The sequence below is a fragment of the Barbatula barbatula genome (genome assembly GCF_947034865.1).
Source record: "Barbatula barbatula genome assembly, chromosome: 2".
Lineage (NCBI taxonomy): Eukaryota > Metazoa > Chordata > Actinopteri > Cypriniformes > Nemacheilidae > Barbatula > Barbatula barbatula.
Window position 1 is genome coordinate 9215080 of NC_136767.1, and position 144179 is coordinate 9359258.

Genomic DNA, 144179 nt, shown 5'->3' on the forward strand with positions numbered 1-144179 from the left:
TTGTTTCATGGGAACCATCACGAGGCCAATATTTCTAACATTGCGACTGATATTAGAAGATAATTAGAGTGTGTCGTTGTGGTGTCCGGCATTGCTCTTACAGTAATTGCACTGGACTGGAACGCGGTGCGGTCAAATATAATGACCTTACGAACTTCTGAACTCTGCTAAGCCCTTGCCTTGCTAAAACCTGTCACATATGTGACTTTACGGACACCTTCTGATGAAAATGAGGCTTTTAGAGAGACTAGCGTCGCTGAGAAATGAATGCAACGTTACATATCGATGGGTTGGATTTCTAAAATTAAACGAATATTTACATTAACGGTTTGACATGTATTGATCTCTTCATTAACAATAACTCTATAAGACAGAACACAATGCCCAGTGGCCTACTTCTCATTTTTACATTGGTGCAAAATGGCTAAAACGTTGTGATCTTCTGAAAAAAAGCTATAAATCACACATTTGCCCCTAATCGCTAATGATAAAATGTTTCCTTTCCTTGAAGGCCACAGTCAAAAGTTGTTTGGTCTTGGAAATCTAGCGGTGTAAACTTTTTGAAATATTATATTCGATCTATTTAATACAAATAATTGCAACAATGCCTTACGAAGGTCTATCATTATAGCAAAAATAAAATAAAATAATGCTTGTAGTATAACTATATTAAAAGTAAATGTTATATGCCATCGTAACAATGTTGCATTTGTAGTCGTTTGTGCTACTCAATGATAAACATTAATAACAGAGCTTTGAAAATTTGTACCAGCTTTTGGCCCATCTAAGTATTTATTTTTATTATTTGTAAAAATTAACTCGTCTTTGAATTTACACTCACCGAAGTTTTTATTTTGTGCTAATTCATAAGGCAATCAATTATTACTAAAGTAGGCCTTAATAGTTTGTCAACTGTGAGAACACTAATAGGCATTGGATTATCGTATATTAATTTCGAACCTAACCGGTTTAACATATTTGAGAAAGGTTGGCAGTTTTTAAACTTGAAATCCACATTTTATTTAACATTTGTTTATAACTCGAATGGCCAAATACCATATAACTATCCACATTACTGTCCAAGGCAAAAATTGTATATGTTGTATTGTATTTTAAGCATTATGTTGTGCAACATGCATATAAAAATGTAAACATCATCTATGCTTTATGTTTCAGATTAGATTAGATTAGATTTGATTTAACTTTATTGTCATTACACATATACAAGTACAGTGTAACGAAATGTAGTCAGTGCACACATTGCATTTTTATACTTTATAATAAAGGTAATATGTGTGAGTGGTTTATTATAAATCACGTAAGAGATCCCACTTCATTACATTATACATAATGCCAAAAATATTTTACAAATATAAAACATGCTCAAAAACTAGTAGTCAGCCATTGCCTTGATGCTGATGCGTACTACTGTTATCTCGGGGAAGGCCCCGTATCACAAACTCACCTGATGTGAAGATCACTATTGCCTTAATGCAGCTGTATTCTGCAGAATCGACGTGAAGAGCTTTGAGTTTCTCGACCTGTTCCTGGAATATACGAATGTGATCCATGAAGGCCACGACGCGGTCGGCAGACATAGGCGAAGCGTGCAGACCGGCAGCTGCGAGCAATGGGGCCACATGCAGGGGCATGGAACATTGAGCCGCGTTTAACACAAATAACTCGCTCCATGTCAGTCTGAGCAAGGACACCTGGTCAGTTATCTGCAGGTCGGGAAAGAAAGGGATGTTTCTGGCCCATTCTACAGCACTGAAGAGCAGACGAGCTGCAAGCTCACAGATGTTCTCGATCCCCATAATATTATTCGGTTGCATGCACTGGCTGCCATAGCGAGACGTAGGATAAGGTTCGGCCCGAAGTAGCAACGAGATGTATCCGGAGAGATAGCAATGGCCGTTAAGAGGATCCCCATTCGTTAGCGCATACTGGCCCGGGTTCGGTTGGGTTGGAGGCATTCGTCCTCGCTGAACCGCTGACAAAAAGAAAGAAAGGGAGAGGAAATGTACATCCAGAACTGAGAAACATAATTATTGATTTGGAACCTTAACTGGTGGTGAATTATAGTCAAAGCCACTGCTTAACAGCAACGAAAATATAACTAAATTCAATACGGCATTTAAAATAAATCACACATTTAACTGTGTCTTTAAAGGTAACATGTCCCATTATCGATTGCATACGATAATGTTTACATTTCCGTGAGAATGAAATATCATTAACGGACACACATAAAGACTTTGTTTTGTTGGGTGTCCTTACACAAATGCACACACATCAATGCGATAGAGATTCTTCTTTGTTAGACTATTTATCGATTTATAGCTGGATAGAATAAAAAAATTGTTCTCAGTAAACACACACTGCAAATTGCTAAAGCCATTGTTCTCATAAAGCTGCGGATAAAATAAAACACACATGCCTCTAAACGTTTACTCTAAGCAACAGTATAACATAACGGCTCGACACAACTTATTTTCAGAAATAATAATAACAAAGCAAATCCTTGTCCTGCTGTTTAGTTTACAGCATGAAGCTGTGGAGTGCAGTGTCTTGTGCAGTCTTCCACACACACCCGCACGCACACACACACATACACAATGTCCTTTTATATCTCTTGTAATTGGTTGACTACACGACATTAAGCAGTGTAAATATAATGACTTGCATGCGGATATATGCCTGCTAGTATTGCTAGGCAGGCGGATTGTAGTGCTCTACAAACTATATGGAACAATAGCGCGATAATTTTATAGAATATATATTCACCTTCCCGCCGCATGCCCACTTTTAAACACTTCTTAAGTCGACAATATTGGCACTGATTACGATGATGCTGGTCAATAGGACAGTTCCTGTTGGCACGACATGTATACGTTAAGTTTCTCCGGACACTCCTCTTGAAGAAACTTTTGCATCCTTCGCAGGTGAATTGACCATAATGTTTGCCACTCGATTTGTCCCCACAAACAACACATTCTATATGCTGCTGACTCTGTCCAGAATTCTGATTGCCCTTGTCACCAGTCGTTCCCGGTGTGGACGGGGGTCCTGGTTGACTGGGGGTCTGCGGAGTGTGCGGTGCTGCTGACGCCGCCTGCTGTTGCTCCCTCGCCGGCTGAGCTGCTGGATTGGGACCGCTCGGAGGTGCTCCGGCCACGTCTTCCTGCGGATCTCGCCAAACGCTAACTACCATTGCCATATCTTGGGCCCGAAAAGTGCTTTCAAGCGAACTGGTCGCAGCAGGGAAAGGGGAAGTCTTGGGCGAATGGCAGCGCGAAGTCAAATCGGAGCGCACAGTTTCATGAGAAAAAGCAGAAGCAGAGAACGATCAATACATTCAAAATACGAACGCCGATCAGGATATGCAATTGTCGGGAGGCCAGTTCCAATGTAAATTGCAGCCATCCATTCGGGAACACGATCGTGTAGAGAAAGCGATCCCAGACGTAAAAGAACCCAACAGTTTTCTTATAAAATATCGCAATAAAATTTCTTCACATTGACGTTGACGTAAAAATATTTGCTTTCTGATGGAGTGCAAAATAAATTCCCTTCTTTTTTCTTCCTTGCCCCTCTCTCCGTGTTCGCGGCTGGAGAGGAAGAAACGCTGAAGAACCGATTTTTCTATCTATGTTCATGAATGAAGCTCATGTGGTCCAGGAAAGAAAACAACGTCGCCCGAGTCCCTATGTAGTCTCACCTCTCCAGTAGGAACGGAGCAGAAAAAACATCTAATGGAATATGTAAAAAGCAGAAACCCCCAAAAAATGCCTTTAAACTGGAGTACCAGCGAAGCAGTGTTTCCGAAACGTTGATCTGCACGAACGTCTGTATATAGTGAACTTTGACACTACTATTGAAACTGACACGTTTCTATGGAGATCGCTTCGCCTTATATGGTGCTCGTGTCAAGGAGCCAAGAGAGGGGCTGCTGGCAACTGATAATCAAAGGCGACTGACTGGTCAGAACCCTGCATCGAAGGGGGGGGGGGGAGGAATGGGAGGCTAAGGTTAGCCAATCCTCCTTCACTCCATTGGTTAGAGTCCTCGCTCCTCGCTATCTACGACTAAAGGGCTCCTACAAGCACAATATACATTGTGCCCACCCTTGCGCTGCTGTTTACTTTGAAACACGATTAGAATGTGCCGTATATTGTCACAACAAGAGGACGAAACCCCAGTAAGAAACATCGAAAAACAGGATGCAAGCAATGACCAACGATGAGCGCACTTGAAATAGAAACAAATGCGTGAGGACTGGCGTGTTTCCCTCTAAATTCAGATGGCTTTGTTCAAAGCTGTAGTCTTAATTGCAACACATTTCTCCACCTTTAGATTTAACTACGAATGTTCTATAAAGTTTAAATGTAATTTAATAGGACGGTTAGTCCATGGAACGGGTGAGATCCATACATAAACCATATAATGCTCAGTACTATAGGCTACCTCTATTATTCTCAGTAAACCGTGTAAACGATGACAGAAAAGTCCTGCGACGTGCAAGGACTACCACTAGTTTGACTTGAAATATATCAGTATAACGGCAGAGCAGATCAGTTAGATGAATCAAGCACACATGAGATAGGAAAATAAGAATACTAATAATATATATTGATTAAGGCTATATACAATGCAATGGATTTTATCAGATTAACAAAGCCAAATAATACGCACTGCAAACCGTTTTATGCATGAAACCTGAAGGCTGCGCTTTACAGGCTTTATGTCTGGATCGGGCTGCCATCTAGCGTACAGTAGACAATTACAGCGATATAACAAGTCATTTATTGTCACCAATTTGTTACGAAGATGTTACCAACCAAATCTTAAAAACGTTTTTTATCTCTATTTACCATGAAGTAACTGTTCAAAATTGCCTAACTTTTTTATTTAGCAGTGTTTTATATAAACCATTGCTTTTAAGACTAGCCCTCTGTTGGTTTATATTTAACGTTATGGCAATATATACATATAAAGACAGAAAGAAAGAAACACAATAGGATATCAAATAATACGGTTGTATCAGTGGAACTTTTCCTAAACAAATTCCGTATCAACAGTGCAAAATGTCAACAGAAGCAAAACATCGATATCTGCCTGTTCCCGAAACCCTCATATTATAATTGTATTTCTTCGGAATAAAACGCACGAGGCTGTCCTCTGTCCTTTGAAAAGGTGAAACGAATAAGATTAAAATGAACAAAAGGAAACTTCTGTAAGTGTAGCATCACGGCTTTACTCCACGGACAGGGAAGAGAGGGGACAGAAGGAGAGGGGCAGCGAATGAGAAAACAAGGAAAGCATGAAAACAGCACTGAAGAAATGGTAAAGTGGACACTTCGACATTCAACTTGCGAGCGCTCAGCTACCGGTGGGGTTTTTAACAGTGGCGGTTCCTCAAGTTGGTCCATATTTAAAAGGCAAGTTCATTTTAATGCTTTAAATAATAGCCTACTGTCATTAGTTATAATGCCAACTGTTATGTAGCCTACAACACGTAAAGTTATGTGAATATAGTAATTGTAAAGGCGTTTTAAATATACGTAAAGATCTGTGGATAGAATTAGGACTTCCGTTTATTTAGCGAGGATGAACATTGGCTTTAAGAAACGCATTTCACCTGTTTTTCGGCTTGTGCGATCTCATAATGGGAAGATCGATAACACTCAGTTTGTCTAAGTGATAATGTCAACGGATAAAAAAGGATAAAGTTTAGAGTGGCTGGTGCACGTAAAGAATCCTTTTAACGATTTGGACAAAAACATCTGATACAGTTTACAAGATAAACGATACAGTGCATATTTATTAAGATCATTGTAAAAAAACTGAAACTAAGAAGATTAAAGTCTAATAAAGTGTACAAAAATATTTTACAAAAGTAAACCATAGCACAATGTTATTCAGTTTTACAGTAAGTGGCCCTTAGTATTATAGCGTAATTGTAAATACATAAAAAGCTTAAGCAAGTGATGATGATATGATCATCATGCTATGAATATTTAAAACCAGATCAGAGTCTTTAGTCTAAATATTATCATAATTTGGTATAATGTAGATAATATAGAAAACGAACGAAACGACGCTATATTGTTAAATGGCGAGAGTCTAAAAAAAGCTTGGATAAATACTTCCCCCTTTCAAATTCTATCAGACACTCATGCTGCAACATTTAACCGCATGCATAAAATACGTATGTCTTGTTGCTTTTCAAAAGATCGTTATTAATTCCAGGTATAAAAACAAACGCAATAGTCCCACACTTTAGTTCTGTCGTTTTATCTATAGGCTACGACCCCAAGAGTCTGAATAGCTCGGTGGTCAAGTGCGCTATAACTTGCATAGAAACAGGATTTATTTGACATGTTTTGTTTCTGGATAAATGACATAAATAAGTGGCTGAAAAGTGTCTTCATTGCTTGAAACAAGACCTGCTATGAGTATAATGTAAAGAATTGGGTCTTACTTTCACGTATTGATACAATCTAAACAGGCATCGTATACATAAAAGGGATTTGCAAATATAAAATACTAACACTTTTAATAGAAAAAACCTGTAAGCTTCAATGTGAAAAGTTAGTAAAGAACACAATCACTGGATTGTCATGTTTTAGATTATTGATGAGAACTAAATGTAATATCCAGTAAATGTATATATTTATATTCACCAGCATATTTATAATCTAAATGTATCTTTCACGTTTGGCAATTGGCTTTTTATTTAAAAAAAAATGTATGTAATGACATATTTTGCAATGACATGTTCTCTCCAATGGTTTTTACCCCGTTGCGCGCCACTCTAATGCAATGGTGGGTTTTATTACTTTGTAGAACTAAGTTGAAAGGGAAGAGGAGGGGCCTTTGTTTAGTTTGATCCCAACAGTTCGCGGGCTCAGATTGGTGTGAAAAGGACGAGCAGGTCACTTGAAATCGGCTTTTATCCACTCCTAGTTTCTCCATGGATCAGCAACTTTCAAAGGACATCATCTGATCGCTCTAAATGAAATGGATAGTCAAAATATCTTCAACTTTTATTCAGTATCATTAGTCTAATACTATTATTATAACTAATAATGAGAGGGACAAATGGGAATATTAAAACATGTCATTAGTCAAACAGGTAGACATTTGTTTTCACAACCATTTAGATCGATTGAATTATAACATTCAATGCATTTCCAAATTCCAAAATCATTATGTAATAGCAGGTATTCTAAATGGAGGCGAAATAATGGTCCTAGTCTGTGGCAGTACTATGTAATAGCTTTATAGCTTAACCCTCTAGCGTTTTTGTGCTAATTGGCAAGGGTTCATAAGTCCGTTAGCAGTTTATACAAGCAGTTTAGTCTTCAATACGCTATGACATTTTCTCAAAGACATACAAACCACAATAAGAGGACACCAAAGCACACGTTTCATATGCTGTCAGCAAATTCTAAAGAAGGGAGATCCACTTTCATATAAGTAATGGGCCCTGCCTGCTTTACACCCGACGAGAAACAGCCTTAAGAGCGCATAATGAAAGTAGGTGTTGGTTTTCATTCTTTTGAGAAAATGCACTATTAAACATATATTATAAATCTTTGGACAAGGAAACGGTCATGTAGCGTGGCGGCTAAACGTTTTAAATTATTTACAATATAAGCCTTCTTTTTTTCAAATCTTTTAGCAGGCTATTACATTTTTACACGCGTTTTAACCGCTATTAGTTTGAGGAAACTGCCTGTCAAATTCACAGTCACGGTTACAGTTACTGTATTTAGCCATTAAACATCATATCCTAATATTTCTAAATCAGTTGACAGAGACGAGATGTCCATCTAGATTGTGTGTGCCATCGTGCGTTTCATGGGTTTTTGATCTTTTTTAAAGGATGTCTCAACCAGTACACTGCTACACTGATCGATAGAATTCTTAATAAAGATAAGTGGCCGCATTTAAAAAATGCATATCGCCTTTCTATTGTGATACAGTAGAACAGACACTTTGACAATTGAGTATTTTGAGCTCCAGCAGGCTACTAACTTGATGCCCTGCTTAATCGTGCACATTTAGTGTGTATTTATTTAAGTACAGGATAGCATCAATAGCTTAAACAATATTCAATATATGTTGTATAATCAACAGTATTACACATTTGAAAAAATGGATTAAGCCGACTGATTACACATATGATTGAAGACATAAATAATGTGATATTTATTGCATAATGCTAAAGAAATTTTGGAACAGCTGTTCTTTGAAAAAAGTAAAACAAAACACATTATTCAGAGGTGTAGATTTAAACTGAAATGCTTTTTCAGAAGGAAAATGGTTCTCAAGTATACTGAATGATTGAACTTAAACTGATTAACAATTGGCAGAAATTATAATGTCACTGAATCATTTTTCTCCTTTGTAATTTATATTGTAGTGCAAACATTAAAATACAGGTAAAACAGCCGTACAATTTGTCAAATTTTGAGGTTGTAAAATGTTTACAGTTAACAATTGACAGTTGTAAGAAATATGAATAAGGTTAAAAATGGTATACAAGTTTCACCTACATGTTGTCCTTCCCGTTCATATAGCAAACTGGTTTCTTATAATTGTTGTAAATTCAATTACATTTTATTTACATTTCACTTTTCAAAATTTTGATTGTTGCAAAGCAGCTTTACATAAATCGTAATTAGTAGTATTTGAAATTAGAGTATTTGGTATTAAGATACATGGTATTATTACAAGTTTTTCTATATGCAATGTACACTGATGAAACTTAACTGAAATAAATGAAGTTAATAGCGCACCTACACATTTTCAGTAATATATTCTCTGATTTTTTTCAGATTTTCAAAGAGTGGATACTATGGGATGACAGCAGGGTTAAGGTGGAAAACATTGCATTGGTTTGATTACACTTACATATGAAGGCACTTACACAGATGCATATGTACAAACCTCCCATATAATGTAAAAAAACAGCCTCTGTCTCGGTTTTCAGTCCAACGTGCACTGTACATTGAGTGTCCTCCTTTAGTTATCAGTGATATCTGTATACAAGGAAAATAATGTCATTATTTCTAAACACATGCAGCAAAGCAAGTACACACTTTACATATAACGATAATTATAGGCAGTCTAATAGTCTTCACAGTACAAGAGGACCAGTAACAGAGAGCCACATATTACATTTTCACCTGATAAGACACTTGTTAGTGAGTGACTTTTTGCATGAAAAACTGTATCCTGCAGACCTTAAATTCACATCATATTGCAAAAGACAAAGTGCGGAGAGCTATGAGGAAAAATTCAATATGTTAGGCTAACAAGGAGTTCAGACAAATGTGATATGGCATGATTTTCATTTCATTGGTATATTATTTTAAGAAACCTAGTGTACAGGACTAATTATAAGCTATATATCTAAAACTGAGATATTTTAAAAACATCCAAAATGTTTATTTTTCTTTAGTGATACTGGTATACACAACCATTACCTCATGGGGGAATTTCTTTAGTCAAGTCAAGTCAACTTAACTTTATTTATATAGCGCTTTTAAAATTTTTTATTGTTACAAAGCAGCTGTATAAGAAAACATATTGACTAAGCAAAACATAAGGTTATGCAAGTAAAAAAAAGGTGAAAACACAGAAGACAGACGCAGACACACAGATACAGACACACAGATTTAGACACACCCATACACAAAACACTCCACACAACACCCTAAGCACCAACACACACAGACCCACACAAAAAAACGCGCACACAGACAGACACGGAGACACACAAGCACAGGGGCTATCACCTAGAACCACACACCCAAGATAAGGAAAGAGAAACACAGGTCAAATATTAAACAGACTATAAATTCCTATATGCAGTGTTAATTACAATTCTAGCAGATCCCCCCCGGCCAGGCAAACAGGTCAAAACAGTATGCAAATGGTGACAAGGTACCTCATAGGGAAACCAGGCCTAACCAGGGGTTTCCACTTCCCCTCTGGCAAAAGCTTCAGCCTCTGCACAAGGTCGACAGTGCTTGCACAACAAGGCAAAATTAAATAAAAAATTTGATTTAAGATTAGCATTAATAATCTAATAGCATCTGAAATTTTGTAGTGAAGACGTGTCAAGTTGCTGCGTCCTTCTTTATCCAGCTCTATCATCTCAGTTTTTGTCAGGTCTGGGCATGGACTGTGTCCTGCCCACTCTGGTAACCTTGGACTGCATCCTGCCCGCTCTGGTAACCTTAGAAAAATATGACAAGACTGGCTGAGAGTAGAGTACTGTTCTGCACTCTTTGATGCAACAAAATACATCAGTTGTTATTGGAAGTGTTCCTGGTTCTGGTTGATCTAACTAGTGCAGCCTTAACCTCCAGAATATTTATATTATGATAGTGTAGTGTATGCAAGATTAAAAAGTTGTGTCTTTAGTCTAGATTTAAACTAACAGAGTGTGTCTGCCTCCGGGTCAGTGCGGGGAAGACTGTTTAGGCGCTAGATAGGAAAAGGATCTTAAACCTGCACTTGATTTTGAAATTCTAGGTATTCCCAACTGACTCCTGAGATAGTTGTACATGTGAAGGACTGTAATATAAGAGAATTTCACTCAAGTAGTGAGAAGCTAAACCATGTAGGGCTTAAATAGGCAATTAGCAAGATTTTAAAGTTAATGCGGAGCTTCATAGGTAAACAGTGCAAGGTTGACAGAACAGGGCTAATACGCTCATACTTTTTTTTATGTGTCAGAACTCGAGCTGCCGCATTGTGGACCAGTTGGAGTTTTTGTAATAAGCCTGCAGGGCTACCACCTAATGGTGCATTACAGTGATCTAGTCTTGATGTCATAAATGCATGAATTAACTTCTCTGCATCTGATGGTGACAGCACATGACGTAGTCTAGATATTAGATTAGATTCAAGTACAGTGCAACAAAATGTAGTTTAGGTCTATCCAGAAGTGCTGGATAAACAATAGTGCAAGTGACTTAAGTGTGCATACATTATAGACATTAGCTATTACAGTTGCAGTGCAATAGGTGAGTTAATGCAGTTGTTGAAGTTACAGTGCAGTGGATGAGTTATGCAGCTATTAAAGGTATGGTGCAGTATATGAGTTAATGCAGTTAATAAGTTGCAGTCCAGAAGATGAGTAAATGCAGTTAATAAGGTTACAGTGCAATAGATGAGTAGATGCAGTTAATAGAGTTACAGTGCAGTGGATAAGTTAATGCAGTTACGAAAGTGGTCCATTAGTGCAAATGAGCCTTCAGTAGAATAAGTCTGGTGTTCAAGTGAGCAGTATAGAGTGCAAATGATGCTGTGTGTGTGTAAACAGTCCGGTAGAGCAGATAACATGAAGTACTGGTGTGTACAGTTCAGTCATGCATGGCAGCCCTGTAGTGCAATGCAAACAATGTTATAGCAGCATTGAAGTTAAAGGTTGTGGGTAGTGGAATCAGTGGGGGGCAGAGATAATAATAAAACAGTTCTGGGAAAAAAGCTGTTTTTTAGTCTGCTGGTTCTTATCCGGAGGCACCGGAATTGCGTACCGGAAGGCAGGAGAGTAAACAGTCTATGAGCGGGGTGAGAGAAGTCCTTGAAAATGCTGCGAACTCAACGCAGACAGCGTTTCTTCTGGATGTCCTTAATGGTAGAAAGTGTAGTCCCTGTGATGCTCTGGGCTGTTTTCAACACCCGCTGCAGTGCCTTTCGCTCAGCAACAGAACGGTCCTCCTTAGGATGCTCTCTAATCGTGCAGCGATAGAAGTTCACCAGGATAGTTGAAGACAGTTGGTTCTTCTTCAGTGTCCTCAGAAAGAAGAGACGCTGGTGGGCCTTCTTGACCAGGCATGAGGTGTTGGTGGTCCAGGACAGGTCCTCCGAAATGTGAGTCCCCAGGAACTTAAACCTGGAAACACGTTCAATAGCCATTCCATTAATGTGCATGGGGTCGTGTGTGCCTCATTTCGCCTTCCTGAAGTCCACGATGATCTCCTTTGTCTTGGAGGTGTTAAGGAGCAGGTTGTTGTCTGAGCACCATGTGGCCAGGTGCCGGACCTCCTCCCTGTAGGCAGTCTCATCGTTGTTGCTGATGAGACCAATCACGTTGTATCGTCTGCAAACCTGATGAAGGAGTTAGATCCGTACACGAGTGTGAAAAGGGAATAGAGAAAGGGGCTCAGTACGCAGCCCTGTGGTACACCAGTGTTAAGGGTGATGGTGGTGGAGCAGATGTGGCCTGACCTAACAAGCTGAGGCCTGTTCGCCAAGAAATCCATAATCCAGTTGCAGGTAGAGTTGTTAATGCCTAGGTTTCCAAGTTTGATGATTAGCTTGGAAGGGATGACGGTATTGAAAGCAGAGCTGAAGTCTACGAACAGTATGCGTGCATAAGTGTCCTTATTGTCCAGATGTGTGAGCACGGAGTGCAGCGCCATGGACACTGCATCATCTGTGCTCCTATTGTTACAGTAGGCGAATTGGTATGGGTCCAGTGTGGGTGGTAGTGAGTATTTTAGGTGTGCCAGGACCAGCCGCTCAAAGGGACAGGTTGAAGATATCCGTGAAGACCCCAGCGAGCTGCTCCGCACATGCCCTGAGTATGCGACCAGGGATGCCATCTGGGCCAGCAGCCCTTGCGCTTGTTGATCCGGCTTAGAGCAGTGTAAACATCAGTGGAGTTTAGTGTGATGATTGGGTGGTCAGCAGAGGGTGTGAGCTTGGTAGAGGTTTCCTTATTGTCTCTCTCAAAGCGAGCATAAAAGTAATTAAGCTCGTTCAGGAAGACGGCATCTGTGGCTATGGGGGTGGAGGGGTTGGGTTTGTAATCACTGATGGCCTGGATGCACTGCCACATGCGTCGAGGGTCAGAATTGGAAAAATGCTCGTCTAGCTTCAACTTGTAGCAGTGCTTGTCCTTTTTGATGCCCCTCTTCAGATTTGCCATGGAAGCAATATAGGCCTGTGCATCATCCGATCTGAAGGCAGTGTAGTGTGCTTTCAACAGGAGGCGCACTTCCTTGTTCATCCTTCTGATTTGGGGTATGTGGTGGTCTGCTTCTGAATTGTGACACTATCAATGGTGGAATTGATTTAGTCCAATACAGAGTCCAATATATCCGCCCGGTGTGTGTTGTAACCCGTTAACTCTATAGCGTTTCCGGTATGCCGCTGTGTAGCCATGTTTCCGTGAAGATTATGACATTGCAGTTCAAAAGTCTTTTGCTGTTGATGATGCGGAGTCGAATCTCATTCATTGTGTTCACTAATGATCGTACATTAGCAAGGAAAATGCTGGGTAAAGAGAGCCGGTGTGGTATTAGCTTAAGCTTAGCTCTTAGCCCTCCGTGCTTCCCCCGCCTTTGTTTACGTTCTCGAGCACTTCCGCCCGGCCGTGTGGGGTGTGTAGCATCGTGTGTTCTGGCGATCTCAGGAACGAGTTGAATCTTGCTGATAATATATTTTATCAGCAACATTAATATCATGTTACATTAATGGTTTTCGGTCCAATAAGTAACACTTCTGTTTTGTCCAAGTTCTAAAAAGTTGTTACTCATCCAGTTTTTTATATTGACTATGCATTCCACTATTCGAGGGAATTATTACATTTCCTAGTGGTAGGATTTATATTGAGACTTTTCTGACGCCAAAAGCAGATAACTTGATGATCAAAACTGATCAAAGCAACATAATTGGGATGAGACAACTTTTCCAGAACTTTAGATATGAAAGGTAGATTTTATATAGGTCTGTAGTTAACCTGTTCTCTAGGGTCGAGTCGGGTTTTTTTGACAAGGGGCCTATAACAGCCACCTTATATGCTTTAGGCACATGTCCTAATGTCAGAGATGAATAAGAGGATCTATAATTTCTGTCAGTAGATTCGTTGGTATAGGGTCTAGCATGCATGTTGTTGATTTAGATTATCTAATGATTAGTGTTATAGTACTCAAGACTAGTCTTGGTCTCGAGACCGTTCTCGACTGCATTTGGTCTTGGACTCAGGATTTTATCTTTCGGGTGGAACGTCCACTAGAGGTGCACGTTTTTATCCATTCTGATGTAGGTTTATTAAAAGTTGTGAATTAGGCAGACATACAAAAAGTAAAAAAAAGTTAGAGCACCTAACCCTTAATCTAAACGTACCCACTTCCCACCCAAATAAAACACGCAACAAGCAAATACAAGTCAGCCACGGGTATTAATTGCAAACACTGACCAAAAACAATATAAAAGCTCTACAGGTCAGAGTATTCTAAAGCCGTACAATATTGTTGTGTGAGCACAGTATGTTTTAATCACCAATGTTTTCACTCAAGAATGTACAGTCACATTTTGTTCAAAAGTAAACACTGAAGGTTAGAGTGGGATGTTTTTGGAGTGGGACAGGCAATGCCATTTTATAACATAAGCAAGCTAACGTAATGACGCAAACATGACATACATGATCAAATGCCATTTAACTGTCGAAGCTGACGATCCTGCAGCAGTTTTTGAATTCTGTCACGGATTAGCAGCTGGTCCGGATCAGAGTTAAGCCATGCAACAGTGTTTCATGCATTCGGACTTATTTACAATGTTAAACGTGCTGTCTTCTCATGCTTGACATGGTCAACTTGTCAAAAAACTAGTAGGTCATATGACTTAGTATTTCTGTGCACGATACACTCCCCCAGTGTTCATTAAGGTTTCAGAGATTTTTTTGAACATAAAAATCCGTATCGTAACAACTTTTCTTAGTCCCTTTTTGGGCAATTCTCCTGGAAAAACTAAAGAAATAGCCCGCCCACATCGAAATTCACTCGGAAACAGTAACGTGCTTAATCAGGAAGTGTATAGAAGACATGGTGTCGACAAAAACAATCCGCATCCACCCCAATCAAAAAACGTGGATTAATGGCGATGTTCGGCATTATCATCACAAACCTCCGCTTTTAAATCCGGCAACACGGCAGAACGCAAGCAGGGTAATTAAGTTCTCTGGAAAATTATCGAATCTGCCAAGCATGAGTACAGAGACAAAATAGAAGCATAGTTTAACACCAAAGATGCAAGAAGCATGTGGAAGGTCAAACTTGGTTTGAAGCTCCTGGTTCTGGGTTTAAACAGATCCTAGTGGATACGGTGGATATACCGTTGGATTTGGAGATCGTTTGAAACTGATAGATGGCACGGTCCCAGCACTAAAAGATGCCGGACACGATCTGCACACGGTAAGGGAAACTCTTCATGCTCTTCTTTAGTATGTCACAGTAAATGTTGGCATTCATGGTTCCCTCAATGAACTGTAGCTCCCCGGTGCCGGGCGCCCTCGTGCCGCCCCAGACCATGACACTCCCACCACCATGCTTGACTGTAGGCAAGACACACTTGCCTTTGTACTCCTAACCTGGTTGCCGCCACACACGCTTGATTCCATCTTAACCAAATAAGTTTATCTTGGTCTCATCAGATCTTAGGACATGGTTCCATGGTTCCATGTCCTTAGTCTGCATGTCTTAAGCAAACTCTTTGCAGGCTTTCTTGTGCATTGTCTTTAGAAGAGGCTTCCTTCTGGGATGACCAATTTGATACAGTGTGTGGTGTATGGTCTGAGCACTGACAGGCTGACCACCCACTGCTTCAACCTCTGCAGTAATTCTGGCAGCACCCACAGGTTTATTTCCCAAAGACAACCTCTGGATATGTGCACATGCACTCAGCATCTTTGGTCGACCATGATGAGGCGTGTTCTGAGTGGAACCTACCCTGTTAAACCACTGTATGGTCTCGGTCACTGTGCTGCAGCTCAGTTTCAGGGTCTTGGCAATCTTCTTATAGCATAAGTCTACTTTATGTAGGACAACAATTCTTTTTTTAGATCCTCACAGAGTTCTTTGCCATGAGGTGCCATGTTGAACTTCCAGTGACCAGTATGGTGGAACATTCTTCCCAATGCGGTCCGGTCAACCACATCTCTCACAACCTCCAAAAAACTACTTTAAACACACCCCTTCGGCGAATACTTGACAGTAACCCTCTTCTCTCAACAGGTAGTGGTCTGGCTTTTTTTGAAACTAGTAACTTTGTATTAGCACCTATTGTACTATTGCTCTTTGTATGACATATCGCTTATTGCTCCCCGAACTCTTTGTAAGTCGATTTGGATAAAAGCGTCTGCTAAATGACTAAATGTAAATGTGAGAGAGTGAGAGCGATACCACCAAATTTAACACACCTGCTCCACATTCACACCTGAGACCTTGTAACACTAACGAATCACGTGACACTGGGGAGAGAAAATGGCTAATTGGGCCCAATTTGGAAATTTTCACTTAGGGGTGTACTCACTTTTGTTGCCAGCGGTTTAGACATTATCGGCTGTGGGTTGAGTTATTTGGAGGAGAAAGCAAGTTTACACTGTTATACAAGCTGTACACCCATTACTTTGCATTGTAGCAAAGTGTTATTTCTTCAGTATTGTCACATGAAAAGATATGACAAGATATTAACAAAAACATGAGGGGTGTACTTACTTCTGTGAGATACTGTTTTAAATAAATAGCATCTGTATAAAATACAAAATTCATTTATTACCGCTACCTACTTGTTCTTGTGGCTCAGTGGTTAGAGCATGGCACTAGCAAGGCCAGGGTCATGGGTTTCGATCCCAGGGATTACACATACTCTGATACAAATGTATTGTATAAGGCTATGTAAGTCGGTTTGGATAAAAGTGTCTGCCTTGGTCAAACACAATCAATCATGACACAAGCATGAACTAAAGAATATACAGCAATAATGTTCAGCATCGTCTACTATGTAACCTTGAATGTAATCATATCAGAACTGATAAATAAAAGCGCCTCTATTGGGTATTCCATCCTTAGCACTAATTATACACGTCTATCTCGTAGCGCAAGATTCGATTGGTTGGCATGATGGAGTGCTAGGCTCGAAATAACATATGCCCCCTTAAATTTAACCAGTGCAACCTCAAAATATAGTTTGGAGCATTTGTGTGAGTGCACATTTTGTTGTGGTGCAATCTGTTTTCGTTACTGTACAGAACACGCTAATAACTGCACGAAGTATGTGCGAGCTACAGTGACTGGCCCAGCCATTCATATAGACAACGTTATTTTCGATACCACTGCGCTACTTTCCCACCGTTTCTCTGTGTGAAAACGCGCTAGATGTATGGGTTTCAACCTTTAAGCATGTCTCTCGCATCTGCAGCCCCCCACACATTAAGCAGTCCCACTAGGAATTCACTATTTTTTATATATTTTGCAGCTGCAATTTTCAATAACTTCAATAACTTTCGGCACAATTTGCAAACTGTAAATACTTAAATATATAGTTAAAACTATTTATTTTATAAAACTAGTATTTTATATAAATACAAATACTAAACAACAATACATTATACGACTTCTCTAATTTAAAAAGTTTGAAAGTATTTTTTGAATTAATAAAGTAAACCACTTGCAGGGTCTTGTCACTTTAAGATCTGCAGCAAAGCACTGATACAGTAACATACATCCCTAATAGTTTCCCCCTCATGATGTTTGTTCACTTTACATAGAGACGTGTAGAAGGGGGGCCAAGGGGGCTTGAGCACATATCCCTTTGCCAAAAGGGCCATTTGTAATGCCCAAAGTGCCCTTTTCGTGAACAGACGGAGGGGAACCCCATGGAAGGCCTTTGAGACCTGTTGAAATGACATAGAAGCCGGACGAAACGGACGTGTGATCAAAAATAAGTTTTGAGCACCCACCTGCCCTTCTTAAGGGCTTTGCACTTAATACATAACCGTTAACTGATTGTGTTTACATAAATACTCGCTAAGACAGATATTTCGACATAATTATGCGTGCATTTGACCATTCAAGCAATAAGCCTAAAAAGACTGCTGTACTGGCGCGCTTGTCAGACTGCATACGCAAATGTTTGCTTCTTCTGATGGTAGTTATAAGTAAACGCTTTTGGGAATTTGAGATTAATTTACAAGGACTACAAACCAGTTTTGTTACAGCATTAGGATATTGCTTCACCTGGTTCGATCGCCCGTATGTGAGACTGAAGGTAAGAAAGGTTCACATACATCATTCACTGAATTAGTCAATCAAATAAGACATAATTTTACTTTATTTTATGCGAGATATTATCTTTTTTTTGCAATAATTTTGCGGTGAAATCACAAATTACAGTGGTGTAACGTAGGGGGCGAAAGACGCATGACAATTTTGACACTGCCATGAAGCAGATTCGAATCCGCTGAACTCACTATTCAAAATTTTCACATCGCATATCAGATCTGCTTCCATTTATTTTTAAACTATATCATGTTTTCATCAATAGATCATTTAAAGCATGTTGTGCTTTATTATATGTAAAGATGGCTGTTGCCATAGTAATTAAACATATTAATTTGTGATCAAATAAAAACTACTGAAAACAAATGTGTGTTTTCCCTGTGTAAATCATTTTGTGTTTGTCGGTGGGTCAAGGATTGAGATGTTTGGGGACAGGGGGCTAATAAGGACAAACATTCAAGTATGGAGTGAAAACAGATGAAAAAAATATATATTTAAAAAATCATATTTTGGTGTGTTGCAGAACTCATGAAACTACAAAGTTGTGACTTTTTCCATTAATTGGAGTTTTCTATCAAGTATCAAAATGTAATTTATCTTGCAATAGACGATAGCAAGTATATGTCAAGAACGAATGTATAGCACCAAAGTGCAATTAAGCGCAAAATGTTTGGTACATGTATGACTTGAACAGCCGTTTTCAAATATTTTCATAAATGTATTAAAAATAAATGCCTTTACAATCTGATATGTGATAGAGAAAAAATCCAGCAAACAGCAGTCCCGAACCCACGGCGACACAAAGTAGGTAACACGTGCTTTACACTCTACACCACTGGAACAGTCAACTTTTGTGTGCCTTTCTCACATTTTGTCTATTCCAATCTGAAACTGATGGGCGAAGTTAGTATAAATAGCCTCTGCTTACAAAGCGGACTACTTGCACAGTAAATAGACACTTCGTATTTTTTATTTCTTCTAATAAGTGATGGGGACAAAATTGACTTTGGCAAAAAGAGGTGGGGTCATGTCCCACCCTTCCACCCGCCTGTGATAAAACATGGTGTGTTTATGTAGTTTTAACGGTTTCTCTGAAAGCTATAAGGGTTCAGTCAGTGGAGGAAGGGGAACTGACAGTGTGAAATGATCACCAGCTCTGCTAACTCCAGCCCTATGCAAAAGCATATAGAGAAAGTAACCACAGCTGTTCATGAAATCTCCACCTGTACGAAAACAAAGCATATTTTTGGTGCAATTAAAGAGTTTGCAACAAAACTTTTTGCAGTGATTACATATTATTTATTACTGCATAATATAATTAATTAAAATAGAAGTTTAATTTGTTTCATAAAGTATAAGATGATTTTATAATGCCTACATTTTTAGCATTTTGTGTTTTTAAGGTGAATACAATACCTTTTCCTCTATATATTTCATCATTGAGGATTTTTTTTAAAAGACAAAAAATCTGATCTTGTCTCGTTTTTATTAAGTAATCAATCTCGTGTCTCGTCTTGTTTCATAATTGTTTCGTTACACCCCTAAATTCTCTGTTTTATGCACAGCTCTTCCTTGAACTACGGCTCTTTGATCAGTAGGAAGTACTGCTCGATCTAAAATCATACGAGATTGAGTCATTTATAACGTGCTTTTTAAAAATCACATACTTTCATACTATATAGTAGGCAAAAAAGCATTACCCAGCAATACCCAGTGCACTATTTCTTGTGAGATTTGGAGGTGCGTATACTAATGTTGCGTCCGAATACGCCTACTTACCTACTATGTAGTGAGAGAAAACACTATAGTATGTCCGAATCCTCAGTATTCATAAAAGAGTAGCTGAGAAATTCTCCGGATGGCTTACAGGCTACGCCCAGATTCTGAAGCACTCAATGAAAGATCTTGAGATGCTTTTATATCCCATGGGACAGAATACCACATACAGCCCGCAAAATAATCTCAGCCAACTTTCATGTACAATGAAACATGTTGTTTATTATTGTAAAACTAATGTAAGAATAACATTGACCTTGCTTTGTTCTGAAATTGACCGTGCTTTATATTGTGCATTGGTTTAATTCATAGAATTTAAATACGAAGCATTAATATTGAGCTTATTTTCAGCAGTTTATTTACGTTTGTGTTTAATATGTGTATTTACTGTATGTTTCTCAAATGTGTTTTTTAACTCGCAGACATAACAAAATACAAGATAATTAATCACAAGATCATTTTCATCAGGAGGCTTAACAGATACATGTTGGCACAATTGAACTTTATATCACCTTTCATAAACAAAAAACTCTCCTTAACCCGTTCTAAACCAATTAATTACCAAAATTAAATTACTTATTTATCCAAAGGAAAAATTAAGAGCAATGTAAAATTGTGTAGTTTTATTGACAAGGAAAGAATAGATAGATGGAAAGTTAATTAAGAGCGTGGTTGGGTAACATTTGGATAATGTCCATGTTAAAACATGCTTAGCACATAAAAACACCACAGAAGACATTTTCTCAGGTTGTTTTAATACTACAATAGAATGCATGTTAGAGGAACATATCTATGTGAGAGACATCAACCAATAGGCAGAATACTGAGAAAAGAATAATTAGCAGCAGTTTACAGTAAATAAGCATTTTTCTGTTACAAAAAGAACATTCCATTGGCATAATCATTCTTCACAATGGGAAGTGTGGATGGGCCTGTTATTGCCGGAAAAAAAAACGCATCGCAAAATCACAAAGCTGCTGTACTCCTTTTAATTGTTTACTTTTATCAAAAGCACATAAGACAGTAGGTGAGGGATATGCACATCAAAGGTAAGTTGCCACCCACCATTGAAAAAGAACAGAAAAAGAATGACATCACATGATCACGTCAATCGACAGCAGAATCGCATTCATACTACACCCATTCAGAGAAAACAGTACTTAGCCAAACTGAAATTGAGTACCTACTAATTGAGTATGCCATTTCGGATTCAACCTGTCGGATTCAAAGATATAAATCATTATTTCACATATGCATTATGATCGGCATGTCGTGTGTAATGGACCACGTGACAGACACTGCCTCCCAGTCTGATCATAAAACCAACACACTAACGTACACAAAACCAGTTTAAAAAGCGACACCTCATGAGAGCGCTATCAGCAAAGAAAACTTGTGCAACACTAGCAGAGAGTAAACCGAGATTCACCAGCATATAAACTATGATTAATCTCAATATTAAACTGGTAATGTTTCAGTGAACTAAACGTATTGCTGACCGTAGTAAACTTACCATTTATCTGATAAATGTCAATATTATGCAGACTTACAACAACTATGCACAATATGTTAAATTGAAGACTTGACCACAGTCAAAATCCCTCGTCTCAAATTAAAGCTTAGCACATAAACATTAACGTTTATCAGCTTTTCTCTTTTTTTTCCGAGACTTGATAACAAAGTTCATCCACATGCTGTTTTGAATGACGTTTTCATTCTTTTGAAGTCTCTCCTATTGATTTACTGTACTGTCATTGGTATGCTAATTGAAGGCGCCCGACATAAGCATGCGTCTTACTTCTTAATGCAGTATGCGCAGGCTGCGCAGACAGAGTAACATCGCAGAACTGTGACTGCTTTTTTAAAGTTTTTTAATATTAGTTTTTACGAAAAGGGGAATGTGTTGGGTACGAAAATTAGACTGTGTCAGGTCCGTTTTAAAAAAAAAGAAAATCAGTGTTGAAAATGATGTTAATTTCATCTGATTTGAGGAAATAAACATAAACCCTAAGGGAAATTCCATCACAAAATTCTGCTCAATGAATCCCAGCAGTGACTTTTATTTTTTATGTCTTTTAGATTAATTTAAGGAGTGCTGGCCTTGATCTTGACTCAGTATCGCCCTGCCTTGGTCTTGAATTGATCTCAGCCCCTCAAAGTCTTTTTTATTTGGATTATTTTGTAATTTTCTACTGTATGAAACTGTATTGTTTTATAAACAGAACACCTACACTTTTGTAATGGTGGTCTTGACTACAGCACAACAATTTGATTTGATCTTTAAAATACACTATATGGACAAAGATACTGGGGCACTCCCTTCTAATACAAATGTTTACCTATTCCAGCAATTCCAATCAAACCACATATTAATGCTATAAAATACCATATTAATGGGTAATAAGTGTTTGGCTGAAACCCTGCAAATCACAGCAGAGATGTTCAGCTGGGTTCAGGTCTGGGCTATATGCAGACCAGTCAAGTTCATCCGCACTAGGACTAGACTATCGTTAAATGCAGTTTACCATTAAAAGACAGATTAAACTGTTTTATAAGGAAAATTGACCTCAAATCGAAATTTCAAAACATCAAAGTGTGCTTCAAAGAAGGGGGGTTGCTAAACATAAAGCTCTGCTTTTGTCACATTCATTTAAATAATCAACTTAATTTATAAATATCCAATTTTCTTTATGAAAAGTTTATTTCCAGTTTTTTTTGTCAAAGCATCATACAGCATTTGTTGTGACTGAGATGATATATATGGGCCAGTTATAGTTAAAAAACATTACTGGCTAAACATTAATCAAATAGACAATGTGCAGCTGGACACTGCAGAAAGGCAACACAGATACGCACAGATGTAGATTGCTTCACACACGCAGTTAATGTGCATATACTGTAGTTGCATATAGATTCAATGTATTCAAAGTAAGTTAATACACTGACAAAAAGGGTGAATTGTGAACTTTAACTTGAGATTTATGCTGGGCCACAGCAGATTTACACTAGAGCATGACGGAGTTCTGCTCCATACACCATAACAGCTGCACACTGGCGCGGAGCAGAGCGAGACCATCAGGCCACGGCCCAATTTAAACCCCGGTTATTAACTCATAACGCAGTCACCAAATGTGTTGTGGGATTATCAATGCATAATGTTTTTATATAATTTATTTGTATTATATTATTTGAACAATATGTATTGCTACTCATCTATGAGAAAAGCCTTAATGTAATTGTTTTAAGAAAAAAGTAAATCTAACAACATAAATTGTTTTAAATCAGATGATAATCTATGTTGCTTCAGGTAAGTCATATGCACAGAACTTGTTCTCTTGTTAGGTGATGATTCTGCCACAACTGAGAATATTGTTGCCAAAGAATTGCTTACAGTGCAAAGTATCACGTACAATTGCAGAAATAAAAATACCATTCCTAATTCTAATTTCAAATAACCATTTCTAGATGTATTGTGGTCATTCCAGTCCAGTGAATTTCAACAATTTAAACTTCAGGAATGACAAAGTCATCCAACAGCAAATGTGCAAGACTGGCAGCATGACAGGGCACATGAAAACTTTGATAAGGTCGTCAGATATATATATTAACTTTAACCTAAAACCAGGTAAAATACCACTGTTGTATTGCTTAAATGATTATCCACTTGTTTTCTTTGCAGTGTTTGAGGTTTTGAAAAAATACAGAGCATCTTTTCTGTTATTTTGACCTGTTTAACATAAACAAAATTTTTATTTGGAAGAAATATTGTTAGTAGCTCACAGTATCATACAAAAATGATAAATTTACCTACATATACCTATAAATAGTACATACTACTATTTAATAGTGATAATTAATTAATAATATTTTAAAATAAGAAAAATGGTCTCTGAAATGGTCTCTCAATTTTTTTACATGTAAAAACATTTACATTTATGCATTTGGCAGACGCTTTTATCCAAAGCGACTTACATTGCATTACCCTATACATTTGTTTCTAAGTATGTGCAATCCCCTGGGATCGAACCCACAACCTTGGCGTTGTTAACGCCACTCTCTTACCACTGAGCTTATCACATAACATTTCCGTCATGTTATGTTGTTACATTTATTATCTTATTTTTTTGGTAGTATTGCTGAAAATTATGAAACAGAAAACACACATTGTGTTTAGCATGGATACATTCGCATTGGATCATGTTGCATGCCCTGATTTTTGTAATATGCTCTTTAATTTCTTCCTTTTAGACATTGGGCCATGGGATAGCAGCTGTGTGGCGGGTGCTACCAGTCTGTTGTTGTCTTGCCTCGTGTGTGTGTGCTTGTGTGAGCACGAGTGATCCCTTGGGGCTGTCTCCCTCAGTCCTTGTTCCCTGATTTGGTGTGTAAAAGCACCCCTGAATGATGGATTACTATGTCAATGCGGCCTGCGAAGGATTAATTTGTTTCATTGATTTCTCTTTAGGCAGAATGCCAGCATTTGCCGCTTTCCACCTTCTTTCCCGGAGACTCCCAACCATAATAGACGGTAATGGCCTAAGACAAATCAACCCATTTCTTGTAAAAATAGCAGCAAATAACCCCTGACTTTGCCTTATGAACGTAAACTTGAGATTCTGACAGCCACATTCACAGTGGACATTAACCCCAGGAGAAAGCTTGCACTCCACTTGAACAAAGCTATGAGTCGTAAACCTACTAATATCACCTGCTCACAGTTTAGAATGGATTGGCAATGACCGACTGTCTGGCTTTGTGGGTTATGTGAGTTTTCCCTGGTCTCGTACAAAAGCAAGTTGCCTCCTGTCTTATGTGATGTTTGGATCACAATTATAAGAAGATACAGTTTATGTGCATTTTTCCTTCTGAAGTGTGATTGGAAACAGGGGTTCTTAGTTTCTTATAAATAGGACACTGATGACCCAAGCAAATATATTTGCTTTTGGGCAAATCAGTGATGTGGGGGCATTAAAACTTTGGGAATTTCCTCCTGTTATATTTTAAATAAATAACAATCAATCACATTTTTAAAAGGATAAGAATTGAAAGGTTTAAGTGTAAGATTAATTTCAAGATCAACCTGCTCTTTCCCGACAGCAAATAAATTATAATACCATATCAGTTCTTTTTAGAAATTAATCTTTCAATCCTGATGCTGTGGGTGGTATTAAGCAATCTCAGCTAAGGTGTTAGTTTATTGCTAGCCTCTTCTAGGATCGTAGATGTAAGAACACTGTTACACAACAGTTCCCAGGGTTCCTTACATCCTTAGGTGGCTCTAGAAAAGGTTAGAAGTAAGGTCATTGTCTAGCTGTGGTTGAGTTGACCTTAATCACAGTGCTTTATTTAAAGCTGGGTCTGCTAACATTGCTGAAGGGAGAAAATGCTTTTTGTTAGTTTGTTTATTTTTCCCTCTTTGTCCACCTGGTCTGCTGAGATAGACAAAGCTAAATGCGGTAAGTAAGCCCGAGCTAAAATGCATAATGTGGACAAAGTGTAGGTGTTCTCTTTATAAAACAATACAGTTTCATACAGTAGAAAAGTACAAAAGAAACAAATAGAATGGAATAACAGCGATACCTTTGATTTGTCCCAAACCAAATAAGAAAGTCAAGGCAGAATCCATTTGTCATGGTTTGTTATGTATATATGTAAAGTAAAGTTTCTTGGGACTTTTTGAAACCTTTGATGTTAAAGGGGTCTTGTTTGAAAACATTGCAAACCGCATTCAAAATTCAGGCTGTGCCTGGTTTTGGGTTCAAGTAAGGTTCAGCAATTAATACAATACAAATTGAAATACATTTGAATAACACAGATCGCTGATCATAGAAATGGTAAACTTATAAACAGGGTTTATTTAACCATCACAGCTATTTAATTTGATGTCTTCAGTGGTGACAAGCCTGCTGTCGCTAAGCTCCACTGATGTTAAACAACAACACAAACTAAAATGTTTGCCAGGAGCTACAAATCCTACAGGCAGAAAAACGTCTCGGTTACGTCTGTAACCTCGGTTCCCTGATGGAGGGAACGAGACGTTGTGAGAGACTGACTGGGGTTTGATCTTGAGAACCTACCTTCTCCGAGATAATTAATTATAAAACGCCAATGGGCTTGGCGAATGGCACGCGCACGCCAGTCTCCGCCCCGTGCATACGGGTATAAAGGAAGATGGCGGCGGTCATTCACTCACCCTTTGTACTGAGGAACCTGAGAGGACACTCCCGTTCACTGCAGTGATTCGGTGCAGCGTTGTGGCATGAAGTCACAACGTCTCGTTCCCTCCATCAGGGAACCGAGGTTACAGACGTAACCGAGACGTTCCCCTTCAGTCGGTCTCTCGACATTGTGAGAGACTGACTGGGGATCAATCTTAAACGCCACAGCGCTTGCACCGATATCACGACCTCTAGCGGAGCGACCCTGACTGGGCTAGCGAGTCACAAGAGTGCTACCGCGAGACGTAATCTTCCAGTCATATAGTATTGGTCATACTGAGAAGCCTCTACTGACGGCCTCACGGACAGTGGCGTACGCCTCTAGTAGCGAGGAGCTGTCCGGAGCCGAACACTGGGGAAACACTGCTCTCCTCTTAGAAGAGTGTGTTACGGAGGCCACATCCTACCCGGAGGGGAGGTACATGTGGAGACATGACATGGTCTCCCCGGCGGGGAGAACAACATGCGGAAAGGTGTTAGCCCGAATAGGGGACAATCCAGGTGGGATTACCACCGGCGGGGAAGTCACAGATTCACCAATCGGGAAATCGTGAGTGAGGAATTCAACACACGGGACGACCCAGTGGGGAGTCACTACGTATGGGGCACTAGTCCTAATACAGGGGTCTTCCTGAGCAGGGATGACTCTACCTATAACGGACCTGGTTCTAACAGACGGCTCCGCTCAGTCTGTTACCAAGTGCAATGCTTAGTGATGGATGGAATGCCTATACTTCGCCCGAGAGGGGAAAGTAGGTAGGCTACAATAGCGCACTAGTCTCACCTGGTGAGGGGAGAAGGCGCTTTCGCAGGCGTACGCCCAAACCAGGAGCCCACCCTAAACGTTGGCGGCGTTTAAGGGCATGTGCTGCAACTGGTTCCACGTGGAGATTGTAAAACCTCGTGAAGGTACTGGGCGTAGCCCAACCCGCAGTTCTACAATGTCTGCCAGAGAGGCGCCCTGCCAGTGCCCACGAGTGGAGTGGGCTCTCACTGCCAGCGAGCACGGCGATCCTGGGATTGGTACCCAGTGCGCCACCTCTGTTTGGAGACAGCCCCCCCCGGGTGCTGTCTCCCAGAACAGACAAAGAGCTGCTCAGAGCTTCTGCGGCTCTGTGTGCGGTCCAGACCGAGGCGCAGCGCGCGTACTGGACACAACACTTAAAAAGGTTGGGTCTTCCTCTCCGGAGGGGAGCGCCTGCAGGTTCACCACCTGGTCCCGGAAGGGAGTAGTGGGAAGCTTGGGCACGTCGTCGGGACAGGATCTCAGGACCACGTGAGAATACCGATACAGAGAATATACCGGACATAGAGAATGCCTGTAGGTCCCCCACCCTCTTGAAGGAGGTGAGCGCCACAAAGAGTGCATCTTTCATCCAACTGAGGAAGATTGGCAATTCTAAGGGGCTCACCAGGGCCGTACCAAGGCCCTGTAGGACCACATTAGGGTCCCAAGAGGGTACGGAGCGCGGCCAAGGTGGATCCACCCTTCTCGCGCTCCTGAGGAACCTGGTGACCAGGATGTGCTGACGGGGATACTTACCTGCAGGTCAGCACTGATCCGATCAGGCAACTCCGCGGGTTCTCCTCCCGGGGAGAACACCAGGACAATTTGGCGCCACTAAGCATATAACCGCCTAGAGGCGGGGCTCTAGCCTGTAAGACAGTCTCCCGGACCGCTAACGGGCAAGCCCTCGTCCCGTCCAGGGGCCAGGCATGGAGGTTCCAGAGGCCTGCATTGGGGTGCCACAACGTGCCCTTCCCCTGCAACGGAAGGTCCTTCGTCAGGGGAATGGGCCAGGGGGGGCCGTCGTCAGATCTACCAGATCCGAGAGCCAGGTCTGGTTTGGGCAGTATGGCGCCACTCACCAGAACCTGATGCCCCTTTTCCCTGACCTTAAACAGGACCTGTGCAAGGAGGCTCACTGGGGGGAAGGCGTACTTCCGCTTGTCCCGCGGCCAGCTGTGTGCTAGGGCATCCGTGCCGAGGGGACCCTCGGTCTGGGAATACCATAGCGGGTAATGGGTGGAGTCCGGGGAGGCAACAGGTCCCCCTGTGCCTGCCGAACCGCTTCCCACATGAGCCGGGCTGCACGGGGATGGAGTCGCCACTCTCCGCGGGGAGTACACTGTCGAGAGAGCGCATGGGCTGTCTGGCTCAGGTTGCCCGGAAGAAACGTGGCCCGCAGGGATTTCACCTGCTGACTCCAAAGGAGGAGGCGTCGGGCGAGTTGTGATAACTGCGGTGAGCGTAGGCCACCTTGCGATTGATGTACGCCACGGCAGTCATGCTGTCCACCCGGACTAGCACGTGTTTGTCCTGCACGAGGGGCTGGAGCCTCCTCAGTGCCAGAAGGACTGCCAGCAACTCTAGGCAGTTGATATGCCAACGCAGTCGGGAACCCGTCCACCGACCCTATACTGCGTGCCCACTTGCACACCGCACCCCACCCTTGCAGGGAGGCGTCTGCCGTTCCACGGCACGCCTCGAAACCTGTCCGAGCGGAACCCCCGCTCGGAGAAAGGTCAAGTCTGAGCAGGGTAAGAGAGTGCGAAGGCACTGAGGCGTTACCGTAATCCGCCTGGTGCAGGCGTGCCACGCTGTCCATGGAACCCGACTCTGTAGCCAGTGCTGAAGCGGCCGCATGTGCATCAACCCGAGAGGGATTACCCCCGTCGAGGACACCATGTGCCCCAGGAGCCTCTGAAAATTATTCAGCGGCGTCAAGGGATTCTGACTGATCAACCTCAGACAGCGCAGCACTGACTGTACACGCTCGTTGGTGAGACGTGCTGTCATACGGACAGAGTCTAGTTCCATACCGAGGTAAGAGGTGCTCTGCACGGGGGAGAGCTTGCTCTTCTCCTGGTTGACCCGGAGGCCTAGACGGTCTAGGTGCCGAAGCACAAGGTCCCTGTGCATGCACAACACATCTCGCGAGTGTGCCAAGATAAGCCAGTCGTCGAGATAGTTTAGCACTCTTACGCCGTGCTCCCTGACAGGAGCTAAGGCAGCCTCCACTAGTTTGGAAAAAACCCGTGGAGACAGGGCCAGACCGAATGGCAGGACCCTGTACTGATTCGCCCTTCCCTCGAACGCGAACCGTAGGAACGGCCGGTGTCGGGGGAGAATAGAGACGTGAAAGTACGCGTCCTTCAGGTCGATTGCCACGAACCAATCCTGGTGACGTACCAAGCCCAGGATGCGTCTCTGCGTCAGCATTCTGAACGGCAGCCTGTGCAGGTGCTTGTTCAGGCGACGCAGATCCAAAATGGGCGCAGCCCCCCGCCCTTTTTGGGCACGATGAAGTACGGGCTGTAAAACCCGGACGACATCTCGGTTATAGGGACGGGTTCGACCGCAACCCTTCGCCAGAAGGGCGGCGACCTCCTGCCGAAGCACGGAAGCATTCTCTCCTCGCACCGAGGTGTACAGAATGCCCCGAAACTTGGGGGGGCGCTTGGCGAATTGGATCGAGTAACCGAGACGGACTGTCCTCTCTATCCAGTGTGACGGGCTGGTGCGCTACCAAGCGCCCAAGAACCGCGACAACGGGACCAGAGGGACAATCTGCTTCACCGTGCCGGGGAAGGCTGGTTCGGTGGCTGACAGTACGGTCATCTCGCACAGGGGGGACCCCCCGGGAGGTTGACGGCTCTGTATGTTTACCTGCTTCAGGCGGCCTGACGCAATGTCCAGGGGAGATTGCGGTCGGCGGCCCGATCCATCGAATACACCGTCTGGACGAGAGTGTTGTGGAGGAAAACCCAGGGGGATTTGTCTCTTTGAGACTATGTGGGCGCCGGACCCTGAAAAGGGCCCAGACTCGATGGAACGTGGCAGGCAGCATCCCTCTCCGATCCGGCGTTGGAAAGGCCGGGATTCGGGTTCAGTAAAATCTCCCCCTGGTTCGTCCCGTCAGGGCCGCTTAAAGGACCTCTTGGCGGGCTGCTAACGGGGAACAGATGCCCTCTACCGCGGGGGTCTCTCTGGTGGGTCGTCCTCTGGGAGGTTCCTCAACCGGAGGGCCGCCGCGGGAGGGCAGGGCTGCTGGGAACCAGGCTGTGCCGGAGACCATGCCGACCTGTTGGCGGGCGCGTTGCGGCGTGGCAGGATCTGTTCGATCGCCGCAGTCTGCTTCCAGACCGCGGAGAACTGCCGTCCTCCACGGTATCACCAAGCAGCCCTGCTTGCGAGATGGGCGCATCCAGAACGGGCGTTCTGGGCGCCGCTCACCTGCGCAAGACTAAGCCACAGATGCCTCTCTTGGACCACCATTGTGGACATCGACCGACCCAGGGCACGTGCCGTGGCCTTCGTCGCTCTTAGCGCGAGGTCTGTGGCAGTACGCAGCTCACTCATACGAGTTGGGTCGGACTTCCCGCCGTCCAAATCCTTCAGGACTTTCGCCTGAAAAACCCGGAGGACCGCCATGGCGTGGAGAGCGGAGGCGGTTCGTCCAGCAGCACTGCAAGCCTTCGACACGTGTCGAAGAGAGCTTACATGCTCTGGACGGGAGTCTAGGTCGAGCCCCCCCAAGTGGCAGCTGTCTGCGGGCACAAGTGGCCCGCGACTGCACGCTCCACGCGGGGGACGTGAACATAGCCTCTAGCCGCCCCACCAACCAGGGAAGTCACAGCCACCGAGCCCTCCGGCCTGAAACGCCCCGTAAGGGGCGCATTCCATGACTTGGCGAGCTCGTCATGCACCTCCGGGAAGAATGGTAACGGAGCGGGGCGTGGCTTTTGACCACGCCCCCGAAACCGCGCATCTAGCCGCGAGCGTTCCGAGGAGGATGTTGTTACACCCTGCAACCCGATGCACGCGGCTGCCCGGGAAAACATGGCCGACATCTCAGCGTCAGTCTCCTCCGGAGCTCGACTGCCTGACGACAGGAGATCAGAGGAGTCTTCCGTATCCGATGCCAGCAGGCAGCTGTCCGACGTAGCGACAGAGATAGCGTCATCATCCGTATGCGAAATCTTACCACTATGAGACGGCCGTCTGCCGCTCGTAGGGGACGAACCAGGTGAGCGTGAAGGGGTATAGATGGTCCGCGAGCGTGAAACTGACGGAGCAACATCTATCGGCGTCCCTAAATCACCCCCGCCGCTCGCCAAAGCGGTCAACCTCGCCGAAACGGCAGCTGAACACGCCTGGGAAACAGACGGGGTGGTGGCAGCGCTCAAAAGCATGTAGCCACCGTGACCGCAACACCCTGATTGCTATGTCCGCACACACGGGACATACCGCATCAGTGAAACCTGCCTCAGCATGCTTGAGCCCCAAGCAAGTGACACAGGAATCATGGCCGTCAGACTCCGGGATGAGTCTGTCGCACCCAAGGATACAGCTACGAGACATGCTCGTAGCCGGAGGGACTTACCTCTTAAGGTCTGTAGCCTTCTGCCGAAACGCCCAGGGGAAGTCCACCGAAAGGAGAAGTCCGCTGCTCCGCGTCATAAATCCAGCAGGTTAAAAGTTTTCTCGAAGTCGAGTATCGCGTGTAGCATCAGCAAACACACAGGTTCCGAAGAACAAAGGATGAGTGAATGACCGCCGCCATCTTCCATTATACCCGTATGCACGGGGCGGAGACTGGCGTGCGCGTGCCATTCGCCAAGCCCATTGGCGTTTTATAATTAATTATCTCGGAGAAGGTAGGTTCTCAAGATCAAACCCCAGTCAGTCTCTCACAACGTCGAGAGACCGACTGAAGGGGAAACAAAAACATCTGGAGCACATGACCAAATGTTACCAGACAGTCCCTTTTCCTCCATGCTTCCATATGTTCATTTGATGGGTCATTGTGGTAATTATAAAAGTATACTTTATTCAGGCCTAATGGACTAAGGGCAGAGAGCAAAAACTTTACAGTGGGAACCAAAGTCAAAGGTTAATACTGACAAAAGACTGAATGTGTGGCTAATGATTAAATGGAAAGACCCAGAAATGTGTAGTAAAATAATTGGCCATTGATTCAAACACATGTTCATCTTTTTACATATCTTACCTAAATATGTCATATGGGCAATACATCAATGACAATTTTAGCCGTCAGAAACAGTGGAATAGCAAGTCGTGTGCGGGCCCATATTTAAGAACTTTTAACGAGCCCCATCCATCCAACAAGGTTGCTCATTACTGGACATCAGTTATTTACTGAGGTTTGTTATTTAAATGTTGAAACACGTCAATCACGATCAAATAACGGAAGACCCCAAGGAAATCTAAACTCCCAAGCTCAAGAAAGAGGGAAAGAGCGAGCCAGCCAGCTTTTTTTTACATGTTTTTACTTGTCACATGAGAACGGCCTTAACATCTATATGATAGTTGTCAAACATTAAAGAGTAAATATTACAATGTCCTTAAAATTACATTTCATGCGTGTAATGTTGCTGTGTGTAAGTGTCAGTCTGCCAAGTTGTAAAGCCATAAAAGAACAAATAGCAAAGTTATTGGCTTGAGAAAAAAGGAGTCAACTAATTTATTCCGCGTCAGATTTGCATCACTCCGTGTAATGCCCGCCTACGTTCCATTTGCGACATAGCGACGCTGTACATGGTCACAGCCGACTAGACTATCTGATTAATCAGATCACAGAAGGCCGACAGAAAGTAGAGGATTAGACAGAGCAATTGCCAAACTAATCATTTGAGAATCAATCAAGAAGTAAGGTCATTTAGCAGACGCTTTTATCCAAAGTGACTTACATATGAGAAACATTGGAAGCAATTATAACAACATAGGCAACAAAATACATAAGTGCATCAAAACTAGTCCATTAAAGCCTAGCACAGTATACAAAGCTAAGAATAGTGAGGTTAGTATTACTTTTTTTGTTGAATGAGAAGAAAGGGAAAAGAATTAGGTTGAATCAATCAGCGATGTGTTGATGGAAGAGATATGTTTTTTAAAGATGGCAACAGAGTCTGCTGATATTGTAGCAGCAGGTAGATCATTCCACCAATGTGGAACAGATCCAGAGAAGGTACGGGAGAGTGACTTTTTTCCTTTTTGGGATGGTACCACTAGTCGTTGTTCCTTTGCAGACCGCAGGGATCTGGCAGGAACATACGTCTGTATTAGCGAGTGAAGATACGATGGTGGTCTTGCAGGCCAGGATCATAGCTCTGAACCTTATGCGGGCGGCAACAGGGTGCCAGTGTAACCTAATGAAGAGCGGAGCTACATGAATTGAATGGCAAGGTTGTGGTGAATCTTTGGGTTGGTTGGGATCACAAGCAGTTCCGTTTTTGCAAGGTTCAGCTGCAGGTGATTATCCTTCATTCAAAGCGAGATGTCACTCAGGCATGCTGCGATGCGAGCAAAGACCGTCAGATCGTCTGGTTGAAATGACAAGTAGAGTTGTGTGTCATCCGCATAGCAGTGAGAAAGCCATGCGAAGCCATGCTTCTGAATGACCGAGCAGAGGTATGTCATGTAAATGGAGAAGAGTAGTGCTCCAAGCACTGAGCCCTGTGGCACCCCCGTGTTGAGCTGTTGGGACGCGGAGACCTCATCTCTCCAGGATACTCTGAATGACCTACCTGAGAGGTCGGACTCGAACCATTGCAACGCCATTCCAGAGACACCCATAGCACTGAGAGAAGACAGGAGGATGTGATGATTCACAGTGTCAAAAGCAGCAGATAGATCCAGTAGGATGAGCACAGATGACATGGATGATGCATTTTTCCAGCCTCAGGGCTTCAATGACTGAGAGCAGTGCAGTCTCTGTGGAATGACCACTCTTGAAACCAGACTGATTGCTGTCCAAGAGGTTGTTTCGCATGAGAAAGGAGGAGAGCTGGTTGAACACAACTCGCTCCAGAGCTTTGGCAATGAAGGGAAGAAGGGAAACCGGCCTGTAGTTTTCTAGCAGTGTAGGGTCGAGGGTGGGTTTCTTCAGTTTCATCAGCGGTGTTATGCGGGCCTCTTTGAACGCTGTGGGAAATGTCCCAGTGGTGAGCGAAGAGTTGATGATGTGGGTCAGAGCAGGCACAACCGTTGGAGACATGGCCTGGAGGAGATGGGTGGGGATGGGATCCAGTGGGCAGGTGGTCGGGTGGTTGGAACCAATGACCTTGGAAACATCAGCTTCAGACAGAGGAGAAAAGGCGGGGAGCAAACACGTGTCAGGAATGTGGGCGGGGTCGACAGGTGGTGGCGTAGAAAACTGGCTGCTGATGGCGTTAGTTTTCTTTATGAAGAACGATGCAAAATCAGCAGCTGTTAACTCCGACGAAGATGCGGTAGCAGGCGGACAGAGGAGAGCAGAGAAGGTTTTGAAGAGCATGCAAGAGTCCGGAGAGTTGCAGATCTTCGTGTGGTAGTAATCAGTTTTAGCAGAGGTGATGTCAACAGAGAAAGTAGAGAGGAGAGACTGGTAGAGAGAGAGGTCAGCAGGGTCTTTTGACTTGCGCCATGTTCTCTCAGCTGACTGGAGGCTGGCGCAATGCTCAAGCAGTACATCCGATAACCAGGGGGCAGACAGGGATGCACGGGCTGGTCCACATGTAAGAGGGCATAGGTTGTCCAAGCAGGATGTAAGCGTGGAACACAGAGTGTCTGTGGCACTATCTGTATTCAAAAGAGAGAGCTCCTCAGAGGGGGGGGGGTGCAGAGAAGACAGCAGAGGAAAAACCGGAGGGAGGGAGGGACCGCAGGTTGCGCCGGAAAGTGACCATCGGTAAGACATCTGTTATGTCAGGAGCGGTGAGATCGAGGGTGACGAAGAAGTGATCAGACGTGTGCAGCGGGGTGACCTGAGAGTGATGAGTTGAGCATTACCTTGTTAAGATCAGATCTAGATGGTTTCCAGACTTGTGGGTTGCTGATGTGGAAATCTGCTCGAGGAGAAATGATGCGGTCAGGTTGATGAAGTCAGCAGCTAGCAGTTGATAGCAGTGATACATTGTGCAGATTATTACCATTGCTTCGCCTTCGGCATGCGACAGATGGTTTACGTGTTGTGATAACGGAAAGGATTTTAAAACACATATTTAAGAGAAGCAGAAAGGAAATAGGGAGAGACATTAAAAAATAACAATAAAGGATTAAGTATAAATGCAAAAAAGTAAGACAAAAAGTGTTAATACAAAACAAAATAGGTACAAAAGAAGTGCAGTACTCAAGTGCCATGTCGGTGTGTCCCAGCTCGGTGGAGTCGCACGTGGTAGAGTCAATGTCTTTATGGTCTTCTGTCTTCACGCGATGAGGGCTGCATGCGACCGCTGCCGCGGTGGGTAGTCGCAATTAAATACCCGGCTAGGGGTGTAACTGTACCGAACCGTCCCAGGGAAAATTCCAAATGAAGTCATCATTCCTATGCATTACTCCCTTTGAAGGGCAGAGCTCTTGGAGTTTGGACTTAGGAGTATACAGGGCATTTGCTTGCCATTATGTAGACATTTGGAATGCATTTGGCAAAGTAAGCAACGTAATTTCCTCATTTTCATCATCAGGCATGTTCCTGTGACAACGAAGCATTGTGTCCGTCAGCAGATTCGCTATTTTAATGGCATAACTTGAGCATAAAACCAACTGTTTGCCAATATACAAAATATTTTATATTTTAAAAGGTTTAAAAAAGATGCTATATAATAAATAAACACTAATATACATATAAAACTTTTCAAAATGTAAAATGTTGTTTATTTGCAAACAGTTCCAAACAAGCGAGTTAACTCGCCAGCACCCATTTTATGAGACTCCCTCGAGGACCATCCTGCAAATATGCTTTCTGCTCCCGTCTTTAATACTTTAAAAAGTGCAGAGCCAGTAGTCCAGTTAGTGAGTAAAGTTGACAACTTCCACAAATAGTTGTGTATGGTTCACCTGCTCCAGCAGGAGGAGAACGGCCGGGACATCCCCGATGACAAATAACTAAATAAAGGCGTACAACAAACCCAAAACAAATTGAGGATAAAGACCCCGCTTAGAATACCGAGCCAAAAGGTTTAGTATCACGTCGGCTGGTGTAGGAAGAAAGATCGATAGACGAAGATAATCAAATGCATACTGTATAGTTCAATGGTAATCCAAGACATAAACAAAACATAAAAATACTGGACAATGTGAAGATGCTGTGGGTTTTTATAGAGTCCAGTGATGGGGTCAGGTTCGGATGTTATCAAACATGGATGACGGATGCAAAGGATTGTGGGTGATGCATTCTGGTGGTGAGTGAGGGGAAACAGGGGACCAAGACATAATGTTACAACATATTACTTTAGTCGGAGCAAACAAAAGATAAATTCTAGGTTACCAGTAATAAATGTGAATAAACTGTCATTTTAGCACAAGATAGATAGCGAGGCATTCTGTACTTCAGAACTACTCATAAAAATAAATTGCAAGAGTGGTGCAGTAAATTTCACTTTTGCTTTTCATTTCCTCCTCAGCTTTTTTTGTCCTGATTTTGCACAGCCCATTAAAGGTTTTGCATGCTGTTGATGTATGCTCAGCATCTGATGCGATGCCCCTGCACTGAACAGCCTGTGTTATATTGCACAACAACATTTGACCCCATTTAAAAATTTGATATCAATTAACTAGGATTTTGGTCATAAATATTTTAGCAGGTTCCATGTCTCTTTTTCTCTCTTCTCCTTTCCCTCTCATGCTGCATTTTCACTATAGAAAGAGACTGTCTAATGAAGAACTCACTTGGAGAGATGGACCAAACAGACAGACTATGGTCTATATTTCTAATAATTTCTAAATTTGATATACTTATCGTGGCAAATGCAATGTTCTATAATTATATATTTTTGATATTTAATGATCTTTATCTATCCTGAATAATATATCCTATGTGCATCATATTCCAAGCAATTGATTTCAATTAAGAATTTTGTGAGAGACAACTTGAAGCACATCACAAAGTTCTTGTCAAAATTAAAAGATGCCTTTTCAGCAAATGATTTCACTACGTGTCTTTAGTAAATTGACATTTTTATTTGTGCCAAAAGAGGTGTTTGCATTTCCGCCAACTGTTAGTAGATATGGCCCTAAATGTCGGTTTGTGCGTGTGTGTCTGTCTGCATTACATGCTCAGTTGCTGTTTTCTTTAGCTTGAGCTCTATCAGTGGGGGATAGTTGCTGTCTTCTTTGAAGAGAGCTCCAGTTTCTGTGAAATCAGATGCTCTATTCCCCCTGCTCCTCTCTGCAAAACCAGTGAAAACACGTTATAGCAGATACTCCCCATTTATACAGCTTGGCTTCTACAAACACTAAAGCCTATGTCTCTCAATGCTCAATGTCTGTTTTCATTCTGTCTTTTTCTTTCTCTCTGACTCTGTGTGTCATGAATCGAGTCAAATTTTTTACATTTATGATTACAGATTTTTCATTAGATAACGCAATAAAACTATACTTTCATCATGGTTTAATTTACAGAGACAAATGGAATAATAAAATGTATACATGAATTGCACTGCTGTTTTGAAAAGAAGTATTTATTTAAATCATAAAATTGTATTAAAACAAAAACAGAGTACGTTATAACTATAATATTAATTATAGGCCTACTATTTCTATTTAACACAAAGTGGGTGGAAAAATGCAGTCACAAATGCATGCAATTTTAGGATTTTTAGGAACTAGTTGACTAGCCATTTAGTTCTGGCACTAGTTCACATAAAGTATCGAACCTGCAAATCCATGCATATGTGGCACGTTAGGGCTCCGACGAGGTTTTGTTACAACCTCAACACGGTGCCAATGTATACCAGGAGTGTCTCAAAAGCGAAGCTTTTGAATTCACCAGACCATGTTGTTTGTCTGTCCGATGTTGTTTGGCTTAATTTTTTTGTGTTTTTTTTTCTAAATGGTAATGATTTTCCTGTTTATTGTTGAGTTTATTGTTATGAGTCATACTTTAGTGCCTTACGAAAATAAACCCTGGTTTAACTCATCAGCTAGTTAGTGTGTTCATTGGGGAGACTATCATAGTAACTGCCTTTCAGGTGTTAAAGCCGGTGTTTTATACAGACTTTATACATCTAAAACATTGTGGAAGGGGTTCCTAGAGGACCCGGGTTGAGAAACACTGGCTTACAGGATGACCACTGGTTCTGCACCCCATGCCTACACTCACTAATTGAGATGCATGTACCGTCCAGATCCTTGCGCTCAACAAAGTCTTGTTGTGCCATCACAAAAATTTACATAATCATTTTCACAGACCATTTTTGGAACTGTTCCACGATGGTGGAACAGATACATTTTAAGCCATCTTTAAGATTTGCTTTAATCTCTTTCATTAAAACCTGACACAATAATACAGACTCCTCTTTCCCACTATTTCTATCCTTTACTATCCTAAAAAAGGTATTGTCTATATCAGGGGTGTCCAAATTCGGTCCTGGAGGGCCAAGTTTAGCTTCAATCCTAATCAAGCACACCTGAACCAGCTAATCAAGGTCTCGGTAGGCAGACACTTCAAGACAGGTTGTTGAGCCAAGTAAGAGCTAAACTCTGCAGGACACCGGCCCTCCAGGACCGACTTTGGACACCCCTGGTCTATATGTATGTACTTACTAGCTTCGTGCACTGTGCAAGGCTAACGGGGACCAGTTCTATAGCACTTAGGCATTGCTGCCCTTCTGTTGCACTGATTGCTGCCATTGTTTTTTTAAACAATTGTTATTTGTGCATTTGTAAGTCTCTTTGGATGTATTTTTTTACGTAAATTACAAAGACCACTACTGAATGGCCTGTTGTGACAGTAAAAACTTTTACACCGATCTGTGTACAAAGTATTTATTTCTTGAAAATATTCTTGAATTTACTCTAATTATAATTTAAGTAATTCCAAACACATGCTTTTTTTCAAGCCTGAACATCACACTTGACCTCTTTTATGTAGACAGTGTAGCCCCTCCTCCATTTACTCAAACTTCCACCCTTCCTACCATCCATTTTAAGGAGGAGGCCACAGGGCAGAGGGCATGCCAAGCTGGTCGACACTTTTGAGCAAAGATTAAAGCTTTTGCTGTTTGATCAGTTATTTGGCAATGTGCTAAGCCTTTGCTTCTCTGCAACTGCCACAGATCAATTTTTAATGCTTAACTGTGAACAGTGAAACCCTCCGACGGGCAAGAAAGGCAGTATTTACAAAGGATCTATTTACAAATATTCCTGTGCAGAAGAAAATCTGTGCAGGGCACAAATGATCACTCTTAAAGAATTTTAAATGAATCTTCTGTCACATACTACCACCTTAGAGAGTCTCACTCTGTTACCGTGGCAGCTGTGTGACGGTATATATTCCAACTCTTTGTTTATTTTTTTGTGCAAAATAGTAGTAAAAACCGAAAAACAAATTTTTTAAGAAAATGCTTGGGTCTGAGTTTAAAGTTGAAAAACAGTGTTTGTAATCCCTGTAATGCTATATAAATGAACAATAGTCAAACTTTTTTAAAGAACATATTTGAATGGTATTCTTGTGCATTGGGCCTCCGACGAGGGCCTCCGACAAATCTCAAACCAAGGCTTTCAGATAACTTATGAATCTATGCTGCAAATTGTTTTTATTTGTATACCTCATAGGGTTTATATCATGTCACTAATTGCTTAAAATGTTATGTATTAGTCTTATACACTCAATGGCCACTTATTATGTACACCTGGCTATTACTGGGATCTCCTTTTACATTTACAACTGCCTTCATTTATGGCATAAATTAAAAAAGGTGTTGAAACCATTCCATTTTAACATGATAGCAACACACGGTTTCACAACAATGATGCAAATCTTATGTTCCACCAATGGTGACTGTGACACCATAGGAGTACAGTGAACTCATTGTAATGTTGAAAAAAACATGTTTGGAAATATTTAAGGTTTGTGACATGGTGCATTATTCTTCTGGAATTAGCCTTCAGGAGATTGGTACATTGGTCATAAACGGATTGGCGCGGTCAGCAACAATACTCAGGTAGGCGTTTATTAACCGTGGTGTTTATTCAGTTTTGGGTCCCTTAGCTCAACTGGTACTAAGGGGCCCAAAGTGTAACCAGAAAATATCCCCCACACCATAACACCACCAGCAGCTGGAACCTTTTATGCTAAGCAGGATGGATCCATGCTTTAATGTTGCAAATTCTGACCCTACCATCTAAATGTTGCAGTTGAAATCGAAACTCATCAGACCAGGGAACCTTTTTCCAATCTGTGCAAATTGTAGCCTCCGTTTTAATTAAATTAAATTTTTTATAACACTTTTACAATTTGCATTGCATCAATGCAAAAAACGAGAAAAGCAAAAGTTGAACACACAGAAAATAAGATGTGAGCAAGCACACATTAGCAGACAGTGGCAAGGATCCAAATCTCTGAACATGCATATAAATGGTGGAAAAAACCTCGCTGAGAAAACAGACTCGACCAGGAGAGCCAGTTCTCCGCTGGCTTGCTAACACAACACTGCTGCATCTTGACAGACTAAACTTGAATAAAATAACTTAGCTATGGATTATACAATTAATTCATGTGGCAGAAGGGAAGAAGGGAGATGATAATTGCATGACTACACCAAGCTGGGAATGGGCCGGGGACCCACAGGTACCCCAAATATCGAAATACCGAAAGCACACAGATACGTGGCTGAGACTGATTTCCCTCGTTGTCTGATACCTAATATAATTTATTAAAAAAACACATTGAATATAAAATACAAATATTAACACACAGACACAGAACAACATGCACTCACACAAACACACACATTCGTTCTGCCTCTGCAAAACACAGCACCAAAAACGTCCATTGTAAACACTGCAAAACAACCAAATCACCCCACACACAAGGGATACTGGCAGACACTGATCCCCCAAATTCTGAAAACAAACAAAAAGAAACAAAAGCACAAGCATACAAACATGCACATTCACAGTAAGGGCTGTCTTTGTATTAGCACCTATTGTAGGCTACTATTGCTCTTTTATGATATATCGCTTATTGCTTTGGATAAAAGCGTCTGCTAAATGACTAAATGTAAATGTAATGTGTAATGGCTGTCGAATACACAAGTATGAATAAAGAAAACTAATTGGTCATCCCCTATGGCAGGCTGCAATAGCCAGTGCCCATACAATATTGACATCAACGAGTCTCCCTATCGGGGACCATCAAGGGGTCTATATCGACAGCCAATTAAACAAAATTAAAGGACAATAAGTCAACAACATAAGATCAAAAGAAAACAAAGATAACAAAAATAAACACCATAATAGGCAGACATAGTGACAAACGTGTGGCCGTTTGTAACAATAATTACCCCACTGCAATCCTCCGATCCATGGGCATTAGGTACTTTGAGTTTCACATTTATCACCAGCAGGAGAAGATGCGCTACGGTTCAGATCATCAAACGAGTCTACATTGAGAAGAAATAATCGACAGACTGAATTGGTGGTATACTCAAGTCTGGAACAAATGCCCCACCCAGAATACAAGAGAAGAGTGGTCGACAGGTCAGTGTGACACTAACGAAACAATCCGATCCAGAACTCCAGTTCCAGTTCAAACCCATTATCAATTGCAGATAGTAGTTGTTGATATTATCCAAACGAGACAGCCACAAAACCCATAATGAGCATATCAAATCTGCTGCAACACCTCCAAGGCACCCCTTCAGGTCACTGCTGAAACATAAACGTTCAATTTAAGAGTGACTTTGCATTCCCAATGACTCACACCACACAACGTGCTTGACGCGTATAATTAAGAGGCCCACAAAAGTAGACAGTCATTCCATTTGTGTGCATTACTCCTCAGCCACACTGTAAATTAAATGATTCTCCATTTACCCTGTTCAACCAGTATTCACTATGCAAGGATGCCACCAGTAGCTCTTACCTTCTGAACAAACAACACGACGCACCAGAAATCACTTCACTTCCGCGGCCCAGTATGCCACGCCTAGTTACGTGTCAGTTCCAACTCCTTTTATACCAGGGGAATGTACCATCTCTTCACCAATGACTAAACGGGTCGATCGCATCACCAACAAGTTTATCTTAAAAAAGATGTGAAAAACAACTCAAACAAAAGGTTGACTTTTTATTGTACTGAAACCCTATCGATATGTCACTTGCATAATAATTTGGAACAGTGTATATATAGAATAGCTTGTTGTGCTGCTGTAGCCCATCTGCTTCAATGTTCGTTATGTTGCCTTCAGAGATGCTAATCTTCATACCTTGGCTGTAATAAATGGTTATTTGATTTGCTATTTCCTTTCTATCATCTCAAACCAGTCTTCCTATTCTTCTTTGACCTCTGACAGCAACAATGCATTTTCATCCACACAACTGCAGCTCATTATCTGTAAACCCGGATGGTTGGGCATGAAAATCCCAGTAGTTCAGCAACTTTTTGAAATGCAGCCTATCATGTCTGGCACCAACAACATGCCACATTCAAAGTCACTAAAATACCCTTTCTTCCCTATTTTTGTGCTCTGTTTTAAATACAGCAAGTCTTCTTCACCATGTAAGTGGATTGAATTGCTGAAATGTGATTGGCTATTTAGCAATTTGTGTTAACAAATTAACTGAATAGGTGTCTCTAAGAAAGTGGCCAGTAAGCATAATCCTGTGCACATTTTTGAATTTTTATTAAGCTCACCTCAAACTTATTTACCTCAAGCACATTTCAAACCAACTCTCAAGTGGCGTTCAGTTTCCAGCACTGCATTGATCTTTTCTAATTGACCTGGTTTCCCTGAGATCAATGCTCCATTACATGCAAGCATTCTGAGGTGAGTCATTGTTGTGAAGAGATCAGAAAACTGTTGTTAAACACTCTTTGTACATGATGCTCAATTACACAGGTCAGGATTGTACAAAGATACCAACATCAAAGATCTAATGGTAATGAGGTAAATATTGCTTTGTTTTATGGTAAATGTTTACTTATTAAAATAATCTTTAAGCAGATTTCCTTTTCCTTAAATATGTTTTAAGGAATTATTGTTTTCTTCGACGTTGTGAGTCATTTTAGATGAAGGCATAAGCATCTGTTTCTTGTTTTAGTTTTTTAACCTGAAAGTTGAAACTCTACACTGAAATTTTTTCCTGTAGAATTTACAGGAATTTACTGGCAAAAAAGTTGCCAATAAAGTCCTGTATATACCCCCAAAATTCAAGAAGATGCTGTAATAGTTTTACATTTAAAAGCTGAAAAGAATCATTTTAACAGTAAACTGTACTCTATTATTTACCATTATATTGATGCATTCAAATAAACATTTAAAAAACAAAGTCAAAGCTGTTGTAGAAAAATATTTATTAAAATATTAAAAAACAATTTTACTTTTTCAAGTACAGAAAATATTTTCAAAATCAGTCACAAAAGGACTACAAATAACTTGTAAGACTTAAAAGCAAGATTCTCAGTTCAATAAAAGTTAAAGGGACAGTTCCAAAAATCCTGTCATCATTCTGTTTACTCACCCTCAATTTGTTCCAAACCTGTAGGAGTTTCTTTCTTCTGTTGAACACAAAAGATGATATTTTAAAGATTTTGGTAACCAGACAATTGAAAGTAAATGACTGCCATCAACTGTTTGATTACCAACATTCTTCAAAATATCTTCTTTTGTGTTCAACAGAAGAAAGAAACTCATTCAGGTTTGGAACAAATTGAGGGTGAGTAAACAGAATGATGATGGAATTAAAATTGGGTGAAATAACCCTTTAAGCTCAATCAACAGAGTGGCATTATGGTTAAGTCACATCTTCTGTTAAAACTTACATATTTTAAGTTGAACACTTTTTGGCAGGAGAACAAGATTGCTGAACAAGATTATATATAGAATTAAGACATCACATGTAGCTTTTTAAATATATATACACATTTGACAAATTACATTTTTAACCAAAGTCCATTAGCCTTTTGAGTGTCTTGGTACCAGTGGATGGGTTGATTCCAACAACACATCTACACAAAAATCTGTCAAAAAAACACAAGCATACCACTTTACAATAAGCATTCGCTGCACTACTAATGTATTATAAAGGGTTGGTTCACCCCAAAATTACATTTCCGTTATTAATTATTTATTAACCTGTCATCAATTAACTACTGACCTTCATTTATTTTCAGGAACACACATTAAGATGTTTTTGATGAAATCAGAGAGGTTTCTGAACCACACATAGACCACATCATTACAACTTTCACGGCCCAGAAAGGTAGTAAAAACATCATTAAAATAGTCCATGTAGCTCCAGAGGATCAACCTTAATGTTATGAAGTGATGAGAATACTTTTTGTTCTAATGTAGAACCTGGAAGCGCTGCACTGCGTTTACTACATTAACAGCGTCAGAAACTGACATAGAAGAGATTGTTGAATAAAGTCGTTATTTGTTTTTTTTTGCACACAAAAAGTATTATCATGGCTTCATAACATTCAGGTTTATCCATAGACTTCATCACATGGGCTATTTTAACAATGTCTTAACTGCCTTTCTGGACCTTGAACGTTGCAAGATCCAACGATGTTAAAACCCTATAATTTAAAGTTTTTCATCAGCAAAGCTGACTGCACGTGCGTATTTAATGTAATTTTGTCTCAACAGCACTTCAGTAATTACGTCTTGTCTTCCAAACTGAAAATGCTAATAAGCAATCAAAACTGGGGAAATAAATGAGAAAATTACAGCATCCAACGATGCTAATATCATATATAGCCAATTCTAATGTTTTAAAGGTAAATTTAAAGATTATTTAATCAGTTTTACTGAAAACATGGTTTGGGGTGTGACCAAGTATATAATAATCCAGAGAAACTTTGTTTGTGTGTTGCGGTTAAATCCAAAAAAATAAACAACTATATTTAAAGTTATTTGATTAATACATTTTATAGTAATTAATATGATTTTTGTCTGTGTAAGTTGTCTATTTATGTAATTTCATAAAAAATATGTAGAGGGGAAAGCATTTTGCACCACTTCAGTAGATACCCTTGTTTATATACCCTCATTTTATTTTGCAATTGATTTTTGTAGGGATTTAAAAAAAATCTGTATTTACATTTTATGTATTTGCCCCTTTTATTCCATTGTACTATACATTTCTGTATGACAATGTACGTCATTCTTTAACCACTGAGCCACAGGAAAGCTGTTTGAAGTACCCCACACACTCCCCCCCCCTTTGTTTTGTTATTTATCTGAAGAGCCAGAGTGGTCAGTAATGTTTTGTGCAGGCATTACTCTATCGGTAAGCAGAGACCCATGTGTTTTTAAATGCCTCTGGATGGATAATCAATGCGCTGCTTCTCTGTTTATCAAGAAACCTTTCCTTCACCTTGCCAGACCACATAAGACTTAAAATTGGTGACAGCACACACAAACACACGCAGCTGCTATAGTGGCTAATACACAGACATACACACACTTATTGAAAGTCTTGTTGTCACCCAGCCTGAGCTTCAATCACTGTCAAAACACAACAACACAGAACAGTGCTTAGATAACTCACTGTCTTGCAGAAACAGGTTGAGTGAGAGAAAGACCATTTAGCTTGTGAATTAATGTTAATAGAACAGAACATTTTGAATGTTATCTCTCAAATATCAAAACTAAAACATATAGAGAACCCATTAATGATTATAATATGGTTCCCTGGATCACAAAACCTTAAGTAGACATTGTATGGGTCAAAATTATGGATTTTTCTTTAATGCCAAAAATCATTAGGATATTAAGTAAAGGTATTTTGTAAATGTCCTACGTAAATATATTTAAAAAATATTTTTGACATTGGACAAGCAAAATCGCTATCAAAAACACCTATAAGATTCTGCCTGCTGTTTGGAAATTAACTACTCAAATTTGATATCTACTGTATGTAAAGATTACACTGTAAAAATCGCTGTAGATTCTACAGCAAAATTCTACAGAAATGTATTGTTTTATCATTTTACTGTAATAAAAAAGCGTATTACAGTTGTTAACAGTATATTTCCCTGTCAACTGTAAACTGATTTATAGGTAAGAGGTGTTTTCACCGTAGTTCATATAATTTTACAACAATTTACTGTGATGTCAAGTCAAGTCAAGTCAGCTTTATTTATATAGCGCTTTTTACAATTTTCATTGTTACAAAGCAGCTGTACAAGAAAACATTGACTATAAGTAAAACATAAAAGGTTATGGAAGTCAAAACACAGGTCAAATATCAGACACACAATAAATTCCTATATGCAGTGTTAATTAAATAAGACTATCATATTCTGGCAGCCCCCCCGGCCAGGCAAACAGTGCAAAACAGTATGCAAACGGTGGCGAGGAACCCAAAACTCCATTGGAGGAGAAAAAAAACCTCAGAGGGAGACCAGGCCTAACCAGGGGATTCCAGTTCCCCTCTGGCAAAAACTGCAGCCTCTGCACAAGCTCGACAGTGCTTGCACAACAAGGCAAAATAAAAAACAAAGTTAGATTTAAAATTATCATTAATAATCTAATAGCGACTGAAGTTTTGTAGAGTCGCCACGTCCTTCGTCCAGCATTTGTCAGGTCCGGAACCAGGGACACTTCCAACACTTCCAATAAGTTTTGTAGAGTCTCCACGTCCTTCGTCCAGCATTTGTCAGGTCGGGGAATGGATTGCGCCCTACCCGCTCCGGTAACCTTGGACTGCGTCCTGCCCGCTCTGGTAACCTTGGAACAATGAGACAAGACTGGCTGAGAGTAGAGTACTGTTCTGCACTCTTTGATGCAACAAATGCATCAGTTGTTATTGGAAGTGTCCCTGGTTCCGGTTGATCTAACTAGTGCAGCCTAGATCTTTGAAATATATATATTATGATAGTCTAGTGCAGGGTTCCTCAATTAGTTTTCACCAAGGGCCAAATTCTACTAACAATAGCAAGTCAAGGGCCACCGACTATAATTTGATAACTACAATGTTTGTTCTGCTATTATTAATATTATTGTCATTATTATTATTATTTATTTATTTTACAGTTGTTTATTTGTTTTAAAAAAATCATCACAATATAAATATGTTTTTTATTAGTTCTATTTCCTCAGTTTTGATCAAACAGTAACAATATATTCACAAACTTTTTTCAGCACACGACGAGCTCGGAAACGACGATGTGGCAGACTCGAGCTCTCGCGAATAAAGTTTACCAGCCTCGTGACTGCATCCATCGTCTCTTTCATTTTTCAACACCGATTTATGAAGCTAGTGCTTATCATGCCTTTTTAAAGAACTCCGTTAGTTCGTTAAAAAGTATTTCACCGGTTGTGCGCCCATGCATCGGCAGCAAACAAAGCAGCTCTTCACGGAAATCCTTCCCATAAAAAAATCGGACAAACACCGCTGTGCAATGTCGGTTAAGTTCGCGAGACGAGTCAATTGCGAGTGATATGGCTTCTGCTTTCTTTATGTCTTATAACAGATTAGACAGGCACTCACCCGCCAATGGCTCCACTCTTCTTGTTGCTGTGCAATCAGATAATGGAACCTGCTCCGTTACCATTTTCTTTATTTTCGCGTCGTGATTTAGAAGTTTATCCACCATGTCAGTTGCACAGGTTTTAATTAATTCGGCCTCATTGAACGGTTTTTTGGCCTTTGCCAGGTTCCAAGCCACACGTAAGAATGCTGCGGTTACAGGCTTTCAGAATGTTCCGGATAACTGCATTTGAAATTTCTGCGCAATGCCCCGAAATGCCGTTTCAAGTTATCATTCTTGCAGACCGCCACGGTCTTGTGCATAATAAACACGTTGGCTTTGCATTGTGGTGGTCAGGCAAAATAAAACAAAACTGTTAAGTCCATTCGCTTTTAAATATTCTGTGTCTACCTTTCTCTTTTTTACAATCGCCATGATATCGCTGTCAACCCTTGTCACTAGCTGTCAATGAACGTGCGCCGTTTGCATTTTCGCGCCAGCATTGTGATTGGCTGATGGAGTACCGCGAGAGCTATGTGAGATCAGAGTGCTTCGTGTGTTTTCGTGCGGTGATGTCATGCCAACCCAAATGAAACTGAATACACTTTTATTGCATCAAGCGGGCCAAAAAAAATCATTTGCGGGCCGGATGTGGCCCGCGGGCCGCCTATTGAAGAGCCCTGGTCTAGTGTATGCAAGAGTAAAAAGATGAGTCTTTAGTCTAGATTTAAACTGACAGAGTGTGTCTGCCTCCCGGACAGTGCAGGGAAGACTGTTCCAAAGTTTAGGCGCTAGATAGGAAAATGATCTGCCGCCTGCACTTGATTTTGAGATTCTAGGTATTACCAACTGACCTGACACCTGAGAGCGTAGTGCACGTGATGGACTATAATACGTTAGAAGTTCTCTCAAGTAGTGAGGAGCTAAACCATGCAAGGCTTTATAGCTAATAAGCAAGATTTTAAAGTTAATGCGATGCTTTACAGGTAACCAGTGCAAGGTTGACAGAACCGGGCTAATATGCTCATACTTTTTTGTACGCGTAAGAACTCGAGCTGCCGCATTTTGGACCAGTTGGAGTTTTTGTAATAGGCCTGCAGGGCAACCACCTAATAGTGCATTACAGTAATCTAGTCTTGATGTCATAAAGGCATGTATAAGCTTCTCTGCATCTGATGGTGACAGCATATGACGTAGTTTAGATATATTTTTAAGATGGAAAAAAGCAATTTTACAGGTGTTGGCGACCTGGTTCTCAAATGACAGAGTACTACTGAATATAAAGCCAAGATTCTTAGCTAAAGATGAGGGTTTTATGGAACATCCATCAATAGTTAAGCAGTATTCTTGGTTGTTACGTAGGGCGGTTTTCGGTCCGATAAGTAACACTTCAGTTTTGTCCGAGTTCAGTAATAAAAAATTGCTACTCATCCACTTTTTTATATCGACTATGCATTCCACTATTCGATGGAATTGCTGTGTTTCATGAGGCTTCGAGGAAATATAAAGTTGCGTATCATCAGCATAACAGTGAAAGCTTACTCCGTGTCGCTTTATTATATCTCCTAGAGGTAGCATGTATAATGCGAAGAGCATAGGCCCTAAGACTGAGCCCTGTGGTACACCGTACTGGACTTTCGATTTGCGTGATACCTCATTGTTTATTGCTACATATTGAAAACGGTTGCATAAATAAGTTCTAAGCCATTTCCTTAATACCGACATCATTTTCGAGTCTATGTAGGAGCATGCTGTGGTCAATGGTGTCGAATGCAGCACTAAGATCTAGCAGCATCAATAAGGAGATACAACCTCGGTCGGACGCCATAAGCAGATCATTTGTTACTCTAATCAGAGCAGTCTCTGTACTGTGATGTGCTCTAAATCCAGACTGGAAATCTTCATTAATCTCATTCCTTTGGAGGAAGGAGCAAATTTGAATTGAGACTACTTTTTCCAGAACTTTAGATAAGAAAGGTAGATTCGAAATAGGTCTGTAGTTAACTAGTTCCCCAGGGTCCAGATGGGTTTTTTTGACAAGGGGCCTTATAACAGCCACCTTATATGCTTTAGGCATATGTCCTAATGTCGGAGATGAGTTTATAATGCTAAGTAGAGGATCTATAATTTCTGGGAGCATCTCTTTCAGTAGATTTGTAGGTATAGGGTCTAACATGCATGAAGTTGATTTAGATGATCTAATGATTTTAGAGAGTTCATCGTGATCTATAGTAGAAAATAAACGTAATTTCTCCTTAGAGGCGCTGTAGTTAGTCGTTTGTTCAGCGGGATTCACTTCTGGTTGCATAGTTATAATTTTTTCTCTAATATCTTGGATTTTATTTGTGAAATAGTTCATAAAATCATCACTGCTATGCTGGTATACAGAATCAGAAGTCGCTGACGATTTATTTTTGGTTAATTTAGCCACTGTATCAAATAAAAACCTAGGGTTATGCTGGTTTTCTTCTATTAGTGATGAAAGGTAGGCAGATCTCGACGTTTTTAGGGCTTTCCTGTATTTTTTAATACTATCCTTCCAGGCAATACGAAATACCTCTAATTTAGTTTTCTTAAAGTTGCGCTCCATTTTTCGTGCCGCTTTCTTTAGAGCCTGAGTGAGTTCATTTTTCCACGGTGTCGGTCTGTCATTTTTAATCTTCTTTAAGCGCAGAGGAGCAACTATGTCTAGCGTTTCCGAGAAGGTGGCATTAATATTTTCAATGGTAAAGTCAAGATCTTCAACGTTATTACTCATGCTAGAGATTTGAGACAATTCAGGCAAATTATCAAGAAACGCATCTTTTGTAGTCGAAGTTAATGTTCTACAATATTTGTAACTTGGAGTTTGATTTGCCACCATTGGGTAGTGAAGCAAGCATGATACCAGATAATGATCTGAAATGTCTTCGCTCTGCTGAAGGATTTTTACATCGCCCACGTTTATACCGTAAGACAATATTAAATCTAAAGTATGATTACGAAGGTGAGTAGGTCCCGACACATGTTGACTAACGCCCATGGAGTTAAGAGTGTCTTTAAAAGCCATTCCTAAAGCATCTGTATCATTATCTACATGAATGTTAAAGTCACCAACAACAAGGACTCTGTCTGCAGCCAGTACTAGTTCTGATAAGAACCCACCAAATTCTTTAATAAAATCTGTGTGGTGCCCTGGAGGCCTATATACAATAGCCAGAATAAATTTTAAAGATGTTTTGTCCTTAGTATTAGGTATTGATGCATCAAGTACCATGACTTCAAAAGAATTGTATTTAGGATTAGACTTCTGAGAAATGCTAAAAGAGTTACGGTAAAGCGCAGCAACACCTCCCCCTCTGCCTTTTAGGCGAGGCTCGTGTTTATAATAATAATCTTGGGGGACAGACTCATTTAAAGCAATATAATCATCTGGCTTTAGCCATGTTTCTGTTAGACAGAGCATGTCTATTTTATGATCTGTTATCATATCATTAACAAAAAGTGCTTTATTAGAGAGAGATCTAATATTTAGCAATCTGAGTCGAAACAGTTGATTATCTGTATTATGTTCATGTTTAGTTAGTTTAACGTTAATTAAATTACCTTTGAGAGGTTTACGCATTATTTTATGTTTGCTAATCCGGGGGACAGACACAGTCTCTATTTTATGATGTTTGGGAGAAAGTATTATCGCATGTTGTGTATTTAGTGTGTTCTGCAACGTGAGACGGCAAGCAGACCGTTGGTTAAGCCATTCTGTCTGCTCTCTGACCTGGGCCCCAGTGAGTCAAGTTTAAGCATTAAGACTATGTGCCATATTTCTAGACAGTAGAAAAGCTCCAGCCCAGGAGGGGTGGAGACCATCACTTTTCAACAGGTCAGGTCTGCCCTCAAAACTCTTCCAGTTATTTATAAAAACTATATCATTCTGCAGGCACCACTTAGACAACCAGCCATTTAGCTATGATAATCTGCTATGTATCTCATCACCACGATAAGCGGGGAGAGGGCCAGAGAATATTACAGTGTCTGACATCGTGCTTGCGAGCTCACACACCTCTTTAATATTATCTTTTGTGAACTCTGATTGACGGAGTCGAACATCATTTGTACCGACGTGAATAACAATCTTACTGAATTTACGATTAGCCTTAGCCAGCACATTTAAATTTGACTTGATGTCAGGCGCTCTGGCTCTCGGTAAACATTTGACTATGGTGGCTGGTGCCTCTATGTTAACGTTCCGAACAATAGAATCACCGATAACTAGGGCACTTTCAGCAGGTTTCTCAGTCGGTGCGTCACTGAGCGGGGCAAACCTGTTCGAGACTGTAGTCGGAACGGTTGAGTGATGCTTTGACCTGCGACTACACCGTCTCACAGTCACAAAGTTTCCCAGCTGCGGGGGTTGTTCAACCGGAACCGAACTGTGGGCGCTGATATTTCTCGCATCCAAAGTGTTTTCTAAGCTCCTTACATTCTTACTATCCTCAGATAAAGATTGGATGCGAGACTCTAATTCTGAGATCTTCTCTGTCAGCCTAGCTATTTCCCTGCATTTATCGCATGTAAAGCCCTCGCCGCTGACAGAGAAGGCTAAGCTAAACATATGACATGAGGTGCAAGTGACAATAATAAGAGAAGAAGCCATAACTCACCGGGTTTGAAGAGTAATTCCAATTTACCAAGGCTGCTCGGAGATTCTTAGTATATACGCTTAAGAGAGAAACCGTTAGCACACAAGAAAACTAGAAGGCGAGATGATATTTAGCAGTGTAAACAGAAAGCCCGCTAGCACGCTTGTGCTATGCTAACGGCGCTGAGTGTTTTGGTTTAAGATGTTCAAGTAAATAACCAGGAGATGGTCATTGAGATATCAGGATAAGTTTAGCAACAGCAGTGATAAGTATGCTATGAATAAAATACACTAATATGAAAGAAAGTACAAGTGCAGTGATACAACAAACCGATTCCGCTGCAGTGAGGTGAATCCTCCTACCACGCGCTCTCCTGTGGCATTATGGGATTGCGCGGGTGTAATGAAGATCCATAAAAGGGAAGGAGGCGGGAATCGGTGAACATTTAACAAAACTTTAATTAAAATGATTATTTATTAAAGCAAAACTTTGAAAAAATTGTACAGACATTATTTTAAGGTAATGTATCGAAGCGCCGGTAAGCTGGCAGCTCTATTTTATGTGGAATTGGACGGACAACGATTTATACGCACGCTTAATTCAGTTTATTATTTCCGACTACGCCACTTGGGGAATTTCGCCCCAAGAATTTAACACAACCTCTAAACTAAAGGCACACACAGATCCTAATCACAGTTGGAGTCAGAGACATAGGTAATGGGAAAATATATATATTTTATTAATAATTAAACAAGCATTTATAATATAAAAAGTGTTGACCAGCAATCACACTCTTTAATTTGCTGAATACCAATGTTGGTGGCAGCAGAAGCCCGGGCGTACCCAAGGGGCAGTCTCAAGAATTCACCTTTAGGGGAATTACTCTATCAAGTGCACACACACGCTAGCACCGCACACACAACCACTCAGGTCAGAAAAGGCCACAACAAACAGTGAAGATGCTACCACCTAATTGGTCACTCGTCTGCCCCCGAGTGCCCAGGCCCTGCCAACAAACAAAAGAAAAGAAACATTATAGAGCAGTTTTATGCAAATCAAAAATAATATAAGGAATTATGGTACAGTTCTGGGAAGGAACCAACCCTGCTCCTCCCCATCATGGCGGCTGGCAGCAGGCTCGGCCCTAGACGAACGGTCCTTGGCTCCCTCCTGGACGGCAGCCACCCCACCTCGACCCAGGAGCACGGCAGCGAGGTCCTCGTCCCATCCGACTTCTCGATCCAGCACCACCACCTCGGGTAGCCACTCGCGAACTTCCCCCGTCCGCGCTGCCCGAACTCCTGAGCACCGCGATCACCCTCGGCAGCGAGGGCTCTTTGACAGCATGTCCCTCCTTCCTCCCGGGTTTCGGCACCAGTGTAATAAAGTTCCATAGAAGGGAAGGAAGGAAGCGGGAACCGGCGAACATTTGAGCAATAAAACTTTAATTAAATAAACAATAAACACGGAAGTAACTGACCGGCAGCCACCTCACGGTCCACTGCCGGCCATAAAACATACACACACTAAACATATGTCCGGGCCCGGTCCTCTCTCGTCAACAGTCCTGCCGATCGTCCTTTTAAGCTTCCAATCTCCTCCGTGAGAAGATGCGGGACCGGTGCGCGCACAGCTGCTATTGCCCAACCACCTTAGTAGCCACTGCTGGCGCGAGCATGGCTCCGCCAGCCGCTCAGGCGGCTGCCACTCCCCCCATTTTCTCTCTTCTGCAGAACCGATCAAACTTCTCATTGGCTACGGCAACAGCAATGCCAGTGCCAATTAACGCACCAGCCTTGGAACCGCCTCCAGTTTCGGGGGAACATCAGATCTCAGATCTTGACAGGTGCAGACACAGACCTTTATTTTCTCCTCTCACCTTTATTACCCCCATCAACTGAGCGGCAGTCTATTCACTTACGGCAATCTATCGCTCACGCTTAAAAATCAGTCACCCAACCACACCCGCACACTGTCTTTCCCCGAATTTACCGTCGCTTTTTCCCCGCTACACAGATGTGATCTGCACTGCGTTCCCTCATAGGAGACGCGAGCTGGGCGATTACCTCGCCATCGTGGCAGAGCTCGCTCTCTCCTACATTTCTACAGGTACCACAAACTTTTCTCCGCCAAATGAGGAATTTTCCCTGCACTATCATAACATCGATCAAGCAATTACTTTATAAAACATGCAGGTCGTGGCGCTTGGCTGGCCAAAGTCGATATTACATCCGCGTTTAAAGTCATGCCCATCCATCCAGACCTCTAGCACCTTTTCGGCATTCGATGGCGCAATCAATCTTACTTTTCTGTCCGCCTTACGTTCGGCTGCAGAAGCAGCCCAAAGATTTTCGCGTCAAGCCAGCGTCGCAGCAACGATCGCCTCTGCAGAGGCCAGTGCTACCATCTTGCGTTCTGCCGTCTACGACTTTCTATGGATCAAGCACCACAGCAGCGTTCTCCCCAGCAGGAGCCTCCCTTAGGTGCTCTACTACAGCTGGCTCTCTCCTTCAGTCGCCTCCGCCCAGTATCAGGCTTAATCACAGGGACGCCCACGAAGACGAGTTCATTTTAGATAGTTTCGGAATTCGGCTGTTCCACTTCTTGCTTTATGGGGGTGTGCACTGGGCTCAAACCGGTTCCGAGCTCGGTGCACTCACCCTGACCAAGGTGTAGTGTTTCGGGTTCGGATAGATCTGGCGAGCTCGGAGCCCGCTTCCCGGACAGCACGCCAAATACGCATATCCTTCATACCCTAGCTCTATCATTATTATCCCTATCAACATCACTGTTATCTGCGCAGGTGAACTCGTGAACTCTAAACTGCGTGAATTCTATTATTTACGACACCGGTAACCGGCAATTGGGCATTATCCACCACATGGGGAACTGTGAGCAAACATTTCATAGTGTTTCTTTAAAGGTCATTAGGGTGGGGCAAATAATGATATAACATAGAAATAAAAACCTTGAAATCCCTGAAAAACTAGTGATGGGAAGTTCTAATTATTTTTGTGATTCAGACGTTTGAATCTCGTTCAGCAAAATGAGTTAATCTTTTTCGAGTAATTTCGTTCATCTGAACAGGGTTAAATTGAGGGTGGATGTTAATAGCCAAACTACCACATAACTTTAATTTATGATAGTTTTGATCAGATTAATAATAGGAAATCACTTATATTGCAGTTAGGGACAAGTTATGAAAAATGGTAATTGCCATAAAATGTAAGCTCCGCAATCTATACAAGAAACAAAAATGATTATAGCTCGACTCTAGAGACTTCATGCCTGAGTCATTCGTTTTTTTGTCCATATATGCAGCATTTACAGAAAACATAAATTATAATTTCACCTACCGAGTCCACTGGTCTGAGTCATGTGACAACCCCATAGGCAAATCTTTTCTGACTGAACCGGAAAGCGAAATTATTCGTTTATCTCCTGTGTTTTCAAGTGTGACTCGTTCGTTCTTTTGTCATGTGATATGACAGAAATGTTTGTAATGTTTTCCTTACAAAAATAACTTCTTTCCTGACTTTCCTTACAAATATTCATGTAGTTAGTTTTTAACTTTTTAACTGTTTAAGTGTTATTCATTAACAGTTTTGAGTCACGCAATAAAGGTTTACCGGTTGTTTTTTAACAAAAAGGTCTCATGCAGTTAGCAAAGTATATAATAAAAGGCCAATGAAATCATTTAAATGTGTAATTATATATTGCTTGTGTAATATATGCATTAGACATAAACACTGACTGTACTAGTGTTGCTTATTGTTTATGTTTTGCCAGCACAGTTCTTCTGCAAAAGAGTTATTTATTGAGGTAAATTAAAAACACACACAGAAATCCACAAGAAACATTTATTAATATACTGTCAGAAAAAAGAACCAGACCTGTACGTTTTAGAGAAGCTGTTTATTGCACATATCTTTTGATATTTATAATATTTCCTACTTATAATACAACAACACGTACAACATGCATCACTGATTGACGATCCGGGAAGCAGTCATGTAAGGCTAAAGACTCAGACCAGAAGACTCCTGTACAGGGGGCGCACTATGAAAATATGTCGGCGTACTGTGACTGACCCAATCTTAACAACCTGTTTGAATACAATCAAATAAAAAAACAGCACCCAACTGTCCCTACATGTACTGTTTAATACGTGATATTATGAACTGCGATCAACTGCTTTTCTTGCTAGTCAACTGAGTGGCGTTCCCCATTATTAGTAAGGAGAACACGCATATTTTGTAACTTTCGGTTTTTAGGCGATGTCTCTAGGCCAGAGGGTATCAAACCCTGCTTCTGGTGAGCTACCGTCCTGAAAGTTTCAGTTCCAACCCCAATCAAACACCCTTAACCCATCTAATCAAGGTGTTCAGGGTTGCTTGATAATTACAGACAGGTGTGCTTAAGCGGGGTTGGAGCTTCAGTCTGAAGTAGCTCTCCAGGAGCAGGGTTGGAGAACCCTGCTTTAGTCTGTGGCTATGCACTGCAAAATAATTACATTCTTACTAAGCATTTTTGTCTTGTTTCCTAGTGAAAATATCCACAACAATATGAGATTTATCAACATGGGTGCTAAAATTAACACTTTCCGGGTGAACATACAGGTCCATCTTTGCTAGTGTTAAAACAACACTGACAAAAGTGTTTATTTTGAAAACACGGTGTTAGTGTTTTATTTTATCACTCAAGGTGTTGAGAAATTATTATACACACCTAACACTTTATAGTTATAAATCCCACACACCCAGTGTATTTATTTAATGTTGATATGTTTAATTAAAATAGTAATGTAATGAAATGTAAAACGTTAACCTTTTTTTAAAACCAAGTGACTTATTTCTGACAATTTTTTGAAATTTGTAAAACAACAAATAAAACAATGCAATAACATTGTGCACTGTCTAGTATGCAAATACACATTTCCGCTGATATTCAAAGAAGTATGTCCTTAAATCATCAATTTTAAACACTTGCACAATACATGAATTCTAATAAAATACACAATTACTTAATTCATATGCTTAACAATCACACTGAGCATTTCAGCAACAAGTTCAGGAAATACATCCACGTCCACTTCTGTAGAGGTGTCATCCATTACACTAACAGGTGTCTGTTCTGGGATAGCAAATGCTCTTTTTGCTGTAAAACAGCAACTTTGTTACTTCCTTAAAATGTTTTAATCATCGATGTAGTTTGTCTATTTACTGTAAAGTATAGCTTTATTTACAGACTTGCCTTCAACAACAAACTCTGACATATTTTCTAGTGTCCCTGTATTGTTCTTGCCCAACCTGAATGACATTTTGAAAAAAAAGATAAAATTAGTAATACATAACATACAATTTTAACTTGTCACAAAATGCATGACAAGATTTCAGTCAGGTCAAAGGCATTTGTGTTTTCTGCCAGTGGGTGGGTGCTTATCCGATATTGCAAAATGTAAAACGAACACATTCAATACAATCAGTTTACTTGGTATTAAACAGAATCTGTATTAAAACAAACACATTACAGCGAGGACTAATTTGTGTCAATTCTCAATACAAACTTACTATTTATGTAGTGATTGTTTAAATATAGTTACAGATTTACAATACCACGGCTATAAAAAAAAATCTCTCATGTTATGTCACTTATACACGTCTGCTATAACACTGTTATAAACAGACCTATTTACTCCGTCTTGAGTTGCTATCTGACGGCTGATGCAACAATAAAAATAATTTGACAGCTGATGACAAGTGATTAGCGAGACCTGTCGCTTCCATAGCAACATGTAAGGAAGGTGATTGGTCGAGCAGGATCCTTCTCTAAAAAATGTAATGGTGGCCGATGCGCTGCTTTGAACATATTTTTAAATGAATTACAGTTTATGTTTCACCTTTATAACTTTCGATTGCATTTCTAGTGAGAAATTAGTACTGTAGTTTTAAAATATGTGGTTGGTTTTCGCAAAGACGGTATCTGTTAATAATTCAAATAAACTTCTGTTACTCTGCCTATATGAAACCTGTGTGCTGGGCTGCATTCATGCACAAATGCTGCCAGTTTTTCTTTATACTAAAAAAACGCTCCTAAACTTTTTCTTGTCAAAAAAGACGTCAAGTGTGATGGCCAAATGCAGCGCTCTGGACTTTTATACCTCTCAGCCTCATTTTGAAATCTGAATAATGTCTATAGGTCGATCTGTCTGCGCAGCACCACCAATTACATCACGTATGTTGTGTGTTAGTGCTCGACGACAATATCTGTTAGTGCTCGGGCCAAGGAGCGCCACAAAAGGAAATATTATTTCAAGTTTAATTAATTCGATTACAGTCTGTTTTTTCATTTGCTTAACATTTCGAAACATCAGAATTACCCAGTCACGTTAGTAGCAGGATTAAACCCTATTACCCTATTTAACCAAATGACAAATAAACTGAGCTTAACATTCCAAATCCTTTCAGTTTCAAAATTATGCATAGTGTCGGTTGCACACAGAAAATGTTAAAACTGCTAGATTACTTAATTTAGCGATTAAAATTAGCACAAAGACAACACACAAGTAACTAAACTTACGTCTATGTCCATTTAACAAATTTAGTAGTCTCAACGGTTCACGTTCAGTCATGATGCTGTCCTACGAATTCGAGGGGGAAATAAAAATACTGTTTCAGTTTTAAGGTAAAACATTCTTTAAAATTTACATACGTTTTTTTAAATCTTTACACGTAAATGGTAAACTCATGACTAAGCAGCGGATCAAAAGGGCACAAAATTGCTAATTATCGATACTATAATATTTTTAAATATGTTTTAATACTTAATTTAAAAAACATTAAGCAGTGTTGACTTTGTGTCTTAATCTTGTGAGAAATACTTTACCTGTGTCAATGTTAGGTTAAACTGAGGCAAATAATAAAGGGATTTTTCACACAAACATAATAATGTAACATAAATACAATTTGCTTTAGTATACAATTTGCTTTAGTGATGAAACAAGTTAATAAATAAATCACAACTTAATATTTCTATTCTTTGGAGCTTGTGTAGAGGCAAACTGGAGCTTGATGGGCGGAAAGATTCAAAATAATAACACATGCACTACTGTTGATTATACGCAAACACCCAAAGGAAACCATGTGCATCATCACTAAACAAGTGATAAACCATATAATAGTTGTAAATCAACAATAGATTTTATCACTAGTTGCACTACACTAGGTTTTTATCACTCAGTAAATTGCTGTGCAAGTTATATTTTTTGACAAGAAAAGTGACATAAGATATTTAGTTTTTTAAAAGAATAAGGGAAATTTGCCAATGGGGTGAGGACAAAAAAACTTAAATTAGATACTACTATTTAATGGTTAATTTAGTTTTTCTTAAGTACCTAATGTAACCCTCATGTGGTGTTCATATCTTTGTTACTCAGCCAGTGTTTGTTGGTCTTGTCGGCCACTGCAGATTAGGGACTATTGTTTCATGTTTTTGCCACTAGATGTCTATTATTTGCCATTAGTCTTATTGTTACCACATGTGCCTCGTTTATTCCCAGTGTATTTAAGTTGCCACTTGTTCTCTGTCCAGGGCTCGGTCTTTAACGTTATGTTAGCATGACACCCCGTGTTCGCAAGTATCGAGTTATTTAGTTTTGTGTACCATGGTTCCGGAGTTTTTTGGATTATCTTTGGCTGTTAATGGTTTTAATTTGTGGATTACTTTGGTATAGATTTATCACCAAAATAATTTTTTGACCAGGCTCTATGATCGTTTATGAGATTTTAGCCTATGTTTTCACAGGGTCACAAATGTTTACATGCTGACCAATAAAGGAAATGCTAAATGTAGATAAAACCGTTATGGTTAATAAAATATCACAAATTGGTTGACAGGTTGGAGACAATAAGCAAACAGTAAACATACTGAAGCATACAAATGCATTATTATTTGCTATTGTCCATGTACCTGCTCTGCGTGTCTACACTTTGGCGTAAGAGAAGCAGCACACAGAGCAGTGATTCTTTGTTGTGAAGACGTGCAGCTCAATTTAAACAACCAAACAATCAAGAACAATCACATCACACACGTTTCAGGAACATGTATGTAATTTATCTTTTGCCGCTATATCCTCGAATATCTTTATTTTGTGCCAAACATGCTTCACTTTAACCCTTTCTGCTCCGCGGGGCCCGCCGATTGAAGATAACTGCTCTACGGAGTAGGTTTTTTTACCCTTTATACTGTTCCTGTTTTTGCCCCATGGATTACTTGCCTTTGGATTTATTAAAGGATTATATATTTTTTTACTCAAGCCAATTGTTTTTCTTAGCTCTTAACCGACCCTTTGGGTTCACTCCGTTAGCCGAGTGGCACCGGTGCAAAGAGTTCGGCTCCAACACCAGAGACACGGATTCAAGACACGGCCGTCTGACAGTTTTAAGTTTTTATTTCAACACAATCAAAATACTTCACAGATGTTTACCTAATCCCAATTTCAAGCAATATAAACAGCATAAACTGTATGGCAAATATATGCCCTGTGCCTTTGTTAGATCACATTTATTAATTTGTGGCATGCTTAGTGTTTTCATGTGTAAGTGTATAGTTGAACGCATAGCCTTGCAAAGTATACTGCTTTTGACTCATACGCGTACACACAGGTTTTGACACATGCCCATTACGTTTTCTTTAACTACCTTGAATTGATGCTCACAGGAGACTGTTCTCACCTGGTGATAACTGAAAGAAATGGATTGCGCATGCACTACTTCCGTGTACTTTGTATGCAAGGTAACAAAATTATGGCGGTGCTCGTACAATTCTGATAAATTGGCCCATATCACTGCTTGCAGCAACAGTATATTGCAAATTATCTACAGATTTTTTTGGTACTAACCAGTGTTTAAATTAAAATAGTGATAATGCATGAAACAAAATTTGTGTAGCCGTAGTAATTCGAATTTAATATTCAAAGCGATGCAATTATAAAGAATATGTTTGAAAAGAAAAGATATGTGAAGCAGTGTAGTCGCTTTAATTTTCATTTCTGACCCGATGCACAATTTTTCTCAACATAGTGCATGCTCACACATACTACATAAAACATTGCAGATGTTTGACTGAATAACTCAGATTCATGATGATACGGCTCCACATATACAACACTCAAAAACATAGTTTAAGAGTAATGTGCAGCATCAGCCTCTCAGCACTTAAAAGACCTTCAACTGCACAGGGGTGTCAAAACTAAAGGTGGAGTGTTAAACTCTCCCTCTTTCTGAGGAGAGTTAAGGAGATCAGGTTGCCAAGTATGTAGTTTTAAAGCCCTCTTTTCCTTTTGCACTCATCAGCTGGAAAACAGCTCTCTTTACTAAGCACCAGTGATCAAACAGCGCAGTCTTCATTGCATGCCATCGAGACATTTAGGCTAATAGGATTGGGAGCACCAGGTTCAGCTGAGGGTACTCTTTGAGTACTACCAATACCCAACAGCTAACATACATGCTGAAAAAAAGAGACCAGTCAGTGGAGGTAAATCAAGAGTCAAGAAGCTGTAAGACAGACGGATAACTTTTCCTAGCTTTAGTTAGCAAATGATCCATGAGGCATTTAGCGAGAGAAATCACATTTGTATTTCTGTGTTTTTCTTTATTGAATGAATGGGTCACAAAATAAAGGTTTTGTTATCATTTACAGTCATGTCATTACAAAAAAATGATGAAAACACACACACAAAACTACAAGAATGCAAGAATTACAGTCTTTGTGGGGGCACAGCTTCCGATGGTTTTTATAGGTTCAAGGAGCTGACTCAAAGGGCTCCATCTCGTTACAAAAGTGTGTTCTACAATTTTGAGCCATGCTCAATACAACTTTCTGTGCCAAAACAATTGGATTGTCTGCAGCCAAGCAGCTTCAAAGAGCAGGTCTTGCATAAGGAAATAAATCGCATACAGCAATTTTCACATATAACAAGGTTAAATACTTAGATGCACAATAATTACAGTGTATGCTCTGCAGTCTGCGTGGTGACTGAATTTTTCAGTGACAGCCTGGCTCATCATTAATTGTTTTAAAATAGTTTTTGAAATTTGGGACTGTAAAACTAATAGCTTGTGTATGACAAAAATACTGAGTTAGTGTGTAGAAAACCCACATGTATCTGTTTGTTGCTCTACGTAGAGCCTGTTCAGGGACTGAATTTTGTCTGCCGTAAATGTCACTGTCAGAATGTTACAGCACCAGAGACAGTGAAAACACATATGATACAAGGAATTAAAAAAATTGTGCAGTCTGTTCTGCAGTTTGCAAATTTCTGTGGTATTGCAGTCTTTTGAGACCCCAGCTTGTAACAAGGTTTTCCCCTGCAAATAAATATTATAATTATGTAATTTAAGATTATCAGTCATGATCATGTCAATGTCTTTCACTCTTGACTAATGTCATAGACTGCATCATCGTCCTATGAGGCCTGGGGTTATTTTCCAAAAAGAAATGATCATATTTGCAGGTAAATTAATATTTATTTTCAAAATTTCAAAAAGTAATTGAATCAATAAGGAAATGAAGCTGACTGATTACAATCACTTAGATGGTAAGTGACTCTATGCACCTATCATCACCATCATTGAAGCAGAATTGGCCCGGATCTGCATGACTCTAATTTATGCACATTACTTTAAAGTGTCAAGCTCACTGTTTTACACACAGTACATGTATTACATGCTGGGCCTAACTGAACTGCATTTTCCCTTATTAATACATGTGATTATGATGGGATTGTGTTTGAAGACGGGGGCTTGATTTTAAAAAAGTTCACTTTTAACGCAAGGAACCTGGCCAACCTGAACCATAACTCAATGGATCCAGGGAAGAATTGACAGGATTACCCGATCCGGCACCTCATTTGACAGATCCCTCTCCTCAAGCGCTAATGTTAAATGTTCATGCTGACCTGTTGCATGCATATATTTAATTAAAAACCACGTATAATAATTATAATGACAAAACCTATTTTATTTTGATAATGAACAGGCTGTCAAGTTTGAGATGCTTGAGAAACAACTTAAAAAAATTCTGTGATGATTTATGGTCAAACAAATATGACTATGATTATGTCTTTAGGGTTTTGTTACCCTTTTTATTAAATTGTCCTACTTGACTCTTTTCAGACCTCTATTTATGGACAAACCTGGCAACCGGCTTCCTGTTTTATTATTAAGATCATATTTGGACTGTGCTTCCTCCCCTACTAATGAGACTCCATCCCGTTTATTAGATCTCGTCATCATGCTCCACCTTTCTGCCCATATTTGGACGATACTTCTTGTAATGGAGTAACTTCATTATTGCCTCTGCATTGTTGCTAATGCATGCAATCAGTGACTAATTGTCTTACAGCTGGCCATGCGGGTTTGAAGGAGATAAGAATTGGTTCTTTGGAACCGAGAGGGGGTCTTCTTGCCTAGTGGCTGTTGTTCTGCTGCCGCCGCCATTGTGGTCAACATATGAAGAATGAAGCACAGGTTCCCAGGCATCTCCGTTTTGACCACCGGTGTACTGCATCTGGATTTTCTCAACGCTCACTTATGTCTCCTAAAGGGCCGTAACTGTAACTTATCACACAGTGTAAATGTGTGTCCAGTTTCTACCTGTGGTGTCGGTGTTCATTGTGGTCGCTTGCTTTTTTGCCTCAGAAATACCTATCCTGTGGTTCCAGTAGTTGCCGTTGTCCTGCAGATTTTGGCTATCCCCGGATCTCCCTCAATGCTTGCTGTTTACTGCCTAGAGTACCGTAACTTACTCCTGTGGGTCTGATGACTGCTGTGACCCCCCTGGACGTGTCCGTTCGACTTCCTAGAGGGAGGACAGCTGGGCGAACTGCTGAGAAGCCACCGAACCTGAACCTTTCTCTAAATGGCTTTAGAGATTTCATTTTAGTGAACTCTTGCCCGTACACAACAGTATTTCCAGTTAACGCTTGCTGGCCCAAGAGTATTTTTGTATCCACACTTTGACTGTCTGTTGTTTCTGTGGCTGGGACCTGATTCATCTTATTATTTAATGTTGGTCACTAGGTGACAGACATCTTCTAGACGTCTATATAATGTCTGATAGCAGACATCTCCGAGACGTATTGCAGATGAGCAAACTAAGTATTGTAGATTTCTTGCAGATGTAAATGCAGATGTCAAATAGACGTAAGCCAGATGTATGTGTGCTATCAGGGTTAACTTATTTGTGGAGCGCTACACCTCACAAACTAAACAAACCTAAGCCGCATGTTGTCACCGTTTTTCCCTTTCATTTTGTAAATCTGTTAATTGTCAAATATTCAGCATATATCTATTTACGTCGCATGTTTTGCAATATATATTGAAGGGGACTTTTCATGATGGAGACTTCGTTGGACAAATGTTGCGAAGAGACGCAGAAGAACTGATGAAATAAGGTTAAAGCATGCTTAATATGCATTATATATATATATATATATATAACGTAATAAATGGTAGCCTCCACCTTTAACCTTTAAGGTAAACGTTAAACTTCTGAACAACAACAACATCATCATGACAATACACTGTCTCCATCATCTTTACGCGCATTTGACTAAGGCATGCAAACAAGATGAAATCCAGTAACATTTCTTTGATAATTGTAAGATTATCTTCACGGCTGTTTCCATTTAGGATTTTTATGAGCATTTCCAAAACGTCTAAATAGTTAGTTACCTGACACCCAGATAGCAAACCAACGTTGATGTCAATGTTGATTCTTATAAAGGTCAGTATCGGTCGTCAATCATATTTTGATGTTGAATCAATGTTCAATATTTTGTCAGTAATTCGAAACATTAACGTCAGAAATAAAACATTGATTCAATACATACGACACAACTGCTTTGAACCATAACCTTATTTAAAAACTTGGTGGTAGGACTTTACGGCTAACCGTCACAGGAGTACCCATCTGAGGTAAGCAATATGTTTTGATTTTACATAGTTCTTTATACTAAAATGTAAAATATTTGTCCCTTATTTTGTTGTAAAAGGTACAACAGGTTTTGAAATGTTCTTGCATTATGAACTTTATCGTCGTGTTAGCACACGGCCTGTTTGAGGTTAGCCGCTCTAAACTGTAAGGTAACGTTAAATGTTTAAGCAGTTTTAGTTGTTTAAAATGGCCACTTCCATGAATAAAGTGTTAAACATTATAATTGTCTGACTTTTAAGATTATGGTTATTTCAATTAGAAATAAAACCACAAAACTGTTTGTTCGATCGAGGATGCTATGGTGCTTTACAGCAAATGTAACGGGATTAGGTGATTGACAGCAGCGTTAGCCTATCAGGCAAGTAGTATCTTCCAAGTAAAGGCTGATTGGCTGTTATCTAGTATGCGTCATGTCAGATTACCCCGTTGTTTTGCTCGTGTTGACGGTGGTTGTAGGCAAGCGGGTTATGTTTTAATGGGTGATAAATTCTTGGAATTGTTCTTATGCATAATTTTAAATCGTTTTTTATTAATCAGTGCAGCTTTGGTGCCCTTCATTCTGCTTTGTGGGTTTGACGACTGTTCACCTCACAGGTATGTTTATTGGTGAGAGCTTGTGATAGTGCTAAATTGGCTGTGTGGGTTTAACATTCTTTTCGGGTATCAAATAGGCGTGATTCCCATTGTGTTATTGGTGGGCATGACTGACCAATCCGTGTCTATTAAACGTGCTATCTAGCGTGATATCCTGATGGATTCTCCTACTCATTCTATGCCGTGATTGTTTGCTGCTGTCTTCGGGCTGTTAAAGTGCTGCAGTTTATAGAGCCATGCTGATGCGATCATCACCGTAAATAAAAGGGACTGCTCATTTGGTTCTTTTCGTGGCGTTATCTTTTCCTGCTTCACATCTCTGGCTTGTGTGGGAGGACTATTTAGCTCCTACCGCTTGTAGGGGAGCTAGTTGCCCTCCGTTGCTCTTTTTGATTTAAACCTTTTTCTTTTGTTTTGTTACTTCTAATTCTGTGAAGTACAGGTTATTTAGTTAAATTGATTTGCCTTTTTATTTTCTTTGATCTTTATTATTGAGAAACCATTTAACTGCTCATAGTTTGGGATGTATGTGATCAACCATCTATTGGTGCAATCCTATTTGTGTGTTAACATCAGTTAAAAATTGTCTTGTAGTAATCAGTTGACCAACTAAATTATCTTTCTAAGCTTGAATGGTTTTTCATTTTTTTTGTCATTGACATTTATTGTAAATACATGAGTATTTGCTTTAATCATGATGTCCATATTATCAGTTCCCTGACAAAAGTCTTGTCGCTTGTGTACAAATTGACCTGAAGTGCCACTGAAATATATTTCTAATCAAGATTTTTTTACAAGAAATGGCTTATTTTAATGTTTCAGTGCAAAACGAAACTGTCAAAAAGTATTGTAATATTCACAGCTTGGTAAAAGCCATTGAGTAAATTTTTGTGTTGTCGCCTTGTCATATGAGCTTGACCTGTGACTAATAATGGATCAATTAGGTCTCAGGTGTGTATAAAAAGAGCCCCAGTACACTAGACCTTCACATCAACTGCAAGTAGACCTCTGCAAACATGCCTTAGATTCACCCTGAGACAACATTTTTGATTATCAAGAGGCTGAAGACCAGATCCACTGCTGATGTGGCAGACACTTTCAATGTGTCTCAGTGTCAAGTACAGAGGATAAAAAAAGCCCAGGTCAGGCAGACCCCGCAAGACAACTGTTGAGAGGACCGTTTGTTGCTCGAAAATCCAAGGCCAGCCCATTTTCCACTGCAGCAGAGCTCCACGAGACCTGGTCACCTGAAGTCCCTGTGTCAACCAGAACAGTTTGTTGGATTCTGTCTCAAAATGGCCTCCATGTTCGAATCAGTGCCCAGAAGCCAGCACTAAACAAATGACAATTGAAAAACCATGTGGCATTTGCCAAGGCCAACAGCCTGCTAAAAGGATGGACGCTGGAAAAGTGGCAGAAGGTGAATTTTTCAGACGAATCTTCTGTTGAATTACACCACAGTCTCCGCAAATATTGCAGGAGACCTACTGGAGCCAGCATGGATCCGAGATTCACCCAGAAAACAGTGAAGTTCGGTGGCGGAAAAATCATGGTCTGGGGTTACATCCAGTATGGGGGTGTGCGACAAATCTGCAGGGTGGAAGGCAAGATCAATAGTCTAAAATACCAAGAAACTTAGCTACCTCTTATATTCCCAACCATAAAAGAGGCCAAATTCTGCAGCAGGATGGTAGTGTGCTCCGTAAATCGAACTCCACATTGCTTCCTGCTGTTGGGAGCCTCAGCCCTGCCAGTATTTAGTTTTGTTTTATGACTGTGACATACCAAGTTGGTTTGTATGTTTTTCTTTTTGTTTTGTTTGAAGTGGGGTTTTAGTGTCTTGTTGGTTTTAGTTTCCAACAGTTTAACGTAATTTTCTATTAATAAACATTTATATTGTTGTATTACTCACCTCTCCTGTCTAAATTCTATGAGGGAACCGAACCTGTATGCTTCGCTCATTGTTTGAGTATTTTCCCTGGGGTTAATCCCTTGGGTGGCGTAGTCAGACTCTCTTTATTAATGAAGAAAACTTGCTCAGTGTCAAAAATTGCACCGCCTGCCACATTCTGGCGTAGTCTGCAAGGTTCCCTCTTGTATCCCTCTTGTATAGTTCAGAGACGTGTCTATTTTGTTTGTGTTTTGTTTTTTTGTCTCTTTTTTTTGTGTAGGAACCGGACAGTAGCAGTCGCTTTTTGTGGTGGATCGGCCACAAGTCAATGTTATTCTGTATTTGTGGTAAGTGCTTGTGCTGTTACAGAATTTCGCGAGTTAAGAGATTTAGTAGCTCAACTAAAAGCTGATAATGAGAGGCTGCGGCAGTGTTGGTTGCACAGCCGGGTCCCTCTAATGTAACTATTCCTGTGGCTGGGGATTCCCCACGTATTGGTGCTGGTCCTTCGACAGCAGAGCGGTTTATTTTTGTTCCTCGGGATCGTAAGTGCCCAAAGTTTAGTGGTCGGTCGGGCATTGGCATCAATGAGTGGGTGGAGGAGGCCCAGGCCATCTGTCTACAGCTGATCAAGCTTTTTTTTGTTTGATCATCTGGAGGGAGAGGCGAGGGATGAAATTTGTTATCAGTCAACGAACGAGAGGAAGGATCCGAAATTATTCAGGTATTGCGTGAATTGTATGGTTGCAATAAGCACTTCAGGAGTCCTTCTTTTCCTGATGAGTCTTCTGGACAGTCACCTCATGGTATGCCTAACGCCGGAATTTTGCTAAGAGATCAGTTTGTTGAATATGTTAATGATTGCGCTCTTCGACGTGAACTTAAGCAATTGGTGTGTCGCCAACCCACTTCCACTTTGTTTGACATTCGCAGCGAAGCCAAGTTCACGACCATTTAAGGCTATTTTAATTTGCAGAAGGTGTCAGCAACCCGGCCATTTTGCCTTCATGCCACAACGCTGACCACCCGCTGCAGCAGTCGAGACACAATTCTCAGGCTCCTCAGCACAAAAAGTGACTGAATGAAGCACGCCGGCTCCCTTTTATACCCGGATGTTTTATACCCGGATGTAACCGAGACGTTCCCTTTCTGTCGGTCTCTCACGGACGGAGGCCTAGTTCTCTAATAGCGAGAAGCCGTCTGGCACCGTAAGGGCCACTGGGAAGCGCTATCCCCCCTGAGGGAACACGCTACGGAGACCACTTCCTTCTACAGGGAGGAGCTTAGTGGAGATCAACACACGGTCTTGCTGGATAGGGGAGAGCACGTGGGAGACATGCGGACACGAGAGGGTGTGGCAAGCAGGTGAAAGTACAAATGGGAGAGGTCATGGGCCATCGTGTGAGAGCCACGCATGAGAATACATCAGACGGAACTGCCCTGTGGGGGGGGTTACTACGTGTGAAGCACTAGGCCTGGTTAGAGCCACTGCTAGAAGCTCAAAATACCGTCAAAGGAGGCAGGGCTGCTCCGCCCAGCCCGCCACCAAGGAGTGCTTGGTGATTATTGGAATGCCTACTATTCGCACAAGTGGGGGAAGAGGAGAGGCTACATAGTGCATTATCCCACCTGGGAGGGGGGGTCAATTTCACAGGCGTACGCCCACCTGGCGGTGTCCTGTAAGACAACTGGTTCCACGCGGAGGTTGTAGAACCTCGCGAAGGTACTGGGCATAGCCCAACCCGCAGCTCTACATATAACTGCCAGAGAGGCGCCCTGAGCCAGTGCTCACGAGGAGGCCACACCCCTGGTGGAGTGCGCCCTCACTGCGAGCGGGCATGGGAGATCATGTGATCAGTAAGCCATGGCGACGGCGTCCACAATCCAGTGCGCCAACCTCTGTTTGGAAACAGCACTCCCCTTGTGCTGATCTCCAAAACAGACAAAGAGCTGCTCAGAGCTCCTGAAGCTCTGTGTGTAGTCCAAGTAGAGGTGCAGCACACGTACTGGACACAACACGGGTCTTCCTCCCCAGAAGGGAGCGCCTGCAGGTTTACCACCTGGTCCCGAAAAGGAGTGGTGGGAACTGGGCACGTAGCCGGGCCGGGGTCTCAGGATAACGTGAGATTGACCGGGCCCGAACTCTAGGCAATCCGTGGCCACGGAGAACGCTTGTGGGTCCCCTACCCTCTTGATGGAAGCGAGCGCCACTGGGAGAGCCGTCTTCATCGAGAGATGAGAAAGAGCGGCGTCTCCGAGGGGCTCGAAGGGGGGCCTCTGGAGGGTCATGCTGTCCCAGAGACTTCCCACTAACTGGGTCATGATGAGCGGCAATGGCGGCTACATACACTTTCAGCGTGGAAGGGGAGAGATTGTTCTCGAGTCTCGTCTGCAGGAATGACAACACGCTCCCGATCGAGCATCTCCATGGGAAGAACACCAGGACGAGAAGAGGCGCCACTTAAATGCGTATAGCCGCCTCGTGGCCGGGGCCCTATCCTGAATAATCCACCGCTGGGGGTAGACCACTCAGGATCTCTCGTTTGGCTCTCAACGGAGGCAGTCGCATTTTTCTTCCTCCCGTCCTCCCCTTTTTTTTCTCTTGTCTCATCTATTGAGAGACTCTCTCTGCACTGCTCTGCAACTGAAAATTAATCTTATCTTTTTCGACTCCAAGGCCAAGGCTACTGCTGGAATTCAACCCTGAGTGGAGCAGTACGGAGAGACGCTCTTGCGTTCCTTTCCCCATTCTACTGACACCTGCACAGACTATCACAGACAGACTATCACACACACACAAACATATGCCGCACTCGAGGGCGGTCTCTCATCGCCTCCGTCGTTTTGACCCGCTAGCCTGACAAGCGGGTCTGTGAACAGTGCCATTATGGCTGCAGGACCGGATGGCTGCTTGTCGGAACTGGATTACTTATCCCTGTTGCAAGTCTTGTCTATGGTGTATTGTGTACATGTTTTTCTCCTCACCTTCCCCGTGTTATGCTTTATTTTCTTCTAAAATACATTTCGTTACACTGTACTTGTATGTGTGTAATGACAATAAATTTAATCCAATCCAATCTCCTCGTCCCGTCCAGGAGCCAGACATGGAGGTTCCAGAGGTCTGGTCTCGGATGCCACAATGTGCCCTTCCCCTGCGAAAGAAGGTCCTTTGTCAGGGGAATCGGCCAGGGGGGAGTTGTCGTCAGAAGCATTAGCTCTCGTAGAACCAAGTCCGGTTGGGCCAGTTAGGCGCAACTAGTAGCACTTGATGCTCCTCTTTCCTGACCTTGCACAAGACGTGTGCAATGAGGCTCACTGGGGGGAAGGCGTACTTCCGCTTGTCCCGCGGCCAGCTGTGTCGGCGGCGGGGACCGGCATGCAAATTTAATTTGCCAATTTCCATTGGCCAGTTCAAGTCAGTCAGAGATGATAGGTTCTCAAGTCAAACCCCATTCTGTCGACACAACATCTATCCAGAGTGGCAGCCAACCATTTAAATAGTAATCCATACCAAATTACACCCTTACTCAAAGCTCTTTATTGATGCTTTTCTGTGGAATTTGCCAGAAATAATCTGAACCCTGATTAAACAGGTTAACCAAACAGGTTATAGTGTGAAAGTAGCCTAATGCAGATCAGACATACTTATTGTGTAGACATCTCTGCTTTCTCACCCAGTCAATAATGCAACATGTCTCCTTCTAAACTAATTTTAGACCCCTGTCTTCCTGTCTGTTTAGGCAATCAGCTAAAACATTTATATTTACTGCCTTTACAATGAAATATGGGTAAATTATGGCACACGAAACCTGGCCGATCATTCTGAGAAACTTCTCAGTGATAATGCTAAAATTGGTATTGTAAACGATTTTCTTAAGTGGATTACCGATTTTGCATAACCATATCTAAATGTTTAACATAACGAGGAAAAATGCGGAAACTAACATCCAGTATTTCATCTGATACATTCACATTTAGTATTCAAGATATAAATGTTTTATCAGTATGTATGTTCCCTGGGCTGTGCGCACCGTAAGGGGGGAGGATTAGGAAGATCCTAAGGGCCCAGACACTTCTGAGGGCTCTCGCCAAGGTCTGTACAACCTGCGCTGCAGTCATACCCAAAACATGAGTGCAAGGATGGCCAGAGGCATGGCAATGGGGCCAAAGGCTGACCCCCTTCGCTGGGCCCTCTCTCCCGCTACGCTCTCTATTATATCAACGGAACATGCATAAAACACATAGAGCGACACACGTCATCGTCTGAAAAGATGGGGGGATCCAACCCTCTCCATTGACTTTTTGGGGGAAGCGGCGTCCTTGTCATTTCTGAATTATAGCAAAAAACTGAACAATGCTTAAAAGCTGCAATGTGACAATGTGGACCGTAAGCAAGTTACCAAAAAACTGAATTACGTTTTCATAAGGTGTCAACCAAAAAAAAGGAGATAAGCGTAATCTGCGACAGGAAACATTCATTATTTTTAACCATGTCACATGATTATTTCCCCAGCAAAAGTGAACATGGGAGGAGGAGATTGTATTGTAAATAAATTGTATTGGTCTATGTCTATTTATTCTACTGCTGCTTCACGTCTTATTGCATGTATCCGCTTTAACGTTTCGGTACCTTATAAAAACACATTTTTTTTGCTTGTTTGCTGTTTTGTTTTAATTATAAGTCAGAAATGACAAGGTGCAGCTTCCCGCTATAGAAAGTCAAATTAAGAGGGTTGGATGGTCGGGGGGACTTGGCCAGTGTGGGCTTGGCCTAAATGCGCTCTGTCTCTATGACAACAGCGGCAGGCTTTTGCTCTGCCCTGTATCTGTGAGTCACTAGAGTTTAAAAGATCAGAAATATATATTGGTGCGAGTCCATGCAAAGCTTGAGAAGTATACAGAAATCAATTGGTAACCAATTTAAAGAGGCCTAAATAGGTGATATACAATCCCTCTTTTTATGTGTTAGTCAGTAACCTTTGATGATGCATTTTGTACTCTTTGAAGGCGTGACAGTGAAGACTGAATTACACTCAGTTACAAAGCATTGCAGTAATCAAGACGTGACAATATAAAAGCATTAGTTACTTTCTCCAGATCACTGAAAGATATGACAGATTTACATGTATGTTTGGCGATATTTCGTAATTGAACAAAGCTATTCTTCAATACCAAATTACTTTGTCTATCACACCCTATCTCTGAATCAAAAATAGATTCATTGTTATATTGTTTACATGGCTATTAGTACCAAATGTAATAATTTCTGTTTTTTTCTCATTTAACTGGAGAAAGTTGTTATTTATCCAGCTCTTTACATCATTTAAACAATCAAGTTTAGTCAGCATAGAAAATATATGATATGCCATGTTTCTTAAAAATAACATCAAGTGGAAGCATATACAATAAAAATAACACGGGTCCCAGAATGGAGCCTTGCAGGACCCCACATGTAATAGAAGCTTTGGATGAAAGAAAGTTAAAAAAATTACAGAAAAGGTTCTATTTTGAAGATAAGAGGTAAACCAGCTTAGGGCAGTTCCTTGAATGCCCAAACTCCGTTTAATTAAAATAGAGTGATCAATTGTGTCAAATTCTGGACTGAGATCCAGCAAAACTAAGGCAACGTTACTCCCAGAATCGGCCTCTACTAAAAGATCATTAGCTACTCTAAGAAGATTCTGTACTGTGACCTGATCTGAAACCAGATTGAAATTCATCAAAAATATGAAAAAAAACAAAATATCAATATCATTATCTGCTGACGACACCCAGATCTACATCCCGTTTCCCCCAAACGATACCACTGTAGCAGCTCGCATAACAGCCAAATATCTCAGCTTGGATGAAAGAGCATCACCTCCAGCTGAACCTGGCCAAGACAGAACTACTCGTGTTTCCGGCACACCCCACGGTGCAACACGATCTCACCATCCAACTTGACAATTATACAATCACTCCCTCCGAATCAGCAAGGAACCTTGGAGTCATATTTGATGAACAACTGTCCTTCAATGATCACACTGCAAAGACAACGCGATCCTGTCGATATGCCTCATTCAAAATTCGAAAGATTAGACCCTGAGCATGCGGCACAACTCCTTGTCCAGGCCCTGGTGTTGCCATAGCAATGCGTCAAACTTTAACATTCTATTTACTTGTATTTTGCAATGTAAATCTTCTAGTCTTGCTTCTTGATGTGTCTGCCTTTATGTTTATGAAGTGTTTATCTTTGTTTTCTTTAGAATGTTATCCTGTTTTTCTCTATACGAGTCATACCACTCTGCCTTTGCCCTTGAGCAGGGTCCAAGATGTTCTGTTTGGAATAACGGGGATCACTTCTCGTAAACCAGCTCGGGATTCTTGCTGGTGGCAAAGGTAGGGGGTGTCACGTTTGAATCATATATAAACTCTGTGTGCAGGAGGAAAGAGCGCCTTTTCTCTGCTTTTCTCATTGCTTATGATCCAGATTAAACGACAATAAAATACTTTGCAAGTAATTCATGCCTCTCTGTGTGTCACGTTTGTCTCGGCTGACTGACCTAGTTAATGGAATAAGACAATTCCACAACAATTTCCAAGATGTTTTAAGAACGTATCCTGCTTCAAATCTTCAAATTATTTCTGATAACAAGTATATCTTTAATATTTTCTATTGAAGCTAAACCACTAGATGTCAATGGCAAAATTATAGGAACTATAAAAAATTATTTAATAAAATATACATAGAACAAAATTCAACAAATTGTTTATTAAATAGTAAAAATTACTATACAATAAATAATAATATAAATTAATATTAACTTTAAATAAATATTAAATTATTAGACACTAGCCAGACCGTTAAACAAACACATAGTTTGTGTTAACGGCATTCCACAAACTCGTCTGATGAAATGGTGTATATATAGTTTCACTTAGTCGTTCCGATTTGCACGTAAGGTGTAAAAGCCGGTACAGACATTTTACTGTATCGCCACAGCTTTACATATGCTATGATGAATTCCAATCAGCATGAATGGGAGTATGGATTTATAGAACAAGTCTACTGTAACAAACATAGCATGACATTCTTAAATTTAACATTCATCAGAACCATATACCAAGTTTTGAAATATGCAAAGGATATGGCAGGGGTATTTTGACATTGTTTGCCACTGGGACTGTTTAATGTTCCTATACTATACTATTTAATACAGTGAAACTGATTTGGGGAAAGAGAACTAATGACTTGAAGTTTAAACTTGACGAGGACTTGTGATTGTCTTGACTCCGGACTTGACTTAGACTTATCTGTCTTGACTCGGGACGAGACTCGAGACTTGAATGCAAAGACTTGAGACTTTCTTTGTGACTTGCAAAGCTAGTATTACAGCACTACAGTATTTTTTCATTCAAGCATTTAGGTTAACCTGTATTTCCTATTTTGATGGGTCCTCATGAAGATGCTCCCACAAAAGACACTTGAGTTTCAGTGATGATAGTTTTTTTCAATCTTGAGATAAACTTTCAGGGCAACTCTGGACATGTGTTCATGTCATGAGCGTAGGTTTGGTCTCAGCTTTGGTGGGGCACCCTCCCCCTGGAATTTTTTTGTTGTAAGATACCAGTGCTTTAATGGCGATTTTCGTTTTTATTTCAGACTGTTGGCAATACAGAATATCACAATACAGAAGTGTATCTACTTCATCTCATTATATTGTATACTGACCCTGATACACCATCCTGTACACTGTCCCTAAAGAGCTAGTATAACTGTATAATGCACTCTCAAAAACTAAAAATAAAAACATGAGACTGTGTAATGCTGAACAAGATCTTTAAAAATTTGGTCCCAATATCTTTAAAATCCTCGTCAAGCCTTGATATTTTTTAAAAGGACTTGAAGACATATTTATTCTATCAAGCTTTTGGTGTTTGATTAGGCTAGTGAATTGTGAGTGATTCGATGATTGGTTCTTTTTTTAGTCCTATGTGTTTATGTATTCTATGTTTCTATGTATTTTTAGGTATTTACTATCTATTGACAGCACTTTGGTCCATTTTAATGGTTTTGAAAGTGCTTTATAAATAAACTTTGAGTTGAGTTGAGTGAGTTGAACAACCAAACGTTTTATTAACATAAATTATTATGTATATTAGTATTTACACTAACAAAAAATACTGTCACAAGGAAGTATTTTCAGAACTTGTGGAGCAAAACAAATCTAAATAAATAAATATAATAACCTTTTTCTATTATAAAAACTATTTACCCTCCAGTACCTTGAACAAATACTCACACTCATGTTAAGACCTGGGAATGTGAAATGCTGAACAACCATATGGTTTATTAACAAACAAACATAATTAACTATGTACGTTAGTAGCCTATTTATACTTCATTAATTTTGTAGTCTATCCTATGGCTAGCAAGTTTAACCCTCTTACCAGATAGTGTTATTTGGATTTTATCAATCAAATAATGATTCATTATATTTGAATAACCAACAGTGTTAACTTTTGCCTTTTGAACATTGCCAACACATTTTTCCAGAACATGTGTCTAGCAATGCAATGACTTAAATTTTTTTTAACTGTGGGTGGTTTCCCTTTTATTTCTTGCATGTAGGGTAGGCAACACTCACAAATACATTACATAAACAGAATGTAGAAACGAAAAATGTCTCAGAATCTTGCAGTCAACATAAACAGTGGATCTAAGTTAAGGTAGGCTAATTAACATTCAGTGACTTGCTAACATAGCATTATATCATACTGGGTAACACATACTATCACCAGTTAATACTATTTTCCACTGTAGAATCTGCATTTGAAAGCCTGGTCAGTCACTACTACTGCTAGTTTATTTGTGTGGCTAGTTATTTTGCCTACTTACACTCTGCTTTATGAAAAATCTTCGTATGTCCCCTTTCTTCTTCTTGGGTGGCATAGCTCATTTACAAAGTACAAAAGGGGCAAAAAAACTGAATATTAAAATGTTTTACTCTGGCCCTGGTAATTTACCGTCGTCAACACGCGCGCACACACACACCACCCACTCGCTGCCAGTGCAAGCACAAAAGTAGTCCCGGCCCGCATGTGTAGCCTGTCAGATACCCCGCCGGCAATCAAATTACGGCGTTTCTTGTACTGTCGTTTTCCTGGCCGTTGGAATTGATCCAAATAGCAGCGCAAAGATCCACATAGCAGTTCAAAGGAGCTTGCTAAATATTGGTGGGGACAAATTTGTCATCTCAAAATATTAATTGGGACTAGTACCTAGCGTCCCTCCCTAAACCTATGCCCATGGTTCATGTCCTCATACAGTGAAACAAATCTATGAACGTCACACAGAAAACATTACATTTACTAATAAACACAAAACCGGCAGATGACAGATTTATAGTAGGATTCCACGTTCGCATCACGGAAATCATAGGCCTCTAGATGAAGGCTATATGAACTCAATTTAGAGGGGAAAGGAGTTTCAATGAGCAAAAAACACAAACAAGCACAAGGACAAGCACTTCCCAAACAAGCCACTCTGTCTAATGCACTTGCAAAACTGTTGCAAATGTGAGACCTCGCAAGTAGGGTGAGAGAAGGCTTGTTTGAGATGGCCAAATTCTGCGCAGAATCGATCACAGGTGATCAGGGCAAGATGCCTGCCGATTAGAAATTAGTTACGTCTGCCTTTCGCTGATGTCATGCTGACGTGTGTAAAAAACTATTGCGACCGCGAAGTGCCCTGGCTTAAATCCGCAGGCAAGCACAGTTGCTTCCCCCCGGCTGCATTAATGAAAAGCACAATGGGAAACCACTTGCTGGTGACTTGCTTAAATGCTCATTGGGCGAGAATGTCAGCTGTTATCTTTTTTTCTTCAGTGTTCCATTAATAAATCCATTAACTGAAGTAGTTTTATGGGATCAGAATTGTTGCAATATTCTGAATAAATAAACTATAATCCGCAAATAAAGAGAGTTTCACACACATTTTTTAAATCCACAAATGCACAAAAAGCGAACCATGAATATATTTTCCACAAAAAAAAGTATTTAAAAAAATCATTTTAAAGGCATTTATTTGTAGATTGCTTTCTGTGCATTTGTGAATTGCTGCACCCATTTATGGATCAGTGCACGCATTAGTGGATGGCTCTCTGTGCATTTGATTTTTAAACATTTCTAACGTCAAGGCGTGCACACAATCTACAAATAGGTGGACTCCGCCCACTATCTACGCCAGCCAATTGAGTAACTTTTGCTTTCGTTGACCAATAGGGCACGTTCTAACTTCAGCCAATCAAGTTTTGCTCTGCACTAAGATTCAGGGAGAAAACATGGCGGCTAGTGGCAGTCTAAAATGTCTTGGTTTATCCCATTCCGGAATGATCTCTGCTGTGTTTAAACAGTTTATTATCTAACTCTTTGCCACAACAAAGGATGTCGATCCTTTTGACTATGATCTTGTCCACACAATATATTCTCAAATTCACAAAGCAACCCCCAAAATGATGTAGGCCTAGAAAAATGTGTGTTTTCGAACCTTTCCATAGTAAATATTGTTATACAACTGCAGGTAATCAGTTCACTGTAGTTTACAATAAGGGCTGTGGCAGTGCTCTCAGTATAGGGTGTTATACGATATACGTCTACATTTGTCCTGGTGCTAAATAAATCAATATTGTTGGGTAATAATTATGTAGCATTTATTCCTGACTTTTTATTGACACATACGATTATTTTTTTATTTATTGGCAAATAAAAAACAACGCTAGCAATAAGAAACCAAGGGAGGCAACACAACTTTTCCCTTTTATGAAAAAAGTTCGAAGCTAATTGTGTGTTCTAATATGTTTAAGCATTTCTTTGTCAAAGAAAATATCTAAATTCTTTCTTACAGACCTGAGATGGTTGAGTTTGTCTGATTAAGTATAAGAACCTTTCTCAGTTTTAAACTCACTTGGCCCAAGAAATATGCAGTAAAAAACGCTGATGCTTCCATTTGGGAAGTGTCCGTCTTGCCTGCAGCTGCCTACTCTCGTCTTCTTTTCAGTCTAGGCAAGGTGCATCTCAAACAAGCCTAGTGATTCGAAAGCACACAGACTTCTCTGCTCACGCGGCGCTTCAATGTCATACACCAATGTGCAGCACTGAATGATGTCAAAAACACCTCTTGTTTAAGATGACAGACAAGATCAAGATCCTCATGATTCCGTTGAAAAGTGGATTGAGGACGACATCAAGATCTATCGAGATTCAAGATCGCCCATCCTTTGTTACATCAATTAAATGAGTTAATCCAGTTAGATTTTAGATAACTAAATATAATGTATATTTCATTAAATAAAACTAAAATAATGGGCAAACATACAGTACAGAAGGTTAAGTTCAGCCTTAAAAAATTAAAGATCGGGTAACACAATCAGTTTCTGCCAATCTAATATTAATCTTGAGGACCTAAACAGTAATATTGCATAGGTCGTATCTTCAAATAGTATTTACTTTGATCAAATTTATAAAAAGGAGATATAGCTGTACGATTATTTCCGGAAAAACAGAACTACAGAACGAGCATACAACAGCACAAGCTCAGAATTATGCGATTGCAAACAAGACACAGACATATGACTTAGTTTCACACCATCTAAAAGTTTTAAGCGATCTCCAAATCCAGCGTTATATCCACCGTTTATATAACATACATCACTGAAATGCCATGAGTGAACAAACAGACACACCTAAACTTCACAATCGCAAGAGTTACGCAGCGCAGATAATCTTGATGGCATTCGGGTCTCGTTTGGCGCGTGGGCGGGCTCTTTCTTTCGCCTTGCTTTTCCGGGAGAATTGCCCAACAAAAGGAATAGGATACCTGTGACGAAACAGGGATCCAGACTTTAAAAAAATCTTTCCGTTTTTAAACATGTTGACCATGTCAAGCCAGTTCATTCAACAGTGTAAAGAAGTCAGAATGCACGACATACTGTAGCATGTTACCTCCACTTTAAAATTATTTTGTAAGTTGTAGGTGCAACAACAACGTTACTGAAGTTGTAAATCTTTTTAAATAAATGCTATTTGAATTTCAGTTTCATTTTTATTTTGTTTAAAATACTGTGATGTGTATCGTATCGTGAGCCCAGCATCGAGATACATACCGAATCGTGAGCTGAGTATATTGTTACACCCCTAGTTACGCCATGTGGCGGATTTATGCCTAAATAGTGGCACTGAATTGCTTGACATCACACGCATACCCACTATTGAAGTTCCTAGCAAACCTTTAAGTGCGTGTGATCTTTAAATATCAGAGTAACACAGTCTATTGAATTGTGTTCAATTTGTTTTAGTGCCACTGTTTTCAGATATAATTGAATTGAGATGTTATAGATGGGAGGTAATTGGTCTTTGAAACTGATATAAACTGATTTTTAAATTGTGAGTACGCACCACCAAAAAATCTGAAGCCTCTTCGTAAAGGTAGTCTTATCTCAAAGACAAACACAATTTTACTCTCCTTTTTTGTGCTGTGTATTAGTGTTTTGTTGGCTTGGCTCAGTGGGAATGATTACCATGGGGGTCTTAATCAGGAGGTGCTGTTTCCTGAACCCTAGGGGCCCTATGCTACCACATTTCCTGTCAGGACACACTGAGAAACAATCAATCATCCTGGGATCCTCTGACAACTGGAGGAGGTTCCTCTACTCCAAATGAAGAACAAGAGAGAGAAAGGGGAGTGACTATAAGAAAAAGCAGTGTCTTTGCTATGAATACTTGATGACTCTTGCTAGAATGCCAAGTTTAGGAAAGGACACAACCCAGAGCGAAGGAGCAAGTTTGATTTTTGCATTGGTGGGGACATACAATTTGTCTGCAGAGCTGAATTGTCACTAAAGCTTAGCGCCGTTTACGTGATCTATTTAAATAATATAATATTATACCAATAATCAAATTTTTTTCTCCACTGTTCTACATTGTTGTCACTCTCATTGCTACACTGTATTTCTCCACTGTTCACTTTGTTTTAGTGCCTACAGCAATATCAGTTTCCTTAGAAATACACCAGAATATACAATTAGCCACTCAGTTTTAACAATTGCACATTCAACTGCATCTACAGTCTGGCTAAAAACTACTTTTATACGTATATATATGCCTACATTTTAAATTTAAACAAATGCTATTATGAGTGCCTCTATTACAGTGCAACCTTATTATAACTTATATAATGCACAACAAATAACATAATCATGTTTAAATAGCCGTGACCCTGCCTCCGTCTTTCCACCTGGGCTAGCTTGGCAAGGCTGCTTCTGTCACCTCATAAAATGACACAATTGGTGGTGCATGGCAACTGATAATTCAAAGCTCTCATTTTATATGTACATTGAGAAACTATACTGTAGATTCTCTACCTAAAATGTATAACAGTGCTGAATTGCACAACTAACAAAATACTATGTCAATGTTGTACCTCATCTGTGTCCCTGGCTCTCCACAACATGACAAGCCTGCTTGTGTCACCTGACCTGACAAAATGATGCATTAATGCATTCCATATGAACAGATTTATGACATCGATTGCTTACTGTAATTATTGCAAATGCCTGTAGCTCAGTGTTTAGAGCATGGCGCTAGCAACGCAAAAGTCATTGGTTCGATTCCAGGGATTGCACATCCACAGAAACAAATGTATAGTATCATGCAATGTATGTCGCTTTGGATAAAAGCAACTTATTACTCAAAGTGCGCACAAACACGCAAATTATCATACAGCGTAAGTCTCTATTGTGTCTTTTTGCACGTCTTATATTCTGTGAAAAAGGTTGTCAAAAACACACAAAAATTGTCAGTTGTGTTTTAAATGAAACTAAACATTAAGCGTTGTGTCCTGATCACACTGTCTATTCTCAGATAACAACCGGATGCATTACATTATTCCTACATATAGACTAAAAACCTGCCACTCTTTGTTGTCAATGTTAATGAAACAGCAAAATACAAATTCATGAACTGAAGAGGTTTTGTATCTTTATTTTAAATATGTGTTTATTTAATTCATACAGTGAAGAAGCAGTGTTTACATATTAAGTTTCAGTTTCTGTTAAACTACTGGACTGTTAAATAGACCCACTGTACCTGATAGTAAAATCAAATGGTGAAATAAGATTCAGTCAACCCCTACTTTTGTCATGAATCTGCCTTCATGTCATGTCTATTCTTGGTCTTGAGGCAGATTCATGACAAAGTCTTGTGTTTTATGTGAGAGAGAGATGTTGGCTATCGGCTTTCTATCCTCTCTCTCTGGTCCGTGTCTTTGTTCCCGCCATCTCGTTTCCTCGTTAACCTTCCCTGAGTGTTTCAGTACCCGCACCTGACCCTTGTCAATTATCCTGTGTTTGTTTACCCTATAAAACATCCTCGTGTTCATTGTCCTGTGCTCGTTCATTGTTTGCTGTACCCTGTAATTTGTACCTCATTCGTGTAGTCTGAGTCTAGTTTTTCCAAGTGTCTTGTTCTTGTTCTTTGTAGTTTGGTGAGTCAGTCTAGTTTAGTCCTTAGTGTTTATTTTTCCAGTCTAGTTTATCTGTGTCCTAGTTGTCACTATTTTCCTGTCTTGTTTTACCCCCTCGTGGGTTTTTGTTTTCTGTTTAATATTATTAAAATCCCTTTGTTAACCCCTTCATCCCCGCTTCTGCCTGCAATTGGGTTCTTCTCCTCACGCTTCCCTGACAACTTTGGCCTAAAATGTCTAAATGTTTATTTCTTTTGAAGTGGAACACACATACAGTATCCCTATACACTTGTTCACCAGCCAAAAAACTTATAGTCCATTGGTCTAGTCTCTGAATGTCTAAAGAGAACAAAAACATTTATGTAGCTGTCTGATTTTAAGTAATTAAAATGGTGCTTTTTCCCAATATTAAATATATACAGTAGGCTAAACTCATCCAAAAGAGTGGAAAATATATAGGAATGCTTTTATATAGTGTATTTCTTGCTCATCTCGGGTCTGTTCGTCCAGAACAGTTGTGCATTTACATCGTACACCCGGCAGGAGCTTTTGGATATCAGTTTACACATGTCCAGAAGTTGCATCAGCAACATTCAACTCGTCCCTGAGATCGTCAGAACATCCGATGCTACGCACCTCACACGGCCGGGCGGAAGTGCTCGTCGGCGGCGTCGAGATCGTAAACAAAGGCGGTGGAAGCGCGGAGGGCTAAGAGCTAGGCTTAAAGCTAGGACCACACCGGCTCGCTTTACCCAGCATTTTCCTTGCTAATGTTCGATCATTAGTGAACAAAATGGACGAGATTAGACTCCGCATCATCAACAGCAAAAGACTTTTGAACTGCAATGTAATAATCTTCACGGAAACATGGCTACACAGCGGTATACCGGACAACACTATTGAGTTAGCGGGCTACAACACAAACCGGGCGGATAGAACGGCAGAGGAATCCGGTAAGACAAGAGGAGGTGGATTGTGCATCTACATCAACAAAACTTGGTGCACGAACTCTGTTATTGTCGGGAGACACTGCTAGGCTAACCTTGAGTTTCTCATGGTTAAATGTAGACCGTTTTATCTGCCACGGGAATTCACTTCCACCATTATAACGGCAGCTTATATTCCACGGGATGCTGATGCCAAGCTTGCTATGAAAGAACTTCATGCAGCCATCAGTAAACAACAGACTGCTCACCCGGAGGCTGCATTTATTGTTGCGGGAGATTTTAATCACTCAAACTTAAAGACAGTGCTCCCTAAATTTCATCAGCATGTTTCCTGCCACACAAGAGGAAACAAAACTTTGGACAATGTCTACACAAACATGGCTAAAGCTTACGCCGCGACCCCCCTCCCCCGCCTGGGTCAATCTGATCACCTTTCTTTGTTCCTCACCCCCAAATACATTAATCTCATCAATCGTGTGAAGCCATCAGTGAAGACCATCATGGTGTGGCCTACAGGGGCAGACTTTACACTCCAGGAAAGGTTTCTACACACAGACTGGAGTCTGTTTGCTTCTCAGGCCACCAGTGGCTCTCACACGGACATCAACAGCTACACCTCTTCTGTATTGGACTACATAAATTCCACCATTGATAGTGTCACAACCCAGAAGCAGATCACCACGTACCCTAATCAGAAGCCATTGATGAACAAGGAAGTGCGCCTCCTGTTGAAAGCACGTAACACTGCCTTCCGATCGGAAGATGCACAGGCCTATAGTACTTCTAGGGCAAATCTGAAGAGGGGCATCAAGAAGGCCAAGCACTGCTACAAGTTGAAGCTAGAGGAGCATTTTTCCAATTCTGACCCTCGACGCATGTGGCAGGGCATCCAGGCCATCAGTGATTACAAACCCAACCACTCCACCCCCATAGCCACAGATGCCGTCTTCCTGAACGAGCTTAATGACTTTTATGCTCGCTTTGGGAGAGACAACAAGGAAACAGCTATCAAGCTCACACCCTCTGCTGACCACCCAATCATCACACTTAACTCCACTAATGTTCACAATGCACTAAGTCGGATCAACGCGCGCAAGGCTGCTGGCCCAGATGGCATCCCTGGTCGCGTACTTCGGGCATGTTCAGAGCAGCTCGCTGGGGTCTTCACGGGCATCTTCAACCTGTCCCTCGCCCAAGCAGTGGTTCCAGCATGTTTTAAATCCACCTCCATTGTGCCCATCCCCAAAAATTCAAACCCGACGTGCCTGAACGACTACCGCCCGGTAGCACTCACACCAATTGTCATGAAGTGCTTTGAGCGGCTGGTCCTGGCACATCTAAAGGACTCTCTACCACCCACACTGGACCCATACCAATTTGCCTATCGAAACAATAGGAGCACAGATGATGCAGTGTCCATGGCGCTGCACTCCGTGCTCACACATCTGGACAATAAGGACACTTATGCACGTATGCTGTTTGTAGACTTCAGCTCTGCTTTCAATACCGTCATCCCTTCCAAGCTAATCGTCAAACTTGGAAACCTAGGCATCAACAACCGACCTGCAATTGGATTATGGACTTCCTGACGAACAGGCCTCAGCTTGTTAGGTTAGGCCCCATCTGCTCCACCACCACCACCCTCAACACTGGTGTACCACAGGGCTGCGTACTGAGCCCCTTTCTCTACTCCCTTTTCACACTCGACTGCAGGCCTGTGAACGGATCTAACTCCTTCATCAAGTTTGCAGACGATACAACAGTGATTGGTCACATCAGCAACAACGATGAGACTGCCTACAGGGAGGAGGTCCGGCACCTGGCCATATGGTGCTCAGACAACAACCTACTCCTTAACACCTCCAAGACAAAGGAGATCATCGTGGACTTCAGGAAGGCGAAAGGAGACACACGCAACCCCATCCACATTAATGGAATGGCTGTTGAACGTGTTTCCAGGTTTAAGTTCCTGGGGACTCACATTTCGGAGGACCTGTCCTGGACCACCAACACCTCATGCCTGGTCAATAAGGCTCACCAGCGTCTTTTCTTTCTGAGGACACTGAAGAAGAACCAACTGTCTTCAACTATCCTGGTGAACTTCTATCGCTGCACGATAGAGAGCATCCTGACCAACTGTGTCACAGTCTGGTACGGGAACTGTTCTGTTGCTGAGCGCAAGGCACTGCAGCGGGTGGTGAAAACAGCCCAGCGCATCACAGGGACTACACTTTCTGCCATTGAGGACATTCAGAAGAAACGCTGTCTGCGCCGAGCTCGCAGCATTCTCAAGGACTCCTCTCACCCCGCTCATAGACTGTTTACTCTCCTGCCTTCTGGTAGGCGCTTCCGGTGTCTCCGGACAAGAACCAGCAGACTAAGAAACAGCTTTTTTCCCAGAGCTGTTTCATTATTGAACTCTGCCCCCCACTGATTCCAGTGCCTCTCATACCCTTAAATCCAATGCTGCTACAACATTGTTTAGATTGCACTACAGGGCTGCATGCATGACTGAACTGTACACACCAGTACTTCATGTATCTGCTCTACCGGACTGTTTACACACACACAGCATCATTTGCACTCTATACTGCTCACTTGCACACCAGGAATCTTTAACTGAATGCTCATTTGCACTAATGGACCACTTCCATAACTGCATTAACCTATCTACTGCACTTTAATTCTATTAACTGCATCTAGTCATCTACTGCACTGTAACTTCAATAACTGCATTAACTAACCAACTGCACGGTAACTCTATTAACTGCATCTACTCATCAATTGCACTATAACTTCAATAACTGCATTAACTAATCAACTGCACTGTAACTCTATTAACTGCATCTACTCATCAATTGCACTGTAACTTCAGTAACTGCATTAACTCATCTTCTGGACTGCAACCTATTAACTGCATCTACTCATATACTGCACCGTAACTTTAATAACTGCATTAACTCATATACTGCACCGTAACTTTAATAACTGCATTAACTCATATACTGCACCCTAACTTTAATAACTTTAATAACACAGGGGCCAGCTTGTGATCAGAAGGTTGCTGGTTCTAATCTCAGTGCCAGCAGGTCATGACTGAAGTGCCCTTGAGCAAGACACCTTACCCCTGATTGCTCTGCAGTAATGTGTCACTGTGAAAAAAACTACTTGTAAGTCGCTTTGGATAAAAGCGTCTGCCAAATGAATAAATGTAAATGTAAATGTAAACTTCAACAACTGCATTAACTCACCTATTGCACTGCAACTTTAATAGCCAATGTCAATAATTTATGCATACCTAAGTCACTTGCACTATTTTAGTCTAAACTATTATCTGTTCATATCCACCTGTACATTAATGTTCATATTATATATCGTTCATAGTATATACCTATTGTCATATTTTCATAGAACATTCCTACCGCAAAATATTTTTATAGTCCATGCCCACTGTATTATATTCTCACTATTGTATTCTGTATTTATTCTAACTGTATATCCTGCACTTGCTAACTGCACTTCTGGTTAGACCTAAACTACATTTCGTTACACTGTACTTGTATATGTGTAATGACAATAAAGTTGAATCTAATCTAAAAAGTAATGGCTGTGTTACTGTAAAATTATTGCAAAAAAATTAATGTTTAAAATACTTGATTTATTCTTAAAGATGGGATGGGGTGCTGTGAGGGCCCCAAAATACATTTTGCCTGGGACCTCCAAATGTTTAGAACCGGCCCTGCTAAAACATTCTCACAGTTATCTCATGTAAAGTTTCCAAAGAGATCTCAATAACGACACATACCATGCTCAATTTATTCTCCTTAGCTAGAGCAGGGCTCCCGGCTGTGCTCAGTTTTTTCGTGCATGTGCAACATGCAAATTAGCAATTTCTTCTAGTTATTTATGATAATTGTATTATATGTAACCGGGGCAACCATATCATATCCTCCGTTGCTGTGGGGGGCGCTCTTGCGCGCAGGTATGATTGCAGTGTACGAAAAAGACAGCGAGCGGGAGAGACATCTGCCGTTAGTATAACCAGGCTTTTGGCGAGGAACAGAGAACTTGCGGTTAAGGCATGGAAAACTGGCTAAATCTAGTAAGAGTTGCTAACTTAGCAATATTGGCTGGGCAAATATAGGAATGATTCACAAATTCACAAAAGTAGGCGGATATTAAGAAAAAAAACAGTTTTGGAAAAGTGAGTTTCGCTAACAGTCTTCTGATTTCCCGATCACCGTGATCACGTGCGTGTGGTAGATCGCCAAGTGGAGTATACAGGCCACAGTGTTGGTGATTGCGCGTGAGTGTTTACAGAGTCTTTGCACGCTAGAACTGTTGTAGTATGTGAGCGGTGTTAAAAGTGTTGTATACTATAATTGTTTCTCTTATATTCTTCTATTTATAAAACATGTTAGAGGGGAGAGTGATACGTGATTGTGCGCGGAAGTCAGCAGCTGTTTCCGGTTACGGAGATTGCGCTAGCATTACAAAGTGAGTGCAATTTATTTGATAACTATACAAAACATATACTCTGTGTAAAGTGTGTTTGAGCAGTGATGTTGTTTTAAGTCTGTTCAAAAAGATGAACATAACGGTAACTGTCTATGTTTGGGTTTATGGTTGATATAAGAAATGTGAGTGGCTTATTCTTTTATTTGAACATTTTTGTGTTTTGTTTTATTTACAGTATACAAGTCACTACCGTTGTTTATTTGGGGTTATTTTATTTGTGAAGTGACATTTTTGTGAACTACTTTTGGGTTTTCATTGTTTTCTTTAAATACTGTTCATCCTCTTTCATGGAAAGGGAAACTCCACAGACTTTAATGCTGCGTTACTTTTGTGTGGCGTGGTCACAAATAAAGAATCTTTTAAGAAGCTGGCTGTTGCGTTTGACACTCTTCATCATATAGGCCCATTCGCACGGTCACAATAATTATAACGAGTAGATTGCGAGCCCACCAGTGCAGGCCTATGTGTGTGATAGGGAGATGGTCCGAAATTAATCGTCAACTGCATGGGTCACGCATCAATGATGTTTCTCCCTTTCAGTCATTCAGTCAAAAATGGCAAAGTGAACCGTTTCTGCCTGTTCTACAGCATTTCTCCAGCCTGCCAAGTCTACAGCTTCTAAGTGATGCAAAAATGTCCCATTTGTGAATCATTCCTATATTTGCCCAGCCAATATTGCTAAGTTAGCAACTCTTACTAGATTTAGCCAGTTTTCCATGCCTTAACCGACTTTTGTTTCGAAGGGGTAATACAGTGGGAAACTGTCATCAGTGGGAAACTGTCATCAGTATTGTTGCTTCCCAACAAACTCTGGTTCGACTGAAATATGAATATTGTTTGGTGAGCTCCAGGGTTCGGGGTGGCAGCATTTACCCAGTAACAAAGCAATCGCACCAGAGTTCGTTTTAATCTAACCAAACATGCCATATGTAAACATTACATTACAAAAATTATATTAAGAAAATATTTGAGAACTGCACTTAGGAACAGTCTTACGAACTTCATATATTTTATCCTATATTTTGTCTAAAGGTCACTTTGATCCAAAAAATCTGGATTAAATTGATCCCATCAGAAGGGTGGATTCAGCGTGGATTTCATGCCCAAAATGTAATGAAAACTTTAAAAAAAGTATCAAATAATACTATATTTGGATAATGCAGTATTTTACAAGATATCCTATTTATTCATAAGGTTTTATTTTTATTTGTTCATCCGTCAGGCTACAGTGATTAGGTAGGCTTTAACGTATTCAGCCTTTCAGTATAGGCTTACAGCAAAGTAGAAAGAGTTTGACCAAACAGCTGTCAAAATTGACCAAAAACAATACATTTTATTCTGTCACTAATTGATATATATTCATCACAATCAAAATTATTTTTGTTTTTAGAATATTTATTAGTGATGCATGCAATGATTACAGAATAACCAAAAAAATGCAAAGAATGGCAATCACAATGATTTTTGAAATACAAAACAAATCCAAATCAGAAATAGTGTCTAACTATTGCGTCCCTTGTTGCACGTCCTGTTTGCTCGTTCTGGCAGAATGCAGGCGGTTGGTTAGTGTCTCCAAGGGGCTCAGGTGCATCATTGTCAGCACAGAGAGGGACATTGCGCTTAGTAGCGATGTTGTGCAGGACAATACAGGCAAGGGTTATGTTGCATGCTTTCTGGGTTCCGCCTGCGCCGTTGTATTTGCTGTTAGAAAAGGAGTCATCAGCCATGGTAGGAGTGGGAAGGCACTGTCTCCTAATATTATGCCATCCGGTCGGTTGGTTTGGAGGTCTCTATATAGAGCGCTCTCCCTCAGGATGCGTGCATCATGGACAGACCCAGGCCACTTGACAACGCAGTTGGTGATGATGAGGTCAGCATCACACACAAGTTGGACATTGATGCTGTGCCTCCCCTTTCTGTTTATAAACTCCCATTCATTCTCACAAGGTGCTTGTATATGCACATGTGTGCAGTCGATAGGTCGAATAGTTTTGGGCATATTCCCTAAAAGAAAAAAGCTGCGCTTGGCCTGGGCAATCTGGTTGTCCTTTGGAAAAGAAACTAATTCATTGACCAGGCTGGCCAGTGCGATTGACACATCTCTCACCACATCACACACTGCTGATTTCACCACTCCCATATAGTCACCAACAATTTGGTCTTCCACAGACAGACCCTGACTCCTTTGGGTTCTGTGTTGAAGTTTTGGCCTGAGAAGGTTTACAAGGTACTCTATATCAGCCTTCCCAAAGCAAAACCGGACATACAGCTCCTCAGAGGTGTATTGCTCCAGTGGCTTGGTACGTTCAACATACACCCTTTGACGGTATCCTCTCCTGGCAAAGTGGTGGTGGCGGTGGACAACACCGGCCATTTCACTGTCTCTCTGTGAATCCTCTGAGAAAGGCTGATTTATATGGCTGTATAGTTGGTCTTTTCAAACACACCTATTCCAACTGATTAGTTTTGGCTTGTGTTCAATTGAGGCAATTGGACCCAAGGCCTATAATTGATGAACAATGTTCACTATAGTAAAGCAACGGAACCATGGACTCAAGAAGCTTTAACTTCACTGCTGCTGAAACCAATGCACTACTAGAGGGTGTTCGGTGCCATTATGGAGCAATAGTGGGAAGTTTTAATTCTGCTAAGGATACCAACAAAAAGAAAAATTATGTTTGGATTTTAATCACAGAAAATATGAATGCCATAGGGTCTGGCCAGAGGAGGACCACAGACCAAATCAAATGGCGGTGGAAGAATCTTAAGGCCAGGGCAACAAAGGACCATGCTGAAGCCAAAAACCCACAAACAGGCAACAAGCCATTTAAGAGGGGAGATTTCACAGATGTGGTCCTCGACATCATTGGTGGTGAGAAGTCGCAAGCTCTCCATGGTATTCAAGGTGTTGTAGGGGATGGCGAGCCTTGGATTGAGGAGGAGAATCTGCCAGTTCCTCCTGAGGCTGATCCAGAGAGCGTATTTATATTGAATCTCAGCTCTGTTCCTGAGGAAGAACATGGATCCTCATTGGTTGAGCCAGTGGTAGTTGCCACAGGATCTCAGAGGAAAGGCTTTAAGTGCCCTTCATCAAACAAAGATGATGATTACAAGGCACTTCTGCAAAAAGAGACTGAAAGGGCAGAAGCACAGCTTCGTCTGGCAGAGGAACAACTGACTCTGACCAAACTGCAGCAAACCAAGGCCAGACTTGAGATCCGCATCCTAAAGGCTACGCTCAGATAAGCTGGTCTCTCCACATCAGATGAGGAAGTCTGAAATTATTGTGGAGTATTTGACAGTAAGTCTTTTTTTTTATTCAATATATCTGTACTTGATACTTGTTATAAATATCCTCAATGTGCAGTGTTTGTGTTGTAGGTCTCAGATGAGCGGACTGCAGGAAGAGGATGGGGTGGGGTTTTTCTTGTTTTTAGTTTTTTTATATGTGTGTGTTTTCATTTCAAATCAAAATAAACTTATATTGACCCCCACATTGGCTATTCTACTTGTTGCTCTTTACATATCTATAGTTCTACATTGTGAGTTCCTATCCTGTTTGAGCACTGGTTATCCAGATTTGGTGATCCTGAAAAGTTCCTATCTGGATCAGATTGATCCAATCCGATGTTGCTTTAAAAAACTGGCTCCAAAAGTAAGCTGGATTACGTGATAACGGATCGCAAAAAAAGGATTACTAAATCCGGATCAATTTTATCCGGATTAAACCTTTTAAAAAACTAGGCCCTGGGCTTAGACAAAACAACAACTAATGAGCAATAAATGTTTCCTCTGGGAATCAAGCAATGCATAAAAAAAATTGTATGCCTGTAAACGAACCCCAAGACCTCAACCCTTATTCATTTTATTAGAAGACAGCTTAACACAGGGTCAGGGTCATCAGCATTTCAAATAGGAGAGTGCAACTAGGGCATAAAATGAGAAAAACAGACCTTACAAATACATTTTGGGATCCCTTAAATTGTTGAAGAGGAAGAGCCCGCAATTGAATGATTAGAAGTGGACTTTTTGGACTGCAAATAACAAAATGAGTAAGTATTTGTGTTTTCTTTAATGTTAATTTACACCTATGCTCAGTATTGGCTGTTTGTTTCCATCAGTTCTGTCAGGAACGTCTGAAAGCGAATAATCACCTAAAATTGTGGATCACTAAAGTATTGCTTGCTAGACACCGAGCTGCTGTTGAGACATGAGCAGAACTCTAGTGTGTGTTCATGTAAAGGTAAGTTACTTTTAAGCGTGTTCTTAATCGGATCTCATCGTTAGTTTTTATCATAGAAACATCGAATGACCAGTAATATCCGAAGCACCGCAGCCAGTACATATTTGTGTTTAATATGAGAAATTGAAAATTGTCAGAAAATTCTGTAGTTTAATAATCACATGATTAAACTTTTTTTGCATTTGTATAAACTGTGAAGCCCTTAATAAAACAGCATTGCTCAATTGTATATTGGCAGCAACATCATCACTATAATAATCAATATATCACCCAGACAAAAAAATAGTGTTGATATTATTTCCTCATTGTATTTGGGAGGTAAGATGTTAAGTGAACATTTCTGTATGTAACATGTGAATGAATGTGTACTTTGCTGGAGGTTGACCTTTGTTTTTTTTTTTTAGCAGGATCAGTACAGTGCAAGCAGAGTTGAAGCACAACTCCATGGCAATGAGGTGGTGTTGCTGTCCAACCAGCGTGTCCTAATCACACACTACAAGCTGAAACACTACCATCAGGCAAGTCACTGTCCACTCCCATGCATCTATAAAGACTGTTTATGCACATTTAGGAGTGAACTCTCTCTGAAGAAGCATTTAACTCGTGACCATAGTCAGTGTGTTGATGCCTTCGAATTCCTTAAAACAAAATCAAATGTGAACTGTGACCTGTGAAATTTTTCAGAGGTTTGCAGTGTTTCACAGTATTTTGCACATCTGAAAACACACATTAAAAAAAAGTCAGTGAGGTGCCCCTTTCAAGACTATAGTTTCCGGACCAGTGTGTCCAGCACTTTCCGTGCTCATAAAAGTAGGAGTCATCGCCACAGCACTTTAGAAGATCTTCCAACAGACTTGTATCAAACTTGAAATCCTGGTTATTCAAACCCTGAAAATGCAGACTCTGAAGCAGATTCATTCAGCCGGGATTGCTCAACAGTAGATAGTGACATTGTGTTTAATCAAATCCTGTAGGTCTTGAACATCTAAGTAGCATCACTATTAATTCGCATTGAAACAACTCTACATGTCTCAAAGGCCACCACACCTTTCAAAGAGTGGCCCTTGTGCAACCGAATACAAAAAAATCAACTTATAACAAGGACAAGTTCAAAGTAATTGAGCCAGTTGAATATTTTTTTGAATCGTGCTCCCCAAACAAATTAGTTTATATTCCAGTTTTGGAAGTTTTGACTCGGTTGTTGAACCGAGATGACATTTTGGATAAAATCCTGCAAGAAACTGCTAACCACTCTGTTCAGATTAAAATTTGTGTAGTTGCTTGTAAGTAATTGTAACTTCTTTTGCTTACATTCTATAAAGCCCAGTGATAGTGAAGACGATGTGATCAAGGGTGTGGTGATTGGAATCCTAATAGTTGTGGAAAATGTGATGGAACCTCTCCCATCGTTCTACAATGACGTTGCCCTGGTGATTGAAGAAGAAGTGATAATGCGTCACCTGAGTGATATACCCAATGCTTTTCTGAACCTGATGGGCCTGGTGTATGCATTAAAGTGATACAGCACCTGTTTATTAGCTTATTAGTTTAGTAGCTGTGGCCTAATGGTTAGAGTGTTGGGCTTGTGATCAGAAGGTTGCTGGTTCGAATCTCAGTGACAGCAGGTCATGACTGAAGGGCCCTTGAGCAAGGCACCTTACCCCTGATTGCCCTGCAGTAATGTGCCACTGTATAAAAAAAACTACTTGTAAGTCGCTTTGTAAGTCTGATAAAGGCAAAATAGTTCAATAACTCTCATTGTCATTATGATGGCTTTGTGCAAGCATAGAGAAAATTGCATTTGTTTGTGTAAGCTGTTTTTGTACAAGTTTCTATATCTTGTTTAAAAAAATAAATGCTGAGTGTGTCAATTTGGCTGTTGTGTTGATTTCTTTAGAAGTCTGATTCCAGATAAATAGCCTGAACTTAACATCAAAGCAATAAAGTCCAGTAAACTCAAATAGTAAAGTTATGGCGTTGAAGACAAATTACTATTTTATGTCAATAAGACTTGGCTCATGCTTGTGTGAACCTGAAAATTTTAGTTAAAATAATGTTTTTCAGTTGACTTAATTAAACATTCTAAATGCTCATTAATTGATACAGTGCATTGGCTCAATTAACTGCAAGTTATTTCAACTTCTACATATAAGTTAAGAGAACTTAACACCTAATGTTTGCCAAACTTGACTAAGTCCATGCAACAAGATGACTTGACTGAGTCAAGTTGGGTCTACAAATAATATTTTACAGTGTATACGGTGGGACACTGTTTCCCATTCAATCCTCATTTTCCCCATTAGTGTTGCTAAGTTAGCAACTCTTTCACCAGATTTAGCAACTTTTCCTACCACTTAAGAGATTTTTTTTCAGAAGAGGCACATAACGACAAACTTAGCGTCTTTTGTTTAAACCTTCGCTTTTATTCAGTGGAAAACTGACATCAATACTTCCACACAAGAGCAAGGTCTTTCTTTCCCGGCGCAGGGACAGCCTCTTGGTGTCTACTCTGTGCAGTGAGCAGCAGGGTGAAACAGGAGCAGCACATTCAGTTCACTATATGGTGGACGTGCTGTGAGTACTACACAGCGTTTCCAGAACCTGTCACTGTTATTGACTGTTTGGATATAAACATGAAGACAGTTTGTCTGTAAATAAGCACATGGTTAAGCAGACAGAGGCTGTGCCTAATAATATAGCCAAAAATCTCCACTCTTTAGGGTGTGTGTGTGAGTTGTGCTTTTGGCAGATGATAAAATTATAAATCTGATTGACAACAGGGAAGGATAATATGTAAATGTGAATGGCTTTATTGGGCAATAAGCTTTATTCAAATATGAAATGTTCATCAAAGCTGCGAACGGCAGCACTTGCTGACTTTAAAGCTGAATGTAAGTAATGCCCCGAGTTGTCTCAGTTGCAAAAAACAATGAAGTCATGTTGGCCGAAACGGCAAAAGTCTGTTTCCAATGACATACGTCTCTACTTCCCTGTTAGACATGAACTGGCTGTGGAATTCCAGTTGATCTTCAGAGGAAATCAGTTGGTAGTTCCTTGTGCATCACAGAAACGCCTTGTTCATCTGGCCCATGAGTGACATCGGGAATAGTGCAGACCAAGCAGCGTCTAAGAGAGTTGTACTGGTGGCCACGTATGGACGATCTTGTTCACACCATTCTACTTCTGTCGCTGCCAGGCCAGTGATAAATCGGCCAAACTGGTGGCAACCTGTGGAGTACCCAAGAGGTCAATTTCAACATTTCGCTATTAACATAGTGGGTCCATTTGAGAGGGGAGCTGTGGACTGTAAGTGTGCGATTACACTGATTGATTACTTCAGTAAATGGCCGGAAGTTGGTTTTGCTTCCTCGGTAACTACACAGATTGTTCTGAAGTCTCTGACCACCATTTTTGCTATTTATCTTTTGCAAATCAACTCTTCACATGCCAATCCTCATATTTATGGCATCATCTAGTTGTATTTTTATTTTATACAACAAGCTGTTCTCATTCACATTCACATGATCCTTTTATGAAATAGTACTTCAATATAAATTTTGGTGAATCATGCAGCACAGATGTCTGCCTGGGTAGCAAACTATGCAAAAATTTCAGACAAACTACATTCATGTTCATATGCCCAGGCAGTCTGTACATTTTTTTGTTATGTCAGTTGAATGTGTTACTGTTTTCTGCCAGTCGCAGGACAGAAAGACCAAGAGGAAGACAAGCTGCGTCGGCAAAGCAAAACCACACGCCTGCAGGGCTGTACCGGCAACATTTAATCTACACGCTTTACCTGAAGAAGTCTGTAAACACTTGTGACCAGCAGGCAAATTTAAGTAGCCAACTACGCCACCTAGGGACTTTCACCCAAGGGCCACTCGGGCACCAGGTGACCAAGAAGGATGGAGACGAATGTGTAGCGAGCAGGGCGGGACGAGAGACTCCAATTGATCTTTGATGCATTGGTGCCGAAACCCGGGAAGAAGGAGAGACACACTGTTGGAGAGACCTTGCTGCCGAGGGTGATCACGGTACCGAGGAGTTCGGGCAGCGTGGACGAGGAAAGGCCACGAGTGGCTGCCCGTGGCAGTGGTGCTGGGGCGAGGGGGGTACATTTACATTTAGTCATTTAGCAGACACTTTTATCCAAAGCGACTTAAAAAGAGTTTAGGGAGCAATAACTGATATGTCATAAAAGAGCAATAGTGCTAATACAAAGTTACTAGTTTAAACAAAAGCTAGACCACTACTTGTTGAGAGAAGAGAGGGTTCGTTTTTTTTTTATTTGTTTGTCAACTATTCACAGAAGAGATGGGTTTTAAGTTGTTTTTTGAAGGTTGTGAGAGATGTGGTTGACCGGACAGTATTAGGAAGATTGTTCCAACAGGAAGGAGTTTTGAAGGAGAATGAGCGGGAAAGAGATTTATTGCCCTTATGAGAAGCCATTGCAAGGCGCCACTCGTTTTCTGAATGCAGGGTTCTTGCTGGGGTGTAGGAGTGTAGTAGGGTGTGAAAGTATGCCGGTGCAGATCCAGTGATAGTCCTGTAGGCAAACATCAGTGACTTGAATCTGAAACGTAAAATGTATTTGGTGAGCAGGGGCGGGACGAGTTGAGTGATAATGAGCGTGAGCTGTGCATGCACCGGTCTCGCATCTCTCACAGAGGAGCTTCGGGAGAATAAATGGACGAGTGACAGGAGTGTATGACAAGAGAGAACCAGGCCTGGACTTTGTTTTGTTTGTTAAGAATATTAATTTATTATTCTAAAAATCCCTTAATGGCGCAACCATAAAAAAACAGACCACCATTAAGTCAAGTCAACTTTATTTATATAGCGCTTTTTACAATTTTCATTGTTACAAAGCAGCTGTACAAGAAAACATGTTGACTATATGCAAAATATATGAGGTTATGCAAGTCAAAACTCAGGTGAAATATCAGACAAACAGACATAAATTCCTATATGCAGTGTTAAATAAAACAATAAAATTCTAGCAGCCCCCTCAGCCAGGCAAACAGTGCAAAACAGCATGCAAACGGTGGCGAGGAACCAAAACTCCATTGGAGGAGAAAAAAAACCTCAGAGGGAAACCAGGCCTGACCAGGGTTCTACTTCCCCTCTGCACAAGTTCGACAGTGCTTGCACAACAAGGCAAAATAAAAAAATTGATTTAAGATTATCATTAATAATGTAATAACGGCTGAAATTTTGTAGTGAAGACGTGTCAAGTCACCACATCCTTCTTTATCCAGCTCTAGTATCACAGCTTTTGTCAGATCTGGGAATGGACTGCGTCCTGCCCACTCTGGTTACCTTGGAACAATGAGACAAGACTGGCTGAGAGTAGAGTACTTTCTGCACTCTTTGATGCAACAAATACATCAGTTGTTATTGGAAGTGTTCCTGATTCTGGTTGATCTAACAAATGCAGCCTAAACCTTCAGAATATTTATATTTTGATAGTGTAGTGTATGCAAGATTGAAAAGATGCGTCTTTAGTCTAGATTTAAACTGAGTGTGTCTGCCTCCCGGACAGTGCAGGGAAGACTGGTCCAAAGTTTAGGCACTAGATAGGAAAACGATCTGCTATTTGATGTCATAAATGCATGAATTTACTTCTCTGCATCTGATGGTGACAGCATATTACGTAGTTTAGATATATTTTTAAGATGGAAAAAACGCAATATTACAGGTGATGGCGACATGGTTCTCAAATGTCAGAGTACTATCGAATAAAACACCAAGATTCTTTGCTGAAGACGAGGGTTTTATGGAACATCTGTAAATAGTTAAGCAGTATTCTTGGTTATTAAGTATGCCTGTTTTCGGTCCAATAAGAAACACTTCTGTTCTGTCCGAGTTCAGTAATAAGAAATTGTTACTCATCCACTTTTTTATATCGACTATGCATTCCTCTATTCGATGGAATTGCTGTGTTTCATGAGGCTTAGAGGAAATATAAAGTTGCATATCATCAGCATAACAGTGAAAGCTAACTCTGTGTCACTTTATTATATCTCCTAGAGGTCCCGAAGACGCAGCCCTGTGGTACACCGTACTGGACTTGCGATTTGCGTTACACCTCATTGTTTTTTGCTACAACTAAGATCTATAAATAAGATCTAAGCCATTTCACAGCTATTCCCTTAATGCAGACATACTTTTCGAGCGTGCTGTGGTCAGTGGTGTCGAATGCAGCACTAAGATCTAGCAGCACCAATAAGGAGTTGCATATTTATAATTTTTTCTCTAATATCTTGGATTTTATTTGTGAAATAGTTCATAAATTCATCACTGCTATGCTGGTATACAGAATCAGAAGTCGCTGACCATTTATTTTTGGTCAATTTAGCCACTGTATCAAATAAAAACCTAGGGTTATGCTGGTTTTCTTCTATTAGTGATGAAAGGTAGGCAGATCTAGACGTTTTTAGGGCTTTACTATATTTTCTAATACTATCCTTCCATGTAGTACGAAATACCTCTAATTTAGTTTTCTTAAAGTTGGGCTCCATTTTTCGTGCCACTTTTGCAGCCTGAGTGTGTTCATTATTCCACGGTGTCGGGCTGTCATTTTTAATCTTCTTTAAGCGCAGAGGAGCAACTATGTCTAGCGTTTCCGAGAAGGTGGCATTAAAATTGTCAATGGTAAAGTCAAGATCTTCAACGTTATCACTCATGCTAGAGTTTAGAGACAATTCATCCAAATTATCAAGAAAAGCACCTTTGGAAGTTGAAGTTATTGTTCTAGTTTGATTTGCAGCCATAGGGCAGTGAAGCAAGCATGATAGAAGATAATGATCCGAAATGTCTTTGCTCTGCTGAAGGATTTTAATGTCGTCCACATTTATACCATAAAATAGTATTAAATCTAAAGTATGATTACAAAGGTGAGTGGATCCTGACAGATGTTGTCTAATGCCCATGGAGTTAAACCTTTAAAATCCATTCCTTAAGCATCTGTATCCTTATCTTCATGGGTTATAAAGTCACCAACAACAAGGACTCTGTCTGCAGCCAGTACTAGTTCTGAAAAGCAAATTATTTAACAAAATCTGTGTTGTGCCCTCGAGGCCTATATACAATAGCCAGAATACATTTTAAAGATGTTTTATCCTTAGTATTAGGTGTTGATACATGAAGTACCATGACTTCAAAAGAATTGTATTTAGGGTTAGACTTCTGGGAAATGCTAAGAGTTATCCTTTCAGGCGAGGCTCACGTTTATAATAATAATATTGGGGGACAGACTCATTTATAATATAATCATCTGGCTTAAGCCATGTTTCTGTCAGACAGAGCATGTATATTTTATGAATATTTTTAAGAATTGATCATATTTTTAACAAAAAGAGAAAAATCTAATATTTTAGCACTCCGAGTAGTAACAGTTGATTATCTGTATTTTGTTCATGTTTAATGTTAATTAAATTACCTTTGAGAGGTTTATACATTATTTTATGTTTCCTCATCCGGGGGACAGACACAGTCTCTATTTTATGATGTTTGGGAGAAGGGATAATCGCACGTTGTGCATTTTGTGTATTCTGTGACGTGAGACAGCAAGCAGACCGTAAGTCATGCCATTCTGTCTGATTCCTAACCTGGGCCCCAGTGAGTCAAGTTTTAGACTATTAAGACTATGTGCCATATTTCTAGACAGGAGAAAAGCACCAGCCCAGGAGGGGTGGAGACCATCACTTTTCAAGTTGAGCAATGTTTTGACCTGCGACTATGGCGTCTCACAGTCACAAAGTTTCCCAGCTGTGGGGATCTTAAACCGCAATCGAGGCAAGATTATATTTAACAGTGTAAACAGAAAGCAAGATAGCACGCTAATCCTATGCTAACAGCGTTGAGTTAACTATCAATTTTGGTTTAAGATCTTAAAGTAAATAACCAGGACAGGGTTATTGAAATACCAGGATAAGTTAGCAACTACAGTGATAAGTAACGATGTATGCTATGTTTTAGGCGGAGGACAACAGGCGCCTATGCCAGCCAACACTTGGGAAAGCACATCAGGAGTAAAGGTCACTGCATTGCAAGCAGACTTGGGTAATCTGTTTGGGTTACCGTGTACCCCTGCACTGGACCTTTGCGTTCTACGTGGTGTAGGGCAAGGCACGTCAACCTTTGAACATTCATCCCTCTTCTTTCTAAGACTGGGCACGGGTTTCAACTGTGGACTTTCCGCAAGCAAGTGGACACTTTCATTACCCGGCTCAATCGATGCTGACTGCCCATTCACGGTGTCATCAGGTTCCACATGACTTCCTGGTCCAGAGCACTTATTACTCTGCTTAGGTTCCTCTACCTTCTCTTCCAGGCAGGCTTCAAGGTCGAAAATTGGCTGTTCAGAATTCTCAGATGGTAGAGTTACTGCTTGCATATCTCTCGTGGACATAGTACTTCCTCCACCAGAACGCATTCGGCCTCTAGTGAGGGCATCTTGGGTTCAGAAACTGGGGTAGGTACTTCTCTTTCCAGGGTTTTCCGACTCCTTGTTCGGGCGCTGGGACTGGATTTGGACAGGGACGGAGGTTGGAACGGTGCACCCTTTTTATTGGGCCTCCTTCAGTGGGCTCCACTGTGTAGGTGGATCCCTGAACCTCTGAGACTCTGTACAGTGTGGGCGACCAAGCAACCAATAACAGAGCTTTCAAAGTTTCTGCCCTGGTCGGAATGCAAGCGTTGCGGCACTCCATACTTCAGGAATCATTCCCTGAGGAGAATCTTGGCAATGGTTTCGGCTTTTTGATCACGGGAAGGAAACGCTTGACTGAATTTAGTGAACACATCACTCACTACTAGGACAGTCTCCCGTCCATCCGTGGCTGGTTCAAGCGTGGTGAAATCCTCTGCCACAACCTCCAGTGGTCGGGAGGCCAAGAAGGATGTCCAGGGTGCTTTAATCTTGGGCTGTGGCATCTTCCCTAGGATGCACCGCTGTCACCTCTTTACCCACCGTTCCACGTCTCCATACATCCCTCCACAGAAACATCTCTGTCTTAACAGGCAAAGGGTCCTCTCTATTCCCTGATGTCCCATTTGATCATGGACATTCTTCAAGACTTGATCAGTTAAACAGGTTGGTATCAACAGCTGGTGACACTCTCCAACATGGGTATCATCAATTACACGTCATAAGAGGCCATCCTTTTCCCTTATCCTCTGCCATTACTTCAGGAGACACAGCACAGGCTTAGCCAGCCCTAGATTCTCCTAGCGGGTAGGTTTCCTTCGCTGGCTCCAGAATCTCCTAAACACACTGAGGATGGGATCATTCGTTCCCATCGTTCGAATATCCTGGCAAGGTGGGAGTGTTCTCACATTCAATGTTATTCCCTTCAGACAAGGAAACTTGTAACAGTCTGACTTTACTGCCCTCAACTCCTACCGTCCCCAAGTCTGGTTCCAGAGCAGTTCCTGTTCTGAGGGAGTTACAGATTGCCAAGCAGCCATCATACTCTGTGTCCTCAGTTTCAGGCTCAGGTTCCTCGGGTCCTGGTCTCCTGGACAGGGCGTCAGCTGCTGTGTTACATCGCCCAGGGCGGTACTTAACATCAAAATCAAATACTGCGAGCTGAGCAGACCATCGCTGTTCAACAGCGCCTAGCTTAGCAGTGGTGAGGTGACAAAGAGGATTGTTGTCTGTTAGAATGGTGAATTAGGACCCAAGAAGGTAACTCCGAAACTTCTCTGTGACCACCCACTTCAGTGCTAGTAACTCCAGCTTCATGCTGCTGTAGTTATGATAATTTTTCTCTGCTTTTCGTAACCTCCTACTTGCAAAAGCTATTACAGTTCTTCGTCCTTGCTGGTACTGGTAAAGGACGGCACCCAAACCATGAGCCTGAAACTGAGGACACAGAGTATGATGGCTGCTTGGCAATCTGTAACTCCCTCAGAACAGGAACTGCTCTGGAACCAGACTTGGGGACGGTAGGAGTTGAGGGCAGTAAAGTCAGACTGTTACAAGTTTCCTTAACCCAGAGTAGGTGCACTAGTCATCTGGTTTTTAAGCTGGTCAAAAGCCATAATGCACTGAGGGGTCCAAGCGCTCTTAAACAACTCAGATGCCTTGCCCGGCTTGGTCTCTCGAAGGCACACATTCACTACATCGTGCAGCGGCCCCAGCTATTTGGGAGAACTTCTGAATGAATCGTCTATAATAGCTGCAGAACCCCAGGAACGATCTGAGCTCCTTCAGTGTACTAGGAATCGGCCACTCACAGACTGCGTTGATTTTGTCCGGGTCCGTACTCACACCTTGTGCTAAAACTTGATGCCCCAGAAACCGGACCTCAGGCTGCAGAAAATGACACTTCTCTACTTTCACTTTAAGCCCCGTTTCTCTCAACCTTTTAAACACTGTTTCCAGTCTCACTAGATGTTCGTCGAAAGTGGATGAGTACACCAATAGGTCATCCAAGTAGATGTGCACAATTTGGAAAACCAAGTCACTCAGGACAGCCTGCATTAGGTGCTGGAAGGTGGCGGGTGCATTGCAAAGTCCGAAGGGCATACGTCTGAATTCGTATAGCCCAAACGGTGTGATGAATGCTGTCCTATGCCTATCTTTCTCATCGACTGCAACTTGATGGTACCCACTAGCAAGATCTATGGTTGAAAAGATCTGTGCTCCACCCAACACATCCAAGCTTTCATCTATTCGTGGCAATGGGAAAGCATCATGTTTGGTCTTTGAGTTAAGTCTCCTATAATCCACACAGAGCCTCAAACTCCCATCAGCCTTACGTACCAACACGACTTGGGAAGCGTAAGGGCTAGAGCTTTCGTGTATCACACCCATTCTAAGCAGCCCAGAGATATGTTCTCGGACTTCTTCGAATTGGGTAGGCGGTATGCGACGGTAAGGCTGAGCGATAGGAGTATCGTCCATTTGCAAACACATCCACATATTGTCTAAGCAAAGCCCCTAGCCTGGTTTGCTGTTCCGGGGTGCCCCCTACACGCAGTTTATTTAGGAGATCCTTTAGGTCAGAGTCAGATCCACATGCCACTTTCCGCTCCATGGTCACTTCTTCCTGATCGATAGAGATGCGCTGAAATCTCACCTCATAGGGACTATTTTCAACACACTGACAGGGGTGAAGTATTCCGAGTCGAGCTTTCGCAGGGAGCCAAACATCCTCTTGGGACAAGTTCACAACTTGAACTGGAAACACACGATTACCTGATGACACTAAGGTGGGCATGGGAATCAATCCACCTGGCAGTGATGTGCTTCCTGGTTCCAACAGAAGCCAAGCACCAGAGTCAAGAGTTCGCTTGTTTACTCTGGCGTAAATTGTGGCTACAGAAAATGCTGGCATATGTGTTTTGTTATGGCCCGTTACTCTAGCGGCTGAGTGAGTCCTGACCATTTTAACCTCCTGCACTCGATGAAAGGCCTCTCGCCACACAGAGTCAAGCTTTCCTCCTAGCGTGGTGTCAAATTCTGTAAGTGCCAGCTGTCTGCATCGTTGAGCGATGTTCATGCCTATGATACCCGGGGAAGTTATGTCAGGCTCCAAAGTATCACCGTCACGAATGTTTAGGAATCCACACTCAGGTATAATTAAACCCATCACTTCGATGTCCAATTCAACATACCCCAAATAGGGCAGGGGTAGCTTATTTGCTGCAGTTATCCTTAGCCACTTAGCGGTGCAATGAAGGTCATGGTCTTCCCCATGGAGATGCTCTCGGAAAAAGCTTTCAGCTAAAGTACTCACAATACTTCCTGTGTCCAGTAGACATTTGACTGGAACACCACCAATGTGAATGTCAACTTCAGGGCACTTCCCAACTGCATGCTCAAGAAAGCACTCTTTGGTTAAGGGGTTACATGGTGAGCCTTCTGGCTTTCCTTGCATCGCTCGGCTCACTGCGATGGAGGGACACCATTTCCCTGTACCGCAGGACCCGTGGCAGTAGTGGACTGCCCTCTGGTATTATTTGATATAGTGCAGTATAGTCGAGCTATGTGTCCTACTCCTTCACACTTTAAGCAGATGGGTTGGCCATTGTCTGTATACTTTGGCTTAACTTTTGGCCTCCCACCCTCACTGTTATTCATGCTTTTTTGTACAGCCAGTTCACAAACTGCATTGGTAAGTTCCCCAATAGCTTTACCCTGCTGAGCGATCATCTTAACTACCTCTTGCAAGGTCACAGCAACATCACTCCGCGGCCCATCAGCCGGGTTGGACCGCTCTGATATCTCAGAACCTGTGCTCACAATACCTCGATTCCTGGCCAAGTTAGAAGCACGGGGTTGATCTTCCACAACCCACAGCATAGCCTCTTCCCGAACATCAAACAGAGTGGACCGAGGTTTTTCCCGGACTATCTTGCGCAATTCTCTACGCAGGGCTCCATCTCTGACACCTTCTAGGAACTGGTCTCTTAAGGTTAGCTGAGGGTCAGCAATACCACTCGTCGACTGCTGGAGAGCAGAGTTGAGAAGCTGAGAGAGTGCATGAGAGTAATCACGAAAATCTTCCCCCTCTAGCTGCCGGCGTGCATAGAACGCACGTAACAGCTGCGGTGTGGTACGTTTCTCCCTAAAAGCTCCACCTCAATTATAAAAAAGATCCTGAGGTGGTTTGTCATCTCCCCCCATACACAGTTTGACCTCATCTAAGGCTGAACCTCTTAAATGGGAAATAATGAAATCTACTTGATCATCAGGATTTAAACCCCTAACTTTGATTACCCGTTCAAACTCATCAATTAACTCATCGACGGTCTGATTGTCTTTAGCAAGATCACCACTGAATGGAACAATTTGACGTTCCCTAGGAATGTATTAATAAGACCTGGTTGACACATTACTTAAATTGGACAGGGCAGACATTACTTGGTCGTGTCTTCGACCCAACTCAAAAATGTGTGACTGCAAATGATCTACTGGATTACCTCCATCCCCTGAGTCGACAGCATCAACATTTCCCATGTCATGGCTGGTTCCAGCCCGAGCAGCTGGCTCATTTGAGTCCTGTTCCATCATTTTGCAATGTCGCTACCTTAGACGGCAATGTCCAGAAACAGTCACCACTGTCCGGTATGAAGATGAGGTTTCCTTTAGTCCTCTTGCCCCTGAGCCTAACAACCGTGTAGACGCCCTCCTATGTTGCTGAAAAGCTGGTCGCTGGCTCTCCCGCGACGTCACACACCGTTGTTGATCCCCCTTGGCGATGACTCTGAAATCCTCCTCACCACTACCGTTGTCTATGATGCTCCCACTCCCTCTTCTAGGACTGTCACCTCCCAAAAGCAACCAATGGAACCCCACTCCTGATACCAAGAATCTCTGTGGTCGGGACCGTGCAAAAGCAATGGCACCAGACAGAGGATGAATGTCAAAAAGGGGTCTTTTATTCCAGACTATAAATTTAATCAGTGCAGCATTAATTAGGCTACAATTTGGGATTTAGCGAGGGGCTAAATAAACTAAATAAACAAACACAAGAGTGTCAAAACAAAGCAAATTAAGCTGCTGCAATTCTTTAAGAAATACATGAAAGTAAAATCTCCATAACATTTTAAACTCTTCAGAATGGTCGAAATATTACTCACACGTTGAAAAAATTACCCATTAAACTAATAATAGACTCAGTGACACTGTACACAAGCATATTACACAACCATACCAATGAATTAACAATTCAACTCACTGTTGTTTCTTCACACTGGTGCACAGCCCTAAACACTGGTTACACAACCATACCAATGAATTAACAATTCAACTCACTGTTGTTTCTTCACACTGGTGCACAGACACACTAACACAGCACGTGACAGACTTGTGTCTTTCCTGCATATAGCATAGCAAACAAAGTAAAAACTGTATGAACATTTAGAACCCGATTACATTCAGATTACCATTTTGTACACACTTCCACAGAACATACATACACATGACCAGCGAAAGTTTTTCTTAAAGAGAAATAAACATTGAAAAGACTCACTCTCAAAGCATCCCTTTACCACATGGGATCTGTCCGAGCCGCCTGACAAAAACGTGCGGTTTACCGGAAGAGACAAGAACAAGACGCTGCAGCTTAGTCCCACCTCTTAAAGGGCCAGTATAATTTGTGCAATTGAGAAATATAATTTTCTCTTTCACTTATGTTGTTATAAAAAAATATGACGGTTTGTCATAATTTTGTGTGTGTGTTTTATTTTTATTTATAATTTTTTAAAGCTTAAAGGTGGTCTCGCCCGGGGTGCAATTCAATGTAGAACCGCCACTGCTTTGGAGATTGTTGAAACTGATAGATTTAGTGGTTCCAGCGCTTAAAGATGCCGGGAATGAACCGCAAGTGGTAAGTGAAACTGATTCATACTGTTTGTCTGTGTTTTGTTTGCAATTGGCGTGTATGTGCATAAATTACACAACATTAACTTATATTGAATCAACAGTTATGCAGAGATCATGTTACAATGTATTGTGTGATCATGCTGTACTACCCTCGCCGAAATAATCGAACAGCTGTATCTCTGTTTTATAAATGTGATCAAACTAAAGACTTTTGAAGATACAAAGTATGCAATCCTACTCTAGAGGGACTCAAGATTAATATGAGATTGGCAGAAACTGTGTGTTACCTTCGCTTTAAGTTTGGATGGCTCAAACACAGTATTAAAAGAGCTATTCTGAATCTACACAGTCCGTGTTATGACACTTTCCAGCAGACCCCAGCAGACATATTGGATCCTATAACACTACTCATCATGCTTGGTGCAGAAGAACTTTGGAGAGGAAGTGGAAATATGATATTTTCATATGATTTATTTTCTTGGAGGGCCAATGGGGGTTGGAGGGGGGTTGCAGAGTACAACACAAGCCATTTATCAGAAGTGTAGACGCACAGCCGGCCTCAGTTCTGTCATAACACACAAGCGGTAACCATAAAAAAAGTAAAAGTAAAAAAATATATAGCACCATACGCTGGACCATTAAAAGTTATTATTTCACTATCCATGGACGATAAAACAAAACCAAAAGAGATAGAACAACAGATGAAACACCTTTATTAATGCATACCTCTTCTGGTGTTCAGACAGCTGACCTTGTGAGAGTTTTGATAATAAGGTAAGTCTCACAGGCAGAACCACCTGGTGTAGAAGTACATGACTTTGATCAGTGAGCACATTGCTGATGTGTCTCATTCAATAGAGAATCTGGGGCAGTTTTCAAGCTTTTTTTGTCTTCACTGCTCTATTTCCTCTATCTCTCTTACTCCATTTAAAAATAGCTGTTAATTATAAATGAAGTTTAAATGTCTTCCGTGACCCAAAAATGGTGGTGGTAGTGGTTCTTAGAATCTCACCGTTTACAGATGCTGGACTCAAAATAGAGAATTAATTGAATGTAATGGAATGAGTGACATGCAACATTATACAGAGATTAGCAATGCCAAAAATTCCATACAGGAGAAGCAGAATAGTCATGTTATCAGTGGTGGTACCTGCTGAGAGTTCTACAGATGGACATACACACTAACTAGAGGGAATCTGAGAAATAAGAAATCAGCCTGAGGAAACAAATAAAGACGTTTGGATAATGTCTAGTTTCTTATCACCTGTCTAACTATTAGGGATAAAACTAACACACACACACACACACACACACAAACTTTGATATACTGGGATTTTTACAATGGCCTATTAGAAATAATTAATAAACCATAAAATTAATAACATTTACGTAATACAGAACCTCCACATTTCAGTTTAAAGTTGGGGCCAATTCAGAGGAAATTACAGAGGACAACTTCACTGTCCAAATTAGATATTTAGTATAAGACATTCATAATTATGATCTGTTTTTCTTTATCCTCTTTCTCTTCCTCTTCTTCCTTCCTCTATATGTTAAGAGGTGCATGTTTGCTTTTAACAGTACATTTTAAAACATAACATTATTTTATGTAAACAATATTTACTGAAACAATGTGCATTGTGAAAACACAAATACAATTTATTCTCTTAGTTTTTGTCAACACATTTCTTTCTCCAATGAAATGAATTTTTAGCTAACATATATATGATATTATGATATATTTTGTGGACTAAAACTTGACTGGTGGTGTTCACAGACAATACTGTAAAATCAAAGCCTGAGCAAAAATATTTTGCACGTAACCTAGTGAAGTTCCACTCAACTGCTTTCAATGAAAGAAAAGCAGTTCTTATTGCTTTTATAATATGGTTATTCCATTTGTGTAGCAAGGTTTAATAAAGTAAAAGACATGTTTGTATGTTGTGGTGTGTTTAATATTTTTTTAAGACAAACCTTGTGCAAATTTAGAATTTTTTTAAATTTAAAGTATTTTCTCAATAAAACTGCAGTTTAACTGAGACAATTTCAAAAATGTGGTTTGAAACTGCTCCGGTTAATGACATAGATGTCATAAACGTGTAACCAATCACATAAACTCATTTGGATTAGCAGTTTGAGGCAGAAGTATACGGGATATACGCATGGATACGGGCTAAAATGAACCCAGCACTACTGTGTCAGCTGCAGTTTCACTTTAAGCGTTAGCAGCGTCTAGAACTGCAGAGTGCGATTGAGTGGAGGCGGGGATAATTTGCATGTTCATGTATCTGCGTAAACCTAAAGCTAATGTAACGAGTACATATTTTTGTGAAAATTTTTGTGAAACTTTTATTTTGACAGTTGGACTGCCCTTGCGTGAGTTGCGAGAGGAGATTGTAGTGTCGTGTTCGAGAAGTTCGTCTGATACAGTTGCCTCAACAGAGCTGAATCGGAGCCCTAGTCGAATAAAGGACAACAGCACCAAGTGTTTTGCGAACTGTGTGAATTGTAACCCGTGTTCCGCAATTGAGGAATTTTGTTCGTGTCGTTTTTTTGCTTCGTAGGCCATATTAGCTGGTGGAGTGACTCAGTAGCTCTATGACGACTTGGGATTGTGTATAATGTTATTTTTTTTGCTTGAACTGTGACGGTTGAAGAAATTCCTCATCTCTTTTCCCCAAGTAGTGCGCTTGTGACGTTTTGTTTAAGAATCCACGCTATTGAATCAGATTAATCACATCTTTTTCACTGGTTAGACGTTTTTTTATTCCAGCTTCTGTATTATTTTAGTTTTACCCTTCCATCCAACGAAATCTCCGTGTGATTCATCTCCGGGTGAGTCACCTGTTTTCCTCCATCGTTTGATTCATGGTGAGAAACCTAATTTACCGGACATTTCATTGAGGTTACTTGAATCAACTACATTACGCAAGTTAATTTCAACGCACGCTACGTCAAGACCTTCATCATTCTACAAACTGGTATTTCCAATTTTCTCCTTGTTTATATTGTGATTAAATGGACGGTAAACCTTCAGGGTTTCGCTGAATCACTGTGCTTATAGTGATGTGTTTGTGAACATTTAAAGTGAGTTATTTTAAGTGTGAAGTTTTATTGTGTATGCCATTGGTTTAGTTTTTGTTGCTTTACCAAATCAGATTTTTGTTTAAAAGTGACCATTTGAACAGTGACGTTTCATTCTAAGTGATTTTTGAGAAATTATACTGTTTTAAATTTTACTGAGATTTGAAACTGCGTAAGCTTCTAACTGTTATATTGAATGTGGTTGTATTCTAGTGCGTGTAAGAGAACCACACCAACTGCAATTTCTGTTTTCTATTTAATTTGTATCTTTTTATTTCCATGCCAAAACAGGAGTAATCCTGTTAAGAGGAATTAGGTGGAAATAAACTCCATTGTAGTTTTGATCGTGTGATGTTACAGTTTTGTTGAATGTTGCCAGAGAGTAGGGCCGTCGGGTCTACCTTATTAGACTCGGGAAGGGAGGGGTATATAAAACCGTGTTTTACATACATTTTTACTTCAGGAAAACATTCACTGGTCTTACTCTAACTCAAGCCTATCTTGTCAGTCTGTAGTGATGTTTATCGATAAGGTACATGCCTAAGTGTGTAAAGAGACCAAAAGCACTAGAGGATCCTTTCGTCTCTCAGTCTTCCAGGGCAGTCATAATCAATTTTCCCCTACTCTACTCTAAATCCCCCGTTACACTGAGGTAGAGTAATAATCAAGCTATTGATTATATAAGGCAGGAAAAATATATTTATTACAGTGACGTGCACCGGCGCTAATTGTCAATGCACGCGAGGTGTCTATGTGCAATTGCGCATGACTCAATTGATTAATTCATGTATATCACTTTTTTAAGTTATTTCATTGTAAAAATAAATCAAGAAAATAAACGCCCCGAGCAGCCGCTTAGTTCGCTTATGCTTCGAGCCGGCCCTGGACCCAAACATAAAAATGCTTTCTGAATTATTTGGGTAATGGCGTCCTTCAAACTAGTTTTCTTTGATGCTAATGACTTATGAGTTTGTCAAGTGTTACAAGACCTTTGCGATGACTTCATACAGAAACAAAATTTGCTGAATCTAAACCAATTCTAAAAATAATATATTTAGCAATAATATTGTGCTTTGAGGTACAAGGTTCGGTAATTAAGACATAACCAAACCAGCTTTGTAAATTTATGTGGCTTTATGCAGGGCAGAATATAATTAAAATGTTGACCCTCTTGAGCAAAGGAGAATACAAAAAAACATGCTAATTATGTGTTCACATCCATTGAAGCCCATGACAGAGTTGATTGTGATAACTTAACAGTCCAAATCATGCAGCAGTTTGCCTGAAGCAAGAGCAGAGAGTGAATGCACCACGGTCAAGCTTTTTTCTTCCTGATATGAAATTAATAAGATAACCAATGCATGAACCCGTTCTGTAATCTTCTTACCGAGCACTGATACTCATCAGCTATCTAAAACAAACATCAAACAAACTTGCCAAGTTTGCCAAGGACCAAGTTTGTTGTCATCGGGCAATACAAAAGCAAGATACCGGGCATGTGTTTTTGAGGATTTTGAAAATGTCAAGAGCATTGCACCGAAACAAGTAATAAAGAGCTGAAGATACCAAGCATCTCCATCATTTTTCTTTTTACTCTAGCAATAAAATGGAGTGTTTAGCTAGTGTTATTGCCCAGATAGCAAATATCATCTGGCCAAGACCATTCATAAGTTCTGCGCCAGTTGTGTTCAACGGTATGGATCTGTTTTTCTCATGCACTGGGCCAACTATTACAAAAGATACAAACATTTCCTGATGCTCAAGAAGTCAACACAATCTATTTATGAAAAACAACTTACAGTGACCAAAGTGCTGTACAAAAAAAATGAACGTAAAATAACATCAACATTAAAATAAACAGACAATAAGAAAAAATTGTGATCACATGACATCGAATGCATAAGAGAGGCTTTTGAACTGTGACTCTGTGGTGGAAGCTTTAACAGATGCAGGAAAGTTATTCCAAAGCTTTGTTGCTGAGACAGAGAAGGCTCTGTCGCCCCACTAAAATGCTTTGCTGCATACCTCGGTTGTAACAAGTGGATATTTCAGTCAAAGTTGCTCTTCTATCAGCTTGAATCAGTCGGCCCATTCTCCTCTGACCTCTAGCATCAACAAGGCATTTTCGCCCACAGGACTGCCGCATACTGGATGTTTTTCCCTTTTCACACCATTCTTTGTAAACCCTAGAAATGATTGTGCGTGAAAATCGCAGTAACTGAGCAGATTGTGAAATACTCAGACCGGCCCGTCAGGCACCAACAACCTTGCCACGCCAGAAATTACCTTTCTTTCCCATTCTGACATTCAGTTTGGAGTTCAGGAGATGTTTATGATTTTGTGTTGTCATTATGTTCGTTTGGGTTGAATTGTTGCATGTGCGCATTTGCACACTACGTTTGTATACTTTAACCACCTCTAAGGATAGTAGGGTCTTGTCACTGGCACTGTTATTTTTGGGGTCACAGGCTGAAAAGTTTGGGAACCCCTGTTTTAGAGCATGCACCGCGCGGAATACACCGGTGACTCATTTTAACTTCTGATTGGCCATTACGTGCAAGCGCTGTCTCTGAGGTGTTGTAAACACGAAACTTTGTATGGTACACATTATACATTCTCCCTTAAGCATTCATTCAACTGCGCGTTATATATTCTCTTTAGTCGAGTAAATGGCTCGCTATATCATCAGACTTTACCAGTGAATTTAGTAGAAGTTGCTTTTGTTATACTTTAATTAAAAAAGCGCTTTGCTTCTGAGTTACATCCGTCTTGCTCTGATGTCATGCAGCTGGCCGAAATCCACAGGCGAACGCAGTTGCTGCCCCCTCTATTTTAAGAGTGACTAAGACAAGAAAAACTTCCCCTCTAACGAACTTTGCTACATCAGGACTCAATCTTTGCAGCACCATGACAAGGTACTTGAGCAGTAAATTTGTGCTCACCTGGTCGTTGTTTAGGTACGTTAAACCTTGTTAGTCATCCAGATCGGCTCATCCCAATTGCAGATTCTGGTTTACAAGCCACTTTTATCTCCGTTTCTCAGTCAATACTCGCATTTCCCCCCTTCATGAACATCAACTTTTGCTACACAATTTTGCTACACTGGGTGATTTAAAAAAATACATGTATATAATATTTTAGGGATAAACTGGAAACTTTAAATAGGAGGTTCTAATATGTTTAAGCATTCGTTTGTCAAAAAATCTAAATTCTTTCTCACAGACTTGGCAGTGTTTGTCTAATATGGGTTTTAGAACATTCCACACTTTTAAATTTAGTTGGCCCAAGAAAAATCTGATAAAAACGCGATTTATTCCTTTGCTGACATTTCCAGTCGACTCGACAGCGGATATTTGGGAAGTGTCCGTTTTTCTTTGGTATTCTTTTCAGGCGAAGCAAGGCGCATCTCGAACAAGCCAATTCTGTCAGGCGTTTATTTACTATTCTGCCTTAACTGACATTAAACAGGACAGCAGCCGAAACAACTGCGCACATGATGAAAAACGTGGCATAGTTTTCCTCATCCACGCAACAATGCAAAAACGACGACGTTTCAAAAGTGTGAACGAAAAGCCAAACTGGAGAGAAAAATATGCGTTTTCAAACGAAAACCCATTCGTGTGGTCAGGGTCTAATTGTATACGGACTTTAGTTTAAGCAGGTGACATGAAAAAATCTGATAGAAGATACAGAATCTACCCATTAAAGAAAACATCTGACACCTTGCTGAAAGAGAATACAATCTGTATGTAGCTTCAGGTACCTCTTATGCTTGATAAAACTTAACCTTTTTGGTTGTTCCACAAATCTCTTTGCCATGTTACATCTAAGTATAAAAAAAATGTCATTTGCACACCATATAGCATCTTGTAAGGACTAGAGGTAAATTGCATGCCTCAGGTGATCTTTAAGGACATTGCCTGTTACAAGGCCAGTCATCCACGGGAGTGATCTGTGTTATAACGTCAGTTTCTGTGTGACCTTTTATCATGCCCTTCCCCCTCCACTCTCTGGGACCTGAGACCTCTCTCTGACATTTAAAGCTAAGCCACCTATTACAGCAGGTACACACTTCTTGGCAAAAGTTCCCTACCTATATCAATTAATTAGTGCAGAGGATGTTTACTGACTGCATATTGTCTCATTTATATTAAGAATATGTGCGTCAGGACACTTTTTTATGACCTCTTTTCATTTTGGATGATTCATTTTTGGTAAACAAAGGTACTGGCCCAGAGGGAAAAAGGTATTGCTCATTGGTTGCTTTTTCTAAGCTCGGGAGACAAAGTTGTGTTTCTCATGCATTCCTTGACTAAGTGTCAGTAGTTTATGAGACCCTTAGGAAAAACTGAAATGATAGATGAGGGGAACTGATTCAAATCTGAGATTGTGGTGAGAGATGCTTGGGAAATCTCTTTATTGTCTTGTTGACTCCTTCAGGACTCATTAGATAACATGTTATTGCTCAGAGATTGCTCTTTCTTACAGGAGTATATACATTTGCAAATCTCTTATATGTATATATTTAGTTATAAGCTTTGTTTTACCATTTTTCTAATAAAATCCACAATGAGAAATACAAATAAACACAAATGAGACTTTTGCAAGTTCGGAGAAGAATATGAGACTAAATTAAAAAATATGCCTTCAGAACACATTAGATTATATTTGAATGCGCAGAAATCATTCTGTGTTCAATTCCAAAGTGATCATCCCTATGCCCTACAATGATCGAAGAGTAAAGCTCTTTATTTATAAGCTCTGAAGGGAAATTTGTAGTGACGTTTGGTATGGTGTCCCCTTCCCGAAGGGCCCTTCGGAGGGAGATATATTCTGTTAGGAACAGAACACATGTTTGCGTGGGCCGCTTCTAGTCCGGTGTGCACTTTTGTTCTAATGTTCAAAGTCATAATGAGCAGTTTGTGAAGAAAGGCTTGAGCAATGCACCTTGCTCCCACTTGCTCCCTGGGCGGTGTAGTGATAGCTGTCCACTGGTCTAGGTGTACATGTGTTCACTACTTGCAGTGCGTGTTTTCACTACTCACTGGATGGGTTAAATGCATAAGTGACGCCAATGTAGAGGCAACATTACAATGTGTGCTGCAATCATGCAGAATAGATTGATTTCAGGCCGCTGCCAGGTTGAAATCGAAAACCAGGCAGAGGTGGAAAGAAACACTGAGGGACCGATAGACTGCAATGGTTTGAACAACCAACCTGGAGTTATTAAACAATTTATGATCTTCAATGTGTAAATATAAGTATATAATGCATGTCATACAAGCTGTTTCACACTAAAAAAATGTGTTTTCTAAAGAACCATTTTTTTCTGCTGAAATGGTTATTTGTTTTAGGAATGGATTCCTAATTCCCGCCTTTGTCAGTTTAAGTTATATCAGTTATTTGAAAGTTGCCTGTTACAGAATCACCAGGATCTCTCACCACTCATGCTCATCAGTTTTTTGATCACCGCCACCTGCACTCAATACAAAAGATTCATTCTTTCACTCAGTCAGCATCTGGTCTTGAATGAAAACACTCAAAAACGGATGACCTACCTGTGTGTGATGGGTTCAGATTGTAAAAGTTTGGGCTGTCCCCAGATGAAAGATGACAACTGTGGCGATTTCTGTGGTCGTGGCTTCTAAACATCATACAGTGAGAGAGTGTGTGAGAGTGTGTGCATGGGTATGCAATCACCACCATGCATAGGCTTCCCGTAATGACACACTAGCATACCCAGGGTACACTTTAGGAAATTAAATAGTGGGGAGTTGCGTATGGGACCATTTTTTGTTTTTATTTTGGGCATGTTGTCAAACACATGATCTCACAGCATGCCATTGTCAACTTTAGCCATATAAAACTATTTCCCAAAAACTAAATTGTTGACAGTGAAAATTCTGGGTGGCTAGTGTATTGGAGGCTAGCGAGAGATAGCTGTGCAAGTAAACCTGACTCCCTGATTTCAAGAGGTTCGCTAGCAACAGATTAGATTAGATTCAATTTTATTGTCATTACACATATACAAGTACAGTGTAACGAAATGTAGTTTAGGTCTAACCAGAAGTGCAATTAGCAAGTGCAGGATATACAGTTTGAATAAATACAGAATACAATATTAGGAAAATACTATACAGTAGGTATGTTCTATGAAAATATGACAGTAGGTATGTACTATGAACAATATATACAGATGGCTATATACTACGAACATAATGTACAGTTGGCTATGAACAGGTAATAAACAGTAGTGCAAGTGGCTTAAGTGTGCATAAATATAGACATCAGTATTAGAGTTAATGCGGTTATTAAAGTTACGGTGCAGTATATGAGTTAATGCAGTTAGTAAAGGTGCAGTGCAGAAAAGGAGTAAATGCAGTTAATAAGGTTACAGTGCAGTAGATGAGTTAATGCAGTTATTGAAGTTATAGTGAAATAGATGAGTAGAGGCAGTTAATACTTACAGTGCAGTAGATAAGTTAGTGCAGTTATGAAAGTAGTCCATTAGTGCAAATGAGCCTTCAGTATAATATTTCTGGTGTGCAAGTGAGCACTATAGAGTGCAAATGATGCTGTGTGTGTGTAAACAGTTCGGTAGAGCAGATAAACATGAAGTATTGGTGTGTACAGTTCAGTCATGCATGCAGCCCTGTAGTGCAATGTAAACAATGTTATAGCAGCATTAAAGTTGATGGTAGAGGGGTAGTGGAATCAGTGAGGGCCGAGTTCAATAATGAAACAGCTCTGGGAAAAAAGCTGTTTCTTAGTGTGCTGGTTCTTGTCCGGAGGCACCAGAAGCGCCTACTGGAAGGCAGGAGAGTAAACAGTCTATGAGCGGGGTGAGAGGAGTGCTTGAGAATGCTGCGAGCTCGACACAGACAGCGTTTCTTCTGGATGTCCTCAATGGGAGAAAGTGTTGTCCCTGTGATGGGCTGGGCTGTTTTCACCACCCACTGCAGTGCCTTGCGCTCAGCAACAGAACAGTTCCCGTACCAGACTGTGACACAGTTGGTCAGGATGCTCTCTATTGTGCAGCGATAGAAGTTCACCAGGATAGTTGAAGACAGTTTGTTCTTCTTCAGTGTCCTCAGAAAGAAGAGATGCCGGTGAGCCTTCTTGACCAAGCATGAGGTGTTGGTGGTCCAGGACAGGTCCTCGTGAAAACACGTTCAACAGCCATCCCATTGATGTGGATGGGGTCCTGTGTGCCTCCTTTCACCTTCCTGAAGTCCACAATTATCTCCTTTGTCTTGGAGGTGTTGAGGAGCAGGTTGACGTCTGAGCCTAATGTTGCCAGGTGCCAGACCTCCTCCCTGTATGCAGTCTTATCGTTGTTGCAGATGAGACCAATCACTGTTGTATCGTCTGCAAACTTAATGAAGGAGTTGGATCAGTTCACAGGCCTGCAGTCGAGTGTGAAAAGGGAGTAGAGAAGGGGGCTCAGTACACAGCCCTGTGGTACACCAGTGTTGAGGGTGATGGTGGTGGAGCAGATGTGGCCTGAACTAACAAGCTGAGGCCTGTTCGTCAGGAAATCCATAATCCAGTTGAAGGTTGAATTGTTAATGCCTAGGTTTCCAAGTTTGATGATTTGAATGCAGAGCTGAAGTCTACAAACAGTATGCGTGCATAAGTGTCCTTATTGTCCAGATGTGTGAGCACAGAGTGCAGCGCCATGGACACAGCATCATCTGTGCTCCTATTGTTACAGTAGGCAAAATGGTATGGGTCCAGTGTGGGTGGTAGTGAGTCTTTTAGGTGTGCCAGGACCAGCCGCTCAAAGCACTTCATAACAATGGGTGTGAGTGCTACAGGGCGGTAGTCGTTCAGGCACGTCGGGCTAGAATGTTTCGGCACGGGCACAATTGAGGTGGATTTAAAACATGCTGGAACCGCTGCTTGGGCGAGGGACAGGTTGAAGATGTCCGTGAAGACCCCAGCAAGCTGCTCCGCACATGCCCTGAGTACGCGACCAAGGATGCCATCTGGGCTAGCAGCCTTGCACGCGTTGATCCGGCTTAGAGCAGTGTGAACATCAGTGGAGTTTAGTGTGATGATTGGGTGGTCAGCAGAGGGTGTGAGCTTGGTAGAGGTTTCCTTATTGTCTTTCTCAAAGCGAGCATAAAAGTCATTAAGCTCGTTCAGGAAGACAACATCTGTGGCTATGGGGTTGGAGTGGTTGGGTTTGTAATCACTGATGGCCTTGATGCCCTGCCACATGTGTCGAGGGTCAGAATTGGAAAAATGCTCCTCTAGCTTCAGCTTGTAGCAGTGCTTGGCCTTTTTGATGCCCCTCTTCAGATTTGCCCTGGAAGTACTATAGGCCTGTGCATCACCCGATCTGAAGGCAGTGTTGCGTGCTTTCAACAGGAGGCGCACTCCCTTGTTCATCCATGGTTTCTGATTGGGGTATGTGGTGATCTGCTTCTGAGTTGTGACACTATCAATGGTGGAATTGATGTATTCCAATACAAAGGAGGTGTAGCTGTCTATGTCCGTGATAGAGCCACTTGGGGCCTGAGAAGCAAACATACTCCAGTCAGTGTGTAGAAACCTTTCCTGGAGTGTAAAGTCTGCCCCCGCAGAACACACCTTGATGGTCTTCACTGATGGCTTCACACAATTAATGAGAGGTGAGTACTTGGGGGTGAGGTACAAAGAAAGGTGATCAGATTGACCAAGGTGGGGAGGGGGGTCGCGGCGTAAGCTTCAGCCATGTTTGTATAGATATGATCCAAAGTTTGGTTTCCTCTTGTGTGGCAGGAAACATGCTGGTGAAATTTAAGGAGCACTGTCTTTAAGTTAGAGTGATTAAAATCTCCCACAACAATAAATGCAGTCTGTTGTTTACTGATGGCTACATGAAGTTCTTTCATAGCAAGCTTGGCATCAGCATCTGGCGGAATATAAGCTGCCGTTATAATGGCGGAAGTGAATTCCCGTGGCAGATAAAACGGTCTACATTTAACCATATGAAACTCAAGGTTAGCCGAGCAGTGTCTCCTGACAATAACAGAGTTCATGCACCAAGCTTTGTTGACGTAAATGCACAGTCCACCTCCTTTTGTTTTACCAGATTCCACTGCCGTTCTATCTGCCCGGTGTGTGTTGTAACCCGCTAACTCAATAGCGTTGTCCGGTATACTGCTGTGTGGCCATGTGTCCGTAAAGATTATGACATTGCAGTTCAAAAGTCTTTTGCTGTTGATGATACAGAGACGAATCTCGTCCATTTTGTTCACTAATCATTGTACATTAGCAAGGAAAATGCTGGGTAAAGAGAGCCGGTGTGGTGTAAGCTTTAGCTTAGCTCTTAGCCCTCCTCGCTTCGTCTACGATCTCGACGCCACCGGTGAGCACTTCCCCCCGGCCGTGTGGGGTGCGTAGCATCAGGTGTTCTGGCAATCTCAGGGACGAGTTGAATGTTGCTGATAAAACTTCCGGAAATGCGAAAACCGATATCCAATAGCTCATGCCGGGGGTGTACAATGTTAATGCACAACCGTTCTGAACGAACAGACCTGAGATGAGCACGAAAAACTGGATATAAATGCTAAAACTGGAGAGACGCTGAACCTCGCAATGTTCACGCGCCGCCTTCTCGTAATAGCACTCGTCTCCCATACCGGATCAGTTAGTTATTTTGGAAAACCAATATCCACAGTATCAAGCCCTGTTTATTGGTATAAATGTAGCTTTTGTTAACTTTGCTATTCATTATATGTATTAAAGTTGAGTGATATACTCAATATTTCAAATAAATGCTATATAATTATTGACACCTTACCACGGACATCACATTCCTACGTCTTCCGACTTCCCAAAGCCCGCCATCGATGATCCCCTGCATCACAAAGACAGTATTGTACAGTTTTTTTCATTTATATATTCAGTCTATATTTTATGTTTTTCTCCAGTTTTTCTACCTGCTAAATATCCCCACAGCTTTTTTCCATCCTTAGGACACATCATACGGGCACAGGGCTTCTCGTATCACAGGACTGGTTTGATGACTCAAATGCCGCCACCGGTCTTCAGATAGGCTCTGGATGCTGCTGGGGTGCAGGCCGTCGGGCAGATCTCCTGTCTGACAACATCTCGAAGGCGCTACGCATCGTTTGACTACGTCTCCCACCGGTAAGTCAAAACTTTAACCATAGTCTGTGTTCCTCCCACTCAACTGCTATTAACGTTTATAATAATAATGATTATTTCTGTTTCAGTTTCAGTTTTTTTTAAAGTTTGACATGGAAGGATATTGAAGGACTGAAATGCGTCAAACAAAACACATACTCATAAACAACCGTATGCACCTAGTTATAAGTATAAAAAAAACAGATGTACAGAAAACCCTGAAATACATCAGGTTTTGTATTTTTAAAAATCTGCAAGTTATTTATAAAACAATTTAAGAGCACGTGGAATAAAAGAACGTTCATGTCTTTTTGATTTAGTCCTGTGCCCAACAAATTCCCTAAGCTGCCGTAGTAGGTATGTATGTGTTGGGGCTACAGTCAGGAAACAATGCAGTGGTGATGAACTGTCCTTGAGTAGTTTGGAAAAGGAAAGTATAGTGGCCTTGTCGCGCCTCTCACTCAGTGATGGGAGAGTAGAGGTTGAAACACCTATTATCCGACAGCAACGCTTTTGGACACTCTCTAACTCATCAGAGAGACCTTACCCCATACTGGGCTGCCGTACTAAAGAATTGGCCGTATAAATGTCAAAAATACTTTTAGCAACACAGAGTCAAGTCAGCTTTATTTATATGGCACTTTTTACAATTGTCATTATTACAAAGCAGCTGTACAAGAAAACATTGACTAAGTAAAGTAGGGCGGTTTTCGGTCCGATAAGTAACACTTCAGTTTTGTCTGAGTTCAGTAATAAAAAATTGCTACTCATCCACTTTTTTATAGCGACTATGCATTCCACTATTCTATGGAATTGCTGTGTTTCATGAGGCTTCGAGGAAACATAAAGTTGCGTATCATCAGCATAACAGTGAAAGCTTACTCCGTGTCGCTTTATTATATCTCCTAGAGGTAGCATGTATAATGCGAAGAGCATAGGCCCTAAGACTGAGCCCTGTGGTACACCGTACTGGACTTGCGATTTGCGTGATACCTCATTGTTTATTGCTACATATTGAAAACGGTCGAATAAATAAGATCTAAGCCATTTCAAAGCTATTTCCTTAATACCAACATCATTTTCGAGTCTATATAGGAGCATGCTGTGGTCAATGGTGTCGAATGCAGCACTAAGATCTAGCAGCACCAATAAGGAGATACAAACTCAGTCAGACGCCATAGGCAGATCATTTGTAACTCTAATCAGAGCAGTCTCTGTACTGTGATGTGCTCTATATCCAGACTGGAAATCTTCATTAATCTCATTCATTTGGAGGAAGGAACATATTTGAGTTGAGACTACTTTTTCCTGAACTTTAGATAAGAAAGGTAGATTCGAAATAGGTCTGTAAAGAGATAGTGGATTCTAGGACGCACCTTCAAAATCATGAACTCAATGTGGGCGTCCCACGACAGATCAGAAGAAATCTGAACTCCAAGCAGTTTAAAGGTGGAAACTCTGCGAATTACATGTCCTGATATTACAGGAGAGGAAGGGCAGGGAATATTATCGTTTTTCCTTGTGCTAATGACCATGTCCACTGTCTTTTCGCCATTCATCGCCAGTGAAAATTCCTGTCCCCATTCCTCCACTGAATCCATGGCCTTTTGAGTTAACCCTGGTAACGATCCCATTACGAGTTCAGTGATTGTTAAATCGTAGGCATATTTCACCGGAATTACTGAAGGAGGCAGGCGAGAATCCAGGCTGTTTATGCAGATGACAAAAAGCAGAGGGGATAGAAGTCCCCCCTGAGGAACACCAGCTGATATTGGGTACGAGTTAGACACACAGGAACCCCACTTCACCTTTTGCTCTGTTTTACTCAGATAGCTCCGTACACTGAGCCAAGGCGGTCGTCGGATATTCATGTCAGATAGAGTATGAAGCAGTGGACAATGATCAACTGTGTCAAAAGCTCGATTAAAATCGACAAAAACAGCATGGATGTCCAGTTTAGGATTGCTGTTAAGTGCATCATGCCAGTATTGCAAAATTTTAATCAGTGCCGTGTCAGTTGATCCAACACTTTTTCAACACAACTAAGTAATGAAATCTGCCAGTAATCTGCTGGAAAACAGGGCTTAGATTTTTTAGGGGAAAAGCCTCGACCAAAGCCTCCTTCCATTGATTTGGGAAAATATTATTTTGCATGCACGTTTTAAAGATATCACATAGCACCGCTGCCAGCTCCTCATGAAAGGTCTTTAAAATCCAAGAAGGGAAGCCGGCAGGACCGCCTGCCTTTGCTGCCTTCACTTTGCAGAGTCTGACCTTAACGTGTCCAATACTCAGGAAGGGTATACTACAACTGGTTAACTTATAGATAACCTCTTCCTCAGGTGGTAAAATGTGATTCATATGATCCCACACAGAAGCAAAGTGCTTAGCAAAGTTGTCACACTCATGTTGCATAATCTTGTGATCCTGAGACACCACATCACTCTTATCTCCTTCCATCCCCATTAATGCCTTCACAGACTTAAACCATTGTTTAGGCTTGGTGCTTTGCAGTTCCTCAACCTCATGTTTATAATATTGTTTCTTTTCTTGTCAGTAATTGTTTTTCGTTTAGTGTCAGATGTTTTGTTACCAGAACAAAAAGCACGCTGTCTGTCTTTTATCAGATTCTTGATTTGTATAGTCATCCAGGGTTTATCATTATTTGTAATAGAAACTTTCTTACATGAAATTCTTTCATCCAGGATAGACCTGATTGTTGAATTGAAGGCACTAACCTAAGCCTCAGCGTCTGTAGCCTCATGAATGTGCGAAAAGTAAGTAACGTTCATGAGGAGGCACAGTTGGAGGCCAGTTTCAGGGGTACGTTTTCTACAAAAGATGTGCTTGACAGGATTGGTGGGCCACTTTCCAGCATTTAGCAGGATAGTCTCATGGTCAGAGGAGCCAACAGGAGGCAAAGGCTCTGGTGACACATACATGGAGGAAATGTTTGTGAAGATTGAGTCTAGCTGATTGGTCTTTCTTGTTGCTCCAGTCACTATCTGTTTCAGACCATATCTGCTGCAGATGGTTGCAGACTTATACTTATTTGTATCACCGAGAATGACAATTGCGGCCTGGTGGTAGTTGCATTCAATATTTCTAAGGCAACGATCCAGGTTCTGGGAAATTAGTATATCAGGTTGGGCCGTTGCTGAAGAATGCTGAGGAAAATACAGCACAGCAGCAATAATACAACTTAACCCTCGAGGAAGACGACTGGAACATAACCAGACCCACAGTGCTTCATGTTTGTCTTCTTCTAGATCAGTCAGTTGGATCTGGGTGAGGTTTTCATCGACATACAAGGCGGCGGCGACTCCCGCACTGCCCTCACGATCCCGCCGATGTGTTGTATATCCAGGTAGAGTTACAGAAGAGTCTGGAATATCAGTATTTAGCCAGGTTTCTGATACTGCAATAACTGCTGAATTATTATTCACAGCTATGCTGTACAGCTCGTCACACTTGTAACGTAAAGAGCGCACATTGGAAAGTAGGAAACCAGGCATGGTTGACAATGGTTTATATTGGTTTGTCCTAATGTAAATTAGGTTCTTAGGCTGGTGGCAAGAATCAGAGATAAACAGACTTAGCTTAGTTAGGTAACTCTTAACATCCACTGTAGTCCCACAGAGAGAAGGACGATTTCCAACAATTGTACATATCGAGCGAATGCAATTTTTCCCAGCTTTCTTACCCCTTGGGTGGAGTTCTATGTCGTAAAATCCCAGTTTGCTTCAGGATGGATTTAACTTCAGGAGCCAAAGGGCATGCATATCTTTTCAGACTAATTAAAAATTTAAATTGTTCTTAAATCCGAGTTGTGTCATCATTGACTTGAACAAAGACAGGACGTTACTTGAATGGTTGCAGTTGAACTTGAAAGGTTGCAGTTGAACTCTTCATCCATCCAGCTGTATGCAATTCCTAGAATCCATGTATGTAATTCCATCCATATGTCCTGATTCCCAGTTTGGGAATAAAATCATACCCTTAAGTGATCAGTTTGCGCATTTCCAGACTTTATCTATCTCAGCGCACAGACATAAAGAAAAACACAGACAGAGCAAGTTTAGAGTGTAATTAAACACACAGAAATAATTTAAACTAAAAACCGGAAAACCGCAATTCACTTACGCATATTGAACCGTGGAATCGTATCCGACTTTTAAATATTATATTGAGTATTGTGGCATCCCTACACTTTATATTTGTGTTTCTTGAGCAGTATGTGGTACAACATGTATTTAGGTTTATTTTATTGACTTTTCAGACTTTTGTTTGTGAGCCTTTGCTGGGAGTGAACTTGGAAGAGACTTGTATTTATTGCGGTGCTAACCAAGCCTCAGTTCTGGAAGGAAGCAAGTACATGTGCCAGAGCGGTCTCTGGATGAGGTAAAATCATTTGGAGTGAGCTGTGGAGTATGGAAACAAAAAGGCTAAGTTTTATCATAAGAGCTACACGTGATATGCTGCCCTCACCAACAAATCTACATGTTTGGTGTGGACAGGATCCAGCCGGCCACCTATGTGGTGTTCCAGCAAACCTTAAACATATTCTTTAGGGTTGGAAAGAAGAGCTTGACACAGGGGAGATACACATGGCACCACAAAGTACTAAAGTGCTTGACTAACAAAGGAGAGACAAATGCCATCCCCAAAACGCCCAGGATAACTTTCAAAAGCTAACTCTTTATTCAGTTAGGGGCAGAAAACATGGGCCAAGCCCTTATCACCAGTTTCAGGTCTGCTGAGTATAGCCAGGGATTGGGAAATGCAAGTTGATTTAAACCACAGACTTACTTTCCCCTTGGAAATCGCAGGGACCAACCTGCGGCCGGATATGGTTCTGTGGTCCAGCTTGGGAAGCGGCCTATAACGAAGCATTTGAAAGAAAGAATCTCCGGTAGGAGATTATAACACATACTCCTATGAATCGAATTAGGTTTATTTTAGAGATTTTTTCAGAGTTTCGTTTGTGCGCTTGTGCTGGGAGTGAACTTGCAAGAGACGGGTAGGTAACCAAGCATCAGTTCAGCTCAGAGGTCTGGTTTTAAAGGTTATGTATTCATGTTTCTTTTAAAGTTAATACGCTTCACACATTAAAATGATAGCAATCATTTCGGAAATGTAAGTTGTGTGTGTTCTTATAGCACATATAGTACATATATCTGTTTTAGGCCAAGCTCTAAATAGCTGCAGGTCTAACTTTGATTTAATGGTCGAGGAACATTCAGTGACACAATTAAAGGTAAATCATAAAAAATTATGGATTCATATTTAGCCAAACATCATCTTTATTACATGCAGAAACATGTTTATACTGCAGTAGCTCTTTACATATAAGAGAAACCTCTATGCTAACATCAGCTTGTTTTGCCTCCATGTCTCATATTCAGGCTTTTGAAGACACCGGAGACTGACAGACACTTATTTAGCCTGATGCTCAAGGATGGTGACCACAGCCATAGCTGGAAAGTGGTGGGAATCTGCGATGATCATGGCCTGCAGATTTGAGCCCCATGATTAATCTACAAGACACTACTTCTGTTTGGTTAAAAACTCAAAATTATCACATATAGTACACATATAAAACAATGGATATAGTATCTGCCACTTAGCACAGAAAACAATATAAGATGGAATCATGTCATTGCCTGTCTGGCTGCTTGGCTGCAGTGCTTTGCTTTATAATCTTGCAACTTGGTTGTATTTCTATAATTTTCCTGGTTATACCCAGATAGCAATGAGTCGGCGGACCACCGGCGGTGCTCCGGAGGCAGTAGAAGCGTCAGAAAGGCGTAAATCGCAAACACGTCTGACGTTGCACCGCCGGCGGCAGCCGCTATTTAAAAGCAGCAGCCGGCTTTCTACCGCCTCCGTTCAGCCGCCGTTATATTAACTCTTCCGCGACCAGTTGGAGTTAAATGCTGTTTTCGGTCGTTTTGCCGCCGCTTATTGTATATGTATATATATATATATATATATATAATATTTATATATTTCTAGCATGCAGTTTATAAAGAATAATGATTCATCAAACCAGACAAATTCCCATTTGGCGTATTAATTCCACATTTCAAAGTACAGTAACTGTGTAGAGCACTGAAATGTAAATAACTGAAAAAGTACTAAAGAACATGCAGGTTTACAAAAATTTTTGGTAAAAACATTACAGGCAAATTAGAACACTTACAATAATTGTTAATAGCAATTATAACCAGTAAACATTATATCAAGTAATGAGGATATTTGGTACCAAAGAATGTCCAGGCAACCAAATAATTTGAGGTATAACATCACATTTACAAGTAATTTCTAACAAAAGGATAGTAAGGTACAATGGTCTTCAGGAACAGGTCTCTAAAACATGTTTTATTCCCTACACCGGTCCAGGTTGTATTAATGGAAAGGTGATTAGAGAAGATACTCTGAAGCATTCGCCACACGGTTGTCTTTAGGTCCCTCCCACATTTGATTGCCAAAAACCAAAACTGAACATTCAAAAAAGGGTTACAAATTAAATTTCTCTGAAGTTTCTCTTACATAAATATGTGACAGGCAGTGTACAATCTTAATTTTACTTTTTAGATTACCCTACGGCGAAATTAGCACACTTACCAGTCATTCCTAGAGCTCTTTATCCTGCCTCAAAGTGTTGAAAAGGCAACACCAAAATCTTCCTGGGTGTCTAGGGGGAGTTACACATCCCCTGGCAGGGATATCTCTCCAACAGACACATTGGCACTGAAATGTTGCAGCATAGTGTCCATTTTGTTGTCCATGCTACGCACATCATCACCAAACTCTCCAAGACGTCACAGCATTAGGGTCTGATCTGCACCTACAGGGGTTCCCAGAATAAAATAATAAAGTAGTCAGTCCTGGTCCATCAACTACTAAACTTTGACATTTATATCTAGGTCTACAAGATGTACAGGAGGCCCCAATGGGAATTAAATCAACAACCACAGGCATTGTTTGCGAGTTGTACCTGATTGCCCAGTGCAAGCAAACGTCTTCAACATTGTCCCAACTTGCTTCACCTGCTCTTGAAGCGAGCCGCTGTCATCCGAAGCTATAAAATGAATGGCATATGGAAATTTTGGACCCACATCACAGACAAAAAAAGTGAAATTTAAGAAAGAGTGCATGTTCTCACCTGCTTGTGCATCCCTCAGGGCTTGGTTCCCCTCCCTCAGGGCTTGGTTCGCATTCTGGAGTCTCTGAAAATCTACATATATTTTTTTTAAACAACAACGTAAGGCACTATTTTCAATATGCACACTAAGACAGAGGCCTACAATATACCTTCGTAGCTGAAAACTTCATGCTGTACACGAGATGCCAGGGGAAAGGGGCCTATAACAGAGCGATGACTTTCTCCTATTGATAATCATTGACATGTAAAAATATGTTTGAAGTTATAGCATACATTTAATTAATTGGACTTAAGTGTAAACACTTAGTTTAGCATAAGGTATTACATACCTCCAGCGTTTTCACCCATAACAGGTCATGCTCTGGTCAAGTTATCTGAAAGAAAATGTTGTTTTCCACATTGTAATGCCACTTTAGCTACAGGATTAGCAGCATACAGCAAATTTAGTCTTACTTACAACATTGCTTAACCTCAGTGTGTACTGTAACAAAGGCAAAACAGCATGTGTCAGCTAACACTTGCTAGACACATTAGCTACTGGAATAACAGCATACAGCAACCGTAGTATTACTAACAACATTGCTAAACCTCAGTGTGTACCGTAACAAAGGCAAAACTGCGTGTGTTAGCTAACACTTGCTAGCAACTTTAGCTAGTGGATCAAAAGCATACTTGTTCATACAAACAAAATAATATAAACATTGTTACTTTTGTAACAGAAAGAAAACTCAACGCCTGGAAGAAACCAAGTAGCTATTTCAGAAAGTTAATAGTTATAGCGGCAACTTTGTAAACAACGCTAATTTAGCTCGACTAGTAAGGCAAGAACAAAGATGACTAAAGATTTTAAAAAGATAAACAAAAACAATGTAAAAATGAACATATTGCATTACAACAAAATGAACCATGTACTTACTTAAACGATCGTAGTCGATGACTATTATCTGAAATCTGTATCTTGATCCTCTCTTCAAACAAAAACGTGTGACGAGTGATCTTCCAGGATCTGCTCATACCCTTTTACTGTTTGCACACAAGCAACACAGACAGAGAAATGTAACCGGTAACTTCCGGTTTACCATTTGTCTTCCGTCTGCTGCCCCTTTCGACCGGTGGAGGTACTTCTTTGTAAGTGCTTTAACTTTCTTTAACATTTTTTTTATACAGGTTGCAATTGCAAATGAATCCCTTACACCTGTTAAAGATTAGAGGTCGGAAAAAAATAAAAGACATAAACGACATGTTTAAAGACATAAACGACATTTCCAGTCAGTGCATATATCAAAGAAATTTTAAAATGTTCACCTAAGTGCATAAAATAATTCGATATATTTTGCATATATTACTGTACTCGCTTCAGAGTTTCAAAGTAATTTTAATGTCATTTTCTAAACCTTACTTTAATTGAATCATAGTCAAGAATCTGTTACAAACCCTACTGACTTTGGAGCAAAACAACTATATCCTATTTGATATAATTTACATCTAGGCTATTATGATTTTATAACCGCTTTAAGTGTGAAAGAAAGTTAAATGCTATCAGTTATACTCTAACTCCTGCACATGGCCGATTCTGAAAAAATTTCAAAGCGGCTTGCCGCCAGCTTGCAGCAGTCCATTATACGGAGGCAACCGCCAGAGAAAATTAAGCAGTCGATGCCGGCGGCATCTCGCAAGAAATGGGAGTGACGTATTCGGCGGCAAACGTTTCATCCCCGCCAGCGACACGCATCTATAGCCGACAGCTCTTGGCTGGCGGCAAAAAGAAGTCTTGCGGATATCTTTTGCTAGCTGGGTATATACTGTCTATTTTTTTATTCCTATATGTTTTGGTCTAAAATGTGCTCAAACTTATTTCATTACTTTTTCCTACATCTCAGTTTAGGGCTAATGTTTTTTTCCGTAAAAGCTGCTTCGCAACAATGCAAAATTGTGAAAGGAACACCATACTAACACTGTGTTTGACCCCCTTTCGCCTTCAGAACTGCCTTAATTCGACGTGGCATTGATTCAACAAGGTGCTGAAAGCATTCTTTAGAAATGTTGGCCCATATTGATAGGATAGCATCTTGCAGTTCATGGAGATTTGTGGGATGCACATCCAGGGCACGAAGCTCCCGTTCCACCACATCCCAAAGATGCTCTATTGGGTTGAGATCTGGTGACTGTGGGGGTCATTTTAGTACAGTGAACTCATTGTCATGTTCAAGAAACCAATTTGAAATGATTCGAGCTTTGTGACATGGTGTATTATCCTGTTGGAAGTAGCCATCAGAGGATGGGTACATGGTGGTCATAAAGGGATGGACATGGTCAGAAACAATGTTAAGGTAGGCCGTGGCATTTAAACGATGCCCAATTGGCACTAAGGGGCCTAAAGTGTGCCAAGAAAACATCCCCCACACCATTACACCACCACCACCAGCCTGCACAGTGGTAACAAGGCATGATGGATCCATGTTCTCATTCTGTTTACGCCAAATTCTGACTCTAGCATCTGAATGTCTCAACAGAAATCGAGACTCATCAGACCAGGCAACATGTCTTCAACTGTCCAATTTTGGTGAGCTTGTGCAAATTGTAGCCTCTTTTTAGTTTTTAGTTCAGGAGATTATCTTTACCAGGACCACAACACTAAATGCATTGAAGCAACTGCCATGTGATTGGTTGATTAGATAATTGCATTAATGAGAAATTGAACAGGTGTTCTTAATAATCCTTTAGGCGAGTGTATATTTGCTATATTTATATATGCAGGGACCAGTATGAAGTAAAAGTATTACTTGATTATGTCTTGATTTATTGTTTTTAAATGGTAAAACAGCTCTTACTCTCCGTTGAACAGCGCCACGCATTCTTACTCCTCTACCTCTCCTTTTCCCTTGTCCTGGTCCATCTAGTCCTCTCCCTCAATCAACTAGTCTTCTCCCTCGTGCAGACATTTTCTTTTTTTTTTGAAAGTCTTCAACACCTGGATATGTCTGCTGATTGAGATTGGAATCATCTATTTCTTACTCTAATTATCAGTAATATAAAAATGCTAATCAGCTGTTTGAATATATATATTTTAAATTTGTTGCAATACTTTTGAGCTGATATTGTTGCAGAAGTAGAGGCTTTATAGTGCATCTATGGTTTGGAAGAATAGGTCTTCATTTCTGGCATGCTGCATTTAAGCATTTGTAAAAAAACTATAAAGATCCATGATTTTGGTATTTGGTATGCTTATATGTAAAGAAAATATAGGCATTCTAGAAACATGTTAATTTACTGCATTTTGTGTGAAAACAACATAAATTGTGTTAATGGTATGGTCACAACAGATGGATGTTGTGCTAATCGGGTTTAGAGTTTTGAAAATGTGTCTACAGATCAGTCAAAGGGATGTTAGCAAGTGAAAGAAACTGTAATAAAAACGTTTTGGTCTTTGGACTGACTGCACAGAGGTGACCCGACAGAATTGCACAAGATAACCTGTTTGACTCTGTACTCATGAGACTGTGAACCTGTTATACTCTGAACTTGTGAGACTGTGAACATTTCAGACTCTGAACTGGTGAGACTGTGGTACAGAACAAACCACTGGATGAGAAGTCTGGCTTCAAAACAAACCACTCCACTGAGACTGCACTACTATCGGTTACAGAAGCAGTGCGGCTAGCCAAGGCGGAATCGAAATCCTCGGTCCTGATTCTGCTAGACCTATATGCAGCATTTGAAACTGTCAATCACAAGATACTGTTAGCAACCCTGTCATCGTTAAGAATCTAAGGCTCCCCTCTCCGCTGGTTCCAATCCTACCTCTCCGGCAGATCCTTCAGGGTGTCATGGAGGGGCTCGCTGTCCATTGCTCACCACATGGTCACTGGGGTCCCTCAGGGATCTGTGCTTGGACCGCTACTTTTTTCCATCTACATGACATCCTTGGGACCCATCATACGGTCACACGGCTTCTCGTATCACTGTTATGCTGATGACACCCAGATTTACATCTCGTTTCACCCAGACGATACCACGGTAGCAGCTTGCATAACAGCCTGCCTAGATGACTTCTCAGCTTGGATGAAAGAGAATCACCTCCAGCTGAACCCGGCCAAAACAGAACTTCTCGTGTTTCCGGAACACCCCACGGTGCAACACGATCTCACCATCCAACTTGGCAATTCCACAATCACTCCCTCTGAATCGCCCAAGGAACTCTCTTTTCTTCTCTCAACAGGTAGCGGTCTAGCTTTTGTAAAAACTAGTAACTTTGTATTAGCACCTATCGTACTATTGCTATTGCTTATTGCTCCCTGAATTCTTTTAAAGTCGCTTTGGATAATAGCATCTGCTAAATGACTAAATACAAATGTGGTACTGTGAAACTGTGAAAGAATGAAGAACAGGGGAGAAAGCGATTTATTGCCCTTTTGAGAAGGCAATACAAGACACGCTGGTTTGCTGAACGCAGGGTTCTTGATGGAGTTTATGAGAGTTTGTAAGTATGCTGGCGCAAGATCCAGTGATAGTCCTGTAGCCAAGCATTAGCGACTTAAGTCTGATTCGAGTGGAGAAAGATGAAAAGGGTTGTCACATGAGCCCTTTTGGATTGTTGACAGCTGAACCAGTCGGAGTGATTTGATAGCCTTTGCAGTAAGGACAGCAAGGATAGCATTACAGTAGTCCAACTTGAGATCATCAGGGCCTGGTACCTTAATGCTGTACCTTATTAATACAATAAACCATAGATGGTTCACTTGGTAGTTCATTTAGAAAGATAACTTTTAGGTGTTTCTATCATCAGTAGCAGGTGTACTAATGACCCTTCTTATAACTGGTACATTTTCAAGTGCTAAACGATGGCAGCTTTACAAAGAATCCTACAGCTTGAACACAGAAGGCGACCCAGAAGTCAGACAGTGTATATAAATGCTTACATAATATCACATTTTGACCCCCTTGATTCACTATCTGATGCCATCCTAAGAAAAGTTTGACTTACAAGGGCCAAGATCCTTGAATTGCTTCAGATTGTGAGGGCAACAAGAAGAAACCATGCCTTAAGTCCAGCGGTGCAGTTGTCAGCTACACTGGGTTACTATGCTGTTGGAAGTTTTATGGAGGTGATGGCCTGGGGCTCAGTAAGAGTTCAGTTAGCAAAACTGTGACAGAAGTAACACATTTGCTGTTAATTCAATTCATTTATATAGCACTTTTCACAATGTGCATTGTTCCAAAGCAGCTTTACAGGAGAAAATAAGAAAAACTGAAAAACACAGAAAAGGTTAAACACAGCACAGTGAATGGTGTTTATAGAACAAGCAGGATAATTCTAGCAAACCCAAACTCCAATGATAAATAAATGGAAAAACAGACTCTTTTGAAGAACATCATGATTCTCCCCCAGAATCCAACTGGTCTACTAATCAAGAGTTCTATAGTATTGCCAACATCCCCAGAGTAATTGACATCATTGATGGCACGCTTATGGCACACTGGTGCTGATGATAGGTAAGATGCTGCTTTTAATGATGATGTTGATCCTTTGAACCAACAACAAGGCATGATCCATCCTCAAAAATACACTCAAAACTGACTCTTAAAATCTGAGCATCACAACCTCAAGCATTACAAATAATTTGATGAAATCAAAAGTTCCAAGAGGTCTGGGTCTGGTCTTTATATTTCCATAGGTTTTTTTTACAAATACCTCCGAAAGTGGTTGGGAATCCCTCCAAGTTTCACGTCAGTAGGCTTATACATAAGATCAGGGCAGCTCCAACTTCCTCTGTCATCAGTAGTTGAGGAATTCAAAGTTGCAAAGTGCAGAGTCGTAATGACATACAGAGATTCACAGGACAAACAAGTCAGACATGCAGGCATTATTACAAGATCAGGTCCCAAGTGGGCAGCTGATTCATCTGTTGCACAAGCTGTGAGCACGCTGAAGCTACGTGATGTCATTGGAGCACCATGCACAGGAAGACAGGGTCTTGGGACTTCACATTTCCAACAGTGGAGAAAGGCAGGAACCAGTGAAAGAAGAGACATGATTCAAGAGGAGGTACGGAACCTGGAAGAGGAAGGACGTAGATCAAGGGCAGTGGACCTAGCTTCACAAGGGGCCTGGACCTGATTGGATCTTCCTAAGAGGAAGATTACCTGGGCGGACCTATGGAGACTGGAGCAGATCCGCATCTCCTTCCTGCTAAGGTCAGTGTATGACACACTCCCAACCCCAACAAACCTGCACAAGTGGGGTATGAGAGAGGACCCATTGTGCAAGCTTTGTGGGGAGAGGGGCACCATGGCACACATCCTGTCTGGGTGTAAAAAAGCACTCACCCAGGGAAGGTACAGGTGGCGCCACGATATGGTGCTCATGACACTCACCAACGCCTTAGAGCAGGAGAGGAGAAAGAAACGCCAACCACTTCGGAAAATAACTTCAATCAAGTTTATAAGGGAGGGGGAAAAGCCACCTTCCACAACAACAACAAGAACCAGCCTGATTCAAAAGGCCAAATCATGGGAAATGAAGGTAGACCTGAGAGAAAAGCTGCAATTCCCACAATTTGTCCAGACAACCCTGAGGCCGGATGTGGTACTGTGGTCTGAAGAGGGAAAAAAGATCATTCTCATAGAACTCACAGTCCCATGTGAAGAGTGGTTTGAACAGGCCTTTGAAAGAAAGAGCGCCAAATACCAAGAACTGCTGCATGACTGTAGGGGGAAAGGATGGCAGGCTTGGCTGTTCCCGGTCGAGGTCGGCTGTAGAGGATTCCCCGCTCAGTCAGTGTGGAGATTGCTCACAGCAATTGGGATAACAGGGAAGGAGAGGAAGGCAGCGGCTCGCAGGATGGGGGAGGCAGCGGAAAGAGCCTCTTGCTGGTTATAGAGCAGGAGGGAGGAGTTGAGCTGGAAGCCAGGGGGGGAAGATGGGCAGTGACTTGGCCACTACTGCCGACCCACCATCGGGAGGGTGTTGCGGACAAGAGTCGAAACACCCAATGAACGATGGGTACCGCCTGATGACATCAACCCCCCCTGGCCAAGGCTACATTCACTTAAGGTGAATGAAGGGGAGAAGCATTTTTGGATGTATTTGTAATTTAAATAAACAAACATTTAATCAATTTAGCCCAGTTGGATATAATGTATAAAATATATGTCGTTTTAACAGGTCATTTATTTCCTATATATATATATGTATGGGCTCTGTGATTTAAGGGGAATGCCCTCTTAATAGAAATCTGATAATTAATATTTGTAAACAAGTAGAAAGTTACTGACAACATGCAAACAGCAAATGTAATGTAACATTTAAAACACTATATAACAATTAAAATCATAAACAGAAAACAGAGTTATTAACTAAATTATCCTTTCCATGCCTTTGTCACCTTTTCACTTTCATAACAGAACTACTTCTATCTTTAAATAATTTCCCAATAAAAACGTTGCTCATTACAAAATATGAACCTGCTTGTGAGAACACAGCAAAAGTTTTTCATAAAATCATCCAACAGAATATTCTGTGAAAATATAACAATATCTTCAATATTGTCTGAATAATACCAAAGTCTTAGTGAAATTGCTTGAAATTAATCTTTGATGCTGTCACGAAACGTATGGTGAGAGAACCCAAATGCATTCCCAACTGTTATTTTCATATTCTTTATTTTTAATTTATTTACAGTATGTCATGTTTGTTTTTAAAATAAAATCGAATTTTAATTTGGTTCTATAAGGTTCTGCGAGCCAATCAGCACTTTGAATGCCCTCAGGAAAACCAATCAGGATCGGTTTTCTTTGTCATATTTGTCCGGCACCTCAGTGAAATAAAAAAAATGGAAACAGTGAAACAAAAGCAACCTCAAGGTTGACTGTTTTATTGATATTGTTGTCGAGGAGAGAAACTTAAACTACAGACTTTTTTTTAGGTTTTGTTGAGAATATTATTTTATATATTTATAGACACAACACTAGCCAGCAGTGATAGTTTCTTAATTCCTGTCTTTACACACACTCTCATATTGCTATAAATTACTTAAATTTACAATATTAAGCCACGAAGGACAAACAGTCAACAATGTCAACATTTAACATTAGTTAAAATTATGTTTTTTAGCAAAAGTTATGTTGCCTGTCCCACCTTATGTGGATAAAACATTTAGATACCAACAATTAGCACTGCCTTTTACAACACTTATTTTATGTTTGTGTAAGTATAAGTAAATTCTATGTGTTGCTTGAAAATGTACTGCTTTAATGTTTTGTTTTAATTTAAACATTTCCTCAAAAGTTCTACAATTTAGTTTAAAGAGGAATTATCTTGCACTCAGCACGGTCATTAAAACTTTGTAATGCAGCAGTGCCACAGGAGCTAACTGTGTTCGGTTGTCAGTTGTCGATCGCATAGACCGCGGAACTGGGGGGGCCAGGGGGGCCACGGCCCGGGCAACTTTTGTACTCTGACAAACTATCTGATATGAATAAAAGCCTAAGTTGTATCCGTGTTTTTACGAGCCAAACAATACTAGTCACCACACAGCTTCACTCACTCTCACCAACTGCTGCGATAAAAAAACTCACACTGACTACTGCATTTTGATTTGAAATTAGTGTGCATTGTTTATCAACTACGACGTTACGTTGACGTAGTTACTAGGTCTGTCATGTGAGAGCATCGTCGCGAGCTAACAGCGGGCACCTGTTTAACCGCTGGCGGCATTACCAGGCTGCGACAATGAAGGGACAGAAGTCAATGTCAGAATTTTAACAAATAAACTGGCAAAACAAAATGAGCAAACTACTCCAGCTTCCACTGTCGCCTCAACAACAGACCCGGAGCGTCCATCTCCACCACAGACTCAGACGAGCCCGCTAGCTTCTCTCCTCCGGCTTCAAGCCAAGCTATGCTGCGGGGGATCTCACAAAACCCTGCTGTTCTTATGAAGACCAAAAAGATACAGGGGACTGGGTCTTCACAACAAGCAAGATCAGTTCAATATCAGTGGTTCAAAGATTTTAACTGGCTGACATTTTGTGACACGAGCGGAAAACTTTACTTGTTTTGTGGGTGTGAGTGTGTGTCTGTGCGGCTCTGCACATCAATCTGATAATAATGTCTTGACTTGTGATGATAATGACTATGATGTTGATTTAGATTCAAGGCAGCAAGATGAGTTGTGGTTGTGGACTGGATGTACTTTATGTGTTTGCTATAGTTTCATCTGTGCGTTTATGTGTAAATAGGCTTGGCCTGTTGTGTGTGAATGTAAGTGGGATCAGAGGGGTTAATCTGAGGAAACATGTGTGCGTGTTCATCATGTGTGTACTGTAGATGTGACTGTGTGGTGTCGGAATAAAATAAAGTGCTCCGCAACGTTATTTAATATATCAGTAATATTGTCTGTTTCAATGCATTTGTGCCCCACCCCCTCCGCGTGAATTGAAATTATGCCCCCCCCTTGTTCAGATGCGTTCCGCGGTCCATGGTCGATCGTTGGTTAATGTTACACTCATGTTAGAACACACTCTTTGATTTTTTTGTCACGCTGTGGACTTTAAGAAAATATACACTTACTGCATTTGGATCCGCTCCCTGTTTTTCCTTGCCGGTACGTAATACCCCCATATATATTGTTTCTCATGGACATAATCTGTATTTGTATTCTTTATGACAAATTAGGTCCATCATTAAACATATATAAATAGAATAATCAATTACAATTGTTTGTTTGTTTGTTTGCTATGGGGGTAAACATTTGTCTTCACATGGATACAAACACTTGTACATACTGATGTGCCAAAGCTTAGGCTGAACACTTTATTTCTATTTTTGGTTCCAAGCACACAGCATTAGACAACTTGTGGTACACAACAAAACACTTTTGTTTCGTTTGCTGGCTGCTTTACTGATTACACAGCCGTTTTATTGAGACAACTCTTGGCAATAAACATTGTTTAGCTCCACATTTGGTGGATTAGAAAACAATTAAAATCAAATATAATGAAGTACAAAAAACTACTTCAGATTTGGTTCACAGTAGACAGCCAAGCTTAAAGGCCAAAGGTCAAATTATGGCATATACTTTAATAAATCAAATGAGATCAGCATTTTAACACCGTACAAGATATCTGATAAGACCTTACATGCATACATCGTTTGGATGACATCTGCACATGGTTTGGCTTTCAGCAAACATTTTGTGTTAAGAATCATATGAATATTTCATATTTCTGAATGATTTCTGCCTTGAGGTTATTTTGATCATTATTTATTCACTCTTGTCTGGATGAGTGTTGAAAGATCAGACACACTCATAGGAAAGGAAAAAGCTTGATTCCCTCACATGTATGATGTCATTTTAGGATCAATACCAAATTTCAACATTTAGCAAAAGACAAAAGATTTGTTTTGATGGGATGTTTGTTGAACATTTAGGGGAATTTCGTTATATGGATTACATTTTGTATGTCATATTGAAATTACAAACACATGTATTTATCACAAGTTAGAGCACTAACAGCAAAATCTTAATGCCACATACCAGCGGTCACATATTTACTATAAATATATTTTTTTTAATTCCAATATGAGCCCTACAAAAACAATGTTGACAAGCTTATTATCGTCATAATTTATATTTCTTAAACCATAAGCAGGAAAGTCCCATTGTGTAATTTCTTTTTTATAGAAATAATTATAACACTTTACGGAAAAGTTGTATTTGTTAAAAACATTAGTTAATGCATTAGCTAACTTAATAATTAGCTTACTTAATAATTAGCTTAAAATGAATAATTAGCTATACTTCAGCATTTATTTATATTAGTTCATGACGTTAATTACTGCATTCGCAAATACATTTTTATGTATCGCATTACATTAGTTAGCACACAGTGAACTAAAATGAACAAATATATTGACATTAACTACCGTTAACCAGTGTTGGAAACTAGTTAACTATATGTAGTGACGCTTCTAACTTAACTACATTTTCAGCAGCTTGACAGTAGTTCAGGACCTTTTAAATATTGTAGCTTATCTAGTAGTTAAATACCTTTTTCCCAGCAAGCGACCCCGAACTACATGCACATATTAGTCCGCTGGAGGTTAAATACAATGTGAAGTTACATCCAGCATGGCATAATAAAAGTTTTAACAAATAAACACTCAGCAACACAAATGTCTTGACATTGATATAAAAATTATCATCATGCCAATTCTTGTATTTTAATTAATAAACCACAATTTCTCTGAGCCATTGCGAGCAGTGGAGTTTCTAATTATGTTCCCAATTATTAAAATGATCATTCACTGCTGTTCTGACATTTTTTGTTTATGTAAGTTAGGTTTAGTGTTTGGGCTGGGGGAGGTGTTAGTCTTGTGTTTTTTTTATACAAAATACAGAATATTCTGCAACCAACTGTGGATCATGAACCAGTATTGCAACACATAACATGAAATAAACCAATCAAAATCCGCTGGAGGTTTAAGAAGCCTGCTTGCAGCTGATCCACCCTTTGCAGCTAGCTCCGACTTTCTTTTTTACCTAACTCGCTATTTTTCAAAATACATTGGAGTAGTTTGGTTACACTGAGACAATGCAGCATGCGTCTTCTTCGGACTAGATCACAAACTACAATTGTTCATTATCACCATCTACTGCTGTATATATATGCATAGCAGCATTACAGTTCATTGAAAGACATCGACTGATGATTACATAAAGGACGTACGGGAGTGGATTGCTATTTCAGGTTCGATATGCACAATATCAACATTTTCTAAAATTTGTAAATGAGGATATTTGGAACATGTTAAACACAGACAGAATCTTCTAATTCTGAAAAATCACTTTCTCATTAGAACTATAAGATTCTATCTGCAAAACATTCATTAAAGCAATACATTTTCAAGCAACACAAACAGTTTACTTATAATGTTTGTTAAAACATTTACATGCCTTTATGGAATATATTGGATTTTTTATGAAGCATAACGTCTTGATCAAGTTCAAGCAACCAATACAAAATGTTTAATCTTTAGTGCAGATGTTAGTTTATGTTATGTATATGGTGGGTAATTCAACACATTATTGCAGAAACAATTAAGTTTCCATTGGTTTAGACAGAAAGTAGCTACTGGATACGGTAATCTGAACTGGACTTTATTCCACAGAAGGTGGAACAGGTCAAAATAACTCTAGAGATGAGTATGGCTGAAATAACGTGATACTGTGCATTGTTGTAATTTACACTGTTGACATTGTTGACTATTTGGCCTTTAGGGGTTTATGTAGTAAAATAATGGGAGTTCGTGTACACATAGGAATTAGGAAGATAACGTTAGTGTTGTTGGCTAGTTCTGTGTTTATAAATATAAAAAATAATTTCTTCAAAACAAAACCTATAACAAAACTGTGGTTTGAGCTGCTCTGTGTATTAATAAAACAGTCAATTCAGTTTTTTGTAAACCTTTTTTTGTGTTTCCTCAGATATTCCCCAGTTTTACTGAGAAGTCTGCCCACATGAAAAAGAAAGCTGGTCCTGATTGGTCCGCTTATGTGCATTCAAAGTGCTGATTGGCTCGCAGATAGAACCAAATTATAATTAGATTAAAAATTAAACATGGCATAATGTAAATAAATTGTCACAGAATAAGAATATTTTAATAACTAAATTTTGACAAAAATGTTGTATAGAACCTTGTAATTCTAAGGTGACGAGATGCAAAAATATTTTTATATAATTTCAGGTACATATGGAGGAAATACTGTAGCATATTTAATATTTACTATAGTGAATCAAACTGTAGTAAAATGTAGTATGCTATAGTAATTTCTACACTTACACTTAATTTTCATTTACACTACAGTCGGTGAATTGACGAACTGTAATAAATTGTAAACTTTAATATTTGCTATGTTAAGGTTCAAAGACACTACAGAATCTAGAAATTTACTGGTGTACTAAAAAAGTGTATTATTACTGTAAAGTATTGTATTTGCCCATGTGGGATACGGTATCACAGTAAAAAATACAAGTAGCTTTGATGTAGCTGGCTACTTTTTTAATAGTAATTTGTAGTGTAGCTAACTACCTTATTAGATTGGTAGCTAGCTGCAACTTAACTTTTTGTAGCTCACCTTACTACAGTTTCAGAGGAGCTTACACAAAACTGCCATTAACAAATGTGAATATTTTTTTTTTGTTTTAAATAAATCTTGTCAAGGTTTCCTCTATAACACCAAATGCATTATTCAGATCAATGATAGCTATGCTTTGGGAAATTCTGAGACTAATGGTTAGCTGATTGGCTAATTTGGGTGGTGGATAGTACACCTGCCATGCTGGTGATTTTGTAAATAAGCTTTATTCCCTCCTCTCCCTGCTGGCTCTGGTTTATTTCAGCCACTGCCTCCCATCACCAGGATGGGGAGAAAAGCAAGAGGACTCATATCATCTAAGGGCCAAAGGTGAGGCGTCAAGAGAGAGCAAAGGGAATGAAATCTCCTGGCTCATTTTAGCAGCTACTCAGAGCGCATTACACCTAAAGAAGGGAAACGTATAAAGGATTCTGGCGCTTGAACACATTTCTGTGTGTTTATGGGTAAGAGAGGGGAAAGCTCTGCAGAGCATCACTAATAGATTCCCAAATAACAGTCTTTTGTCTTATGCTTCTCTCATCTTTTCTCTTTAACCCACCTTTTGGCACAACAAATCCAGATATGTATTTGAAGTATTGTACTATAGTTTACATACATATTTATGTGCATGTTTATATTTAAACTAACCTGTTCACACCTATGTACCTCACAGCTAATCTTAACCTGAACCAGTAGGTTTAAATTTTAATTCTTGCATGTGTTTATGGACTCAGATAACAGTAACTTAAACAGAACTAATTAGGAATTGGTAGCCTATCAATTGCAGTCTACTTCTTACAGGCTATGATTAACCTCTTCACCTCTTTTAAATCCAGGCAGTCAATAGATATGATATGAATATTTTTAATTAGGTTACTATGTTAGCTTTAGCTGAAAGACCATGTATAATGTAGAGTTCTTGTTTTTGCTCAGCTGGCGTTACAGTGATAAATGTGGCTGTATGGTTGACTGAGTTACATCATGTTTTTCTCCAAGGCATTTCTACTGTATTATCAAGAACAGCAAAGCAAAGGTCATGGGAAGTATTTAAATATACAATATGACAGTGTCTATCATAAAAGCTCCATGTCATTTTAATACATTCATATATAATGCCTCATTGTGTCTTAAATATTAACTTATATCTGTGTCCCCTTTCTATTCAAACATGTAATGTATTCTAACGTGGAAACAATAACACGTCAGTTACTATTTTTAACAGATCAGCTGGGGTGACAGTATTTGGACATGTGGCTTGTACAGAGTTGACACCAGACCTGGTTTCTCCAGGGCAAAGGACATGAGTGGTGGGAGATATAAGATATGGCAGGTAGGACACAGCCTGGGGTAAAATCTTATACACAGCTGGGGCAACCAATCCATAGTCAAGTCACATAATGTAGACAAAGCCTTTTCATCATTCATCCTTACAAATGACCATCAGTCTTGTAAAAAACAAAATTAAGTTTATTTAATTAAGTTCAGGAGGAGCATAGCCATGCAATTCAACCCACATCATTATCCAGCCAAGACATTCTGAGCTTTGAGCCTTCCTCTTGGAGCACACACCAAATATATGACCTTGTTATTATGTATGGGTACATGTTAATGCAAATTTGTGAGGTATAGAAATGTTAAATAATCTCAGAATTTCACAAATGTTTCACTGAATATATATTCAGTCTTATATTAAAAAAGTTACTACTGCTATGCTGACATTAAATGGTTCACTGGAGGATTTATTTATTTGCGAGTATAACATTGTGTCATCATGTAACCTCACTGCATCTAAACATAACCACATAGCATTCTGATCCCAACTGACTTTCTCAGAAAATTTAACATTTAAAGAAATTAATAAATGCAAACCCAAAAAGTAAAAAAATAGAAAGTGTCATAAAAAATCATATTCTGTGAAGCTAAATGCTAGCTTTGTGTTAGATGTAAATTTGTTTCTTTACTTTTAATGTGAATTATTTCCAGTGTTGGGGAGTAGCTAACGCTACTAACTACACAGCATCAGAAATGTTGTTATGGTTATTCTTAAATGCCTGAGCAGTCGTCAAGTGTTTCTGTAATATCCTCTTAGAACTGCCACTTCTGTGTTTCCAGTATTATCTGCCTATTCTTAGCTTTCATGTGGCTCAGTGGTTAGAGCATGGCACTAGCATTTCAAGGTCATGTGTTCGATCCCAGGGGATTGCAATCATCTGCCTGCTCAAATATTATTTTATATTTTATTAAAATTATTTTATCCAGTGGCTTCTCTTACTGATATTTAGTGGCGGTTTATTAAGAAGTGACGGTTGACTATAGTTCGATGGAAACGGTGCTTATTTGCAAATGTATTATGCAATATTCCAATTTTGTGCATACGCAGCTATAGATGGAAATCCGGCTACTGAGAAGAGAACGTAAAGGACATACATGAGTAGGTAAATATTTAAAGTTCGAAACACCTATCATATTAATTAAATATGAATCTTGAAATGAAAAGAATAAATAAACAATACAAATTATAATGGAACTGTATTAGGCTACATTGTTTAAACGTCTCTTTTATTTAAAACATTAGTCAATTACACATGTGTATCACATCACATAATATATAGTATACTTATATAAATATAAAAATATAGTATACTTATATTATTTACTATAGTAAATTGTAGTATATTACTGCGGTTTCTACTAATTTACCATTATGGTAACTATCACACTTTATTAACATATACTACAGTATTCTGTAGTTTACTTTCATATTTACTCAAGTTTAAAACGGTACTGTATCTAGGAAATTTACTATGCAGTTTGCTATAATAAATATTACACTCCTGTATTTTTTAAATGTAAGATTGTAAAAAATAACAAATTAATTTCAAAGAAGCTAGCTACTTACGTATAGTAACTTGAAGTGTAGCTAACTACAATTTCAGATGGGCGGCTAAACTGTAACTTAAGCCACAAGCTACTCATTAATAGAAGTAGTTATCTAACTACAATTTTCAATTAGCTTCCCGAACAGTGATTATTCCTTTGAGGTGTTTCATTCACTGACTAAAATCCCACAATCCTAAATACTGTACTGTTATTTTCAGCACTGTTGGAACTCAACATGAACATTAATTTCTATGTAACTTAATCAATAGTAGATCCCTTTACTAAAGAACATCTTGATACTATTTCTTAACAGATACAGACAGGCCCTGTTGTTCCCTTCATTTTTCTCAGGTTTCTTCAGGATCTGTTATTATGTCCTTTATGAAGCATGCAACCATGTTTTAATCAACATCATGTGCAAATGAAATGCCATGGCCTTTAATGTGGGAGCTCTAAAGGAAATGTCGATTCAAATGTTAAGTGGTTTGTGGGCAATAAGGGTAGGGGTGAGCGAATGCCATCTGTACAGTAATGCACAGAGCCAATGGGCATGCCCAATCAGACAAGCAAGCTGAGTGTCCTCAAGAAATGAAATTGGCAAATATAGCATGGGAGCACACTCAAACATACAAATTTTATAGAAATATTCTAGAAAATATTTGAAATAAACATTATATTGTAAAATTTGTAAAAAATCTGTATCGTGTTCTTTACTTGTTTTATATTTTCCTATGGCCATAATTAAAATCCTACAGTTCCATCTTTCACCTCAATTGTCCTTATGTAAGGGTAGTGAAAAAAAAATGTTTTGAAAAGCAAAAAACAAAGTAAAGTACTTCATTTCTCAGAGTGTGTGAGATTCATATAATGAACGGTCACACAGAAAATATGTGTACACCAAACGTTCAAATCTTATACGAGCGCAAGTATAACTCCAAAATATTTTCAAAAAACCTACAGCACTTGGACAAGCAAAAGTGCCTAGGTCTGCTCAAACCCTGACATGACGCTTAAGACTTTTCCGCACGTTTTATAAATACAAACTGTGGTGAGCAGGGCGGGACGAGAGCCTTGAGGGAAAGGCGCGAGGCCAGTCACATGAATGATGACAGGCGTCAGCTGTGCGTTTACCGGTCTCGCATTTCTCACGGAGGAGCTCCGGAAGCATAACAGAGAAGCGACAACAGGGAAGTGCGAGAGAGGACCAGGCCTGGTCAGACCTTTACTTGTTTTATTATGTTTGTATGGCCGGCAGTTGATCATGAGGGAGCACAATTGTATTTTTGTACATTCAAACACTGAAAGATTTTTTAGGAGCATGAGAAACATGTCAAGTGATCCCAAACTTTGGACCAGTAAGTGTGTATATACATATATATGTATATATATATATATATATACACAGAGGCATGTTAAGACATCATGGTGCCACACCCACCTTCCCACACGCAATAATCCACTCATTAAAAGATTTGAATTAAAAATGAAGTAAATTTAAATCACAGGATTAAGAATAAAATTATTAGCAAGAGATCAATTGTGAAATCCACAGAGTCGTGAGTGAAGCTTGTAATATCGTCATACTCAAGTGAACCTTCAATGTGTAGAGACAAACCA

General features: G+C 40.6%; 1 protein-coding gene and 1 pseudogene across 2 annotated transcripts in view; both read right to left on the reverse strand.

Moving 5' to 3' along the window:
• Positions 1 to 3931, reverse strand: part of nr2f1a (nuclear receptor subfamily 2, group F, member 1a) — a 5585-nt gene extending 1654 nt beyond the window's left edge. The window contains exons 1-2 of the mRNA XM_079476255.1: positions 2788 to 3931; positions 1466 to 1993 (exon numbers count right to left, since the gene is read on the reverse strand). Coding sequence (XP_079332381.1) covers positions 1466 to 1993; positions 2788 to 3220 — 961 coding nt within the window. The 5' untranslated portion in view covers positions 3221 to 3931. The remainder of the gene's footprint in view (positions 1 to 1465; positions 1994 to 2787) is intronic.
• Positions 3932 to 15191: 11260 nt separating this feature from the next.
• LOC306891115 (putative nuclease HARBI1) lies at positions 15192 to 89944 on the reverse strand (annotated as a pseudogene). Its single transcript has 2 exons — positions 89096 to 89944; positions 15192 to 15361 (listed from the first exon to the last, which is right to left on the reverse strand). The product of its transcript is annotated as a putative nuclease HARBI1 (transcript).
• Between the last annotated feature and the right edge of the window lie 54235 nt (positions 89945 to 144179).